The 121,663-nt window shown below is 38.3% G+C and overlaps 4 protein-coding genes across 8 annotated transcripts; 3 read left to right on the forward strand and 1 right to left on the reverse strand.

Annotated features, from left to right (window-relative positions):
* Positions 1-5,385: 5,385 nt before the first annotated feature.
* MEDAG (mesenteric estrogen dependent adipogenesis) lies at positions 5,386-16,702 on the forward strand. The gene is made up of 5 exons (XM_034410991.3): positions 5,386-6,607; positions 11,512-11,621; positions 13,177-13,289; positions 14,497-14,782; positions 15,120-16,702. Exons 1-5 carry the CDS (start codon positions 6,315-6,317, stop codon positions 15,242-15,244), a joined length of 927 nt encoding a protein of 308 aa, XP_034266882.1. The 5' UTR covers positions 5,386-6,314; the 3' UTR covers positions 15,245-16,702.
* A 2,038-nt stretch (positions 16,703-18,740) lies between these two features.
* On the forward strand, positions 18,741-36,218 carry TEX26 (testis expressed 26). 5 transcript variants are annotated; one of them, XM_060686261.2, is made up of 7 exons: positions 18,741-22,972; positions 26,852-26,936; positions 29,550-29,712; positions 32,643-32,799; positions 33,404-33,577; positions 34,294-34,455; positions 36,014-36,218. In XM_060686261.2, exons 1-7 carry the CDS (start codon positions 22,831-22,833, stop codon positions 36,118-36,120), a joined length of 990 nt encoding a protein of 329 aa, XP_060542244.1. In that variant the 5' UTR covers positions 18,741-22,830; the 3' UTR covers positions 36,121-36,218. The 5 variants fall into 5 exon arrangements, with proteins under 5 accessions (XP_060542244.1, XP_060542245.1, XP_087750869.1 ...); XM_060686262.2 differs by having other exon boundaries at positions 26,855-26,936; XM_087894743.1 differs by lacking the exon at positions 18,741-22,972 and adding an exon at positions 26,397-26,482.
* Positions 36,219-39,148: 2,930 nt separating this feature from the next.
* LOC117661834 (cilia- and flagella-associated protein 337-like) lies at positions 39,149-94,377 on the forward strand. The gene is made up of 30 exons (XM_034411025.3): positions 39,149-39,353; positions 46,811-47,090; positions 47,907-47,960; positions 57,092-57,175; positions 57,404-57,469; positions 57,959-58,189; positions 59,292-59,371; positions 64,572-64,664; positions 66,583-66,628; positions 67,999-68,045; positions 68,187-68,304; positions 68,659-68,728; positions 69,403-69,646; positions 71,783-71,885; positions 71,969-72,120; positions 75,341-75,443; positions 77,636-77,742; positions 77,836-77,915; positions 78,004-78,058; positions 78,932-78,977; positions 80,637-80,696; positions 82,043-82,208; positions 83,133-83,219; positions 83,634-83,692; positions 84,359-84,500; positions 85,659-85,698; positions 85,777-85,865; positions 89,612-89,787; positions 91,400-91,500; positions 91,588-94,377. Exons 1-30 carry the CDS (start codon positions 39,286-39,288, stop codon positions 91,766-91,768), a joined length of 3,228 nt encoding a protein of 1,075 aa, XP_034266916.2. The 5' UTR covers positions 39,149-39,285; the 3' UTR covers positions 91,769-94,377.
* A 2,307-nt stretch (positions 94,378-96,684) lies between these two features.
* On the reverse strand, positions 96,685-117,211 carry HSPH1 (heat shock protein family H (Hsp110) member 1). Its single transcript, XM_034411047.2, has 18 exons — positions 116,836-117,211; positions 114,419-114,476; positions 113,667-113,807; positions 113,338-113,460; positions 111,844-111,943; positions 110,503-110,636; positions 109,477-109,721; positions 108,022-108,250; positions 106,855-106,961; positions 105,569-105,702; positions 103,727-103,926; positions 102,194-102,325; positions 101,816-101,953; positions 100,916-101,041; positions 100,359-100,466; positions 100,153-100,272; positions 97,985-98,146; positions 96,685-97,499 (listed from the first exon to the last, which is right to left on the reverse strand). Exons 1-18 carry the CDS (start codon positions 116,940-116,942, stop codon positions 97,302-97,304), a joined length of 2,562 nt encoding a protein of 853 aa, XP_034266938.2. The 5' UTR covers positions 116,943-117,211; the 3' UTR covers positions 96,685-97,301.
* Between the last annotated feature and the right edge of the window lie 4,452 nt (positions 117,212-121,663).

Below are 121,663 nucleotides of genomic sequence, written 5' to 3' on the forward strand. Positions count from 1 at the left end.
TGGGAAGGGGTATAATATAGAATAGAAGGGAAAAATTGAATTTGATTAAGATTAGAGATGAGGATGAAGGGTAATATTGTTTTTTTAAAAAAAATAGATGAGGAATAAATATGGCAAAAAGGAAATATAGAAATTGTAAATTTAATTGAAATGACTAAACGCTGTTTAAATTTGTGAACCAGCCAAATATTCTGTTCAAAGAAAATACATTGTATGTTTGTATGTGTGTTTCTAATTATTGCCATTTATTCATATTTGTTCTCTTTTATTCTTTAAAGTTTAACAATTCATTCTTAATCTTAATATCTTTATATTTGCTTGGGGTTGGCTTTCTTCCCTTTCATCTTTTTTATTGTACAGCAATCTTTCTCCTCAAACCTACCACCACTCTCTTTTCTTTCCTTCTTACTTTCTCTTCCCCCCACCCTCTTTTTCTCCTCCCTACTTCCTCTTCCTTTCTCCTTCTCCTCCTCTCTTCCTCCCTCTCTTACCCTCACTCCTACTCTAATTTCCATTCCTTCATCCCTCTCTATTGCTGTATCCTTTAATGCATATGGACTACTCAGAGGGCTGAAAAAGTTATTTTTGACTGGTCCTCACACTTTTGACCAGTCCTTGAACTTATGACTGTCCTCACATTTTACATTTTTGCCCTATCTTGTCACCATGGTGAAGAGAAGCAGTTGTGAAATGAGTGACATGGTTGTTAAGAATGCTGCATGGGCATAAATATGAGGATGGTCATAAGTGTGAGGACCAGTCAAAAGTGCGAGAACCTGTCAGAAATGACTTTTTTCAGCCCTCTGGTTAGTCCTTTTGTGCATATGGACTACTCAGAGGGCTGAAAAAGTTATTTTTGACTGGTCCTCACACTTTTGACCAGTCCTTGAACTTATGACTGTCCTCACATTTTACATTTTTGCCCTATCTTGTCATCATGGTGAAGAGAAGCAGTTGTGAAATGAGTGACATGGTTGTTAAGAATGCTGCATGGGCATAAATATGAGGATGGTCATAAGTGTGAGGACCAGTCAAAAGTGCGAGGACCTGTCAGAAATGACTTTTTTCAGCCCTCTGGTTAGTCCTTTTGTGCATATGGACTACTCAGAGGGCTGAAAAAGTTATTTTTGACTGGTCCTCACACTTCTGACCAGTCCTCGAACTTACGACTGTCCTCACATTTTACATTTTTGCCCTATCTTATCACCATGGTGAAGAGAAGCAGTTGTGAAATGAGTGACATGGTTGTTAAGAATACTGCACGGGCATAAATATGAGGATGGTCATAAGTGTGAGGACCAGTCAAAAGTGTGAGGACCTGTCAGAAATGACTTTTCAGCCCTCTGAGTAGTCCCTATACACATAGCCATGGCCACCCGGTCACATGACCAGCTAGCCACGCCCACCCAGTCACATGGCCTCCAAGCCACGCCCACACAATAAGTCACGCCCACAATGGTGTCCTTCTTACCAATGTTAAAATCTGTTCACCTTACCCTATACACATAGCCATGGCCACCCGGTCACATGACCAGCTAGCCACGCCCACCCAGTCACATGACCAGCTAGCCACGCCCACCCAGTCACATGACCAGATATCCACGCCCACAAAATAAGCCACGCCCACAATGTCCCTCTTTACCAATGTTAAAATCTGGTCACCTTATTCTAGGGAAGAAAACCCCGCTTTAAAGCAATACAGACAAATGCTATGTCTGGACTGCTTTGTGTCCCTGAAGTATTTTTTTCACATGTTTTCAGTCAACTCAGATATAGACTGTATGTCTCGTTATAATGAAATTGTTTTCTCATTAAAAAAATAGATTAAGAAAAGAAAGCCCAAACATTTTCTCATAATAGGACTAACTGTTAATGAACAGTTCTTTAGAAATTCACCATTTTCAGTACACACTAGGAAGTTGAAATATAAAGTGATATATGGGAAGGCAAAGGTATAAATATTAATGATAGTGGCCAATGCTGACCAGGAAGCAGTGAATGGATTTTTTAAATAAACGAGACACATTGGTATCAGTAATGCTTAGTTAATTTTTCAACTCAAAAACTATGCCAAAGGTTGAAGAGGCATAGATAACAGAGGCAACATCAGACTACTGTACTGTACAGAAACAACTTTTTTTCCCTAGAAATGGCAAATTTAACAATAAAGAGATGTCTTGGGAAAACACTGAATGTGATATATCATATGACCTTGTTTTTCTCTTTTTTTAAAACACCATTTTACTAAATTTCAAATTCAAGAATAAAAATGCACAGTAGAAACAAAGTTGAAGAGAAAGAAATGTCAGACAGAAATCAAAATTAAAGTGCAATAAGAAAAAAGAAAGAAAAAGAAGTTTCCAACTTTCTTTGATACAGATAAAATACATCCAACTCTTACCGTAAGATTAATAACTATATAATTTCTATAATCCCACATAATTCTAATAACCTTGTTTTTCTTAATACAATACCCTTCTCTGAAATAGTGACCCCATCTACAGAAACTACTGTAGTTGCATAGTTATTTCTAGAACTTGTAGAAAGTCTTCATTTCGATAAACATTAACACCACGTCCCATTATTTCCTGTTACTACTGCCTCAAGGTTTGCACCAGCCCTTATGTAACACGGCCAATGGCAAGATACTATGGCAGTTGTAAATTAATGCATATGGAGGTTCCCTACAGTTGCTCTATTGACCATTGCTGTGTGCAAGTTAATATGAAAAGCCAAGGGTGACTCTGCTGTGCATTTCAGACCCAGGACAGTGAGCTGTTTGGTAATGCAAACCACATGCCACTGGAATCCCTTAGTCGTGCAATGAGAGTGATCCATGCATTCCATTCAGATCCCCTAATCCTAAAGAAAACAACAAATAGCTCATGGCTTTACTCATGGCATCCATCCCTTTCTTGACTTCCATACATCAAATGGAAGCCATGCATTCTGAAGAAAATGACCCTAAATATGCATAGTTGGCTTACATGTTTCTTGATCTCCTTGTTTATATACACATATCCAAGGACTCCTACTCTAAATTCTCCTCTCCAGCAACCTATAAATCTAAAGAATTCTTGATGCATCAGGAATGTATGAAAAGGGCTATAGTGGTGTTCTTCACTATATCCTCTGGGTACCCTGGGATTTTATTCTCACAGCTGAATGAAGTCATCAGTTTCCATTTAGCATTCCCTGGATACCATGACAGGACTTACTCTTTCCAGAGAACTCGTGTAAGCTGCTGCTGCTTTATAACTTCCCATTTCACAGTCAAACCTCAGCATCAAAAGCACTTGTGCAGGTCGTCCTCTACTTATGACCACAACTGAATCCAAACTTTCCATTGCTAAGCAAGACAGTTGTTGAGTTTGGGGTCATTTCACATTTCTTGCCACAGTTAAGTGAATCAGTGCAGTTGTTAAATTCGTAACCCAGTTGTTAAGTGAATCTAGCTTCCTCATTGACTTCGCTTGTCAGAAGGTGATCACATGACCCCAGGACACTGCAACAGTCATAAATACCTGCCAGTTGCCAAGTATCTGAATTCTGACATGACTATAGGGATGCTGTAACGGTTATAAGTGTAAAAACTAGTCATAAGCCACTTTTTTCAGTGCTGTTGTAACTTCAAATAGTCACTAAATGAATGGTTGTAAATCGAGGACTTCCTATAGTCTTCAGCATACTATGTATGTAGCCTCTGAATGAGAATGTATGAAAAATCAGCAGTTAATTTCCAAGCTAACTAATACCATTGCACAGGCAGTCACAAACATTCTATTGAAATGTTTTTTTAAAATTAATAAAGCAAGAATCATACCTTATATATTTAAGTTGTATTAGTAATCCTCAATGAAGAATAATTTCAGCATAGATTAAAACACTTCACTTTAAATACCAAGTTTTTCCTTGATGCCAACTAAGAAGGCACAAGACTGAAGCTTGTAACACAGTTGATCTTACTCGGGGTAGATCTGTAAAACATATCAACAATATGTTTTGTTCGGGGGGTGGGTGGCAAGGAACATTTATTTCTCTTAAAGATCACCTACTATCAGGAATAGATTCCCAAGAAGCCTGGTACTGGCAGAGAATGGAAGTGAAGGATCCAATCTGGGTCAGTCACTGGGACCAGAGGTTTTGTCTTCCGAGCTTTCGGACTCGTGCTGGAGCCCATCCTCTGGGAACTTCTGTCCAGCAGAGACAACAGCACACAGTCTGCTCCAGCACGAGTCCAAAAACTCAGATACAAAACAAAAGGTCCTGGTGACCGATCCAGATTGGATTCTGCAACATTATTCTGGGGACACATATATTCGCCTTCATTCGATGGAAGTGAAGTTGCTAGTAAATGCAATGATCAAGATTTATCTCAAAGGTGCATTTTTTTTTTCTTCAAAAGGCAACTGGACTATTTTTTTCCTTGAGGAAAAAGAAGAAAACATTTTGCTTCTCATTCAAGGAGTTTCAGCAATTCTGATGAAGGTGGGGGGGGGGATGGAAGGACTCCACAGGCATCAAGATTTATCCTTTTCCACTAATAAATCTTTTCTTTCTGCTACTCCATTCTCTCACTTTCCCTCTGCATTGAAGAGGTTGTCAGAAAGGGCCAGAAGGAAGGAAATTAGGTTATCCATTGCATGATGTTGCCCAGTCGATGAGGTCTGCAGGCTACTTCTTAAAAGTTCATCATGCACATCCATCATTTCACGGGTGGAGTTTGTGCCTGACTTTTTTGGAACAGCATCAACCAGCCTGAGCAAAATCATTCCTCATGGGTCAAATAAATGCCCAGTTATAGAACCCAGCTGCTAATGGGTAAAAAAATTCCACTGAGCTTAAAAGAAGCACAAAACCCAAAAGGAAATAATTCCATCAGACAATACAGTAACCAATATTGTACAAAGAAAGGATTATTTTCTTATTAAACTGGGTGTATATCGCAAATAAAAAAAAAAGCCCTTGGTGCTCTCTGAGCTTGTTTTCTTGCAGACTTTACATTACTCAAATGAAGCAACATCATTTGGAAAATAGGTCTATATTTAGTAAATATAAACCAAGTTTTAAAATAAGGTTAATTTATACAGCATGCCTGCAACACCATGTAATGATTGACAACCAGTACAGAAAATACTGTGCAACCAAGAGCAACACGGTAGACTTGGCTCTATCAGAAATCAAACTGAGAACCATCAATTTATTTTTTATTTCTTTTTCACATTTCTGAACTACCCATCTCCCTCAAAGAGGATAGCTTTTCCCCAACAAATCGCCATCAATAAATAATTTTTCATGCTCTCTCCAAACATTCTATGTTTACCTTCCTGCAATAATTACGTTTGCCAGCACAAGGTTTGATTTTCCTTGCTCAATACTGCCAGCAGGCACAGGAGGATAATGATGGGGTACCGTTAACAGTGCCATCCCCCTTCAATTGAAAGACTTTTTAAAAAATATCTCTGCCCTCGGCTACATATTCCGCAACCACGTGATAGGATCCTTGGTGCATAACAATATAGGTATGCAGGGCTTCTCTACCTGACGGGGAATTCCAGGCTGAAACTAGATTCTCTTAAATGCAAAAAAACAACAACACACACACAACCTTTCAGGTGGTTTCCCAACGCAATTTTAGAGAAGGGGAGAGCCGGTTCTACAAAACGGGTTTATTCTTCTTTAGCGCAACTTCACAGCGCCGCAAAGCTTCCCTTGTAACCGTTTAACACGTGATTAGAGTTGAGCATGAGCCGGTTTCCCCGTTTTGCCTAAAAATACTCTCTTCTCAAGTTCTTGTAACTTCCTAGGGCTGTCGTCCTTAAACATCCTCCTCCGGTTAGGGAAAGGAAAGGTTGTGTAGTATGTGTGATTGCACGTATGGACGAGCCCGTCTCCTTCGCGAATACACTTAAAACGCGTAGTAAGGCTACAAAGCCTCCCCACCAAGGGTGCGAGAGGCAGGGGCAAGTCATGAGGTGGGGGAGAAGAAGCCTTTGAAGGCTACGCCGCCATCCCGCCCTCGCCAGTCCGGCGGACTTTCCTGCCCCGCAGCTGCGTTTTTCCGCGAGGCTGCGCAGGGTGACAAATTGAGGGCGAGCAGTCAAAGCGGTTTGTTCCTCCGCCCTTACTCCCCGGCGGTTCAGAGGCGGAGCTATAATAGTGTTTTTTGTTTTTTTTTTATTTCTTCCCCGAGAACCGGCAGCCAATTTCTAGCAGCGCCTTCGGTCTTGGCGCGCAAGCTGTTGGTTCTCCCACCCACACGCTCCCCTTCATCTTTCTCTCTCTCTCTCTGCTGCTCCCTGAGCGGAATTGCCATGGCTGTCTGGAGCGGGTCCGGTTCCGTCCCGGCAACCTTGGTCAGGCCCAGTTTGACCTCCGTGTCTTCGGGAGAGCTGCAGAGCCTTCGGACGTGCAACTGCGAGATGGCGGTCTTACCGCTGCGGCAGCTGCTCTCCCTACAGCCAGACTCTTTTCTACTGCAAGGGGACGCTCTGACGGTGCTGAGTCCGCTCGACCGGCGGCCCGGAGGCGGCTTCACGGTGATAAGCGACGGGTTTTTCCAGCTGGATGGCCGGCAGCAGTGCAGGCTCACCGGCTACTTCAAGAGGTAAGCAGACGCTTTTCTAATTTTCCTTCCCCGCGCTCGTCTTGATGCCGGGGTTGCCTTCTTAAAAAAAAAAAAAAACAGGAGTGAGGGGATAGGAATCAAGCATCCTACAGGTCGCGGGAAAAAAAGGATCTGCCACTTAACAATTTTTATTTATTTATTTTGGAAACAAAATATACCTGTTGCATGGCTACCTGCCGGGTGTTTAGCAAATGGTATTAGAACTAAAAGCCATAAAACGGTTCCTTATTTGTGGGCCTGTGCCACAACGACTAATCACGATCTAAAAACTGAATTGGTATTTTGGTATCTCTGGTTTGCAGGCTATTAAATGCTAGGGTGGGTGAGTAGGTTACTGTTGCTTGATTTGGAAAGATGGAGAGGGATTTTTTTTAGGGAAAGTAAGCTTGGAGGAGAGAAGCTGGTGCCTTTCCTTCTCAAAAATAATTGCCCTGCATTAAGCTTAATGGCAGAAGAGCACCCCCTCTAACCATAATCTTAAACTAGGAGCCAGATTGAATAGATGTACAGGACAGAAAAATATACAATATTGCAAAATCAGTAGCTATTTCCTGGTTAATAAACAACATGAATACAACTGGGTAAGCTTGCCAGTTGATGCTCCTTAAATGTAGGACACCCCACATTCTGCAGTTTATTTTAAAAACTAAAAGCAATCCAGTAGTAAGTTGGAGCCTTCTGAGGGACCTTCAGCCAGCCTTCTCTGACGGGAGTACTTATTTACCATGCCTTGTATCAGGCTTGCATTTCACCATGTGATTGCTGTTTAAAAGACCTGATAGCAAAAGAACAAGGACCCAGTAGATAGAGGAAATATTAAATATCAGCTGTGAATATAGTAATAATCTCCTATTACAATACAGTAATTCTCCACTTTTTGTGTTTCTCTTGGATCAATCAAGACTGCCACTGAGATAGGTTGATTTTTACAAAGAAGGACATTTGTGAGTGTGTGCTTAAAGACTATTAGTCCCACCTGAACTAGTTCTTAGTCTTATCTGTGTTATGCATACCACTCATTCACAACTTAATAGAATGATTGCTCCAGGTCCTGCTTTGAAGGGAGGAATCGAAGAGTAGACCTAACTGAACAGGAGGAGGCCTTGATAAACTCCTGTCTCATCTAGATAGCACAGCTAAGACATGGCTACCAACAGAACACACAAAATGTGGTGGGTTGAATGGGACAGACTGGATGAGTGAGTAGATGGGAATTCCAGTTGCTGAGAGAAAAAAATGCAATACCAGAGGTTACCAGAGATGGTGCTATATACCACCAGGTTGTTGGTTAATATTTGTTCAATGTGGTTCTCCAAGGTTGGTTAGATTTCAATGGAACGGTTGTGGATTCTATTTGTTAGTATGAAATTAACTGTACTATTAAACTGCCTTTATTAATAAACTTAACTCCTTTCCCACCAGTAACAAGTGTGTAGTCACCAAAGCAATGAGGCTTTATTATTGTTGTATAGGTTCTTCTAGGACATTCTAAAAATTTCTGCCTAGGGGTTGGTATGTAAAACAAGTAGTCTATAGCTTCTTTGTTAATTAATCCTGATGTGTTTGACAGAATTGTGTAACAGGTTATTCTTGAATACTTGTTTTCTTTGTTGTCTGATAAGGCTCATAATATAAAAACTTGGCCTTTCAAAGATAAGTAAACAGGTGTGACTTTTCCTCTACTTTATGAAGGTATCTCTGTAAAGTACATTATTATGGCACGTATTTTATCTAGCCTTTGGAAACTTGCTGTAGGAGAGGAAGCGTTTGAAAAGTACCTTTTTATTAAAGCAAATGAGTCATTGGTTCTTGTCCAACAGTACCAACCCGTGACACCCTTCAGCTTATTCTTGGCCTAACACCTACCAGTTAGCTGGAAGAGTTTTTCTTCACAAGGCAATGTAATTTAATATTGTTATTAACAATCCAAAACCAACAGACATTAAACATAATGTTTAAAATTTAAAATGCATTTTAAAATTATGTGAAAACCAAACAGTCAAAATTGTGAAGGAGACACTTATTTTCTATAAGTTAAATCAGAAATTTCACCACTGCTAGAGTGCCACTGAATACAAGTAGACACTTGAATAGGACATGAGATAAGGATTCAACCTCTATCTGAACAAAATCATCGAAATGTAATTTTTAATAGGAAGTTGAATAAGATAGTTTGGCTCTATACAGGAAGAAAAAGCACTGGATGTGTCTGAAATATTGCCTAGAGAGAGTTTGTATTGCAAAATGGTTGAAGGGTTTCATCTTTTGGAAGTGAGAAAGACAGAACAGCTATAACATATACCCTAAAGTTAATTTGATATTTGTTTTTTGACTGAAGACAACTTACTTTTTGGTGAGCTTATGCAAGTACGCTATGTAAGTTGCAATCTTGTGTGATATCACACACATGTTGTCATTTGCTTCCATGCAGAGACCCATGAGATGAAGTCATTATGAACAAGGGCCTGTTACGGGAGCACTTTGTTGGAATCTAACATTGTAGGCTGTTATACAGGCTTAGGTATTCCAGAAGTTATATACAATAAGTGTTTTTGGCTTGATGGCCTGACCATAATAATAAACCGAATCGAGGTGCAGTTTATGTAGAAGAAGTAAACTAGGTAACAGGCTATAAGCATATGCTTACATAAAAGCAAACAGGGAAGGAAGGGTACTCATAAACATAAAACAATGATAAAAACATCTCTCAACTTTTGTCACTAATTGTTTTTCTTAGTTCTGAGAAATTGGAGCTTGCAAATGGTGATCTCAATTTTCCATTACTTTTTCCTTTTAGAAAGCTGTACCATCTTAACTTGTTCTTCACATTTTATGCACTGCAAATGAATCATTTTCAATGGATAACCAGCATGTCTGGGTTAGCTGACTCATGGATGCCTGTTATTGCTTCCAGCTCATTTCCAACTTTTCTTAGATCTAGCTGGCAGTATTTTATTCCATCAAACCCATTAGCCCTGGTAGGAAAATGAAACACCCAGTTTTGCTGCAATATGCTTATAAAATAACTAGTTCTATTTCTAAACAATAGAATCTTCCATAACTAAACTGTTTCTGGAGAGGAGAAAATATATACCTTAGGGTTGTCAGCCATTACAGGAGAAATGTTAGTCAAGGTAGATGAACACATACTGTTGTATGCAATTAATAAATACAATCCATTTGTTTGTTTTAGCAAACAAAACTACTTGGCTAGTCCACAGAACTATCCACAATTGGTACCTAAGTAAGATCAGAATCTCTTGGTTAAAATATACCTAGTTAATTAGGAAGTTTTTGAAGTTATGTATTGTGAGCTATTCACATTTAATTTTTCTGCTTCTTGGGCCTACATGGCATGCTGTACTGATTATTTGAATCTGTTTTAACTGAAAACTAAGCAGAGTTAAGGAATGCTGATTTTTCTGCATTATCTTTACTACAGCTTTTTAGAGTATCCATGGATCTGAGCCATAGTTTATATGAAAAGGAACTGCATCAGTCTATTAAAGTTGAACCAGAGGTTTTTAATTTTACACTAGTCTGGATGTCTTACACAGGAATAAAGTTTTTCTTTTAAGATGACCTATTTTTATTTCATTCAGGTACTTCTATCCAGTTCACAGACAAATACTATTCAACCAAACAGGTTAGCTTAATAACTGTACTGCTTAATTACAGTATGTAAAATGCTCAGAAAATTAAGCAACTGCAGGGGTTATTAAGTGGACAGAGCAAAACAGCTGACTGCCAAAAGGAGGGCAGATAGCTCCCCTCCATGCATGGAAGGGAACACCTACACTGGGATGGAGAAATGAACCTCATATCTTTAGATTGCAAGCTTCATTTCTCCCGCCCAGTGCAGGAGTTACTGTTCCCTGTGTGCATGGAAGGGAACTCCTATGGCGGGCTGCAGACATTCAGCTTGGATTCTAAAGATCTGAGCTTGATTTCTTCCCCCCCCCCCCCATGGAGGGGAGGGGAAATCATTCTGAGGAAGCCAGCAGAGAAGATTGCAAATGATAATCACATGAGCCAAACACCCAGCTCATAATCACGTGACTGCAGGGGATGGGTGCAAACGACATTTTACAAGAGCCAGAAGTGTATGACAGACCACAAAGCATCCTTTCTAAGCTGTCGTAACTTCAAACAGTCATTAAACAAGCATTTATAAGTCAAGGATTACCTCTATACAGAATTAGGCTAACAGCTCTGCTGTTTTTCTGCTAACATGCCCTTATCTCTGCCTCCCAATTGGAGAACCTTGGAAATAGTTGTTGCAATTAAGTTTAGTATAAGGAAAAGTGCTTTGGAGCACATCAAAATGCAGACAAGTCCTTAAAGCTGCTGTATCTTTTTCTGGGATCATGCAGTTGTCATTAATATCCTACGAAAAGGATAGTCGCTTTAAGTAATTGCAGGTAGGTGCTAAATTTGCATCCCAATGTGTTTCAAAGCACTTCTTGGAGTGAAGCTTTGCATAGATCTTCTATTTGTATAATAGTAAATCTGCACTGCTACCATTTCCTCTTTTTCCAGTTATTTTTCTGGAGAAAGAGGAAGACTTGTGGTCAGGACTAATGTCATCTCAGTTATGACCAAAATACTGCTTTTCCTAGTTGTCCTGCCATCCTCCAAAAATTATCTTTTCCATTTTTTTGCTCCTCCTTTTAATTTTAACACATTTATTAATTCCTTTTCCTACATAGGGTGGGCCATACAATCTATGGTGGGACAGACTGTGAGATTTGAAAGAAACTAAATGATGCTCTAACTGCTTTTAGAATTCCTTCAAGAACTTATCTTGAGTTCACACAACATTGCATTTTTATATTCTACATTTCACCAATGGCTGAATATTTACACTTTATTTTCTTAAACAGGCACGTAGAGTTGAATAGCCATCATGATTACAAAAACTACAGAGAGACTATATTGGGTCGGCCATTGGTGTTTATCATTAACGTCAGAACAAAATATAATTCTTCAAAAGGTATGTACCATAAGGCTATTGTAAAATGTTCAGACTGACCGCCTTGCTTATAAAAAGATAATTGGATCCTTACTTTAAAATGGCATGATTGAATTTGGATAAAAGAGCAAGTTGTGATGTCTCTGTGAAACTGGTAAGATTAGATTGCAAAGGTATGAAATATTTAATTTTATAACAACATGGCTCTTGCTGTAATAGAATTACGTTTAAAAATGCTAACTTCCCAAGGAGCATGTTGCTTATGAAAGTGCTTTAACAGACTTTGGGTTCTTACATATGATTAAGTAGGTTGCTTTTCTTAAGAGATTCTAAGTAGAACAATAGCACTTTCAACTGAATCCAAGCCTTTCTCCAGCCAGCTGCAAGAAAATGGAGTAGTCTGTATAACTTTCAGCAATTGAGCTTGTTATATCAACAAAGGTGCTATTCATAAGATTTACTAAAGTAAAACAGGATGATAGTCATTGCATCTTAGAAAGTCAGAGGACAAGAATTCTGTTCGGTATTTAACTCTAGATCTGACAATATGTAGCATCAAAGCAGTAAAATATAAAATAGACTTTAAATAAAAATTCTCTGATATGACTTATTTGTTTTGAAATTTTATTATTTTGACTCTCCTAAGATTAAAACCATTTATAGTAGAAGGCAATAAAACAATTTAGGTGACTTTGAAACATCGCTAATAGACCTGTTAATAATTAAAACAGAAAAAAAAAAACCTAGCGGATTTATTTTTACTTATTTTTCCACATTCTTGTTTTAATAACTATACTAATATTAATTGTAAATATCTTTACAATTAATAACCCTTTAGAATAATTATAATTAAACATTAATAATTGTAGTGTTATAAAAAGCTTTATTTAATGTATTTCCAATGCAACAGTCCCGATTTTCATCAGGATGCACCCCAAACAACAGGCAGATTGATTAATCCTAAACAGTCCAGAGGCAATGTCATAAATTGAGATATATGATGTGATTTGCCTCATTTATCTTATGGCATAATTACATAAATCACAATGACTTTCATATGTATTATGTAGTTAAGAGTAATGGACCTCCCCTCCCCCTAGGAATCTGTAAAAAATGGTTTCACTGTAATTCAGTATAAACTTAACATGAAACAGATAAAACCACAAATTTCTTGAAAAGTTGTAAAACGAAGGCTATCCTGCTCAAATGCACAGTTGTCCAATTAAAAGCTTTGGAGAATTGAAATGTCTTAAACTGACTTGAGGCCAGCATAACTGTATAGGAGGGAATTCAAACATCATACTTCCCTGTACTGTATGAAATTGTTTCTAAACAGCACCAAGATAAGAAAATATTTTAGAAAGCGATAAGGAAGTCTGAAGAAAACTTAGTTCTTCTCCATAAGAATGCCTTCTTAGGAATGTACAGGTTCAGAAAAGATATAAAACAAAATACTTGTTTTGTAATGAATAGAACCACCCAGGGGCAAAATTGTATGATGTATAAGTAATAAAATATTTGAGATCTGCAAATGTTTATTATTATTGTCTACATTACCGATGTCAAATCCCATTAGAAAAAACGTATGCTTTGCTTGTGAATACTCGACACCCAAAGATGAGAAGGCAAATCGAGAACAGCATGAACAATATAATATCATCTGTGTTTGGAGAAAGCTATAAGCTTCAGGTAAGTTGAGCAGATTTTTTGTTTAACATAAGCTTGCTATCTTCAAGTTGGCATTTTGGAGGAGTTTTAAGGAACAAAGGATATTGCTCTTTGAATAAATTAGAAAGGCAAAGCCTTTCTCCTGGAGGGACAGCCATAAATCCACCAAAGACAGTGAAAAGTGAATGTGAAGTTTTCTAATGTTTTGCTATGTGGCAGCTCAAGCCTGGTATCCAACAGTTACTAAAACCATCTTGTTCCTGGAGCTGGGGCTCAAACTTGCTCCAAAAGCAGCTTTTAATTAAGCTGTAGGATTCTTTGGGATAGAATATGTCCACATGTATATTGCTATATGCATAAAATTCCTAGTGGATGGCAACATTTCTGATGATCTGTGTAGATATACAGTGCTTTACTTTCCTTCTCCCCCATTTTGTAAAATACAGTATTCCCAAACAGGTGTAATTCTATGGTACATTCTGGTGACCATTTTAAATAATGATAATAGACAAATTGCATGTCTACAATGTTTCCAGCAACTGGGGTCTTGCCCTTAATTCTACTGTCACCTCTATACCGCTAAGCCCTCCCAAAATTCTGGAAGACTATATAATATTTGACAATACCATGTATAGAAAAGAAGGAGAAGAAACAAAACAGTCCAAGAATGAGTTCAGGCATTATAATAGCCATGAGGCCTGTTGTTTAAAATCAGATTTCAAGCTGAAAAATGCATTAGTCACCTGTTAATATTACTGGTATCAGATTTTATCTACCATTCTGGAACAAAAATGTAAAAGCCAATCTTCAGTTCTAAAGATGGAAAGGCTAGTTGAATCTCAAATGTTTAAGGTACTGGGATTTAATACTACTATAGTCATCCATGCTAAATATCTGTCTGTTTATATACCTGAACAATGGGGGAGGGGTCATTTAAGTTTTTGGAGAATGAGAGATATTATGTCATGGATAGATATGGCTGGAATTTTGCAAGCTCTTTTCTAACTTTCAGAAACAGTTGTTTTTTAGAAGTTACGTTAAATGTAGAGTTGCAATTTTAAGGCATTTCCTATTTCAAGATGGGAGGAAACCATGAAGTTAATTTTCAGAAATGGTAGCTGTAAGGGGCTCCAATGGGGAGCAGAGGAACAGGTTTTAAGGGCTGCATCCATTCACGGAGCATTAGATCAATCAATCAATAATAATCATTTTCCTTTTCTCTGTACAGTTTAACTTCCAAGATGTTGTAAAGAAGTTTTTTCCTTCAGAAGCCTATCTGGTTCATGAAGAAAGTTTAAGTTTCTCCTATGAGTTCAAAACTGATGCCTTATTCGATTTCTTTTATTGGTTTGGGATCAGCAAGAGAACTGTATCAATGAATGGGAAAGTTCTTAATTTATCAAGTACCAATCCAGAGAAGAAAGAAATTATAACTAAGTTTCTGGATAAAATGAGTGAACCAAATTTGCGTTCAAACAGCTTTTCAGACAGGAAGTTCAGCATTATCTCTAGAGGTGAGTTGGTAATATATTATGACATTTTAAATATTACATTCTTCATAGGTAGAACAACTTTATTCTGTGATTAAGTTCAGTACACATTTCTGTAAGGCGTTGTTTGTTGACACAACGGACTGTGTTTCTGCAACATGGTAAGACATAAACTGGAGATTACAAACCACTAGGTTTACACACTTTTTCAGTTTTTAAAAATTAAATGTGTTCAATTCAGCCAACGAACTGGAATGTCTGGAAATTATGAGAGTTTTGGATCAATTATGAGTGTTTTTGTCAGGATGAAGAAGTTTACTATTTTTTTAGACATTACATATATATTTGTATTATCTTGCAGTTTCAGTAGATGATGTGTTTAATGGCAACTTCACATCACAATCAACTTGGATGGAATCTCCTTTAGCTCTCTGGACAGTTACAGGGTCTCGGAAGTCTGGAGACAAGTCAAGTATCGAAGTCTGATTTTCTTAACATCGAGAAAGATATATTGAAAAAAGAAGGAAGATAACCACATTGGGATTATCTTATTGCAGAATGCAAGGAATTTCTGCCTTTTGTTGCAAGTAATAGGATGTATCTGCATTCTATGTTGCTTTCATTGATTTCAGGGCAAGACTCCTGGTTACTGAAGTGTTATTTACAGATCTGGTTCTATATTCACCATTAAAGGCTGTTGAAGCCTAGAGTTTTTGGTATTGCAGTTATCCGTATAGCTAGAATGATTTTAAATTCTGGATTATTTCAGCAGTTTCTAAATAACTGCCAGGTTTTCAGAATCATGGAAAAATACATTATTTTTGTGATTGCTCGAACATTTATCATACCCTGGCAAGTTGATAATTCCAAACAGCTTTGAATTGTTAGTAGCTATGACAGTTTTGGTTTTGGTTAAAATGGATGGTGGTAAAGAACTGGCAGAAGGAATACTCAAATGCATGTCTTTTGATCCAGAAGCCAGCTGCTATCAGAGTTTGGCTGTATTTTGGTTTGGAAAATTTTGCTGCGTGGCCTAACTGTCATTCATTGGGCATTATTTTCACAAAGGTTGTGCAGTGTTTCAGATTTAATCCAAAAAGAAAATTCAGGATACTCAACAGAGCATCTGTCCAGTTATTTAAAGCAGCTACATCTTTTCCAGGATTATGTGGCTGCAAGCTGTCGTGCTCTCCTAGGAAAAGACAGACTGCTTTAAATAGCAGCAGACAGGTGCTACATTATGCACTCCATATTTCGTTGTAATTGAATCCAAAGAGGTGAATCCAAAGAGGTGTGCCTGCATTTATTTGTACATCTCAAATACAGAATAAACATTCTTTTCAGATAGTACTGGGATATGTAAACATAACACATAGAGGTGCTTTGAATCAGAGCTTACTATCTTGGAAGGTTATAGAAAATGTCAGTGTTATGTAGTCCACAGTAAATGGGAGGCGCAAGGCCTGAATGGTTGTAATTTGAGGAGTCACCTTGGGGCTACCCGATGAATATTTTACTTTTTCTTTATGACATAACATTAAAACATTGTTTTGAGAGAGTATAATTTTTATAAAGTATAATTTTTGCATCATAAAAAACTGACCTTGTTAAATTTGAATTGCATGGTATATTTTGGGCTTATAGCAGCCTTTCTCACTGATGTCTTCTAGAGCTGCAGCTTCTAAACTTCCCACTGAATGGCCTTCTGGCTGTAGGCCCACCCAATGTGGAGAGTGCCAGCAGGTTTAAAGAATGACTGGAATGAATATGTCATAAAAGTATCTCTTTTTTTCTTAGTAGGCTTTTTTTTATTAAGTTAAATGTCTACATCTTAAGGAATGCAATATTCAGTCTCTTTATATTGAAGAGACCTCGTGTTTAAACAATTGCCTAATCAGTGCCTTCTGTATATCATTGTTTCACAATAAACGGAGGTTATATGGATCTCTCTCTCTTTTCTCAAATTAGCTTTCCATGTTGCACAATGTCAAAACTGCTATAAATATTAAGCCAGATTACACAGCAGGAATTTGAATAAGGGTTGAAAGTAAGTAGGGGAAAAAACACAGCACTAAAAAGCACTGAATATGTAAAATCCTGAGGTATAAAATAGCTGAAATTAGCCCTAAAACTAGAGGAGACGTAACTAATAAATGCTAAGAGCTATCTTAATTTGAAAATGGAGAATAACATTGAGAGTTTAAAAATTAGAATTAAAAGGTTAAAGGAGAGGAAGGGTTATAAACATGATTGGAATTGCAACCCTCTATTCATGTGAAATCCAGGGAAACTTAATGGAATTGAATCTGGCTGTAAGAAAGGCCACTAAGAGAAAGCTGAGAGCTCCTGTAATTTATAAATACAGGTAGTCCTCATTTAAAGACTGGACACTGTTCAAAGTTACAAGCCCACCGCCCTCCAATATAGGTGATTGCAGGATTCTGTGGTCACATGACTGATTTATTATGTTTTTCTCGTTTCCAACCTTTCCAGCCCATGATATACATTGGTTTGCTTAACAACCACCGCAAGCCAAAATAGTTAAATTGGGTCTGATCATCTGGTTGGAGCTCCATTATGGTCCTAAATCAAGAATTATATGTATTACAATACATTTATTTAAAAGGAAATTAATAGCTGTAAACTACCATTGTTACAGGGCTGTGCACAATTCACTTGATTGGGCATGGAGCGTTCCATACATCTTTGGAACTTCCCACTCTTCCAGCAGATGACAGCAAACCTCTCTCCAGTCACACAGTTCTGGAGGCAGTTTGGGAGTTCCCAGAAGTAAATCCTGCAAACTGGAAGAAGTTCAATGACGTACAGTATAATTCTGAACAAAACAAATGCTGTATCTAGGATATTTCAAACAGATTCCAGCTTGGAGGGTTTATTTTTGGAAATGATATACCACCCCAGAAGACCATGATCTGGTGAGGGAATGGAATCTTCCAGATTCTCCAGAATGTTCTCATCCCAGATTGGGGCATTTTTGATAACCCTACTTGATTGTTTTTACAAACAAAAATGGGGCAAATTCAGTAATAAATTAAAAAAGCAAATTTAAGAGAATCCTTCCAGAAATGGAAATAAGCAAGAAAGAATTATAAACACACAAATATTTTCCCTAACTATAGTGAAAACCAATTCTGGATATTTCTCTCCCATAATACACTTGTTGATAGAGGAGGAGAGTCTGATAGAGGTCAGATTAGAAAAAAAAAAACAGGGCTAGAACCATAGTAATGATAACAATAGTAGTAATAATGCCAGTAATAATGTTGTTTACATAACAAGGTATTCCATTTAGAAATTGTTTTGTCTCTCATGCAAATACCAACTATTCAGAAACCATTCTCACACCCTACATAGATATGTATATATTCTCCCACCCCTCCTTCCAGCAGAAACGACAAAAAAGAAGGAAAAACTAGGATGAAGATGACAGCAAAGAGTAACTGCATTGGAAAGCAAAGAAAATAGAAAACTGGACAGAAATGAGAATAACTGAAAAGGAAAGCAAAGCAAAGCAAATTAAAAGATGTTTTCAAAAGGACAAAATTCATCAAACACAAAAGTCCCTCACAAAAAGCAAGAACACTTAATATTCAAACCAACCTTCAAAATTCAAGCTTTGTAACACAAGTCTATTGCCACTTGCACCTCAGTTCTTCCTTTGTTTTGAATATCATCTACTGTCCCCAACAATTCGCCAAATTCACAGGAGGAATTAACATTCCTATTGGCGAAGCTAGCCATGGAATCCCTTGATATTTTTAACAAATGCATTATAAAATGCAAGGGTGCCATGCAGATAGTTGTGCCGTATTCCTGTTCACTGTTTCAGCCCAGTGACATTGTTTCAATGGTACTCCATGTTGGTGTGCTTTGTTTTTTTCTTCTAAACATAAGCATGTTCGGTTATTAAGTATGCTGTCTTTCTTTGGTTTTTCTATGTAATTTTTTAAAATCCTTTTTTAATTTCAGCTAGTTTTGAGGTTTCTTTAAACATAGTTAACCTTTTATTTCTCAGTGCCCTTATTGGGGCTAATAAAAATTTCTAAATTTATTATTAGGAAGAGTTCTGATTAATACATCTTTCCCCCATGCCACATTATATCAATTTTCCATTGTGGATTTCTAGCAACTCATGCTCCTCTATTTAAAAGTGCTCCGACTAAGAAAAGTCTAAGACTGGGCAACCAGCCAACATCTGGTAATTCCCAGAAGTAAAATCTTGAAAGAGTGAACTCGTATAGTAAATCTGAAAACAATTTGGCAGGATAAAAGGTTTGTATGAATGTTAATAGTTTTGAATTCAGCTCAACAGATCTTGCAACTAGACAGCTATGCTGCATGACCTTTCTAGCATATGAATAACTGAAAAAAGATTTTAATTATAACTTCATTTTCTAATAGAGCTTGTATTCTTAGTTTTTTTTAAATCAATTTTTAGTTAAAACCTAACTACAGCATATGCCATTTTAAGGGTTCCAGACAGAGATAGACACAAAGGACCTCCACTTAAGAGGCCTTGAAATAAAACAGAATTGTGACTGATAATTTTTGTTGTTGTTAGTTGTGAAGTTGTGTCCGACCCTATGGACAACGTTCCACCAAGCCTTCCTATCCTCTACCATCCTCTGGAGTCCATTTAAGATCACGCCTACTGCTTCAATGACTCCATCCAGCCACCTTATTCTCTGCCGTCCTTTTCTTCTTTTGCCCTCAATCTTTCCCAGCATTAGGCTCTTCTCCAGTGAGTCCTTCCTTCTCATTAGGTGGCCAAAGTATTTGAGTTTCATCTTCAGGCTTTCTAAAGAGCAGTCAGGGTTGATCTCTAGGATTGACCAGTTTGATCACCTTGCAGTCCAAGGGACTCGCAGGAGTCTTCTCCAGCACCACAGTTCAAAGGCCTCAATTCTTTGGCACTCAGCCTTTCTTATGGTCCAACTTTCACAGCCATACATTGCAACTGGGAAAACCATAGCCTTGACTATACACACTTTTGTTGGCAGGGTGATGTCTCTGCTTTTTAGTATGCTGTCTAGATTTGCCATATCATCACACTAGAGATAATCTGCAGCAGAGAATTTCTATGTGCTTCTTAGTAACTGTCACCTCTGTCAAAGTAGGCCGTGTGTGTGAACATCCTCACACAGCAGTATCCATACAAAAATATCTCAAAGCAGTTTACAAATAAGCAGGACAATAAAATCACAACTTTAAAAAAATCAACATATCCATGTAAAATAAAAGATGGGGATAAAAAAATATATCATCCAACACATAGGAGGCTTGAATGTAGGTTAATGTGGGTATCTACAAATGTCAAAATTCTAAGAAGAGAAGTCTGGAGATTCTCATTCATCCAGGTCATAGTTGTCTCGGTGCTTTTTCAGAAGGCAACTGGACACTTTTTTTTTCTTGCAGAAGAAATTTTGCTTCTCATCCAAGAAGCTTCATGGGTCATTCACCCCACCCCTACCATCCTGCCAGAACCAATGAAGCTTCTTGGATGAGACCAAAACATCTTCCTCAAAGAAAAAAATCCAGTTGCCTTTTGAACTTTGAGATTCAGGAACTTTCCAGACCCTTCAGGTGGCCTGCCTATGGCAACCACAAGGTGGCAGTCTAGATTGGATGCAGACAGGAAACAGAAAAAGGAACCTGCTCCATTATCCTCTGCATCTTACAGTGCAGGTCTCTCTCTAAAACCTAGAATGATTATGTAAATACTGGTGGCTGTCATAGCTAGAGAAGCTAGTGACTATACAGCCATTGTATAAAAAGGGCTGGAGCCTGCATTGCCTGCTCACTGAAAACTTTGCTTTGATATAGCAGAATCCTAAAAAAAAAAGCCTGCACAAATAAACAGTCCATTGTAAAGCTGATGATCATAGCTTTAAAGAGAGTTTACACATTTGGGGACTTGTTTTAAACGGCATTCACAATTAGGAGCTTGATGGGTTGATTAAGTCAAAGTCTTCCTCTCTTTGAGAGAGATGGATGGTTTAAAAATATGAAATATAAATAACTTATGTGTAGGACACCACAGGGGAAACCTTTATTTTTATTACTCCCTAATGCAATTCCACTACTAAATTTCATATATTATACTTGAAAGGGAATTTCAAATGATACATATAATGACTGAAAGTGCAGAATAAACATTTGTAGCCATATATTTCATCTAATGTGAAGATTTGAAAGTGTCTATTAAGCACCCCCACAAAGTGATCCATTTGTATCTTCTGATGCATCTAATGAAGTAAGGCGCAGCTCAGGAAAGCTTATACCTTTTAATAAAATTTGTTGATTTGAAAAAAAACTTATCAGATTCCTGATTTTTTTTTTTTGCACCACAAACCAATACCATCTCCTACATCTTTATCTTCAGTCTGTCATAAGTCAAAAGCACATATATTAAATTCATTGCCATAAAGGCTTGCACAAAGAGATGCCTTTGTAATTTCAAGCTAGTTCATTACTGTTTCCATACTTCCCCAAAACTTTTAATCAGAAACATCAGCGTTTGTAAATGAACTTTTCTATTACTGTGTTTGCATGCCAAGAAAATCTGCATTACCTATTTTTCCCCCTAACATGTAGTTATTAAAGAATAAGGACCTTACTTTTAAAAAGGTGACAAGCTTAGCTTGCTAACCATACTATTACTGTATTAGATTCAATGAAGGGCTAAACTCCTTATAATTATTGTTTTCTTAGAGAAGGAGGAATTTTGGCAGAGCCTTCCATGTGACCCACTGGCTTCTATTCTAAATTCCTTCACTTCACTCACCACCTAAAGGCTCAAATTCCAGAAAAGTCAGCATGTTCTTCTTTTAAAGTATCATTGAACAATTACAAAAGAAAGAAAAAAGAACCCAGTGGAATCTCAACATAACTAAGGCATTGCAAACTTAAAACATTCTCCATATAAAGTGCTTCCCTTTCCACTGTTAAATAATCCCCCTTTCCCAGACAACACTCCATTCTATTTTAAGGTGCCACAGGAGTCTTTGTACTTTTATCAGATTGCTCAGACTAGCAAGATTATGTTTGGCTACTTTTGCTGTGGGGTCTATATAAAGATAAGCTCCAAAGAGAGTTTATCTGATCATAAGAAAAGGACAATTGTTAAGTACTAGTCATCCTTTGTTGTGGTCCTTGGGAGTCAGGCCTCTGACTATACATTATACTATTTCTGAGTATAAGTGGCTGAAAATCTAGAAGCAGAGTTTTGTGCCACTTTCACTAGACGGACTGTGAAAGCTAGAGCATAACATTGAAATTGGAAAAACACCAGCACACATCTGAGCTGCAAAAAAATCCAAACTCACTAGAAGGAAAGAAATGCAGAAAGCTCCTTGAAGCCATGGAATGATTAACCTGATATTGCAGTTTATAAATAGCAGCCGTTCATTACAGATAAGGGGGGGAGACCCAACCACGTTTGAGAGGTGCCCCCTTTACTGCCCTCTGCCCCCCTAATTTTAAAGGAGACCCTTTGTCACTAATAGGTTGCCAATCCTTCAAGGATCCATGCATTAGTGTCTTATTACATTTCTTTCAGCATACACCCCATTCCTTTGTTTTTATTTTCTCTCATTCTCTCTGGAGTCAGTGTGGAATTAAGGGCAGGGAGCGCACACAACTGGGGAAGAAGGTGCCCCCATTCCCTTGGTCCTTGGATGGAATCCAGGAACCCAGTCGCCTTGGTTTAAATAACAGGCTGGCCTAAAATGCACAACCCAGTTTTGCTTTGCCTCAACCATCCCCATCGCGGTCAGTGCCCGGCGCCTTGGCCAAGCCGGCGGGAGAAAGGTGCAGCCTGCTCGCTCCCTGGGTCACAATCGCAAAACTGGTGCCTGGGCAACAAGCAGGTCTGGGCGCAGGCAGACAGGCGTTTATTGCGTCTCCCGCTTTGCCAGCGGCTTGGTGACAGGACAGGCTCCCCACCCCCCTACGCGCCCTCGTCTCCATTTCCAATTCTTCTCCGCTCCAGAGCTATCGCTTTGCGGTCGGAGAGCCAGGAAGAAGAGGCTGAGTTGGATTAGCCCACCCGCATGCAGTTGCCGGAGCGCGACAAGAGCGCTCTCCTTCCCCCGATTAATGGGGCCGCCCCAGCGCCTCCCGCGTCCCTCCCAGGCGCACCACCATGGAGACCCAGGTCTGCGCGCACGGCGCCGCCGCCGCCGCCGCCTGCTGGTGAGAATCCCACTCTTGGCCGGTTTGGAGGGAGGGAAGAAACAAACGGGGCCTGAGGAGATCCGAGCGCCGCTACCTGGTGCGTGTCTGCGCCTTGGAGAGCTGGAAGGCGCGCCCTTAAACTCTCGAGGCGAGGAAACATTGCGAATACGACGAAGGCTGGAGGCGAGGGTCGGAATGGAACGGACTGAAATGAGGCCAAGCCCCCCTCCCCAAACCCGCCCCCCACAGTTTTTGTTTACGTTCTGCCTTTTATAACAGAGTATTTGGGTTTTAAAACAACGACGACAAAACTAAATCCACAGTCTTCCAATATTCAGATATTTGGAGGCAGAAAGAGCCCTGTCCTATCTCTCGGGGCAGCATTTCTCCAACTTGGCAATTTCAAGATGGGAGGACCAACTCTCAGAATTCCCAAAATTCTGGAAGATGGACCACCCATCTTAAAATTGTCAAGTTAGAGAAACGGCTGTCCCAATGAAAGCAAAATGATGCTACTCAACTGCTTGTTTCACAATATGTGTCACAATAAGGCTGGGGTATTCGGGGTTGTTATGCTTCCATCAAGCTAATTGGGATTTCGTTCAATAAATCATGGTTAAAGCAAGGCCCAGAACAACGTGTTACACCTCTCAGTGTGGTTATACAGTAGTCCTCGATTTGCGGCCACAGTTGAGCCCAACATTTCTGTTGCTAAGCAAGACAGTTGTTAAGTGAATGCCACTTTTACATTTCTTGCCATAGTTGTTAACTAAATCATTGCAGTTGTTAAATTAGTGACGTGGTTGTAAAGTGAATCTGGCTTTCCCATTGACTTTGCTTGTCAGAAGGTAACAAAAGGGGATCACATGACCCCAGGACACTGCAACTCATAAATATGAACCAGTTGCCAAGCATCCGAATTTTGATCGCATGATGTTACAACGGTCCTTAATGTGAAAAATGATCATAAGTCATTTTTTTCAGTGCCATTGTAATTTTGAACAGTCACTAAACAAATGATTGTAAGTTGAGGACTACCTGTAGGGCAGGGGTGTCAAACTCGCAGCCCACGGGCCAGATGCATCACACACTGGCCAAGCCCACCCCCAGTTTAGCGAAGGAAAAAAAGTTGCGATGTCACGTGACGACGTGGCGTCACAAATTTGACACCCCTGCTGTACTGTAACAGGCAAGAACTAGTTCAATATTGCCCAGCTCACCAGTAAAGCTCACCAGGTGATTTTGGGGCTATTGTTCCTCAGAGATGCCTGATGGGGAATGCCTCTTTATGCTCTTTTGAAAGGAAAGATGGAACAGATTCTTCAGTGATTTAAAACAGATATTTTAGGTGTTATTCAAAACAGCAAGAAAAAGCTGCATATTGCTTTCCATGATTGAAGAAGAAACCCAGAAGTCTTTTAGCAGAAGATCCTTTTAAAAATAAAAAGCTCAGGAAATGGGCTTTTTGAGTTCAGTATAGTATGGGCTACTGTTGAGTACAGTACAGTGGTTGTATTTATTGCATTACATTTTGAAGGAGCAGCTATGTAGGGCTTCCTCTATTCCTCCTGTTGCAAATGACTATAAGTCTGGACAGCTCCTTCAGCAGTTGATCATTCATGCTTTTTTGTTCCTGAGTAAGCTAGATGCAGAATCCAAGTTTGTTTTTGTCTTATAACTCAGGCTTACTAAAACAGGAAAAGCGTTTTGCTCTGTTGCACTGACTAGATTCATACATTGAACTAAGTTAATAGTGTTTAACTTTTTCCAGACATTTGTGCTTCAGAAGCATGCTGAGTAGTGGGTGGGGCCAAGAAAAAAATAATTTCATTTAATTTTATTTAAAATTAAGAATTATAACAGTAATATGATTGCTTCTCTGTCAAAAATTTAATAATTTTCTCCTTGTGTCGCATGAACACTTACAATTTTATAAGAATTGTTAAGGGTCTTTGGGCACTATTTTCAAGGCTTTGAGGATTCCAATGTAAGCTCTATGAATTCAGATTGTGCACCTTTGTATAAAGTTACAATGTGGATTTGTTGAGTTGAACTTAAATTATTGGGGGAATTCACATAGGCACTGGGAGCGTCCAAATCTTGTTGATGGTTTAGAATATAATTATATTCTAACCAAGTGTGACTCCACAAACAATGGCATAGTGCAGTATTTGACCCAAAATATATTTTCTCGCAGTGGAGTTGAGGTAGTCAACTATGAGGCCTGCATTTTAACAAGAACCTCTGGGCCCGAGCAATGCTTACAATGGAGAAAAAGTGCAAAATCTGAATTTGCTTTGTGTTTGCCTTTGGCCCGAAGTGCCAGATGAGTGCAGGGGAAGAGAATAAGCCAAACGGAACAAAAAGAGCATATTCCGAATGGGGATCATAAGAGTGTTCTGAAATTGGAGCGGTTACTAGTTTAAGGGAGTTCGGTCACTGCAATTCCATTGCAAGATCCCAGGTTAGAGAAGGAAAACCTGGAGGTCTACCTGTTTTAGATTACTCTTACAAAAGCAACCATGATATATGTGACACTTTAAAGAAGAACACATTTATTGTGGCATTCTGTGAGGCATTTTCATAAGTTTTTCCTACACCCTGTGTTAAGGATGATGTTGTTGTATTACCAACCAGCAGAGTGTAGAGCACAGAGAAACGTTGCTGAGAGCAATGAATAAGAGATGTGTAAACTGGTTTATCAAAAGTTTACTTTATAGTGAAAAAACAATCTCATAGTCTTTAAACAAATCCAAGTCTTTGCCAGTTAAATCAGTCCAGTGATACAAAATCTTCTTACCACACAAACAGTAGTTGGTTAGAATAACAAACTCACTCTGGTTCACAAACCACGATGGTAGCAGATCCATCCAACCGATGATAGCACAATGGATAGCAACTCCACACACAATGGTAGCTTATCATCAACTGAATACGTTACAGTACCTTTCTTAAATACGTTCACAACTAATGATTATATAATTACAGCATGACTCAGCATTACAATGAATCAGCAGGAAAACTTTAAAGTCACACAATACATATTCATATTAAAGTCACAGAACACATATATTGCCTGGACAACTTGTTAGGCTCAAACCATATCCTAACACCCTGCCCCCTCCATTTCTGGGTACAGTTAGGAGATACAGCATGAAAATCAGCTGCGTGACTTTGGGCCAGTCATTCTCTCTCAGCCCATAATATCAAGCTCGGGCAACAAGCCAGTCAGTCAATTTCTGATGCAACCAATACTCAGTTGATCCTCCCCAAATTTGGACCTTGCATTTGTGAAAAAATGCTAGAAAGAAATATATATGAATGAACGAACGAATGAACGGAATGAATGAATGAATGAATGAATGAGTTTATATCACTTTGATGAAGAGAAGAAAGTTTCTGTGATACCGTTACTTTAAAACAAGTCAGGTGAGAAGCCTGAATGTTGTGTGGTAAAGGTTCTATAATTGCCAGTTGACTATGAGAAACAGAAATGCAGAAAAGAGATTTTCTTCAATTCGCTAAACTGTAAGTGTTTTCTTTTATATATATATATAGAGAGAGAGAGAGGTGATAGATAAGTTCTTACTGTTATAAGAAGTTGTTGAATTATTATTATTAGTGTGATAAAAGTAAATAGTACCTTTGGGTGGGAGAGAAATGAACTGGATGAAAATGATAATATGGAGACAGATAGTGTTATCTTTGTCTATCAGAGACCTGATCCAGATTCCCCACCCAATCTGCCATTTACTTTTATAAGTAATTCCAAATTATTGCCAAAACTCTTTCGAAAGATCTGTTGCCTAACCATCATTTTATTCATTCTTGGTTAGTAAGACAAGAAACCTTAGGGAGTATGTAAAATGTCTAGCACTTAACACATACTGTTTTTAGTAGGTAGACTAAAGTGGGATCCTTATGAATCGACAATGAAACATGATTTTGTCTTTAAATCTACAACAGACCCTGAAGCAGATTGGTAAGAATATACTAATTTACCGTAACCGATTTAAACTTTTTAATCATATTTGGTTTATTGACTTCTTTTGAAACATTCTCATGTTCTTTTATTAATCTGTTTCTTAAAACTTTTGTGTTTTGTTTTTCTGATGGCATACAATGTATTTATGGAAAAAGAGAGTAGCTTTAAGATTGGTTATGTTTTATATGTTCTGGAGATTATTTAGATTGAGAATAATTCTGGTTCCTTCTATTTTATCTATATTTTCCCACCAAACTAGTGTGTAATTGTAATTTCCCCCTATGTTAAGCTTTTAAAGTAGGTTAAATTAATATTTTCAGGATCCAACTGATACATCCCTCGTGTTTTTTTAAAGTGGGTTTAAGCCACCTCTCTGCTGAAGGAAAATATGCCACATAAGCTCCCCGTCTAGAATTGGTTCTGAGTAGTATCAGCTTGCCATGCTCATTTCTTGCCAAAGATTACCTTCTCACATCTGCTGTTTGTCATGATAGACATGGTTTATTTCAACCAAAAATCCACATAAAATGTAATCCCCCCTCCATCTGTAAATTCAGGGTATTTTTTTTTTCAAATCTGAAGCACATTTTCAGTCGGAATTATTTTTCTGGAATAGAAGCAGCTAGTTTAAGAATATAAATTACAGTATGGAGGGAATATCAAAAACTCATAATGCTCTTCTAGATCTTTATAACTAGGATATGATTGGAAATGAAGTCCTTACTCCTTAGTGGAACATATTTTGTTTAGGGTTGACAATTTTTTAGTCAGGGATGTTGATTCTATACTTCCTCTTGAGGCAGAAACATCCTCAGTTTATGAATTTTTCCATGATACATATTTCCAGAGTCTGGACCATCTTATTTTCATGTAATATGCCATTGCAAATAGCATTAGCTAGATTTTTAACATTCACCCCAAATACCTTTTGATTACCGTGAATTGGTATTAAATATCTATAGTATTTTCATATCATTTATTGCAAATATATACAGGTATAAGAAACATTGTAATAGGTCATACAAACTTTACAGTATATTCACAGATTTACCAATTTCCCAAATGGTCAAAAGTTCAAAATATGGCCTACCTGGATTTATTTCTTTTGGAAAAGAGAGATATTTATACATTATAAATAGAGCATAAATAAATCAAGTAGGATAACCACTCCTAAATTAGTTTTCTAGAAGATAATATATTCCACAAAAATATGCTTTTAGCCTTCAACTAATTCTCTGCCTGTTTGAAGATTCTGTTGCTATAATATATATCAGGTGTTATTGATAGGAAGCCAGAAAGACAGATAGAAGGCTATTTTATTGCCAACCTTTTGGCCTCATAGATAAGGTATCCTTGTATCCTAATGGCTATTCACACCCCAGAGAACGCTGTTTCAATAAATTATCTGCTACCAAGTGGAAACCAAAGAATAAATCTACTACTGTAGTGACCATTCTCCGCCTTTAAGAAATTCACAAGACAAAATCCATTGTTGTAATACTTTTTTCCTATTAAAACTCTGGGTCAACAAAATTACATTTTTTTTAATTTCAAGGCTGGCTAGAAAAAAATTAAAGTCATAGCTGTATTTATGTATAGATCACTAAACCAAGATGTTCTAATTTAGGGTTTGCTAAACAAGATCAGTTCAATACAATGCTGAGCTAGATGGAAACAGCCTGTATAGTGACTTAGCATTATATACAGTCCAACTATTATGTATCTTTTGATTGCAGATCTTATGATTTATACATGATATGGATCTGCTATAGAAGAGAATGAAAGAATGGTTCACCAGTACGCCTATCTTGCCAATCACTTGTTTTCCTAAAGAATGTAATAGAGACCTTTGAATAGGCCAGAAGTTCATTTAGCACTCTGTTCCACCCAATTCCACCCTTTATATTGTATAAATAGTTCCTTTTATCAGACTTGAATATTATTGCATTTAGTTTCATGGGTCTGTCCATATTCTAACAACCCCTCCTTTTTACAGCATATAATTTTATAGACTACAGTTTCCTTACTTGCCTTTACATCAAGTTAACAAGCCCCAGTTATTGCTATCCTTTCATAATCTGTATTCAATAATTCCCACAGAATTTGATTCCCAATTGATATCAGGGTAGTTGTCATGGTGTTATATTCCCTGGATCATGGTCATCTGGTTTGCCAATATTTCATCCTTTAGTCCAGTTGCCCATGGCCATATTGAGTGGGAAATCCCAACACACCAGAAAAGTTAAGTGGGGGAATGCTAATGAAGATAATAACAACCTAGATAAACTTATGGTATCAAGCAGTAGTGGGTTTCAAATCCTGGCACTATTGGTTCGCTATCGGTAGCATGCGCAGAGCGTTTTTGATGACGTCTGGGCGGATGAGTGGAGCCTTCCACCGCCACCACTACCGGTTTGCCCGAACCAGGAGCAACCCACCACTGGTATCAAGCCATTTTCTTATGGGCCTATTTATTTAATAAGAGCTCATATCATATATATAGATACACTTTATTGAAAAGAGAGGTTGAGTAGAATTAGAGATAGCTGCAGGTTCAGAGATAATAGGTACGTGATTGCATTGTCGTTGCCATTGTCTTGTTTCTTGCAGTGCCAGAGCCGGGACGGGACACGTCATTCCCTTTCAAGTAGATGAACCAACTGCAAAAAGCATCTACAGAGATGAATTCTGCTGGAAGCCATATTCCAAGGCAGAGCCTATAACGAATGGCTTTGTGACAGTAAAGGACAGGAACAATCCTCAACCTGGAGAAGTAGGGTTCAAGTTATTGTTATTTCAAGAACATGCCTTATACTTCATATTTTAATTTTTTATGATTTTGGATATATGATAACTTGGTTTTGAAATCATTGTTCAAAGTTGATATCATAGGAAAGGAAAGGCTTAGTTATAAGAAATACTTAATAGAGTTGTGAAAAGCATTTGAAATGTCAAATTATTCTTCTTTGAAGTGTTAAAAACAGCTGGATCTGCTTGCAGGCCAGGTTTATATGCTTCAAAGACTGTCTTGTTTTCTGCACTTAAATTTGCACCTGTAGACAACATTTCCACTGAACTGAAAAGTCCCAGTAGAGTGAAGTGGCTGTATACACACATCCATCCACTCCTAGAGATGTGAAAAACAGCGATGTGAGCCTTGCAAAGGATGCAGCTATTTTAATAGGGTGCTCCACTCTTGCTATTACGCTTTGCGTAGAATGTATTTTTATTGCTTTGCATTGCCTGAATTTTGTATCCAAATTTATATGTATTTATTTATCACTGAGTTTTATGGAGTCTAATGATATTTCCACCAAGTAGGAAGCCTTCAGTCCCGATTAGAATTACAACTCAGGGCAAAAAAATTAAAAACCTTTCTCCATTCAAACTTTACTGCTTTTTAACAAAAAATGATATCCTTAAGATTTATATTGACTGTTTCCCATTAAGTGTTTTGATTCTTGACAAATGTATCTTTTCTTTTATGTACTCCGAGAATGTATGCACCAAGACAAATTCCTTGTGTGTCCAATCACACTTGGCCAATAAAGAATTCTATTCTATTCTGTTCTATACACAGAGCCAGCTAAATGCTTAGCATCATTTATGGCAAGTCTGTTGACAACCATTCGTTCAGCAACCACTTGAAGTTTTGATGATACTGAATTAAGGGATTTATCACCACTCCCCTGAAGTGATGGCTATTGCAACATCCCCACAGTCACATGATTGCAATCTTTGATCCTTCCCATTTGCAACCTTCCCTACTGGTTTCCCTAGAAAATCAATGGGGAAGCTGACAGGAAAGGTCACTGGGTTAAGCATCCCTCCCGAGCCTTTCTTTACTTGTACCCACTGCATCCCCCTTCCTTTGCACACACCCCTGCCCTCTTTCCACGGCCTCCCTGTACTTGCATACACATAACGTATTTTTTGGAGTATAAGACACACCTTTCCCCCCCACCAAAAGAGGCTGAAAATTTGGGTGCGTCTATACTCCGAATGTAGCTTTTTCGAAGCTTTTTTTCAACCCTAATGAGGTGTTAACAAGGCGCTAGCGAGTGAAGCGATCTCCATGCTTTGCTCCGACTCTCAGCTGTTCTTTAGAAGCTTTTTTTCAGCCCTAACTAGGTGCTAGCCGAGTGAAGCAATCTCTCCCCCCCTAGGGGTGAAATGTAAAATCTGTTACTACCAGTTCTGTGGGCATGGCTTGGTGGTGGGGTAATGTGACTGGGTGGGCGTGGCCAACTTTTTTTTTTTTAACTTTTCAAAGCATTTTTTCTAATGCTTTGAAAAGCCTCTCTGCCGATCAGGAACTCAGCTGGGGTCGTCAGAGAGGCTCTTTTAAAAATGCCTCTCTGCCGATCAGGGAACTCAGCTGGGAACATCAGAGACTTTTCAAAGCATTTTTTTTACCACCTCTTTGGCCAAGAGGTTGCAGAAAAAAAATGTCTCCCTGTGATTGCACACACTCTGCATGCTCTTTCCATGTCCTCTCTGAGATCGCATGCATACTGTGCCCGCTTTTCTTGGCCACCCTGCAATTGCACACATGCACACATATAACCCACATCCTCTTTCCACATCCTCCCTGCAATTGCATGCACCCTGATCCCTCATTTCCTGGTGTTTCTGAGCTCACATCACACCAGACACCCTTTCCCTGACTCGTGTGTGTCCTGTTCTAGCCCTCCCCTCCCCACCTCTCCCCAGAGTCCTTCCTGAGCAATTCCTCCACTTTCCACTTAATGACCCACATGTCTTGGATTATGACATCAACTGGGACAGCCTGGATTGCCATTGCTGAGCGATGTAGTCACATGGCATCACACTTCACAGATACATTGCTTAGCAAGGGCAATTCCGGTTCCAATTGCTGGTGTAACCCAAGGACTGTCTATAATGCTGAATGTGTACCTAGGCAATCGTTCACCAATTATTTTACTGGAGTACAAAATTGTATTTGTGGCTTCATGGTATACAGGTATACATAGTATATGAAAATTTCCCCAAAGGAAATAGGGGCAGTTGTGGAGTTTAAGAAGGGCAGTAAAGAAACTAGGAAAGCTTTTTAGAAACAAGATTCTCTGCCTAAAAAAGATTTCAGTGGCCCGAAATTGCTATTCTTATACAATTGTGCTCAATTGATAATGATGATGTTATCCATTCAGTTGCTTCTGACTCCTGGGGTCAGGTCTCTTCACGACTTCCAATCATGCACTACTTCTTTGAGTTGCTCTATGCTCCTGCTGCAGGGGTGGGTTCTACTTACATTTATTACTGGTTTACAACGGGGCCGCGCGCGCTCACTTCGCTCGCATGCACATGCACTCTTCTGCGCATGCGCAAAAGCATTTTCATGACATCAGGGTCAGTGGGCGGGGCCTCCTGCCGGTTTTACTATCGGTTCTATAGAACCGGTGCGAACCGGGGGCAACCCACCACTGTCCTCCTGGTGTCAGCCTAGATGATGTCCAGCCACCATGTTCTTTGGCAGCTTTTTTTCCTTTTACTGATAAAAATTTAAAACAAGCAGTTCAGAGCTATGGAAGATATAAATAATATTTGTGATCAGAGGCATCTTTTACAAAGATAACAAAAAATTAAATTGCTTTAAAAAGATAATTGAAAGCACAATTGGATGGATTCTTTCTTTTAAAAAAGTTTTTGTTCTTTATCATTTTTTTCTTTCCATTTTTTTAGCGTTTCCTAATATGGCAACTGCCTCGAGAAGAAGCACCATTACCTACAGATAGCTTTTCACCATGGACAAAACCTTTTAGTAAACAAGATTTGGAGGAGGTACTAAAGAAGCAGTACAAAACAGTATACACGAGAGATTATTTAGGAATGCAACCAGGTGAACATTGTGGCTTTCCTTCCTTCTCTTGAAATATGTGATGAAGTGCCCATTAAAAGTTTTGACTCAAAGCTGAAAACATCCCCAGAAAATATTCTGATTAAGTCGGAGATTATAAAAAGTAACCACACACAGACCAGCCTTGGAGAACATAGAAAATAGAGGTCTTTGGATGAAGTCATGCATAGGGTATTTGGTAAGGTGCCTTCCTTCAGTTTGAGAATAGAACCACAATGGCGCAGTGGTTAGAATGCAGTACTGCAGGCTACTTCTGCTGTTTGCCGGCTGCCTGCAATTTGGCAGTTCAAATCTCAGCAGGCTCAAGGTTGACTCAGCCTTCCATCCTTCTGAAGTCGGTAAAATGAGAACTCAGATTGTTGGGGGCAATATGCTGACTCTGTAAACCGCTTAGAGAGGGCTGTAAAGCACTGGGAAGCAGTATATAAGTCTAAGTGCTATTGCTATTGAGCCCTGGTCAGATTAATAGGATTTACGCTCAAGTGTATTTAAAACTGCAATTGAAATAATTTTCTGTTATTTGCTTTTTACTTAATACCCCTTTCCCCATTCCTTTCACAATAATTCTATTATTAAATCTTTTCAGGTGCTCCAAGGGACGATGTTGCTGTCCCTCCAGATTGGAAATCATTACTCCCAAAGCCCCCAGATACTGAAGTCAGGCGCCATTATCAGCCACAAATCCGTGCACCGGAATTAATGGATTTCACTTGGAAGTATGGGTGTAATGCAAAACGTAAAATTCCGGTCAAAGGTGCTGGTAAGCAGTGTGTTTCTACAGCTCAACTACAGTTCCATAAATTAACTATGTAGGTGTGTTTTCTTCCATGGTTAGATTTTTCTTTCCAGCTTCCATTGATCACAAATGCAGTGGACAATGATCTTCACCAGAATGCACAAGGGTCAGATTTTTAGGCCAATGTTCACCCTATAACCTAGGATGTGAAATAGTTCTGCATTAAATTTCATGGACTCTGGATGAGCCATTTTGTTTCTTATTGTAATAAAAAGAAGAAAGAGAGAAATGAGGTTGTATACAGATTTGTCACCAAATTTCAGAAGAATAAGTGCTGGGGGGAGAGACATATGTGCTCCAGCTCTGAGCTAAAGAATGCTAGTCAACATCATGGTGCAAGTATTCCTACTCTCCTGGCAGAATATCACCAGTCCACCATGTTGCTCTTCATGCTTCCAGGCATCTTCTCCTTGGATTACTCCAAGAGTATCAATCTTAAGGGATATAAAGTAGCACTCTGCTCAGTTACTCAATGGACAAGTACAGTTTTAGATTCCCACAGATTCAAGGCCTATAATTGTAAGAGAACATAGAGTGTATGGGCAACAACATGCCACTTCTTATGAAGGAGGGGCATAAGATTTTGTGACATGGAAAAACAGAAAGATTTTAAAATGTGGACAATACTCAGTTTTGTTGAATTCTAGTTTGACATGATTGTTACTGCTTTGCCTTCACAGTGCCTTCAATGACAATTGCTCAGATCTGGAATCATGAACATAGCAAACATCTGTCCACGTATCAGAAGGATTTTGGAGATGATTACCTTGATATCCTATCAGTTCTGAATTCTGTAGATCCAGAAGAAATTAAAGAATATGTGGAAAGAGCTCCTAAGCCAGGTGGATGATTGTGGGGGGAGGGGGGATTTTGTACAGGACTTGATGTGTTGAATATGGTAAGACTTTGTAATTGTCCTTTCTATCTACATAGTATGTTTTTTAAATTGCTCCATTTCCAAAGTTTCTTTCAAGATCTGGATCTGTTGCCTACCTAAATAAACCTAAAACATACAAGGTAGGAGTCAACAGTCTTTTAATATGGCAGGCACCATGACCCAACAAATGAATATTAAGCATGTTGTAAAAGGTAATGTGTTTATATTAAAAGCTGTTCACCATTTTCATATAAAGTGATGTGAGACATCAGAATTAAGATTTTGAAAACTATTGATTTTAAATATATATTTGCGTTTGGGTTTCGCGGATGTCACATGGGTTGTTTGAGAATCTTCAGGCACAGAATTATTAACTCCTAGTATACTTGAGCAACAACTAATTATTCATATTAATGCATCTTGTAAGATCTTAGAATAAGGGACGCGGTGGCTCAGTGGCTAAGGCGTTTGTCGATTGAAAGGTTGGCAGTTCAATGGTTTGAATCCCTAGTACCGCGTAATGGGGTGAGCTCTCGTTACTTGTCCCAGCTTCTGCTAACCTAGCAGTTCGAAAGCATGTAAAAAATACAAGTAGAAAAATAGGGACCACCTTTGGTGGGAAGGTAACAGCACTCGGTGCACCTTTGGCGTTCAGTCATGCCGGCCACATGACCACGGAGATGTCTTTGAACAGCGCTGGCTCTTCAACTTTCAAGCGGAGATGAGCACCGCCCCCTAGAGTCGGGAACGACTAGCACATATATGCAAGGGGAACCTTTACCTTTTACCTTTTAAGATCTTAGAGATCTTTTGGGGAAATGAAAAACAATATTAGCATCTGGACCACTTGATACACATAAGTCAGTAGAATCATCTGACCTTAAAGGAGACCTTGATAGCCAACTGAACAGATAAAGAGAAGCAGAAGTGGAAAGCAGATTCTGTTTGGAAGTATGGATGTCTGCATGCCTGACAATCAGAAGCCCTTTGGTGAATATGAAAACAAAATGTATTAATATGAGAAGTATTACTGTATTATAGTTCTCCACTAGACCTCATTGAGACTCAAAGCTTTTAGATTATTACAGAAATTTGGGTAGCTAGTATGTGTCAGGGAAGGGCAGGGAATAATGGGCAATGTAGTGAATGTCAGAATACAATTTTATAATTTTAGCCCTTTCCTACTTCAGTTTAAATGAAAACTATCCAACTGAAATAATTTGCTTTTAATAGAAACCTCACATTGTGACAAATACCATGATTTGAGGAATAATTTGTATATATACCACAACAAGAAAAATATGTTACTCCCTTTCTAATCATTAATTCTTGTCAAAGCTTCCTCAGTAATTTGCATTAGAAAAAAGATTAATATGTATTAAATACAGAGAGTTATTTTAGTATGACATCTAGGCAAATCTTGTTGACAACCAATCCATACTCTGAATTAGAAATAATTAATGGCATATATTTTGTCTGCCTCTTCAGATGTAAGCGATAACCTTCTTTCCATTTTTCTCCAGAAAAAATAATCCTTCAGAATTTCCTTGATAGAGTCAGTGGAGACAGAATGTTACAAAGACCTTCCTCATCAAAGAAGTCAAAAGAAAATCCAATCAGATGCGTCTGATACTTTTCAGAAGGAAATTCATCAAAATGGAAGGGTGGCTGTTTCAAAATGCAATATCCTTATGATCTGTCTTAATAGTAAACCATTTGAAGACTACATTTACTTTTCTTATACTTGAGAGTTTCTTTAGAAATCTTAAAAGACTGCAGTGGCACTACTAGTTCCCTAGCACTGACAATATAATGTGAATTGAAGCAGTTTTCAGTTATTATTCCGTAAGATGTGGTATGCTTGATATATTACAGATCAAAACTCTTAATCCATTCCAGTTGCACTGGAGGTTGATTTTCATCCTGCTGTGAGATTACATTAATTACATTAATTAATTACATTATTAATTACATTAATTTCACACCTTTGTTTGACTTGTTGCAATTTTGAGAAATTTTTAAATAAAGATTTTATACACACATACACACATACACACACACACTTATTTTTGCTTAAATGTACTGACATAATGATCAGACATTTTAATTGGGACTCTAACCTTACAAATTTAATAAATGGATGAGTTTTAGTTGACAAATCGCTTCTTCTTTTTTTCTTTGCAACCTGATGCTTTTCAATTTTGTTAGGGTTGCACCCTAGAATACCCAGCCAAAATACTGATGCCAAAACAGTTGAAAAATCCCCAAAAGACAAAATTAAACAATTGCATTTGCATAGGTAAAATATATAGGCACAATTAAATAATTACATTTGCACAAGTAAAAGTAGGAAGTATCATCTTAAAAGAACCATCACAGAGTATGAAAAAACTGAATGCAATAAGCGTTTTTGTCATTGCAAAACTATTTTTATCTGGCATTAGGTATTTACATGAACATTTCTCTGGTTAAACATTAACTTTTGGTCAACTAAACATTCCATTTTAATTTATCAACTATACTTGCAAGATTTTCATTCTTCAATGAACTTCTTTATTTCTTTGAAGCCATATTTTTAGATATTGCTAGATAAAGAACTATTTTTACATATTAATTATGTTCATTGCTTTATAAATTAATCTGGCCAGAAACAAAAAACCCAAGACAACCTCATTAGAAAATATTTCTGTTGTATATGTTTATTTTATATTATTTTCAGTCAATTCAGTACTCGGCTACATTGAAAACCATAAATAAATCCAAGGCCATGGAACAAAGTTAGAGGGGGAAGTTAAGGCTTACAGTCACTTGCACACTTATTTGGAAATAAGCCTGCTATTAGAAATCTAAGACCCTTGACATTATGATAGAATATATAATATTCCTGCTGTGCTTCATAACAGCCTAATCAAAGCATATGCAAATTAGAATGTTTATGAAAACACTTCTTTTCAGATTCAGCTGAGTATGTGTATGAGGATAGGGAAGGATAAAAATAAAATGCTCTGTTCTAATCAGATAGAAGTGCAAGGAATTAAATACCAGGACAAAGCTAATACAGCTGCTTTGCTGCAATGCAAGAGGGACAATATCCAGTTGTTTTAATACATCTAGGAAAGCTGGTTTGGTGCAACATGCTCCCTTCAAATGTTTTACATAGCTCTAGAATTAGTGCAATCCTAGCATACTAGATGGATGTGGTGGCTCAGTGGATAAGATGCTGAGCTTGTCAATTGAAAGGTCGGCAGTTCAGCTGTTTGAATCCCTAGTGTCACGTAATGGGGTAAGCTCCCATTACTTGTCCCAATTTCTGCCAACCTAGCAGTTCGAAAGCACATAAAAAATGCAAGTAGAAAAATAGGGACCACCTTTGGTGGGAAGGTAACATCATTCTATGCACCTTTGGCATTTAATCATGCCAGCCACATGACCACGGAGACGTCTTCAGACAGCACTGGCTCTTCAGCTTTGAAATGGAGATGAGCACCACCCCCTAGAGTCAGGAATGACTAGCACATATATGCGAGGTGAACCTTTACCTTTACCTTAGTATACTATAACCTAGGCCTGCCAAAGTGGCGGCCCATTTGTGTCTGTTCTCTTCATCTCTGAAATATTCTGTCTAGAAGTCTTTTATGAATCATTTTGGAACTTCTCCACTTCTGATTGTTTAATCAGAAATACAGCAAACAATACTTCAGAAAACTGGGGAAGGCTTCAAAGCCACATTCTTATGTCTTGTGTAACCCAAAAGAGAAAAGGACATTCTGGAATCATTTAGAGCTATTTTCATATTTGTGTTCCAGTTAAAAGATTCTGAGCTCACCAGACGATTTTTGTACATGTGTTTTGTATAAATGACCGTCTGATTTGTAGCTTTTTTCTCACAAGTATTTTTCATAAAAATTATTTTCCCCCTTCATTGGAGGGAGAGATGTCCAAAAAGTCACGATGGAAGCCACAGATATTGACTGAAGTCCTGCCACTTTTTACATAGGTCACAATGCCTATAAAAGGACTGAGCTTTGATTGTACCCTTGTGGCCACTAAGGGCACAATGTTTTTGACCTCTCATGTGGACACACCTTTTTTCAACTCACTTTTTTGGTGACACTGTTTAAGTAATGCAAACCTGTCAGATCTAATCAGAAAGGCAGAAACAATTGGAGAGAGGTGGTCCCACGAGTATCCAGTCCTCAGATTGTGAAGGAGTTTATAAATGACCATCGGCACTTTTAATTGCACCCAGAAGCATACTGGTAATCTTTTCAGTTTGTGAACAAGCATCATTACATCAGGGTACCGAGACATGTCCATTGGTTCACTATTGCATTCTGGACCGCTTGTGCAGACCAAGTCTAAACCCCTGCCAACTTTAGCCAACACAGAGATGTGCAGCATGATGCAATAAACTGTTGCACATCTGGGTCCATTTGATCCAGACTGAATGCAACAGGAGATCTGCGGAAAGATGCCAAAAATGGTATGAATATATTGTACCTGACTATTTGCTGTAGTTCTTCTTGAAACTTGTCATAACTTTGAGAAACGTGTGTTCTGAAATACATGTGACAACTCCACCAGTAGCTAGGACTATTCCCAGACTTCTCCTCCTTTGAAGTTTGGGGACTTAAGGGAGGTGCAAAGATTGCAGTAACCTGAGCATTGCAGACAGACCTAACAGCAGGTTCCAGGCTCCTGAATAAAAGTAAGCACAAGCTGTTGCCTTATGAACGAAAAACAAATCCAAGATTTCAGCCACTGGAATTAGGAAGACAACGATTCAGATTCCATAATGCCTCTGAGGAAAAAAGTGCGACCAAGTTCTGCTTCTGGGAAGTTAGAGACCTCCACGCTGACCAGGTAAGGGGCAATAACAGAAAGGAAGATGTTACATCTCTATACATTAAACAGAAACACATTGCTGCCTTTATTTTTTTTTTCTTTCAACACGAAACAAGATTTAGTTGCAGCTGCCAAAGGCAGTCATGTTTGGAAAGCTTTTGTGGTTGTCAAGGAACCCAAGCTGTTGGAGTTTAGCGTTTGTTTTTCTCCTTGTGTAGGAATTATAATTGTCTATGCTTGGCACTACGGCTTCTTTTACTTAGCAATGATTCCTCCTCAATTCTATCTCATCAGGAGTTCAGTATGCACAGTTGACCTGTGGTTTTAGCTTCAGTGAAAAGTGTGAACATTTCTTAGGATGGTCTGCTAGCTCTTTTTTTTTTTTTTTTTTAGAAGATGCAGTACATTATAATCACCTTCAGTCCCCTGAGGAGTTTCTGATGGCATAACCTAAGGCTTACTCTCACAGGAGAAACTTAAGAATAAAGCCACTGTGTTCCTGCAAAAAAAAAAGCATGTTAAATTTCTGGCATGCTGGTGATTAAATTCACAGAGCAGAGGGAATATTTTTAATAACATTTAACATAACTTTTGCAGGATTCCTGCTAAGAGTGCACATCTCAGCAAAAGCACTTTTTGTAAGGAGGGAAAATCTTGTTCTCTTGCGTATTTATCTCAATCAGGAGTGGCATTCTGACTCAGGAATAAGCTGAACCCTTTAAAGAGGTGAGCTGTCACTCACCATTGATCTATCACAATTTTCTAGGACAAGAAAAAAAGCCAGTGATTCAGTCACACAATCTTATCCAGTGGTGGGTTTCAATTTTTTTTACTACCGGTTCTGTGAGTGTGGCTTGGTAGGCGTGGCATGGCTTAGTGGGCGTGGTTTAGTGGGCATGGCATGGGAGGGATACTGTAAAATCTCCATTCCCACCCCACTCCAGGGGAAGCTTACTGCAAAATCCCCATTTCCTCCCAATCAGCTGGGACTCAGAAGGCAGAGAATAGATGGGGGCGGGGCCAGTCAGAATTTTTACTACCAGTTCTCCGAACTACTCAAAATTTCCACTACCGGTTCTCCAGAACTGGTCAGAACCTGCTGAAACTCACCTCTGATCTTATCCATTGACATCTTGCAATACGTGCAACATACTACTATAGCAATAGTACTTAGACTTATATACCACTTCATAGTGCTTTACAGCCCTTTCTAAGTGGTTTACAGAGTTAGCATATTGCCCCCAACCATCTGGGTCCACATTTTACTGACCTCAGAAGGATGGAAGGCTGAGTCAACCTTGAGCCAGTGAGGTTCAAACCAGGGGTGGGTTCTACTTACTTTTACTACCGGTTCGCAACGGGACTGCACACATGCGCAGAAGCTTCCTGACGATGTCCGGGTTGGTGGGCGGAGGTTCCCAACGGTTTTACTACCGGTTCTTGTGAACCAGTCCGAACCAGGGGCAACCCACCACTGGTTCAAACTCCTGACAGTGAGTAGTGAGTTAGCCTGCAATACTGCATTCTAGCCACTGTGCCGCCACTATACGGCCTGGTGGCTCAGCAGACTGATAGCATTATGATTAACACCAGCTGCCTGCAATTACTGTAAGTTCGAATCTCACCAGGCTCAAGGTTGACTCAGCCTTCCATCCTTTCTAAGGTAGGTAAATTGAAGACCCAGTTTGTGGGGGCAATAAGCTGACTTCGTATAAATATACAAAAGTATGAAGGCTATTGCTTAACACATTGTAAGCTGCCCTGAGTCTCCGGAGAAGGGCGGCATATAAATCAAATTAAAAAAAAAAAACCTAGACTATGCTGTCTAATTTTGTTTAGTCATTCATTCTTTTCTTGAAAAGTCTCAGGGTCTCACAAAATTATTCAGAAAATGGGCACAGTTAATGGTTACCTTTAAAAAACTGTGAACTTCACCATTTCATTGATGGAGAAGTTCAGTAATTTTCTAAAACTCTTTTAATTAACACGAGGGCTAAGTGAACATCCCCTGATATTTGAATTATCCTCTGCCTTTCAAAAAGGATAAGCATTTCTCCTTCAAAAACCACCGTGATATGAAGTGTGATGTTACTAATACAATATTTTGTAGAATTTGGCTAAATAATCCATTTTGATGTATACATCTTAAGAGTTGGGCCCATACAATATGCTTAGTCCCAAGGTTACATTAGGTTTCCTCTGCTCTTTTGTATATAAATAAATTACACATTCCTCTTTTCACAGAATTCTACCCCGTGGTTTGTCCAATAAGCTATTCTCAGCCAGAGATGCTCAAGAACCAATAGAAAACAATATATGTAGCTTATATCATGCTCAACTCTATATCATGCTCAACTATGTTAAGTCCAAATATCCAGTGGAGATCATTGAATGGCTTTGAGCCAGGCCTGACAAAGTTGCTTTGATATGGATAAAATGAGACCATCCCCTCTCCAGCCCATCCCAGTTAAGTATCTGCAAGAATAAACAAAACTATTCCCTGACTAGGTGGCTCAGTGGCTAAGACACTGAACTTGTTGATCAGAAAGATTGGCAGTTTGGTGGTTCGAATCCCCTGTGTGAGCAGGGGGTTGGACTAGATGACTTCCAAGGTACCTTCCAACTCTGTTACTGTTATTATATAGAATGATTATATCACATATATGTGAACCACACTTTAGGATTTCATATTCTTGCTAGTGCCGTGACCAGATGTGCTTTAGTTAATCACAGTGAATGAGAACTTTTACTATATGGGCCTTAAAAAAAAAAAGTAAATGACAAACCCTTTGATAGTATTAATAAGAAAAATATACAGATTTATTCATGGCATTCAACTCAAAGGAGATTTTGTCTTTTTAAAATTCTATATAGTCTGGTTTATTGTATTTTCCAGGATATTTGAATAATTAATCTCCAGTAAGGAAATACCACAGAGATATTTTAGCAAAGATCATGTCTTGAGCTTTCCAATTAGCTTAAGTGTAACCAAGCAACATTGAAGAGTAAACAAAACATGAGAACAGTGTTTAAAACTATCACTCACCACAAAGCTCTGGTGTATGTTTATTTTTAGTTTGGCTTTCAGCCAGGTAACTGGCTTGTGTATTTAAAAAGGTTCATCTAAGGCAAGGGTGTCAAACTCGTGGCCCGTAGGCCAGATGCGTCACATGCTGGCCCGGTCCCCCCTGGATTAGTGAAAGGGGGGAAAGTCCTGATACGTCACATGATGCTGCCATGACGACGCAAGTTTGACACCCCTGATCTAAGGCAAAGGTGTCAAACTCAAGGCTCGGGGGCCGAATCCGGCCTGGGGGATGCTTAGAACTGGCCCGCAGGGCTGCCCTGGAAACAGCAAAGGACCGGCCCACGGTGCCTCTTCCAGTGAAAAGAGAGCTCAGGAGGGTTGTGGTGGCCCTCCTGAGCTCCGTTTTCCTGGCAGAGGGTCGCAGGAGGCTGTTGCAGCTGAAAACAGCTTGGGAGCCTGTTTTTGCTGGCAGAGCACTCAGGCCACCATGGGTTCCCCCAACACAAGTGACATCAAGCTGGCCACACTCACCCTAGCTACAACAGCCTGCCTCTCCCCCCGAGGTCAAACACAACCCTGATGCAGCCCTCAGTGAAATCAAGTTTGACACCCCTGATCTAAGGAAACCATAGTCAAAACTAAAGAGAATTCAGCCCATTCCTCTATACATCATTTTATTTGTTGTCATATGTTTAGCCATTAAGAAATGCACATTTCTTCCTTGGAAGCCAGGAAACATATATTCCATCCATTGTGCTCCATTGTTGTCTAGTGGAGGTGGATGTTCTGGAGATGTAGGTTCGCCACAACATTTGGGATGCAATTTGTAGCTCCCCAAAGACTCTGGAGAAATCCTAAGAACCCAAATTACTGGCAAATTATAATTTTCAATTGTAATAGAAGGGGGAAAGTATTAAATTCCCAAGAAGTAGGAGTTCTGACATCCAGGGGCCAATTGGATACCAGTAGATTTATTTAGGATTCAAAGAATAAAAATATTCATAAAGCAAAGAGACCAATAGTTTATTAAAGTAATATAAATTACAGGAGAATGTATACTTAAATATCCTTTCTGCAGTTAAAACTGAAAAACATTTTAGGGGAACCCCTTCTTGGGCCAGCTGGAATATAGAACCTTCCCAGTCATGTCTACACCAAGTGCCAATCCTATTCTGACTTCTCTTGGCTTAAGTACTTTTACATAAATGTAGTAGAGTGATCTGTTTTAGCTCCTGAAGATGTCTGCTCAGGGATGTCTCTTCCTGGAATTCAACAACTCAACTTTTCTTTTGGAAAGTTACTCCTCTATTCAGTAGAGTGATAAGGTTGAGATAAATAGCATAAGTTTAGGACAGAAGGTGCACACGCATCGAGATCAGTACAGTAAATATACACTGCTCAAAAAAATAAAGGGAACACAAGCAGAAGACATCCGAGATCTGAATGAATGCAATAGCCTTATTAAATACTTTGTTCTTTACATACAGTAGTTTATACACTGCTCAGACAACTAAAGGGAACACAAAACTACTGTATGTAACGAACAAAGTATTTAATAAGGCTATTTCATTCATTCAGATTTCGGATGTCTTCTGCTTGTGTTCCCTTTATATTTTTGAGCAGTATATATTTTTATAAAGAAAAAGTAATACAGAGTGCAGAAGCAAACAAGTAGCATAATACTGGATGATAAAGAATAATGTGGAATTTATATAAACCAGGAGAAAAGTGGATCATGGCATTATGATTCCTCACCATTTCGTTTGCATGAAAATTACTATTATTATTAACTTATTTAAAATGTAGCTTAATTATTAAACTATAGCCTAACTAGCTCTATATAATAAAATAGTATCTTATTCTAAATTCTAAACATATACGAATAGAATAGAATAGAATAGAATAGAATAGAACAGAACAGAACAGAACAGAACAGAACAGAACAGAACACAATACAATACAATACAATACAATACAATACAATACAATACAATACAATACAATACAATACAATACAATACAATACAATACAATACAAGAACAGAGTTGGATGGCACAACACCCTGCTCAGGCTGGAAACCCTATACCCGTGATGGCGAACCTATGGCACGCGTGCCACAGGTGTCACACGGAGCCATATCTGTGGGCACACAAGCGTTGCCCTAGCTGAGCTCCAACACGCATGCATGCACCAGCCACCTTATTTTCTGCTCTTCCGGGCCCACTGGATGTCGAGAAATGGGCTATTTCCAACCCCCAGAGGGCCTCCGGGGGGGTCGGGAAGGCAGTTTTTGCCCTCCCCAGGCTCCTAAAAAGCCTCTGGAGCCTGGGGAGGGTGAAAAACAGGCCCACTTTTCCATCACTTGCCAAAAGCTGGGGGAGCGGGGGGGTCACACACATATGTGCGGGGTGCATTGAATTATGGGTGTGGGCACGCCCGCCCGCAAACCCCTCCGCGCTCCCCCCTGTCACTGCCCTATACCATTTCAGAGAAATCATTGTCCAATCTCTTCTTAAAAACTTCCAATGTTGGAGAATTCATAACTTCTGGAGGTAAGTTGTTCCACTAGTTAATTGTTCTAACTGTCAGGAAATTTCTCCTTAGTTCTAAGTTGTTTCTCTCTTTGATTAGTTTCCATCCATTGCCTCTCATCCTGCCCTCAGATGCTTTGGAGAATAACTTTACTCCCTCTTCTTTGTGGCAACCCTTGACATATTGGAAAACTATTATCATGACACCCCTGGTCCTTCTTTTCATTAAAAGAAATATATGATTAATTCAATTTTATTTTACTTAAATCACCATCATTCCATTGCTGGTTGTAATCATGTCTGGAAACATAACTGTCAGAACGCCACTTAAAGATCAAGCATGACCCTTGACATAAAAACATTTCTGTTTACCACACTACCCTGCATATACCCTGTCTTGTGCCCTTGCAAGCTGAAGATCTTTTAGCATATGAGCAGAAGACTCCAGCGTCAGGCAAAAGCCATTACAGAATGGATAAATCCCTTGTCTCTGATCTAAACGCACAAGTTTCTGGGGGGAGATTTCAGGTTAATCCTGCAACAAAAAAGAGCAAGAGCTTTGAAGTATCATAAAAACTAAGAAACATATAACTGCTTTGTTATTTTAACTTAGAATGAAAGAATGATAGAGTTGAAAAAGAGAGTTTAGGTTATGAAGTCCAAACCCGATCAAGTAGGTTTAAGTGGTTGGAGAGTTTGTGGGCAGATGTACTTCAATTGGGATTGGTTGGGGAACACAGCAGAAGAAATTGGGCGAGCCATTTCAGGAAAAGGAAATATTCATGGCTTTGCAGGTATATTTGTCAGATGAGCCTGGTGGCGCAGCAGACTAATAGCCTGTTATTATCATTCAGCTGTCTGCAATTACCGCTAGTTCGAATCTCCCCAGGCTCAAGGTTGACTCAGCCTTCCATCCTTTCTAAGGTAGGTAAATTGAGGACCCAGTTTCTGGGGGCAATAAGCTGACTTTGTATAAATATACAAAAGTATGAAGGCTATTGCTTAACGCATTGTCAGCTGCCCTGAGTCTCCGGAGAAGGGCGGCATATAAATCAAAAAAAAAAAAAAGATAGAATTGGATCACTTGAATCAATCTCAGGTTAGGTTGTTAAGAGTACACAGACCTAATCATCATGCTGTGATCTGCAAGATCAGGGACATGGATCATAAAAGAACCTGTGGTGGTATTGTCCATCTATGGAGTATTCCATCTTCAGAATATTCACCTCATTCCCCCTGTTGAAACTCAGGTAGTCAGCCAAACTGAAGCTCTTTTGTAGAGCTGTTAGTACATAATCAAATGGTTTTGGGATGCTGTGTTGGTTTTTAGGTTATGGATTTAATTTGATTTTTGTGAGTATTCTTGTAAACCACTGAGAATCCATACAGATAAGGGATTTCCAAAACTGTATAGCATATAAATAGATAGACAGAAACTCTTAGATGTTGCTGACATAGAAAGTGTCCATAATGAAGCACCTTCCTTCCTTCCTTCTTCCTCTGTCCTTCTTTCTTGCTTTGTTATCTGCAGCTTTAGTCCAAATTTGAGACAGTCACTTCACCTTTTAATACCTCAGGCACAGTGGTGGGATTCAACCAGTTCGCACCAGAGAACCGGTTGTTAACTTTCTGAGCAGTTTGGAAAACTGGTTGTTGGAAGAAATCATTAGGGCAGAGAACCGGTCGTTAAATTATTTGAATCCCACCACTGTTCAGGCATCTTTATTTGTTAGTAGAATAATTGTAATTTATGGATGAAAAAAAAAACCTGTCTCATTGTGTCAAAGAGAATTAACTCTAACTGCAGTCTGGAATTTTACTTCTTTTGTTTCTATTGTTCCCAAAACTGGTTAATAATGAATGAACAATAATACCATTTCCCTCATGGTCACCTTCTGTTTTTGTGCTTGGACAGCATTCTGAATGAGCTAACAGAGCCGACATTGACAAAAGACTCTCTGTTTGGAAGGGCACAGACTTCGTTTGCAGGCCCCAGATTGCAAACTGCCTCTCCAGTTTCTATTGGCAGCTTTTCAGAAGATCAAAAGAATATTCCCAGACCTCCAGAATGGCTGGTGAGGGAATTGCTGAAACGGCAGCAAAGGAGTCACTCCATTGGACTCATGGAAAACATCTCAGAGAGCGAAAGTATTCATCACCGTGCCGATTCCTCCAGAAGCCACTGGAAAGGCAAAGTATAACACATTCTCTTTGCTGGCTTTAGTAAGGATTTTCCAGAGTAAAAGGCTACGAAGTTAAAAGCTTATTCAAATGTCCTTTGTACAGAGAGCATCTGCTTAGAAGTTGCTTAGAAGTCAGGTGAAAACTGAGACACATATTTTAGGTCATGCTATACATTTTTATCAGATTATTTAGGACTGTAGCACACGTCTCAGTCTCCATGGAGATGCCACAGAATTGGCACTGCAGTCTGTTCAAAACCAACCACTGAAATACGAAGCAAAGATATGGGGACCCATATCTATTTTTCTACTTTAAAATATTATGAGTTTGGGGGTTGGACAGAGACCTGGACCTAACATTCAAGGGTATGAAATATGTTTTGTTGCCTATGTTGCTCTGGTAAGTGCTAATCTGTATATATCCAGCCGAAGGCACATAAATAAAACTATTATAATGAAGGGAAAGTTAATTCACTCTCTGCTAAAACATTTTCTCATATTCTACCTTCTTTTTGGATATATTCAACATTAATGGTGCTTTTTGTTTCTCTAAAACATCTGAAAGCTTAGCTCAGAGGGGCAGAGTTGAACATTTGGGAGTTTATTTATTAAGATTTTGCATTTATATACTGTTTTCATGTATTATTTCTATTTTGTTACTTGCCTTCTAAGAGTGTATATTCTTCCTGATGCTGTAAGGGGACTAAAAGCATTTGTGGCAGATATTAAATATTGACTCAAAACATCAAACTAGAAACTTCTCTCTGAAATTTAGTTGTGTACCATACAATGCTTGCATTAATCCATCCTGCTCTTTGTCTTGGCAAGATTGAACAGCAGATTACACTTGATCAGCTGCAGAAACTATACACAGCCTTTCAGGTACAGTCATCCTATTAAATGATTGGTGTCAAAGTATAGAATGATCTTTGCGTGGAATTTTTGGTGTTGCAGTTGCAACATATCTGGGAGGATCTAAGTTGAGAAGGTTTGTAGATGTTATCCCATTGGAAAACATAGATTAAAGGCATCATTTGATTAAAATTTTTTGTCTAATATAAAATATTTATGCTTTGGGATTGGTTTGATTTTAATGTAAGGTGATCATGAAAGAAAGTATTCATTCTTGAAAAGGTCAGTGTCGAGATGTCAAGCAAGAAATATAATCCTTGCAATATGTGATTGCCTATCTTGGCATAGTACGATGAATGATTATTAATAATTGCTATTTTATTGTTTTAATATTTGCTACAGATGGTGCATACATTACTTAGATTAATTGGGATTGAAGTGTTTCTAAATTTGTAAGTTGCCAAGGATCAGAATTTTTAATCATGTGATCATGGGAATGCTGCAAAGGTCATAAGTGTGAAAAACGGTCATAAGACATTTTTTTCAGTGCCATTGTAATTTTGAATAGTCACTAAATGAACTGTTGTAAGTTGGGGACTACCTGTATTCACTTTGGATGGCATATAACTTTAATAAATAAATATGAAATATTACTCAAAATTGAACTGCGCAAACTGAGGAGTCTAAGCCATGACTAATTTAATAAATTTTGCTTTCAGTCTTGCTCAAATATCACAGAGTGCATTTGCGATAACTCTTTGATCTGTAATGGATGAAATCTCAAAGGGACTTGAACTACTCAAGAAAGCCCAATTGGGTAACACAGAGAAAATAAAATGAAAGAGGAGAAAAATGGCTTTCCCCCCTCCTTTACAACAAAATAGGCTGAAAATGTTCAAACAAATTTAGGACACCTTTTCCTCCAGTCACCTCCCAACTTTTTCCACTGCTCTCAGCTGAGATTTATTGCTGCCTGTCTTATAACAGTGACTCAGTATAACATGACTAAATGAGTTCCTCTTCATGAAAAATGTTCAGGAGTTAATATGCCAATTAATGTTGAAACTGTAGAAATGATTGCAGAGATGAGCAGCAAATATGTTTATGGAGATTTTCAGTCATCTAGATCAGGGGTCTCCAACCTTTTGGACCTCAGGGACCACCAAATTCATAATTTTAAATCCCTTAGACCACTGGGAGGGGAGGCTCAGCCGCCTTTTGGGCCTACCTGTCTGCTTCTGTGATGCCTCCGGGTGGGAGGCCCAAGAGAAAGTGCCTGGTCCAGGTACACAGCCTGTAAATCTCTTTTGTGTTCCTTCTCTCAAGAAGTTTGGTCAATCTGAGTGAAGGAAAACGAAAATGGGCAGACTGACAGTGGCTTGCTGACGTTGGTGGGAAAATCGGTCTGATATTCCAGAGCTACTAGTCACAGGACTGGCCCTTTGATTATCCCGAAGCAGCTCCTCCACCCGGATGCACCGGCCTGCAGGGAGCTGCCACCAGTTGGCAACCACTGATCTAGGTCATGGTTCTCCCAAAGATGCTTTGTTGCAATATTTTCAGGATCAGACTCAATAAGATCAACAAGAGTTAAAGATTTAACTATATATTCTTTTATTTACATTAGGCATTCTATATTCACTGAATATTCACAGATAGAAGCAAGGGAAATGGTGTAGGTAGCTCCTTATATATACAATGGGTGGAGCTATATGTGGGAGTGGTGAATTATGAATACATTAAGAAGTGAAGAATAAGTTAACCCCTGATACCCTGTCTGTACACTATTTACACATTGGAGAATAAGGCATTTATATCTGACAAATCCCCCTCTAAATGCCGATTCGTTATACAACACCAGTTACATTCAGATTCAGGACAATACAAAACATACAACTTAGAGGTTAAGTATTTATGCTGTTTAGAAGGTAAAGGCTTCGTTAATATATCAGCTAATTGTTCTGAAGTGTCGCAATGCACTGCTTTAATAAATCCATCCTGAGATAATTGTCTCACATGTTTAAATTTTATATCTATATGTCTGGATCTTTGTCCAATGGCATCAGATCTAGATATTTCAATGGCTGCTTTATTGTCTTCATGCATAACAAAAGGCAGAGCAGGTTTTTTCCAGACATCTGAAATTAAATCATTAAACCATACAAGATTATTTGCGGCCTTGGATAAACAAACATATTCCGCTTCTGTTGTTGAAGTAGCCACTAGTTCTTGCTTACCAGTGTACCAGTAAACTGGACAGTCATTTAAGAGAAATACATAACCGGATGTGCTTTTTCTGCATGAGGTGTCTCCAGCCCAATCTGCATCTGCATAACACGTAAGCTTTGGTTCTTTAATATCATTAGGTTCTAACATTAAACAAAAGTCTAGTGTACTTTTTAAATATCTTAAAATTCTTTTAACAGCTTCCCAGTGGTACATTGTTGGTTTGCTGACATGCCTAGATAATAAATTGAGTGGTAAAGCGATGTCCGGTCTAGTCCAATTAGATATGTAAAGGAGTGAACCTATGATTGATCTATAGAATGTATTGTCCTTGAACTCGGGAGAGGATTCATCAGAATTCCTTAGAAAGTCAGTTTGCATAGGGGTATCACAAGGTTTGGCATTGTTTAAGTTGCATTTATTTAAAAGATCTATGATCTTATCTCTCTGGGTAAGTTTGAATCCCCTTTTTGTCTTATTAATTTGGACACCAAGGTATTTGTTTACCTTGCCTAAAGATTTCAATGAGAAATGTTCATTTAGTTTAGTTACAAAAGTTTCTCTTCTTTCTTTATGTTTTCCTATGTATAAAATGTCATCCACATAAATCAATACAAATTCAATGTAATCATCACCCCTCTTGACAAAGAAACAATTATCAGCAGTGGTAGCGTTGAAGTCCATGGTCTTAAGTACTTTTACTAAACAATCATACCACCGTTTACCAGATTGTTTTAGCCCGTATAAACTCTTGTTTAACAACCAAGTCTCATTTCTGTTTGTGTATGGACTATGAGGTGCTCTCACGTATATTTCTTTATCTAATTTTGCGTGTAGGTACGCAGTCTGTATGTCATATTGGAATACATCTAGATTGAGTGCTGAAGCTACCACTAGAGCTGTTTTGACACTCTCTGTTCTTACAGTGGGGGAATACGTGTCAGTATAGTCCTCTGGATATTTCTGTGCATAACCCTGTGCAACCAATCTAGCTTTGTATAGAGTATTTCCTCCCTCTAAATTCTTAATTTTATATATCCATCTGGTACCAATAATTGTCTTATCTTTAGGTGCAGATGCAGGTGTAAATACATTTAGTCCTTGTAAACTTTCCATCTCTTTCTTCATTGCTAATTCCCATTTTTCTTTTTCTTCGTGAGGAAGTTTTAACACTTCCTCGTATGTATTGGGTGTTGTTGGTTCACCATTCATGTGCATTACATAATCCTTGTATTTATTTGGCATTTGATTTCTGGTGTTTCTAATGATTTTCTCGGGTTTACTATCGTTATCATGCAAATATCTTGCTTCCTTTTTTGTTAGTGTATCTGTCTTTATTTTGAGTTGGCTATTTGTCCAAGTTTTGGTTTTGTTTTTATATTTGTTGATATTTTGTTTTTCTATAGTCCCTTTCTCATGAGATTTTGTATCTTCATGTTTATTTGGGAATATCTCATTAAGATGTAATTTAGACCAGTTAGCTTGTTCATGGAACACAGCTGTTCTGGAGACTATAAATTTGTTGTTACTATCAATGAATCTGTATCCTTTAGTGCCAGTCTCATATCCCATAAATCTGAGTCTCCTGGACACATTTTCTCCCTTTCTTCTTAATTGTTTAGGTATGTGTACGTCTGCTGTGACTCCAAATATATGCATGTGTGCTAATTTTGGTTTTCTATTATACATCACTTCATATGGTGTCTTATTTATAATGCTGGACCATGTTCTATTTTGTGTGTAATTTGAATAATGTAGGGCTTCTGACCAGAATTGTTTGCTTAAGCCAGCATCTTCCAATGTGCATCTAATCATGGTTTGTAATGTGGAATTTTTTCTCTCTGCAATCCCGTTTTGGAACGGAGAAAATGGACTAGATGTGTAATGTAACATTCCTTTGTCTTTTAACCATTGTGAGAATTCTTTAGACATGAATTCGCATCCTCTGTCTGTCATAATTTGTTTTATTTTGATGTTGTGTTGTGTTTCTATGCGTTTGTAAAATTCTTTAAATTTTTGAAATGTTTCATCTTTGTGTTTTAATGTGTAAACAAATCCATAGCGGCTATAATCGTCCACTATTGTCAGGAAGTAACGTTTCCTATAAGTGATTGATGGAGTTAATGGACCAACTAAGTCCATGTGTACTAAATCAAAAATTTTGTTAGTTGATCTGGTAGATTTTCTTGGCCTGGGACTAGTTTTTAGTTTTGTAGATTTACATACTGAGCATTCCAGATAATTTTCACAATTCTTTATTTTAACACCTTCTGCGTGTTCAGTCATTTTTTGCACTACAGGAAAACTGGCATGTCCTAACTTCCTATGCAATATGTGAGCACACTCATCATGAATTGGTTTACCTATCTTTGGCTTCTTATCGTTGTGTGCATCTGTGTGATCATGAGATATTTTACATTCATCATTGTCACTGTTGCTAACATTCTCATCATCTATTTCAATACAATCTTCCATATTTGAATCAATGTTATGTAACCATTTTTCTTTTGTTATTAGGTAAGGTAGTCCTCCTTTAGTCACCACAGTGCCTACATTTATTTTATTCTTTTCCAAAGTTGCCTTTCCTTTTGAAAAGACAATGTTAATGTCAGAATCTCTGCTTAGTTTTATGGCACTTAATATGTTATGAGGTATTTCAGGTATTAGTAATACCCCCTCTATTTTTCCTAAACCAGGCAAGGTTACATTTCCTCTACCTAATACTTGAACCTTTTCTTGGTTAGCTACCTTAATTACAAATTTATCTTCTGCAAATGAAGACAATATACTTTTGTTATTAGTGGTGTGATTAGTTGCTCCAGAATCAATAAGCCAATTATTGTTCTCACTTTGTTGTGTGTTAGTGTTGTCTTGTTTATTTAATCCATTCAGTGAACCAGACTTTCTATCCTTTGAATTGTCTCTGCCCCCTCTATTCTCTCTGTGATTTGGTGGGCTCCTATATCTATGCCTTTCTATGGAAGGCTGTCTATAATCGTATTTGTTTCTGTATTCTGATCTATATCTTTCTTTTAAGAATTTTGGGCAATCTCTTCTATTGTGTTCCCTGGATCCACAATTATGACATTTAAATGTTCCACTATATTTTTCTTGGAAAGCTACTTTCCTATATGGTTTATGTTCTGTGTGATTGTTAGAACGATTCCTTCTAGAATTATCTTCTGTTATCAATTTGTTAGATAGACTTTCTATGGATAAATACCCTAGATTGATTGTGTCTAAATGTGACATAAAATTGTCCCATGATGGGTCAAGTGAGTTGATAATGACACTTTTCATTGTTTGGTCTGAAATCACCTCCCCCCTCAAATGCAGTTCAGCTCTTATTTTGTTCAAAGATATTAAATGTTCACTTATGGAAACCCCTGGTTTTATCCTAGATGAAAAGAAGTCTTTAGATATCCTTGTGGTGGTGGCTACACTGTCACTGTGAAACAAATTAAACATGCATTGAATAATTTCTGAAACAGTCAAATTTGGCTTAATGCTGTGATACATTGCAGGAGACACACTAGATATTATTAAGAAAAAAGCTCTATGGTGTAAACAATCTATTTTTAGTGTCCAAGGTCTTTTTGGGGGACTAGTGATAAAAAACAGTAAGTTTTCCTTCATAAAGACAACCTGGAGCTGTTGATACCATTCTTGTAAATTAATGCCATCAACCCTTAGTTTTGGGAAGTCACTGGGTAAATTTCCGACATTATTGGGTCCATTACTTACAACCTGAGGTAGTCCGTGGTCTCGTAAATGCAGAAAATTGCAAAACGGCATGGGGATGCTCGCTACGAGTCTGCATGATCTTCTCTCCTGTTCATGTCTTCCCGGATCGTCAGCGTAGTTTCGCGCATGCGCGTTGCCCATTTCTTCTTCGGCGTCGTCGTGGAAGGTTCTCCTCATTGCGGCTTGCTCGCTCTGCTCTTCTTCAGATGAGTCGGTCTCTGGTTCGACTTTGGGGGTTCTGGCGACGGTGGCTGTTCTTCCTCTTCTATTGAAAGCGTTGGTGCTTGCTTCGGTCTGCGGCGTAGGGCGGTATCGGCAGGGCTCTCTGGGTTCCGGCGTCAGCGCTCTAGTAGTCAGGATGGGAGCGGGCAGGTCTTGAGGCATTGGCTTGCTCGTTCGCTTTTTTGGTGTCTTTTTAGTAATTTTCAGTTTTGGCCCAAATGCAGCAAAGAGCGTTTTCATCGCTGATTTTATTTGGTGTTTTGTTGGATCTTCCTCGCTTTCTGGTTCTGATTCTTCTGAGGTGTTTGAATCTTCCTTTTCGTTTTCGTTGTCCGATAATATTTTTCGCGCCAGAAATTTTGAATTGAGCTTGCTGATTGGCTCTTCTTCGTTCATCTTGGAGGCCGGTTGAAACCAAGATGGCCGCCATTCAAATTTTTGCGCGGGATCATCGTTTTTCTTCTTTGTAATGATTTTCTCCGCAGTCATATTACTCACTATTTTTGGATCTTTGGGTTTTTCATTGGTGATGTTTTTCTCTCTCGCTGCTCCGCTGTTCTTTAGCATATCTTGGAGGTTCGCGATGAGGCTTTCATCATTCTTCTGGCTTTTTAATAGTTTTAATATCTCTGACCTGAGTTCGTTATTTTCTATTTCGATTTCCTCCTGGTCATCAATTATTTCTTCGTCTTCAGTGGTGTATTCTTCGGATTCTCTCGAAATTGCATTCGTGGATTCGTTGATTATTTCTTGTTCCGTTTCCATTTCTTTGCTGTAGGCCCTGGTGTTGGGCCTATCTTTCTTAGACATTTTAAAGCTTTTTATTGAGTCAATTAACCATCCTCTGCTACCAGTTTGTTGCAATATTTTCAGGATCAGACTCAATAAGATCAACAAGAGTTAAAGATTTAACTATATATTCTTTTATTTACATTAGGCATTCTATATTCACTGAATATTCACAGATAGAAGCAAGGGAAATGGTGTAGGTAGCTCCTTATATATACAATGGGTGGAGCTATATGTGGGAGTGGTGAATTATGAATACATTAAGAAGTGAAGAATAAGTTAACCCCTGATACCCTGTCTGTACACTATTTACACATTGGAGAATAAGGCATTTATATCTGACATGCTTTTTCAAGAGGCAACTGGACTTTCTGGATTTTCTTTGAAGAGGATCAAAGAGGCCATCTATGTCAAAATTGAACAGCCCTCTCTCAACAGAGGGGGAGGGATATGACATCTCCACCCCTATTTGCACCACTCAGGTGACCCTGATGACACAGATAAACCTCCAGGTGGACTTAACGACTCGCTAAAATAATGGAAATGATCTGCTGTCTGCAAGGAATATAAATCCTTCCATTCCCCACCATCCAGTCAGAGCTGAAAAAGCTTCTTGGATGAGAAGCAATATGTCTTCAAAAGAAAAACCAGAAAGTCCAGTTGCCTCTTGAAAAAGCACCTTTGGGAGCAGCAAAAATGATTAGGGGGAATGGAGGCTAAAATATACAAAGAAAAGTTGCAGGGATTGGGGTATGTCTACTTTAATGAAAAGAAGGACTAGGGGTGATATGATAGCAGTGTTCCAATATCTAAGAGGCTGCCACAAAGAAGAGGGGTTCAATCTATTTTCCAAAGCACCTGACGGCAGGGCAGGAAACAGTGAATGGAAACTAATCAAGGAGAGAAAGAACCTAACATTAAGGAGAAATTTCCTGACAGTGAGAACAATTAATCAGTGGAACAACCTGCCTCTAGAAGTTTTGAGTGCTCCAACACTGGAGGTTTTCTGGACAACCATTTGTCTGAAATGGTATAGGATCTTCTGCTTGAGCAGGGGTTGGACTAGAAGACTTCAAGGTCCCTTCCAATCTGTTATTCTGTTATTAAAATATGTAGAGGCCTTCAGTAAGTAGGTGGAACATTTTCCCCAGTCCTGTGGCAGATAATAGGCTGCCCCCTTTACAGCCAATGCCAAAGCAGAGAGGAAGACTCCAGTGATGGATTAATGGTTAATAATATAATATAACCATTAATCCAGGTGGAAAGAAGGTCCAGGTGAGTGGATGTCTTTTTACCCAGGACCAGAAACAATACAGATCACAAGGACTGTTCTCATCAGGTGGCATGATTTATTGAGTGTGCTGTTGAGGCAGGTCAAAGTATCAATAGAGATAGAAACAAAAATTTGTAACTTTGGTAGAGAAACAGAGTCATCTTTCTATAATGAAAGTGGATCAGAATCCCTCTTGAATTCCTGGGGACTGCTGTATTTGTCAAGTCTCAGCCCAAAGACGACATAGTGAATCCAGTTCTTTATTTGCTTATATCTAATAGACAGAATCTTGCCAGGCTAAAGCTATAAATTTCTAACCTAATTGATATACACTGGGAGATTCTAGGGCGTGGCTACCCTTAATCTTTTCCTTCCTCCCCCATCTAATTCAGAACTACACAGACCAGTGGTGAAATCCAATTTTTTTACTACCAGTTCTGTGGGCATGGCTTGGTGGGCATGGCAGGGGAAGGATATTGCAAAATCTCCATTTCCACCCCACTCTGGGACCGGCCAGAGGTGATATTTGCCAGTTCTCCGAACTACTCAAAATTTCCACTACCGGTTCTCCAGAACCTGCTGGATTTCACCTCTGACACAGACTTTTTTGTCTTGAACCCTTGTTTGGAATGTGCTGCCTTCTCCATGGGAAGTCGCAGTGCTACTGCCAACATTGCCCCACTCCTTCTTCAGCTGTACATTTCTTCACAATATCTGATTTATGATGAAGATAATATTGACATTATGGTACTTTAGTTTAATATTTAACATTGCTCTCATGTTTGAATTATTCGGAAAGAAAGAAAGAAGTGACAGAAGAATTTGAAAACCTAAAAGCTAATATTTTGCCATGTCTACTGCTCTATACCAATGCTTAATAATGTTTTGCTGCTTTATTTGCCTCCAGGGATTGGAAACAAGTGGACATAAATCTGTGGATGTAGAAAGCTTCAAGCACATATTAAAGACATGTGTGGGACCACATAATGCAGTAAGCAAGTAGTTTGAAATTACTTGGGATATTTTAACATTTTATTTTATTTTCTATTTTAGCAAAAGTTATAAGTAAAAGGGGGATGGGAATGGAAAATGCCTTCCTTCCTGCCCTGTTTTTAGGTGCTGCATCAAATTGTGGACTGAGCTCCAACAAAATGTGTCTTGTGAAATTTCAATGCTTTGTTAATGTAAAGATCTTTTGCACATTTTTTTCTCTTTATAGACTGATGAAGAAGTGGAAAAACTGTTCATGAAAATAGACTATTTGGCAACTGGCAACATTCAGTGGGTACATACATATTTTGCTTAATGGAAAATCAGATGAGGTGTAGTCAAGCATTTGGCCACAACAAAATAAGAAAAAAAAAATTTTTAAATGTGAATTAGCAGAAATATTTTTGTGGCAGCATTAGAAAAGTGTTAAATAAATAATCACAAAATGGCAGATGTTTCAGATTTGAAACACAAGTAGCTTAAACGCTTGATCGAAAGTGTTGGAAATAAATGGCGCTACAGTATTTGTGGAGGTACTGAAATTAGTACAAAGGTTTTGTTCCTTCTGAAAATATGTATAGCACCATACTCCATAGGTTAGTTACTTGTCAAATGTTACATATCTTTTACTTGGCATGTTTGTAGGATGGAATAAATAAATTTGGCTCTATGTTCGCTTAGGAATAAGCCTATTGGATACTGAAGGATTCAGTTTTGAATAACCATGCATGCCACTTGCATGAATAGACACCAGGATAGTAACGGTCTCTTTTTCTCGATGCAGCATGATTTCTGCACATACTTGCAGATAGAATATGCTGAACTGGACAGCTCATCTATGCGCTTGAAAGAGGTCGCCTTTTCACTTCCTGCTACAATGCAAGAGATCCCACACGGAGAGCCTGTGCTGCGCATTTGCTCCCTGGTGGACAGCACATTAATAACAGCACAGGAAGATGGGCAAATTTCTTTCTGGTCACCAGAGTTCAAGCTCAAACGAAGCAAGATGGTGTTTGTATGTCACATGTTTTTATTTTGCAGTATTTAGGAATGTAGTTCTATTTGTTTCCATTTGTATTGTGTTCTGTCTCGATGAGGTTGCATTTTGAAAGATCTTTCTGCTTAAGTAGAATCCCCGATTGTTCAAATTCACCTCTCTTGGCCCTTCATACAGCCTTTTCCAATATGACCTTCCAGATGTTTGCTGGTGCTGAAGGAAATAGCATTGCATTACATCTGATACTCACTGGATTAGGAGGACTATTGTCTCATCTCTTTGGAATGGTTTTTACATGACTTTTTGCACCACAGCCTTTTCCCATTTGAATCTCAAGAAAATATCTTCATACCCGTGGCTAGAAATGAAGCTGGTTTATGAAATACCTTTATGGATTCTAGACTCTTCCTTCACTTTAGCCTCAGTGATAGCCACGTATCCCAACAGAATACCAGTTGCCTCTACCCCCACCAATGGATCGTTTTCTTCCTTACTCCTCCCACTAATTCCTTTCTTTTCCTTGGATATTTTTTTTTTTTTTTTGTGGACTACAAGAAAAAAAAATTAAAAACACCAATCTTGGCACTCTTCTTATTTCTTTGGTTTTTAAGGAAAAATGGAAGAACTCTTTCTATTTTCATCAAGATTATATTATGTGTGTGTTAAAGAAAATACGCCAGTGTTTCAAAACACCCAGAAAAATGCTGTATACTTAAAGAAGCAGGGAGTATGGATCAGACCTAAGTCTTAACATGAGGGAGAGAAATGTACCCTATAGATGGTGCTGAACAACTATTCTCAAGGTCCATCAAAATTGCCTGTGGTAACTGGACAGCTGGGAATTGTAGTTCAGCAATATTTGGAGAACTGTGTGTTTCCCACTTCACTCGAATAGCATTCTTTAGACAATCCAAAGAAATCTCTTTTCCTATATTAGTGTACCGGCAAGAATTTCTTCTTAAAACTATTTCCTTTGTTATTCTCTCTGTACAGCCACGTCCACTCTGCTTTTTCCTGTATCCAACTGATTTTTTAAATTTATTCTGATTTTGAAAGAAGAGTTGCCTAATTAATGATTCAGAAATGCCAGCTAAATTTTAACTGTTTGTCCCCTTTGTAGGAGAAAATTCACAGAAAATCTAAGTGGCTGATGGATTTTACTGTCATGACACCCTACAATAAACTAATTCTGGGAACTGGGCAAGTATCTCACATATATACACCCACTAACGTGATTGATCATTTCTTTTTACTGCAGAACATTGAGTGAAACATTTAGTTGAACATAGCAATGGCTACAGGATATGGTAAAAAAATTCAGGATGGATACAGGTTGTGAGCAAAGCTTGTACCATTGTGTTGTTAACGTCAGTCGGTGGATGCTGCAATAGGAAAGGAAAATGGGGAAAAAATAGCAGTGCATGAGTAACCAGAATATTGTTCATGCCAGCTGGAGGAGATTCCTCTTGAGGTGGATGTTGCTGGGTGGGCCTGGAATTTCGGAAACCAACAACCACAACTCTTTGAGTATAGAACATAAAAGCCATATAGACAGCAACACAGCATAGACCCACTCTGGGTATGCAGTACAGCAACCTGTTTGTGAAGGCAACAACATACCTCAGATAGCCGGATGTGAGTCTCTCCTGGTGAAGTGGGGCCATGGGATGCAGGTGGGCCTGCTGATCGCGTACCTGGCTCCCTGCCACGTGACAGCGGCCCTGCCCGAGCTTCTCAACGTTATTGCCGGGGTGGCGGTTGATACCCCCAGACTTTTGGTCATGGGGGATTTCAACCTGCCATCTACCGGTGGGGCGTCTGGGATGGCTCGGGAGTTTATGGCTTCCATGACAGCCATGGACCTGATACAATTAATTCATGGCCCCACTCACGCGGGAGGACACACTCTGGACTTGGTTTTTATCTCTGGTCAGTGGCGGAGTGGTCTGGATATAGGGGATATAGTTATTGAACCCCTGTCATGGTCGGACCATTCTCTCCTGAGACTGGACCTTTCGACCGCTGCACCCCACTGCAGGGAGGCGGAACCGACCAGGTGGTTCCGCCCCAGGCGCCTGATGGATCCTGATAGGTTCCAGAGGGAGCTTGGGCCAGTTCCTGAAACTCTGGCACACGACTCGGCTGAAGATCTGGTGGCTGCCTGGGATAGGACAGCCGCCGGTGCTCTGGACCGAGTCGTGCCTTTGCGGCCTCTGACCCGACGCCGAACCTGCCCGGCTCCTTGGTTTTCCGAGGAGCTGAGGGGGATGAAGCGCCGGAAAAGATGCCTAGAGAGTGGTTGGAGGGCGAGTCGCTCCGAATCCGACCGAACACTAGTTAGGTCTCATATTAAGACCTATCTAGTGGCGATAAAAGCGGCAAAGCGTAACCACTTTTCCGCTCTTATTGCATCGGCAGATAACCGCCCAGCCGCCTTGTTTAGGGTGACCCGCTCCCTCCTACATCAGGGAGCACGGGAGGACCCCTTGCAAGGGCAGGCTGAGGATTTTGCACAGTATCTGCACGATAAAATCGCTCAGATTCGGGAAGGCTTGGACTCTGACTGGGTAGATCCCGGCGGGGTGACTGAGGCTGGTCTTGAGAATGTTACCTGGGATGAGTTCGACCCTGTGACTCCTGAGGACGTGGACAGGATCCTGGGGAGGTTAAACGCAACCACATGTTTATTGGACCCGTGCCCCTCCTGGCTGGTACTGGCCACCCGGGAGGTAACACGAGGCTGGCTCCAGAGGATCATAAATGCTTCTCTGAGAGAGGGTTTCTTGCCTCCCGCCTTGAAAGAGGCGGTGGTGAGGCCCCTCCTCAAGAAGCCTTCTCTGGACCCGGCCGTTTTGGCAAACTATCGTCCGGTCTCCAACCTTCGCTTTGTTGCGAAGGTTGTGGAGAGTGTGGTTGCGCGCCAGCTCCCACAGTTCCTGGATGAAACCGTCTATCTAGATCCGTGCCAGTCCGGCTTCAGGCCTGGGTACAGCACGGAGACGGCATTGGTCGCATTGGTGGATGATCTCTGGAGGGCTCGGGACAGGGGTTGTTCCTCTGTTCTGGTCCTGTTAGACCTCTCAGCGGCTTTTGATACCATCGACCATGGTATCATGCTGCGCCGGCTGGAGGGACTGGGGGTGGGAGGCACCGTGTTGCGGTGGTTCTCCTCCTATCTCTCTGACCGGTCGCAGTCTGTGTTGGCAGGGGGGCAGAGGTCGACTTCGAGGCGCCTTGCTTGCGGGGTGCCGCAAGGGTCGGTCCTCTCGCCGCTCCTGTTCAACATTTATGTGAAGCCGCTGGGTGAGATCATCCGTGGTTTTGGGGTGCGATGCCATCTGTACGCTGATGACACTCAGCTGTACATTTCCACCCCAGACCACCCCAATGATGCCCTCGAAGTGATGTCCCAGTGTCTGGAGGCCGTGCGGGTCTGGATGGGGAGGAACAGGCTTCGGCTCAACCCTTCCAAGACCGAGTGGCTGTGGATGCCGGCGTCCCGGTATAGCCAGCTGGTGCCATCGCTGGCTATTGGGGGCGAGTCACTGACCCCCACAGAGGGGGCTCGCAACTTGGGCGTCCTCCTGGACACACGGCTGTCTTTAGAAGAGCATATGACGGCCGTGGCCAGGGGGGCTTTTTATCAGGTTCGCCTGATACGCCAGTTGCGCCCCTTTCTGGATCGGGACTCCTTGTGCACAGTCACTCATGCCTTGGTTACGTCACGCCTGGACTACTGTAACGCTCTCTACATGGGGCTCCCCCTGAGGAGCACCCGGAGGCTCCAGCTGGTGCAGAATGCGGCTGCGCGGGTGATTATGGGAGCGACGTGGCGCTCCCACGTAACACCTCTCCTGCGCGAGCTGCATTGGCTCCCGGTGGTCTTCCGGGTGCGCTTTAAGGTGTTGGTTCTCATCTTTAAAGCGCTCCATGGCTTAGGGCCAGGGTATTTGCGAGACCGCCTGCTGCTACCGATAACCTCCCACCGGCCAATACGCTCTCACAGAGAGGGCCTCCTCGGGGTGCCGTCGGTCAGGCAATGTCGGCTGGCGGCCCCCAGGGGGCGAGCCTTCTCTGTGGGGGCACCCGCCCTGTGGAATGAGCTGCCTCCTGGAATACGATTGATCCCAGACCTCCGGACCTTCCGTAAAGCCCTGAAGACGTTTTTATTTCATCAAGCCGGCCTAGCCTAAATGGTTTTTAATTGGGATTTTAAATTTTATGGATTTGGGGTTTTAAATTTGGGTAGCCAATGATTTAATTCTTTTAATTATCTTAACTTTTGCATTTGTATGTTTTTTAATCTTGGCTGTTCACCGCCCTGAGTCCCTTCCGGGAGAAGGGCGGTATACAAATTAAATTAATAAATTAATAAATAAATAAATTTGGATGGTGTTCTGATCTAGGCTTCCCAAGAGCATGAAGCAGATTCCTTGTCCTGACAAAAAAAAACCTTTTTATTAAGTTACTGTGAATTTTTCTCATTCACATCCAGCAAAGTCTTTCAAGGAGAATTTGTAGTCACAGATCTTATCTGGCTTGGAGAGCTGCCAGACCGATATCTTCAAAACTTGGCAAGGAGTCACGAACCAATTAAGTGAACTAATTGTCTCCTGCAAACTCCCCTCTCCTTTTGCTTATTTATTTATTTATTTATTTATTTATTTATTTATTTATTTATTTATTTATTTATTTATTTATTTTTTATTTATTTATTTATTTTTTATTTATTTATTTATTTATTTATTAGTCATATTTCTATGCCGCCCACTCTCCGAGGACTCTGGGCGGCTTACACCAAAGACAATATACTAAATAGCATATTGCCCCCAACAATCTGGGTCCTCATTTTACCCACCTTGGAAGGATGGAAGGCTGAGTCAACCTTGAGCCGGTGAGATTTGATCTGCTGATCTGCTGAACTAGCAGTCAGCTGAAGTAGCTGCAGTACTGCACTCTAACCACTGCGCCACCTCGACTCAATCCCTCGGCTTTATTCCCTCTGGGAGGGGCCATTCATCGTCCACCTGTGGCCTTACTCCCAAGTTGACCCTTGTTCTTTAGCTGTTCCCTTTGTCTTGCATGCACACACTGGGAACAGACTCCAGCTGTTTGTCTGCCTCACAGATGTCTGACTTCAAAGGCAGCTGATAACTGGCATACGGCCCTGGCCCCTTCTCTGCCTCCAATGCAGAGCCCTCATCAGAGCCTTCCCCAGACTCCAGGACTGGCCCATGTTCCTCCCCAACCTCCTCACTGCCCGAATCTGCTGCCAGCTCTGCTGGCAGGCCACAACAGATGGCATGATTTCTTGCCTCTTTGGAACGAGGACGCAGCAGGCAAAACAACTATGTGGATGTGACCTGTGGTCCATTTCATAAATGGATGCAACTCTTGCTGCTGTAAAGGAAATGCTGCCATCTAGGTTTTGCAGTTTCCCCTCAATAACCCAGACAAAAGAGAAGAGCTAAAATTGACAAGAGTTTCGTCAATTTCTCTTTCTCTTAGAATGGGACAGGGTATCTTTCCCTTCTTTTCTTTGCAAATGGGGTGGAGGTGAGGGATTCTTGTGGCTGCAGGGATTTTTGCTCTCTCCACCCACCTACCCATCCAATATTGTTAGAGTTAACAGAAGGCCAAACAATTATGCATCATTTTCCAACTTCTCCTGAATGCAGAGAATAAGCGTGGTGGTGTGGGGACACTAAATTACAATTAATAGTTTAACTAAATGAAACAATAGCTTTTATAATTATAGAAGTCTTCTATTTCCATGTAAGGAAATATCAGCTAGCGTACAATCCAGAATAAGTGGATACACATAACACTTAATCAAAATGAAACAAACCATACAATGCCTTAGATTCGTGTCTATTTAATCCTCCTTTAAAGCTGAATTCTGGAACTTTGGAAGAAGGTGGAATCAAATATCCACAACAGCCATAATTTTACAAAACTCATCTCATCGCTTACACTAAAACCATTTACATTTTTCTCATAGCAGAACTGCTATGAGGAGCATGTGGAAAGAGCCACAGCACCAACAAAATTACAATATGTGCTTCCTAACATCATTACATGAATGATTAATAACATATTATTAATATCGTGGCCTCTGATGCAAATACATAAATTGCATCATTTGCATGATTATAAGATGACACAAATGTCAGAATACCATCCATCTGAACATAAATAGAACCATACAGTATGTTCAATTACGCTGTCACAAATATCTAATGACATTACAAAATTGGTTTTATTTTCAATCCATTTTAAAATTAACCCTAACTAATCCTTGTCTGCAGCTATTGTTTATCACTGTTTGTCTTACTTGTGGGAAAAGTATGTTTATAAAGTCTGTGAGGTTAACATCTGATCATACTTTAACTTGTGATAGGGATCGTGAACTTCAGTTTTATGAAAGCTCAAACTTTGAACCATACCTTCAGATTAGTGGTTTGGAAGCGATACCTTTGAATCTAGATTACTGGTAAGCCAATACAAATCCCTATCATCTATCATTTATTACCACATAATAATTCTGTATTATTATATACAGTATGACACTAGATCTATTACGATGCTCTGTTTTGGCATTTGGTACTCTTATATCAGTGGTGGGTTTCAAAAATTTGCGCTACCGGTTCGGTGGGTGTGGCTAGGTGGGGGGCATGTGACTGAGTGGGCATGGCCAACTTGATGTCACTCACGCCCATGCCCACTCAGTCACATGAACCCCCCCCCCACCTAGCCATGCCCACAAGAAAAAGTAGGAAAATTTTTGGAATTTCCACCTATCTACCCCTGCCCTCCCTTCGCCAGTCATCCCCATTTCCACACCTTTAGCAGCCCCAGCCCTAGCCCTGTTTCCTCCTCCACCACCACCTCTTTGTTCGGGCTACTGACCTTCCATGGTGGCTGGTCCAGAGTCCGGAAGGCAAGCTGAAGGCAAGCTGACCGGAGTTTTTGGCAGCCCCCAGCTTTGCTGCTGCGGTGACGGCTGGCCACAGGCTGCCAAAAAGTACCAGTGGTCACAGAAAAAGCTGCTGCCATCGCTGCCATGTTCTTCACACATGAGCATCCCATTGGACTTGCAAGGCAATGGGATGCGTGTGTGCAAAGAACATGGCGGCGATGAACATGGTGGGCAGGGTGAGCGAGCGCCGACCGGAGGACCAGTTCTGGGTCATGGCCAGCCAGCCATTGCTACCGGTTTGGCGACCGTGGCCAAATTTCCGCCAACTGTTTGCGTGAACTGCTGCAAACTGGCTGAATACCACCTCTGTCTTCTACACCTCTGTTGTAGAAGGTCAGTGGTACAATACGTTTCACTGGCTATGATTCTTTCTTTTGCTCTCCTTGAGTTGGTCAGCAACCATCAGAAGACATTCTTTTAATTTCCCCATAATGTCCAAAATGTTGCTGCATTAATTGTTTGGGTGCATAGGAGGGTCCAAGAGTCATGAAGATTGGGGAAACAGATTTCCTGTGGCTGTGCTGGCATTCGGGCCACACTACCTAGCATTGGTGGAAATGATAGTTCAGTAGTATCCAGAGAGCCACAGGTCCTGCACTTATGAGATAAAGCATCATTATAGCTTATCATTAAAGCATCATTATACTGTTAAGTATGAGAACCTTTATAACAGGTCAGGACCTTAGAGGGTTAAAATGCCAATATTCCAAAAGTCCTGTTCAAAATTTCCGTGCATGATTATGCACATTAGGAGAATGATTCAGAGGACATTCTGTGAATTTTTTATGAGCCTAACAGCTCCCTGCTGGTTATAAAATCAACCTATCCTTTCTTATATTTCTTGCTCAAATTGGAAAAAAAAAAAGATAATGGTTACTTTAAGAATTGTTTTAATGAGGCAGTTCTTAAAGCATTTTTAAGCTTATATAGAAGCCTGAAGAAAAGTAGGCCAGTTTAATAAGTAGCAGAGAGGGGGTGCTGGCCTTTCATGGGGTTCAAAGCACCCCTTCTGAATCATTTTCAAAGCACGTTAGCCTTACTCTGTTCTGAGGAGAATTGTACAATGTTGGCTTATTCTCATTCATCTCTGACTTTCTCCGTTGGCAGGAAGATATGCAGCCAAGGAATTTTGTTCAGCTCAGAACTGAAAGTCTTGATTGCACTTTGCTACCCTCTGTGCAAAGCATATTCAGATGAAACTGATTACAATTTGTTTACAAATCTTCTGATGTACTGATGTCATAAGCATCAGAGCTCATATCTGTATTCTAGGCTCCTCTCTATGCCTAGATGTTTATAAGGGTTTGAAGAATGCCATCTTGTTTAGATTTCATATATACACTTGCATGATTCAGATTTCCTTGAAAACTTGTATGAAATTTATTTATGAGGGACAGGAAATTCTTCATTTTCTCCTATACTTCATTTTCAGCTACACAGATCATGATGAATGTATGATTCTTTATGGCGATGACCAGGTATGTCTTCTAAAAACACTTGCTCAGAGAAAAGAAAAGAAATGGAAGTGTGATATTTATTTCTAAAGGTATAATCACAGAATTATGTCGAGTGTGAAGAGAGAAGTTAGATTAGATCCAAAGTGCTGTGTATTGCATGAATGTAAATGAAAGAATCCTGAACAAATGGTAGCCCACCTTTGATAGGAAGCTTTTTCTAATTTTCAGGAGATTCTTCCTCTTCCTGTAATTTAAATACATTATTCTGCATTCTAAAAGAAGAGCAGGTTTTTACTTTCTTCAGGCATTTGAAAAAGAGTATCATACAATATCTCTGCTGAGTTGGGTTTTTTTTTCTTACAGTTAAATACACCCAACTTCCTCAATCTCTTTTCATAAAGCTTAGTTTTTATTTCCATTTTTATTACCCTTCTTTGAACTCTGCTCCAAGTTCCCTGAAATGTGATGCCCAGAACTGAATACAGTATTCAAGGTGGGGAATAGTGAAGCAGAATATAGTGAACTGATTACTTCTTGTGATTTGGAAATATACTTCAGTAAATGCAACCATTAACTGAATAACCCACAAGTTATACAAGTAGTACTTGAGTTATGACCATAATGAAGCCTACTCAACATGGTCATAACGTGGTAGTAAAGTGGGTCAGTCATGCAGCCAACCCAATTTGACAATCCTTTTTACAACGGTCATTAAGTGAGTGCTGCAGTCATTAAGTGAACTAATTCTAAGTGATTTAATTCTTTTTAATTATCTTAACTTTTGTATTTGTATGTTTTTTTAATTTTGGCTGTTCACCGCCCTGAGTCTCTTCTGGGAGAAGGGCGGTATATAAATTAAATTAATAAATAATAAAAATAAATAAAAATAATGGTTTGCTACAGATGCAGTTTTGCAAAAAAACAGAAGTTAATGCTGGTTTGCGGCAACATTCTTATAAAACATTATCATGTGACTGTGAGATGCTCCAAACAGCCATAAATGTGGCTCAGTTGCTGAGGGCCAAAAGTACAGTCATGTGACCATGGGGGGGTGACCATTAGAACTTCGAATCCTAAATTGAAAGTATTCCCCAGGTAGGTCCACTGGGACTTCAGATGGTCTCTAAGCGACCAGTCATAAGTTGAGTACTACCTATATATGGAAAGAAGCATCCCTCCTTGTAATGTTCTGGTCTCAAATCATTAGAGTTTTAAAATCGCTTTCAAAACTTTGAATTACAAAGTGCCTCATGTCCTAAAGATGCATAATTGTGGCCTTTCAATTTGCTTTCAGAACCTGACCAGAATCTTATAATGTATAATTTTGTAATCTATAAAATAACATGAATATATATTTGTATTTTCCTTCCCTCCCTCTTGTTTTGTTATAGGGATGTGTCAATATCTTGCAGTTATATTCTGTGGGTGAGATCCTGAGGTAAGCGCTTACAAAAGTCCAAATATCAATTGAGGTAACAGGAAGCATTCAGCTGGCAATTTGTAATTCCTGCCTGGTAGAGATATGGCATCAGTTCTTTCAGATGAAATGATATAATTATCTTTTCTTGATGTCTTTCAGGACATGGAAGAAGCTGCCCAAAGTGGAAAATCTCCCTAATATAAGGCTTGAGAGTGCTATATTTTCCCCAAATGTCACTTACATCCGTTGGAAAGTTCATGGAGATTGGGTGACTCAGGTAAAAACAGAAGGGTCTTCTGATCTAGAGAGAACATGGGGTTCTATTCGCTTTTTTTTTATACTTTCAAGTCATGTTTAAGCTTCTTACAGCAATCCAAAAACACTCATATTTTTTTCCAGAAAGGCAGGAAGAGTTCATTGTTGAGACACAGTTAAACTTTGACTCTGTGTCTCATGATCCTTTTGGAGAATTGATGGGTATATTTTTCCAGGATTTTGTAATAATTAGACAGCTATGTTCTTTTTCTGTGTAACTTAATCTGTTTCATTAAGAAAAATAAAATAAAATAATAATAACATTCTCATCTCACCAGTATTTGGTTGAATAATATTCTTTTCTCTGTCTCTTTAGCTGAATTATTATGATTCCATTAAGGCAATAATTTCTGCATCAAGCCATGAGCCTACAGCCTTAGTAATCGGTAATTATATAATTCCTTATAAGTTGTTTGTAAAGTCTTCCCTTAAAGTTACTTCATTATTGATTATCAAGTTGGTGTTGTCTCTTAGTAACCATATAAATAGATTTTCTCCGTAAAGATCTATCTATCCAAAAGATTTCTCCATAAACATCTGATCCTTCAAGTCTTCCACCAGTGCATCCATCATTACTGTTATCAAGTCAGTACATCTTCCTGCTGTTCAGCCTCTTCTTCTCTTTCCTTTCACTTTCCCAGCATTAGAACCTTCTCTAGAGAGAGAGGTCTGTGAGTAATGGGTCCAAAATAGGATAATTTGAGTTTGTCTTTTGTCAATCAAGGCAGGGGTGGGTTCTACTTACGTTTTCATGACATCAGGGTCAGTGGGCGGGGCCTCCCGCCGGTTTTACTACTGGTTCTATAGAACTGGTGTGACCCTGTGAGATGAGTTGGACTAAGAAAGTGTGGCTGACCTGAGGTCACTCAGCTGGTTTTCATGTCTAAGGCAGGACTAGAAATCATGGTCTCCTGGTTTCCTAGCTTGGTGCTTTAACTATTAGATCAAACTAACTCTCATAATTAAAAAAAAAAATCAATGAATATTCACTCTGTATAAGAATGTTGGAGTCTAAATTCTGCGTAGGAATCTTTTACTGAACTCTCATATCCTTCTACAGGTTGCATTATGGGTGCTACCAATGTTGAGCAACAAATGAGAGAAATAAAAGAAAATAAGAAAGATTCAAAGATGAAGAAATCACAGGAAATGCTAGGAACTCCCTCCCAGAGAGCTGAAGGGGATCAGATTATTTTTCGGGTTCATAAAGGAGTCAAAACATTTGCAGTTAGTAAAAAGAATAATGCCATAGTAACCGGCGGAATGGATCGAATTATTCGAATATGGAATCCATACATGCCTGGGTAAGATTTTGCAACTATTCTTCTACTGCTCTATTATAGTTCTTAGCGAACTATTAGTTATTTTAAATGCATAAGGTGCTATTTCTATTTAGGATATGTAGGCATGAATTAGTATGATTTGTAAAGAAAAATGTAGAACAAATGAATTCCTAATTCACAGTTAGCTTAAAAATCCTTTAAGAGATCCTTACTATAGTTATGGAAGGAGGGGATAATATTTTTCTTGTCATTATCAATGATATAAATAAATCTAAGGGTTTTTTATTATTTATTCATTATTCTTTAGATTTTCATTGGATTTCTATAGGAGCCCATGGCAAAATAGGATTTGTTATAGGGAACAAATTCAGTTCTCCATTACCTTTTCCATTCTCACTCATAACATTCTCCTACTAAGAATTTATTAGCTTCATTTACTCCTCCCTTGACTGTGAAAAATAGAAAGATATGCCACTATCGTCCAATACTGGTTTGTCTTTTGGGACCACTGAAATATAGCTGCCCCTTCAGGAAATCTTTAAAAGTATTACCTTAAGGCAGGTTTCCTAGTAATACATTTCAGAGACTTCTTGGTCTTTGAAGAGTGATTGTTTTGCATTTTTCCAATCTTTCCACAAATTAATAATATTTTTGAAGATACAATTCAAAACTGAGTCAGGTGAAATTATTTTTGTTGTATATATTTGTAAATCTACCATGTTTCCCCCGAAAATACAACCTACTCCAAAAGTAAGACCTAGCTTGATTTTTACATGTGCGCCCAATATAAGCCTTACCCCCCAAATAAGCCCTAGTTAAGACTCCGCTCACTCTGGGTTGCATGGGGTGGGGCAAGGCACATGGATAAAAATTAAACTAGGATGGGGATGGGGGTTGTGGAACTGCTCTACTTACCAAGCCTCGCACACCCCGACACCTGCGTTGCCTTGCAGGCCCACTTCATCTGCGGCTACTTGCCGCCACTCATGTGTGTTGCCCTCTGGCTTCCGTTTTGCCATCAGAGGCCTTCTGGAAATGCCTCTGCAGCTGATAAATGGGCTCCAGATTGATGCATGTGATCCAGAGCGCTGTTATCGGCTGCAGAGTGCTTTCTGAAAAGCATCTGATTGCAAAATGGACGCCAGGGGGCACCACGTGCGTCAATCCGGAGTCTGTTTCTCAGCTGATGGCAAAATGGAAACCGGGGACAATGCACACAAGCAGTGGCAAGCGGCCAAAGAACTAGGCCGGCAGGAGGCTCCTGCTGGGCGGGGTTGTTGGTATCGCCACCGCGAGGTGAGTCATTAATTATACATCCCCCCAAAATAAGACCTGGTACCTTTTTTGGTGGCAAAAAAAATTAGACCAGGTCTTATTTTCAGGAAAACATGGATATATTTATAGCCATGATGTCCAGCTAGTTGCCAGGAGTCAAGAATGAATTGAAACATCAAATAAATTTGTTGTTGTTGTTAGTTGCAAAGTCATGTCCGACCCATCGCGACCCCATGGACAACATTCCTCCAGGCCTTCCTGTCCTTTACCATCCTCTGGAGTCCATTTAAGCTCATGCTGACTGCGTCAGTGACTCCAACCAGCCACCTTGTTCTCTGTCGTCCCCTTCTTTTTTTGCCCTCCATCTTTCTCAGCATTAGGCTCTTCTCCAGTGAGTCCTTCCTTCTCATTAGGTGGCCAAAGTATTTGAGTTTCATCTTCAGGATCTGGCCTTCTAAAAAGTAGTCAGGGTTGATCTCCTCTAGGACTGACCGGTTTGATCGCCTTGCAATCCAAGGGACTCGACGGAATCTTCTCTAGCATCATAGTTCAAAGGCCTCAATTCTTTGGTGCTTGGCCTTTCTTATGGTTCAACTTTCATAGCCATACATTGCAACTGGGAAAACCATAGCCTTGACTATACGCACTTTTGTTGGCAGGGTGATGTCTCTGTTTTTTAGTAAGCTATCTATATTTGCCATAGCTTTCCTCCCCAGGAGCAAGCGTCTTTTAATTTCTTGGCTGCAGTCCCCATCTGCAGTGATCTTGGAGCCCAGGAAAATAATCAAATAAATAAATTACCATTATTACTGGCTCATTGTAGTATATACTTCATTATGTGTTTCTAATTGGTCAAGATTTAATGTTCTCATTGAATTTCAGAAGACCCACAGGCATGCTCAAAAGTCATATGGCCCCCATTTTCTATGTCTACGTATCTGAGGAGGATAAAATATTTTCCATATCAACAGACAACACAGTTAAGGTCTGTCTTTTTCATATTTCAAATTATATATATTTTTTATTCTAGTTCTTTCTCTTTAATATAACACAATTCTTTCCTTGCAGATATGGGATATGGAGGATCAGACTTGCTTATTCACTGCTTGTTCAAAAAACAATGGAATTAAAGGAGAGATTACTACTTGCCATTATATATCAGGGACTCGATCACTCTGTGTTGCCACGGATACACTGGCCATTCTTCACCTAAGATTACGGTAAAGTACAAAGCAACATTATCAGAGCTCCTGATGTTTAGACAGATCCAAGAATTTCATTTATGGAAAACGAAATGTAACAAATTGCTGAAAAAATACTAGGATTTATTGAAATAGTGTGATTATTATGTTGGAACACTTCAAGAGAATACTTGAAATGTTGTGGTATTTATTAGGATTGCACCCTTAAGCAAAATATTACAAGGAAATAACATTTTGTAAAATCTAGATGAACATTTACGGTAGTTTTAAATAATTACTAATGTGATTTTTGGATTAGCTTGTTGGAATCTATTAAAACCTGTAACTTAAAACATTGTCATTACTAGAGCATGTCATTATGGTGTTACTTTCTGTTTTGGGATAAGTAATCTCCAAATTTCCAATATTGTATTACAATGTTGAATCAGGCTTACAGGAATTGACATTCATAAAATCTTTAATTAACATATGTGCACATATTAAACTAATACATATCAGGAGCAGAGAACCTGCAGAGGTTTCAGCAGGTTCTGACCAGTTCTGGACAACCGGTAGCAGAAATTTTGAGTAGTTCGGAGAACCGGTAGTAAAAATTCTGACTGACCCCGCCCACATCTATTCTCTGCCTCCCAAGTCCCAGCTGATTGGAAGAAAATGGGATTTTGCAGTAACCTTCCCCTGGATTGGGGACAGAATGGAGATTTTACTGTATCCTTCCCCTGCCAAGCCCGCCAAGCCACGCCCACCAAGCCATGCCACACCTACCAAGCCACACCCACAGAACCAGTAGTAAAAATTTTTGAAACCCACCACTGATCAGGAGGGTTAGGAACCATAGAGGAAAAGTGATACTCAAATATATCTAGGCACTTTTGGGAGTACCAAATTGTTTATCTAATACCAGTTTATGTTTAGATACAGGACTGACATTAATTAAACCTTAAATACAGCTTTTAGTTAATTTTTACTTCAAAAGACTTTGTTTAAAGATTTTATTTCTTTCATAATTTCAGATTCATTCGGAAAAAAACCTAATTTCAATTTAATTCTGCTGAGTGAAGAATTAGCTTCAATTAATGAAAGTAAACTACAATAAGTCTAAAAGATTACACATTCAAATATGTGTTATTATAATCTTAAATCAAAATATAACCAAAAATGTAATCAGTAGAAATGAATAAAGCAAGTCAGAATTAAGACTTCAACAATATGATACAGTTCATTTAGATTTGATGAATGCTTGTTGGCCAAAGAATAGCCAACAAGCTATATAAATGTTTGTTTTAGTGTTCTGTTTGTCAGTTTATGTCAGAATAAAACTTATGATGTAAGAGAATATGGTCAGTCAACTTGTTCTCCTCTGTTTCACAAAGGGATAAATTTGGGGATTTGGACTTTTATTCTATTTACTTTGTAAAATTGCCAGTGGCAATGAATTGAAAAGGATACTGGTGGATGTCCAGTGATATCTGGAATGAGTTAGTTTAGATAATCTGCAGCAGAGATGGGTTTCAGCAGTTTCTGACTAGTTCTGGAGAACCGGTAGCGGAAATTGTGAGTAGTTCGGAGAACCGGTAGTAAAAATTCTGACTGGCCCTGCCCCCATCTATTCTCTGCCTCCCAAATCCCCGCTGATTGTGAGGAAATGAGGATTTTGCAATAACCTTCCCCCAGATTGGGGAGGAAATGGAGATTTTATAGTATCCTTCCCCTGGAGTGGGGTGGGAATGGAGATTTTACAGTATCCTTCCCCTGCCAGGCCCACCAAGCCACACCCACAGAACCAGTAGTAAAAATTTTTGAAACCCACCACTTATCTGCAGGTGACTGTAATTGTTTGAAAGAAATCAAATTAAATTTCTATGTGTTCAATTCACTACTCTTATAACACCTACACTTTTTTAAAAGCCAGAAAATAATAACAATTCTGAGGAAAAAATCACAGGAAAGCACTTTCTTGTGATATTTTCCCAACCTAGTACATCTGTAAGTATCAAAAGTGACTAATGAAAGAAGCCTTAGCCAAGCAAAGAGAATAGTGTGTTATCTAAAGATATTATATAAAGAATGCTACAGATTGAAACAAAAGGAGGCACAAGGGCTTAGCGGTTAAAGGCGCTGAGCTTGTCAGCTAGAAACTCTGGCTTTGAGACCTGAGGGCTATGCAACTCCCGTTCCTTGCTCCAGCTCCTGCCCCACTTAGTAGTTCGAAAGCATGCAAATGCGAGTAGATTAATAGGTACCACTTTAGTGGGAAAATAATAGCATTCCATGTGTATTGGTGTATAATCATGCTGGCCACATGACCATGGAAATTGTCTTTGGACAATGCTGGTTCCCTTGGCTAAAAAACGGAAATAAGCACCACCTCATAGAGTCAGACACAACTGGACAGAGGAAACCTTTACCTTTTCACATATTGATTATAAAAATAATTTTACAATGGCTAGACGTTATATTTATGTTTGTTTCCTGAATTTTTTTTAAAAAAAACCTAATTATGTGATTTAATAATTCTTAAATATAGGAAAGTTTTAATGTGTCTTATTTTTATCTGCGGTTTTAGAAGATTGATACAGAAGGCAAGACAGGGACATGTATCTTTCCTTGCAGATATGGGATATGGAGGATCAGATATATTTTGGTGAATATAGAGAAATGCAGACTTCACTTCCTACTATTTTGTTAATTTTATAGATACATAAAGTTTATCTTGCCACTAAGACTGAAGAATAGAATAGAATAGAATAGAATAGAATAGAATAGAATAGAATAGAATAGAATAGAATAGAATAGAATAGAATAGAATAGAATAGAATAGAATAGAATAGAATAGAACAGAACAGAACAGAACAGAACAGAATAGAATTCTTTATTGGCCAAGTGTGATTGGATACACAAGGATTTTGTCTTTGGTGCATAAGCTCCCAGTGTACACACATACAACTTTATTTAGAGATACTAAATTCAACAAAACATACTTATTAAGATTAGTATATTAATAAATTTGTTTGGACAGTTATTCAGGAAAAATATGATAAAAAATTGGGCTTTGGATTCATTTTTGAATAGTTGGAATGCTATTGATTTGTATAGGTTTGATGTACTGTAATGGTAGCTTTTCTTTTTAATTATAGAATAATGCATTTATTTATATTTTGCTAATTAAGCAATAGTGGCAAGAGAAATAACATTTTAATTTATTGATAATTTGATTCTGTTGTTGTCTCTAAAGTAGATCAGCTCCAGATCTTTATATAGTAACTTCCCATAAAAAACCAGTTTTGTGCTGCAAATTCAATAAAGTGTTCAGGCATGTTGTGAGCTGCTCTGAAGATTCTGTAAGTGAAATGATAATTATAAAATTCTCTTCAGTTTTGCATGTAATTATATAATCAATCTATTTACAGTCTTCAGAATTCTGAGTTTCTTTAGTATTAGATATGAAGTGAGTTGTGATTCGAGATTGAGCCTTCTCAAAATTCCTTGCCAAAAGGCATGGTAAAAATGGCTTTTTAAATTTTTTTTACATATTAATGGACCCATAATTTTTACCTAAGACTGTCTACTGTTGACCTTACCCCATTCCTAAGAGATCTGTATGGGGCGTGCATAAGCACACCAGCGTGCCTACTGTCCCTGTCCTACTGTCCCCATTTATTCATGTCCATTTCATGTATTCATAATAATGTTTATACTTACATCTGTTATCTTATACATGCTTGACAAATAAATAAATAGAAAGAAAGAAAGAAAGAAAGAAAGAAAGAAAGAAAGAAAGAAAGAAAGAAAGAAAGAAAGAAAGCAGTTATCTCTAGTTACTCTTAGTGTGTCTATATGCCTTTCAGGATCAGAAGCAAATGCTTTTAAATAAGTACTTAAAAAGACAAGCTGTCATACATGTGCTTCCAAAAACATTCGCTTATTGTGTGCTATGTATCAGTGTTTCTCAACTTCATCAATTTTAAAAGTCACTTTGTGAGAGATGTGCAGTTGTAAAACTGTGAGAAATTATTTGTGGAATAGCCAGCATGCTGAAGTGCACTTCTATTAAAGATGCACAGGCTGAGAAACCTTGTTTTAAATACACTCTATGTTATTATGAAGTAGCCTCCCACAAAACAAGTCTTCCTGTGTATTTGTTTTAGATTGCAGTTTTATAGCCAATCATATATATTTCTTCATTTTCTTCCTCCTCCTCTTCTTCCTCCTCCTTTGTCATCAATAAGGCTTACTCTCAGATAATCTAGATACATTAGGCTGCTGCTTAAAACCAAGCAATTTAAAAATAACCTAAAACTAAGGAGGATTTTCCTAACAGTAAGAACAATTAACCAATAGAATGGCTTGCCTTCAGAAATTGTGGGTGCTATTAAAAAAAGACTGGAAAGCCATTTGTCTGAAATAGTATAGGGTTTCCTGCCTGAGCAGGAGGTTGGACTACCAGGGTCCCTTCCTTCTATTCCTATTCCTATTCCTATTCCTATTCCTATTCCTATTCCTATTCCCACTCCCATTCCTTATTCCTATTCCTATTCCTATTCCCACTCCCATTCCTTATTCCTATTCTTTCTATATTTTACAGTGCAAACTTCTGCCTATCTACTCTTATTGAAGTCAATAAAACTTAATCATCAATAAATTAGCCTCAAATCACAGGTGACAAGTTTGTCTCAACAAACTTGTTTATTAAATTTGTTTGCTTCCCATCTTGCTGCAAGGCGACTCTTGTGTCCAGTATATTTTAAAAACTGCTCGGTGCACTTTAATTTCCGAACAAAGTTTCTATACTGTCTGCTACATCTCTTTGGCTACATTCTAAAACAGAAAGAAAACAAATAAGTTGTGTTATTAAATGAGGGAGAGGAATGCCTGATAAAACCAAGGGATCATATAGAAATCACATGGCCATGAGTTGTAATGCTTATAAACACAAATAATATTACTCTAGGGAAGTATGGCTGCTTTATGTGCAAAAGGTCTCAATTCCAATATCCACCACCTCCTGGCTAGGAAATAAGACTTCTTTGGAACCCTGGAGAGTCAGTGATGTTAACCACATTGGCCTAATAGATCATCAATAGTGTGACTTGTATAAGGCAACTATACATGTTTTTACATACATTTGATCTTGGTTGTTGCCAAAGAAAAAGGATCTGTTTGCTAGAGCTGTGTGGGCTTCAAACATAATTCAGAAGAAAATCATGTGTAAGCAGAAATATCCTGTCCCTCTGCTCTTCATTAAAGAAGCTCCATATCCTGGATCTTACAAGATGACAATTTAATCAATGGGATTTGGAGCATGCCAATTCTGTCAGATTGTGTGGGGTGGAAAGAAAAGATGAAGGATAGGCTGTTCTTAGATGACCAGACTTGTGCCATGAGGGGTTTTATAGGTGACAACCAGTACTTTGAATTGCATCCAAAAATCCACTGTCAGAGCAGCTTGTAGAATAGATTTCTCTGTGAGATACTTGTTTTAGGATCATGGCAGTAGTGTTTCAATATCTGTCCCTTTTTTTCTTCTTTTAAGGTGGTCAAGGTATGGGATTTCGAAAGCGGAAAGCCTGTATTTGAATTTGGCAATGCTCATGGTGATTCTGCAATTACATGCCTCACATTTGATTTTAGTGGAAGAAGGTACATTTGGAGAGTTTCAGTGTGTGAGAAGGGTTGTGATATTTTTTTTACACATTGCTAAAGAAATAATTAGGCATTGCAATCATGTTTCAGACTCATTACTGGAGGAAAAGATGGCTGCTTGAAAATATGGAATTATAATAATGGACAGTGTCTTCACACTTTGAAAAAGGGTAAGCAGAACGTTGATTGAATTATCTAAACATTCATTTCAAGAAGGGGAAAATTACGAGTCCAGCATTATGTTTTTCTTCTGTACAGAAGACAGATATGATGAAGTTCGTGACTGTGCTTATGCGGAGATCAACAAAAATGAGTAAGTGTTATCCACATTTGTCATAATGTGTGACATTTTAGTGTAGGAAAGGCTAATGAAAACAATGTGTTGTTGTTGTTTTTTTGTTTTGTTTTGTTTTTGTGGGGCAGGTTCATAGAAACAGGCCTCTTTCTTCTTGAAAAAATAAGCTTCAATCCATCACATTGTTTTGGCAGATGACATTGGAAAAGATCTCATACATTTCCCTCATGTTAGGGATCTATCTGAGTCTTCAGGTTCAGAAAAATAGGTATTTTGATTGTTGAGGTATTTTATTACATTCAAGGATATAGAGTAGTGCTGGAGAGGGGAATAAATAGCTTGGCTTGCTCTTGTCTTTAGCAGTTAAATATGCAGAAATAAGCATGTAAAACTTAATGGCATGAAGGTACAGTTTCATACATACAAAATCCTTTTAAAAGAATTCAATGGTCATTCAGAAGCTGATATATATTGAAGACAGAGTTACAGAATTAAGATGAATGCCTGATTATTAAAACTTGGGGGGAAATCTAATAAACAAAACCTCTTACAATAATGAAGAATGAATGAAAATTTTGAGAGTGTACTGCTTAAAATACAAACTCCATTCTGCAGTGTGACAGCTATAGTCTGAACTGGAGAAAAAAGATCTTTTTAGCTCAGCTCAGCTGAAAGTGAATGAACTCCTTGAAAAATTAGTGACAACTGAAGATTACACCTATATTTAAAATGAATAATAAATCATTCAACTCACTGACAGTTTAATAGCGTAATTTATATAAGAGGGATAGTGGAATATAGCTGGCCCTAGCAGCTAGACTCTTAACTGCTGCTGCATAGCAGAAAGACTATAATAATTCAAATTTTGGTAAACATTAATTGCTTTTGCAGGTATATCATAGGTGTGGGATGGGACAGAAGAATAAATTTGTTTTATGTAAGTAACACATTTCTATACAAAAAATGGTATCACTCTTAATTGATTGTCGAAATTGTTGTGCCAAAGTACCCTCGTACATAAATAATGGCCTTGTAGTGAGAACACTTTCCATTTTAGTGTAGGAACTGGCTCTATTGGCCCATGATTTTAAGTGGCCAAAATTGCATTACTTAGTTAATTATGGTCCCCAAAAGTTGGTGTTCTGCTTTCACTGTAGTGCCTCTACACTGCTAGTAGCAAATTCAAGAATAGATCAGCAAGAAAATCCGAGAATTCTGTTAGCTACTACCTGAATCTATGGGCAAATACCACTTATTATTCACAGTGGTCAATCCACATGTAGCAATGAAAAGGCCCTTCCACTTTGTACACAAGATGTAACCAGATGGATGTATGGATTGATATGTGTTGTATACACATTTCCCAAAATTTGAACTTGATTCCTAGTAATTATATGGGCATATCAATGAGGTTTTCTTAGCAGCAGTATGTTATGCTTTCTTTTGGATTCTTTCTCTATTAACAATCACAGTGGTATATTGTGTGAAATGTGGCTTCTAGGCTAATAAAGATTCATGAGTCTATTAATAATCAGTTGCAAACTTCCCCTTTATCAGCTATGAGAAAGAAAATCAGAAAGCTTCCATTATAATACATCTAAATATATGTTGTCTCCAGGGGTGAAATGCTCCCGGATCGGACCGGATCGCCAGATCCGTAGCGATCTTGGCCGGTGGTTTGGCAATTCAGTAGTGATGGTGGAGCAAAGCTCCGCCCACCCACCTGGGTGTCATTACTTCCTGGTTTTAACGTGTTTTATGCACAGAAAGTCTGCGCGCGGTCATGCGCTTCTGAACCGGTAAGGAAGGTAAGTAGATTTCACCCCTGGTTGTCTCTAAATTGAAAAGACTGGTTTTAAATCAGGTAGTTGCCAAACAGCCTGACAATTCCATGCAAACAGATTTCAAATTCTTTTAAAGGCTGTTAGCTGCTATTAGGGCCCTGTTAATGGCAAGAGAATCACAGCTTAAGTGGACAGAAGGGTATGAATACGGAGGATGTAAGGATGGAGTTGCATTCAACAGATGGGATTGTGAAGCATGAGAAGATGAAAGTCAAGACTTCTCTCTGTATGTAGAGAGAAACAAGAAACAAGAAACAAGAATTGCAATAGGACTGGATATAAATTCTAGATTGGTTTCTTACACCCAGAGATTGTTTTGTTATGGCTACTCTTCTAAAACTGTAATAAAGGTTTACTTGTAGCCATGTTTGTCCAACTCTCTGGGGCTTTGTACCTAATTTGTAATTGTGCTTTGAATGACCAACACACTTTAAATTCAGTTTAATGTCAGAATTGGATAACTGTTTAGGAAAAGTGTAAAATAAAATGGCAGCATTGTAAGGCTTCAGTGGGAGGATGGATTGCAGTACAAACGTCAAGGGAAGCCACAATCTACTCATAGGAACAAATGCTGGTAACTTATTGAATGCACAACTCAGATGAGAAATAGGCAAATCAGATTTGGGTAACTTTAATGGAATAATAGAATTGGAGCTAAATTTTATTTTTGTATGTCTGGAAATGCAAAGTTCATGTTGAGATTATAAATGATTATCTTAGATATAATTTTATTTGGATATTTTCTGTTATAGGATTCCACAGATGATTTCTATCATATTAAGAAACCTCAGCCCCACTGGCAGGATGACATAGTAAGAAATGTTTGGCATATAAAGTGCTATATAAGCAGTTTGGGATCAGCAGCTTGATTACATTTGGGGAGTTGGATAATATAAGAGTGGAGATAAATCTCTGATCTGATCCATCTTTGTGGATTGGTACTGCTGGATAAACTTGAAAGACTTACTTTGTACTTTCCCTAGGAATATATCACATGAGCTAGCTCCAGATAAATTCACAAATCACCCTTTTGCTTAAAAGAAGAACAAAGCATAAATAAATCAGAGAGAGGGAGAGAGGGACCCTCATCTATATCTTGTTAACTGGAAGCATTATACTGGTGAATCAGATGAGGCCTACAAGTTGAAGCTTTCCACCTCCAAATAGATGATCTGTAAATCCTGGAAACAACACATGACCAATTTGTCTTCTTGACTCATCAGATGTGGATAATCTCTTTTTCTGATGACTTCCAATAAGATAAAATTAGTCACATGGTGCTTTCTTGTGGCCAGTGTGACTGAGGCCATCCATAAAGAGCCCTGGTGGCGCAGCAGACTAAAGCACTGTTATTAACATCAGCTGCCTGCAATTACTGCAAGTTCAAATCTCACCAGGCTCAAGGTTGACTCAGCCTTCCATCCTTTCTAAGGTAGGTAAAATGAGGACCCGGATTGTGGGGGCAATAAGCTGACTTTGTATAAAATATACAAAAATATGAAGGCTATTGCTTAATGCATTGTAAGCCACCCTGAGTCTCCGGAGAAGGGCGGCATTTAAATCAAATCAAAAACAAAAAAGTAAATGAACATGGCAGTATCCAAAAATATAGGCTTATTTTTTTCATAAAAGTCAGCCTATTAACTTTATTTTATAAAGTATATTTATTTCCAGGGTATACGTAGTGGCCATACTGAAAGTTGTAGACTTTGCAACTCATGAGAGCTTATACTTATGAAGTTATACTGAATTGTGTAATTTCATCTACCTGTTGGTTTGCATATTGTGTAAAATCAGGGGTGAAATCCAGCAGGTTCTGACAGGTTCTGGAGAACCGGTAGCAGAAATTTTGAGTAGTTTGGAGAACCAGCAAATACCACCTCTGGCTGGCCCCAGGAGTGGGGAGGGAATGGGAATTTTGCAGAATCCTTTCTCTGTAGTGGGGTGGGAATGGAGATTTTGCAGTATCCTTCCCTGCCACACCCACCAAGCCACACCACACCACGCCCACCAAGCAACGCCCATAGAACCGGTAGTAAAAAAATTTGGATTTCACCACTGTGTAAAATACAATCGAAACCAAAACACAAACAACTCGAATCAGTCTTGTTCACTTTTTTCTTACTTTTTTTCTTACCTTTTTTTCCCCCTTATCCAGAACTGGGGACACAAAGAAGACATTCTCTGTGTTGCTCAGTGTCCCCCTAATCTTCTTGCAACATCCAGTTATGATGGTGAAATTATTGTTTGGAATATGGTCTCAGGTCACATAGACCATAGATTCTACATTCCAATGACCACAGCTGCCTCTGTTCATTCTCAGAGTAAGTTTACTAATAATAAAAAAAAGACTGTAGAATATAATTCTCACATTGCCATGAATGATTCTTTATGAATCATTGCATATGGAATTGCATAGAAATGGAAAATACCGGGGAAATTCACAGTTGAAGCCTAGCCCATGTTTGGGCTAGTTAAAACAACTCAGTGTTTTACCACACTAGGAATAGTTAAGTCAGCCCATTAATTTTGTTGATGTTATTTTAATATATATGTCACCTCCTGATTTCCAGATGGGTGGGCAGGAAATGATCTTTATTTGGCATAGGTCCTTAAACTATTTAATTAATGTATCTCAGTCATGTGTTCAACACAGCTCTTTTGACTGACATTAGAAACAGATTTCTGCTGGAACTTGGTCTACAGCTCAGATCTTTGAAATAAGAACATTAAAATAAGATCTCTATGCATTTATTTCATTCAGAAGTGGTTTTATCTGGATAGGTCACATTCACAAGCAAAAGACACAAATAAAATAGAAGGCAATAGATCAGGGTGGGGGAGGCTAAAATTTAGCAGATTAAAGCTACAAACCTTTCTAAAAAGTTTGATCCCAAAAAAATCTCTTCCAAATATACAATTCAGATAAAATTAAATTAAGTGTATTTGTAGCAGATATATACACTTACAGTTGTAGTCTTAAAAAGTATATAACATTCCCAGAGCACGGGGCCTTTTATTTACTTATGCTAAAATTTAATCATAGAAATTAAATTTTTAACTTTAATAATATGGATATTTGACTGCATTCACATATTGTGCCAAGTCTTGGTTAATTTAATTATGACTTAATTGGCAAACTATAAATGTCTGGATGCAAAGTCAAGCCAAACAAATTTCATAATAATATATTAGGATGAATGCAGTTGGGCTATTACAGTGATGATATGTTTTTCTTTCCCCACCAGTTGATGTGATACGGATAATTTTTCTAAAGACTCGTGCTGTGAAATTTGATTCAACTACTGCATCTCTGGTTTCCAATGGGCCACAAGGTAGGATTAATAGATGATATAAATAATTAACAAAACAACCATAGTGATAACCTAATTAATTGATGAGCCCAATTTGGAGATAAATTCTATTTCAATTAATTTTGCTTATGTTTTTACAGACTAGATAAGGAAATGATACTTCGATGTCAGGAACCTTGTTTCCGCTTGTCACAGCATCATCAATCATGCTAAAAACATGGAAAGATAAAGCAATGAGATTAGAAATCCTAGAGAGAGTCCTAGCAATCTTAAACTTTATATAATCAAGTCTATACGCACTGTAGTTTTATAAATTTGCCTTCAGGTTATTCAGTTACAGTTAATACAGAAGTATGCTTGTTTAAATGTTACCAAATATTTCATCTTGTGTCTTTATGATTCCTCTCCCCCCCACCACCACCCGCCGCCCCTCAGGTTTTTTGCATTTCTGGAGCCTGTTTTCAGAGGATCCACTCATAGCAAGTTTTCAACCAGTAAGTTTAATTGGTAAAATTAATGGCTGTAAAAGTTAGAAAGAAAACCAGTTTGCTGTAGAGATTAAAGCTAGAAACTGGGAGACTCTGAGTTCTAGATTAGCTGATCTTGGGCCAGTCACTTTCTCTTAGCCCTAGGAAGAAGGCAATGCCAACCCCTTTCCAAAAACCTCTTCAGAAAACTGCTGGGATTTATTCAGACAGCTGCCAGGAGTCAAGATTGACTTGAAGGCAATCATCATAATCATAATCATATACTAAATCTAGTTTAAATATCTGTCTGATTGTGTGATGAATTATAAACAGATCTTCAGCATGAATACTGGTAAATTTGTAGTCCTGTTTCACTGATTGAAGTTTAAGATCATCATCGCATGAAGTACCGGTACTCATTCTGTTAAATCTTTATGAATGCAAGATTTTACATTGTCTTGTGGTATAACGCAGAGATGGCCACTACAATATGGATGTTATTGGAGTTGCTTAAGGAATTCAATCTCCCTGAAATTTAATGTGAGCAGATAGCTGATGAGAAATTCCTGGACTAACATGCAAATCAGAATCTCATTCTTTGGAATTTATACTTCTCCTTATACTGTATAGTCATGCAGTCATGCAATTTTCAAAACAGTGCATAATTTTACGGTGTACGACTGTATACTCCAGTCTAGGGGGAAATCCCTGATCAGCAGCATTGCTATGACTGCAGATGATTCGTATATGTATGCAGCTGATGAAGATGGTTATGTATATGTCCATGACATCCAAAATTATGCCCTTCAGGATACAAAAGAAGAAACACCAAAATGTATGTGTATATGTATATTACAGCTTTTTATCTAGAACTGGAAGAACGAATTTTAAAAAATTAATCTAGAGTGCATTATTTTAAAAAGTTGAATTGGTCCAGATATCGCTCACAGAGTGGTATTCCTAGACTGTATGGTTTAATTTTGTAAAAAGGCAATATTCTTTAATACGGCTGGTGAAATAATCACTTAAAATGTAAAATCAAGAGCTGATTATATTTTTGTATGTAGTACTCCTATTTAATGATTGCAACAGACAAGAAACAACAGAGAAAATATTATATTTATAAAAGCTGTAAGAGGCAAGTTTGGATGGAGTATTTAAGTGACTATTCTGTAATCTTTCTTTTAAAGACATATTACTCTCGCTCTGCATGCCACCCTCCTAAAATAATTACTTAAGTCAGTTGTTTCTTAACAGGGCATATATGTTGCTCAAATCATGCTTTGTGTAAATGACGGACATAGAAAAGAGACCTAGTCTTTTTTATTCTAGCAGATAAAGACACCCCTACCTGTATTTTGAGGGACATGAATTTGGAATCTTCCTGAAAGCTAAAATGCAGGAAAAACGAGTCTGTTTATTTTCTTTCAGTCCTTGTTATGGAATTATTTTTATCTCACCTCCAAGCCTGAAGTAAACTTTGAATGGTGGGTGTTTATGGGGGCAAGCAGTGGTGGGTTTCACTTACCTTTGCTACTGGTTTGCTCGCGCATGCGCAGAGCGTATTTGATGATATCCAGGCAGGTGGGCAGAGCCTCCCGCTGCTGCTACTACCGGTTTGCCCAAACCAGGGCAAACCGGTAGCAACCCACCACTGGAGGCAAGGGAAAGTGGGTGTTATATAGACTGGCAGAATATTGGAGCCCACAAAATTTCCATTGATTTTTTTTCCTGTTCTGAATGCTAATGCGTATATACTATGGAAGTTATAAGAAGAGCAGAGCAAGGTGCTCCAAAATTACATTCCCCCTATAACCTCATGCTCCAATCCTGGACTCAGATATTTTCAGAGACTACAGTCCTAAGGTCTCACGTATTATATGTTTAAATATAAGACCTTAATATATATATATATACTGTAGTGTTTTTCTCTATTAATATAATTCTGAACAGTCCATGAATAAACTGATATTTTTCTTTTTTCTTGCTTCAGATGTGAACCATTGGCGAGCTCATTTAGGTCTGGTTCTAACGTAAGTATGATCTTAACCATTACAAAAGGATAATTTATGCTTATATAGTAGGTCTGATTCTTTTCTTTTAATCCACAGGTTAGAAGTTATAGATGAAGATAATATCCTTTTATCCTGTTCTATTGATTGTACAATTCGTTTGTGGAGTCTGAATGGAGAGTACATTGGTAAATCAATACGTTTGTAAAGCATGAGCATAATGCGATATCTTAAATATTAGTAAAAATTTAGAAGAAGGAAAATTGGATAGTTGTAGCAACAGAGTTGACTTAAATATATATCTTTCTGTTAATCTTTATAATGCAATGGAAAACCATGACACAATTTTATTGTCTGACTTTGTGGCACTTTAAATAAATCATCAAGTAAGAGTTTTATCAGATAAATGAGAATGATTTACATTACAATATAAGATAAGATATAATTTAGTATAATTGAAGATGTAGTGGATAGCAGGGTTCCAATAACAGTCCATATGAAATCAAAACGCCAAGATTCCTCAATCTATACTTCCTCAAAGTATAGATTTATTAGGCATGTCATATTGGCACAGCTGGTGAAAACCCAAATCTGAAGTCCCCCGGGTTTTCCCCACCCAGTTCAAAATACAAAGTTTTTCCTTCTATCACACACAACCATCACATGCCCCAATCAGATCTCTCTCTCCATCCCGGATGCCTCCAATCCACGCCCCTCCAGGTGCTGGTGAGAGTGTCCTTGGTTCCCAGACGGAAGAATGTTATTTTGGCTACATATTCCCTCAGCTATCTCTACTCCCCCCTCTCTTTCCCACAGCTTCATCCAGGCTCGCTGTTGCAACCCTGAAGATGTTCAAAGATGGCTCCAGGGTTGACAGGGGAGGATTGTTGTTGTTGTTTGCAGTAGCAGAATAACACTGCTGCTTCTTCTTTTTTTCATATGCACACAACAGTCTGCACTTTTTAATCATCCTCCCTTTCTTCCTTTGTATAATCCTTTTGGAGAAGGGAAGAGGAAGGAAAGAAAGAGAAAAGTCGAACGCATATAAAAATAAAAATTTAGATATTATTTTGTTGCAGCTGTTTTGTTAGTGTGATGAATTATTTGATTTTGAACCCAGTGAACTGTCTGCTGTTTTTTATTTATTTTTATCAGTGGACATAATATAATGGACTTGATGCAGATTTAATTGTACTAATACATAATTGCTCATAATAAAGCAACTTAATCAATTGGTCTCAGTCCTATTAGTATCGATGAGAACTACATGCAATTAGCCTTGAATTTTTGCTATTTGAAAAAGAAAATCCTTCTGCAAGAAAAAGTTTCTGTCAGGGTTGCAAGTAACACACCCAACCAAGTAAGACTCTGAGGCAGACAGTTCCTTAGCTCCGCTTACTGGGAGGAGAGTTTCTTTCTATGGAAGACACATCTTGTTTAGAGCTACAGATTTGGGCTACAAAACTCTTCCCATTAAGGATAGCAAAGAGTTACAGTTCTCTATATCTATTTGCTGCTATCTAATTAGGGGTGGTTTCTAAATTTTTTTACTACCGGTTCTGTGGGCGTGGCTTATTTTGTGGGCATGGCTTAGTGGGGGGTAATGTGACTGGGTGTGCATGGCCAATTTTTTTTTTTTTTTTACTTTTAAAAGCATTTTTTCTACAACCTTAAGAGATTGCAGTAAAAAATGCTTTTAGAAGCCTCTGACGATCAGGCAACTCAGCTGGGATCTCCAGAGGCTTTTAAAGGCATTTTTTCCTACAACCTCTTCAGCTGAAGAGGTTGTAGAAAAAATGCTTTTAAAAGCCTCTGTCAATCCCAGCTGAGCTGCGCGATCATCAGAAGCTTTCTTTTTTTACTTTTAAAAGCATTTTTTTGGCTGAAGAGGTTGTAGAAAAAATGCTTTTAAAAGTTTTAAAAAAAAGCCTCTGATGAGGTGGGCAGGGTAAGCGAGTGGTGACGGGCTAGGGACCGGTTCGGGGGTGTGGCTAGCCAATGTTATTACCAGTTCTCTAAACTACTACAAATTTGTACTATCAGTTCTTGCGAACCGGTGCGAACCGGGAGCAACCCACCACTGTATCTAATGGTTATTTAGATTTTAGCAATCCAGCAACAACAGCCCTAACATTATTCAGTTTAATGTTATTGCCTTTATAATATCTTCCATGCATATTTTCACTGTAATCCTTTATGCCTTGTCAACCCTAAATTCCACTGATTTAAAGTGTGCTACCATGTGAGTAGCCTTACATGAATCCCTGGAGCACTATTACTTCAACTATAATAGACTCCAGTTTGAAAGAAATATCTATGCACAATGTATTTCTATATGCACTGATGATGTTGCTTAGTCGGGTAGAGAGACATCTGCAAGTAAGTGACCAAGCTCAGAGTCTCCATAATTAAACCCTGAGCTTCATATATTCTCTTCTATTGAATTATATGTTCCTATCAAGTTTGCACATGTTAACAAAAAGCAAGAATTCCGTGGCCTCATGGCAATAATAGTTATGCACACATACTGAATATAATTAGCAACATCCAATCTACACCTAAGTTTGACTGAGCTCACACAATGTGTTTCATTCTTTAATGTGGCTTATTGACTAAACAAATAGCTGGATTTGTATATTACAAACAATAGTTAGGTTCACAAAACACCAAAATCATGCAACCATAAATTAGCTTTGCGAACGTAATCTTTGCCATGCGTAGACCAAATTATGGGAAATAATGCTATTGCTTTTAATGCATCTAATTGAATTCACATCCAGCTTATTGTTAAAAATGATCTTGTAATATAAGCTTTGTTCCCTTGGTCTGTAATGAAAGAGTGGAATATCAGATATGAATAATATATTAGCAGTATTTCCAGCCCCTTTTTTCTGTTTGAGCAATATATAATATGTTACGTTATAATAGCATTATACAGTAGTGGCCAAAATTGTGGAAATCTTTTGGGAAAAGTGTATTTTCTAAAACTAGCTAATATCACTTTTTTTTTTGGATAGTACCATAAAATTATATATCAATGGAAAGATAATTTAATCAAGAATGTAATGCAATAACTTTTATGAAGGATTTGCTATTAGAATAGCAGTTTCAGTATAAAGAAGAAAAGTAAAACACGTAGAAAAAACGAGATATACAAAAATTATCACCATAGAAAAAATGAGATATACAAAAATTATCACGTCAGTTAATAGTTGGGTAACCTTTAGCATGAATTACAGCCTTACAATGTCTTCCCATGGAGTGAACCAGTTCTGCAGCTGTAATAATGTGAAACCAAGATTGAATGATTGCCTCTATTAACTGGGTTTTATTGCTGGATTGCTTCTGACTAACAAGTTTCTTTAGTCGACTCCATAGATTTTCAATTGGCTATTCCCAGGCATTTCCAGCAGTGGAATATGATTATCTTGAAACTCCAAAAAAAAAAAAAAAGTGGTGTTATTAGCCATCAAATCTCAAAAATACACTTTTCCCAAAAGGTTTCCACAATTTTGGCCACTATTATATAATAATATGTTTGTTTTTCTTCTAAACTATTTTCACAGAATAGTCCTCCTTATTAAACCCTGGGCATAGCAATACATTATTCTCTAGGAATGCAAAAGTAGATTCTTGAGTTAGAGATGAAGCTAATGTTAAGTCTTGCAGATGTGAAATCTCTTATAATGGTAAAGAAATTCTTATAATGGCAAAGTATCTGTGAATCTAACTGTATTTGTATATTAGCTCCCACATTTTTTTTTGTCCTGCATCTCTCCCACTAATGGATAATTAACTCTTGGGACGGGGGTTCCTTTATCAGCATTGAACTTTGAAGGCACCTACCGCCTGTTTTACTAATTCTTGTCTGGCCTCAGATTCTTCATATTTGCTAGTTTCAGCATTACACTTTATTTTCTTCTTCCTTTCATAGGAACCTTTGGCCAGGAAGAACCTTGGGAAATTTTTAACACATCCTCCTGGAAACATCCTATGGTCCCTTATGAGATTTTGATAGATCCACAGAGTATGCCCATACATCCTATGCTGGAAGACACTTCCTCTGATATGCAGATCATCAGTCAAGATGAGAATAAAAATCCTTCCAAGGTTTAATTATGTTAACTATAAGCTTACTCAGACTATGCTTTGGTGCAGCTTGCAGGAAAAATTTAAACTATACTGGGATGTAATAGGGTCAGTGTGGGAAGACTTCCTGTCACAGAATAACCAGATCAATTTGTGATTTATTTGGTTCTTAAATTCAGTCCTTTGTATCCTTCCTACCACTATGCCTCTTACTCTAGTGCAGTGATGGCTAATCTTTTCCGGACCGAGTGCCCAAAGCGCGCCCCTGAACCTCCAAAATACAATGCGCACGCAGCTCCATGCATGTGCCCTGCCCCTGTGCATGTGTGTGCACCCCCACATATGCCCCCGTGCATGTATGCATAGCCCCCACATGTACCCCACCCCACATACATTCCATCCCTGGTGCATGCGCACATGGCCCTCCTCATGTGCCCCATCCCCTGTACATGTACACGTATGCCCCCGCATGTGCCCACATGCCCCCACATGCCCCTATCTCCCATGCATGCATGCGTGCCCCCTGCACACACTCCACCCCCGCACATGCGCAGCAGAGACCCGAAGACCAGCTGGCTGGCAGAAGGCATGCGCATATGCACAGAGGAGCTGAACTGGGGCGATGGCTCGCATGCCATCAGAGAGGACGCTGCTTGCCACCTCTGGCACGGGTGCCATAGGTTCACTATCACTATAGGATTTTATTATAAGGCTGAGTTTCAACTTCAAATTTCAATTTCTAGTAAATCTTTATAGTGTATATTGAAAGAAGCCACTTTGGGAATAATAGCAATGTTTCTTCCAGTTCTTAATAAAATAAATGATTATCAAAGTTATAGGTTGTAAATCATGCTTAAAACCAATGATAGCACTCACTATCATACAGACCCTGAATCATCTACATATAGTCCTTGACTTACAACAATTCATTAGGTGACAATTTAAAATTACAACGTCATTGAAAAAAAGTGACTTATGACCATTTTTCACATGGCCGTTGCAGCATCCACGTGGTCACATGATCAAAATTCGGATGCTTGGCAACTGGTTCATATTTATGACGGTTGCAGTGTCCCAGGGTCATGCGATCAACTTTTGTGACCCGGCAAGCAAAATCAATGGGGAAGCCAGATTCACTTAACAATTGTGTTACTAAACAGTTGCAGTAATTCACTTAACAACTGTGGTAAGAAAGGTCATAAAATGAGGCAGAATTCACTTAACTATCTCACTTAGCAACAGAAATGTTGGGCTCAATTGTGGTTGTAATTTGAGGATTACCTATAGTCAACAGGTGTTAAATGTAACCTTTCAGCAGCATATGAATAATAATACACAAATTCTCCTGTGAAGGCAAGAAAGTAATCCTGATAATAAGATATCATGTGTATCCTGCTGAAACAACTACCTGTGCATATTTTTGTAACAACTATGCATAGAAGTAGAACCTAGGGATCAGTATACCTATATAGCGATTAGAAAATTAGAATGTTTTCTATCCTTGTTTTGGTCTTTTGTCATCTGACATAATTTGCTGAACATCTTTTCAAGAGTTCTGTAATGCATATTATGATAGCATCAATTCTGATTGCGGTGACAATGCTAACATTAGCTGTCTTTATACTTTCATCAGAAAGCTACTTGTAATCCACACTCATCACAAGTTACTGTTACCGATGAGGATATTGAAGAAGAAATTAACAAGAGGCTTTACTCACAAGCTTCAAGCAGGCGGTAAGAAGCTGCGGTTAACAAATGAATGGATGCATTTTCAGAGTGTTGTTTTTCTACCTGCAATTTCCTTTCCTTTTTTTTTTTTAGGATGAAGTATGAGAGATCCAAGCTTTCAAACAGATGGATTAAACACAGGGGACCAAGCATCTATCATGCCATTGACTATTATGAAATTGACAATTTACCAGGAAACTGTGAGAAACCTGACTTGTCTGTCCTTGGAGTAGACATATTCAGTGCTAATTATCAAGGAGCAACAGAGCAGTAATACTGTATACTAAAACACTTCAGTAACTCGTTAATCTCATAACTGACATTTACACAATACATAGAGAATTTTCTCCCTGTTAAACCTAATAATTGGTTCTGTTTTGCAGACTTGTTTCACACATGCTAAGCCATGGCTTGTTTAATTGTGTTTTACTGATTAGGCACAGTTGGTTGGGTTCACATTTAATAAAAGATAACCATGGTTTTCTAAACCACTGACACAGGTTGTAACATACAGTACTAGGCTAGAGTGTAGAGACTAAAACTAAACATTTTTTTTGTGACAGTACTTGGCTGCAAGGGGTAGAAGGACAACACAATGTGCCAAACTGTGTTTCTTTGGTAGGTACATTTTTAAAAGTTGTGTTAAACCTACTCCACAAATAAATTGGTGTTTGGGTTGCTGATCTCAAAAATGATGTAAACTGAAATTCAGTAGTGGGGAAAGCAAAATAAGGTTTTAGGAGGCTGCATATGATGAAGGGACCAAGCTATCCACTGACTATATAAATCATGGCGTGCAAACAATTCTGACTAGATTAGCAGAAATCAAAGCAAGACAAATCATATTAAGATTTAGATGGCAGTGTGAACCCATAAGTGCCCATTCTCGTCAAAATATTTCAAACTGCAGGAGTGAACCAAGACTTTCCAGATATTGGAGTCCAAAGTTCTTGTCACCTTCAGCAGGATGGTAATTGTTAGGAATGGTGGAAGTTGTAGTCCAATTCAGCTGTTTCTTTAATATACTTTGATCCAGGAGATTGCACATGTTTCTTCCTGGGAGTCCGAGCTTCCAGCAACCATGGTATACTCCTTTCTGAAGAATCTATCTTTCAATTCAGGGATTTTAAAGAACTACTATCATGAATACATACCCCTTTGTGTGTATAGTGGTGGTAGGGAGATTGTTGATATGGTAGTGGCTGAGAGTTTCACAGCGTCCTGCACAAAGCAAATTATCTGGACCAGGGGTGAAATGTAAAATTTGTTACTACCGGTTCTGTGGGCGTGGCTTGGTGGGGGGGGGTAATGTGACTAGGTGGGCATGGCCAACTTTTTTTTTTTAACTTTTCAAAGCATTTTTTCTAATGCTTTGAAAAGCCTCTGACGATCAGGCAACTCAGCTGGGATCGTCAGAGAGGTTTTTTTAAAAATACCTCTCTGCCGATCAGGCAACTCAGCTGGGATCGTCAGAGACTTTTCAAAGCATTTTTTTTACCACCTCTTCAGCCAAGAGGTTGCAGAAAAAAATGCTTTGAAAAGCCTCTGACGATCCCAGCTGAGCTACGCGATCATCAGAGGCTTTTTTTTTTTACTTTTAAAAGCATTTTTTCGTTGTAGAAAAAATGCTTTTAAAAGTAAAAAAAAAAAGTCTCTGATGATCGTGCGGCTCAGCTGGGCATGGTAGGGGGGGGCAGGAATTTTTGCTACTGGTTCTCCGAACCACCCACCGCCATCGCTACCAGATCGGGTGATCCGGTCTGAACCGGGAGCATTTCACCCTTGATCTGGACCCTTTTCAAACACAGTTCAGGCCTGGAGACAGAACGGAGATAGCATTGGTCATCTCTAGGATAACCTGTGTCAGGACTTAAGAGTGCATCTCTTTTGACCCTGTTGGACCTTTTGTTTTTTTATACCATTGATCATAATATCTATTTGGTTGGGAATTGGGGGCATTGTTTTGTAATGTTTCTATTCCTTCTTCAATGAATCATTTCAGATTGTGATGTGGGGAGCAAAAATCAGCTCAGTGGCCCAACACATGGGATGCAAGGGGTCCGTTCCTTCCTCCATTTGTTAATCATAAGTAGTAGCTAGCCGAGACCATGTGACAGCTCAGGATATCTTATTTCTTGTAGGCTGATGATATCCAATCTGTACATCACTATCTCAGGCTATAAGGGAGATACTATCAATGTCCTTTCCCAATACCTGGAGTCTCTAAGCATCTGGATGGGAGAGAACAGGCTGAAGTTGGAAGCCTAGTAAAATTACAGTAGCAGTTTGTACATCAGGGTCCTCCATTGCCACAATTTTTTGACAGGCAGGCACTCCTTATGAAAGAGCATGTCTGCAATATGTGAGTCATTCTGGATACACATCTTCTGCTTGAACGATAGGTAGAAACCATGGTCAGAGGGATCTATGCCCAGCTACACTAACTGGAATAGGAGGACCTGGCTAAAGTAACTCATGCTCTCATTACTGTCTGAAGATTGACACAATGTGCTTCACATGGGCTTTAGAAGTTACCTGGAAACTGCAAATGGTCCATTGGCTATCAGTTGATTTCTAGATAGAATTTAAAGTGCTGGTTTTGACTTATAAAAGCTACTATCTTGGCATTTAAATACCTCCAGCACCACCTACTTCAATCAGCATCAGACTAATGTATTAGAATATCTAGGGAGAAATGGCATGCCACGCTTCTGAAAAGACATCATGTATGTGTACAGAATCTAGAAAGTGTTGCTTTTCTGTTATAGCACCAGCAGAACAGCCTCCTGATGGAGATCAGGTTAAGCCTCTCCTTGCTGCTTTCCACAAAATGTTAAAAACCATATTTTGGAGGTCGGTTTATTAAATTTACACTGAATATTATCTGGTTCTTGGTTTTTGTTTTATTTTTGTATCCTTTTTTAATGATCTTGTGTCAGAAACTTATTGTGGTTATTGAGATTGGTTTTAACCTGACCTTGGAAGTTTTAATCCTTGTTTTCTATATACTGTAAGCTACCAAGAGACACTTTGATTGTCACAGGGTAAAGCTTTTTAAAATAAACACTACCCAAGTGTGATACAAATAAAGAAATAAAAAATATTGTGGTTATCTGGATGTTTGAAGATTACCTTTACAATTCCTAATGTGGCATTGGCCTCTTGTTCCAGTGGTTGCATTTTTCTTCCATTAGCTTTTATCAATGAAATGTTACATGGAAATATTCTGAATCAAACAGTTGAAATTATCATCTGAACTATCCACAAAATGTAGAACTCGACCTTAATTTTGGTTTATTGCTTTACTTCACTTTCCATTTTCACCTTTTTTTGCATTGTTGTTTACTGTGCAATACTCAAAACACATTCACCTCTATTCCATTCCCTTGGTTCAAACTACAGTCCTTGCCTATCTACTCAGCTTCTCATTCTTAATTCTTTTTTCTTCAAACTACCACAGTAAAATATTTAATGGACCTTTAACTATTTTGGATTTAGTAGACAAAATTTATGTGCTACTGCACATAGATACAATCTTACTCCCAATTTATCATGTACACTCCCTACACACAGTCACTCATGCCCTCGTTACTTCTCGTCTGGACTACTGCAACGCTCTCTACATGGGGCTCCCCTTGAGGTGCACTCGGAGGCTCCAACTGGCGCAGAGTGCAGCCGCGCGGGTGGTGATGGGAGCGACATGGAGTTCCCATGTGACACCCCTCCTGCGCGAGCTGCACTGGCTCCCGGTGGTCTTCCGAGTGCGCTTCAAGGTTCTGGTTATCACCTTTAAAGCGCTCCATGGCTTAGGACCTGGTTATTTACGGGACCGCCTGCTACCACCAATAGCCTCCCACCGGCCAGTACGCCCCCATAGAGAGGGGCTCCTCCGGGTGCCGTCGGCCAAACAATGTCGGCTGTCGGCCCCTAGGGGGAGAGCCTTCTCTGTGGGGGCACCTACGATTTGGAACGAGCTCCCCCCGGAGATACGTAGGATCCCGGATCTGCGCACCTTCCGCCGCGCGCTTAAGACTTTTCTATTTTATCAAGCTGGCCTGGCCTAAATCTTCCCCCTTTTTAAATGTGGAAATTTTAAATTTTTAAATTTTAAATTCGTCTTATTTATAGGGGTATGGGTAAGGCGTTTTAAATTGGGGAGCCATTTTAGATTTAATTCTGTTTTAAACGTATTTTAAATTGTTTATATTGTATGTTTTTAATTTTGGCTGTTCACCGCCCCGAGTCCTTCGGGTATAAAAATCTAATAAAATAAAAAAATAAAAAAAAAAATGTATAAAATGCATAAAAGGTCATGTGCAAAATCCCGAATTTAAGATCGCTGCTTTAATGGACACCTTTTCCCCACCAGCTCGTTAAAGGAAAAGTCTTGTTTTTTGTCACTATCACCATAATTTTTAATCCAATTCTTTATTAATTACTTGGTCACACTATCTACCAATTCTAGCACTTTCTACTGCATTTTCATAAAGGTTCTTTTGAAAGCTTTTTACCTTTCAAAAATTCCCAGTTTGTTTCTAAGCTTTCATTTTATCTGAAATGAAGCTACCAACATCTGCTTACATTTTTTTTTGTCCGCCATTTACTATGGTTGAAATTTGAAGATTAGCAAATTTATTCAAGAACAGTTGTTTGAGATGATAGTTCAGTCTTGAAGAGTATCTTTTTGTTTTGGTCAATTCACAAGAATAGAGTTTTCTTTTCTCACTGCCCTCAAATCTGGCAGCACTGTTAGTTTGACCTGGCTATATATAGCCTATTTCAGCACAGCGTGTACTTAAGAGTGGAAAACAGAATGGAGACTACCTGTGATCCATAGGGATTCATATCAATCTTATCAGGAATGTTTTCTGCCCTGATAGGAGAATCTAAGGATCACATTTGAGAATTGGGTCATAAGAACAGAATGGGTGCTGCTTGTATACTTCCCCTCTAACTATATACCAAACTCTCAATGTGAAGGATAAGGATAATATTCCTGGAGTGCTGGAGAGTCCAGAAATTGAGACCAAAGCTTGAGCTGGAGATTGTTGCATGCCTATTGATGGAAATCAGTTCAGCAAAAAAGACTCAATTTTGGTTGAATTTAAAGTGAGACTTTTAAAAATATTATGTCCTACGTTGGCTTCCAAGACAAAGGTAGGAAACTGAATAGGACAAACAAAGCCAATGTTTTAAGAATTGTAACCATTTTCATGAACTTTATTAAAGCTCACTAAAGGCATCACAGGAACCAACAACAAAACCCATGTATTATACCTTCATCTGGTTTTCCACACACAAAAGTGAAATGTAAGCAATTGTGCATGCTGCTTCACATACTTGTTCTCATCTTCTAGCAATGTTTCCGACAATGATAGAAATAACTTTTTAAAGCTTGGCTTTCATTTTGTTTTTGACCAAATGCCTTTTCAATGGAAAAAACATAACAAAATTGGAGACAAAAAGAAAAACTACCTTGGCATCTACAAAAGGTCTAAGTGCACTCATTTCAAAGGAGCAGTGCCTTTTGCAACGATTTCAAGACACTTTAGCCTTAATTGATACAAAGGGTTAAATTCCTGCACAGAAGATTTTAGTCAGTGTTCACAATTCCACAGGAATCTGAAAGTTACCAAGGCAATTTTCCTTTTAAAATTATCATGATTTCAACTTCTAGCTTGTCAATATATTCATTCCCCACATAATACAACATAATTCCAAAATATAAATAACTCCCCAAACATATCTTCCCTAATATCACATAATACATTTTACCACAATGAAATTCCTCACTGAAATGCAATAGGCTAGTCCAAGTCCATGCTAACTGGGCTTTCATTCATGTGGCAATCGCCATTCTGTTGCGTGGTCTCAATGTTTTTGATTTCTTCTTCTAATTCTTCAGTTTTGTTGATGAAAGATGTATCTGGTGGCTCTTCCTGTTTAGGAGAATCTATTTGTGGCTTTGGTTGGTTAACAATGGGGTCACATAAACTGTGTATTTCCTACAAGAGAGAAACATTACAAGAGTGACACAATGCATCTCCCATTGTGAGTCCAAAAAGCAAACATTTTGCTTTTATTTAGGCTTGAGTTAGATGTGATGACTCTGAAAGTGAGGCTAAAATTATTTTGCAGTACAAGTATATTTACTAAGAAATGCAGGAGCCCTATTGATTCTCAATAACTGAAGAAATCACAATACATACATGTAGAAAATAAAGAAAGAAATAATACACCACTCATTTTTATCTTGATCAATTCCCCGCCCTCCTCATTTTGGCATGCAATAGTCACGTAAGAAATGAGGAGAGACAGTGGAACGTTTTAATTTTATGCTAATACCATTACATTTGTTATTCTCTGCCTTTTATTCAGAATAGGTTTAAATTAGACGTGACCAAAAAAATGAATCATAAGAAACATATGTGATTACAAGGAATTTAGCTTTTTCTTTGACATGAAGATCTTCACCATAATTAAAACTTACCCTCAGCTTTCTTCTGATTTCATTTACACGCACAACAGGATCCTGATCAAGATTTTGTTTAGCTTGGATGTTTATAATGTTGTTTAGCCATTCTGTTGTGTCACTGATACACTTCTCAACTTTATTCATTTCACTTTCGTCAATATGAATATATTTCTCATCCTGAAATAAAAATGCAGTATGTTAGTTATTCCTATAAGCATTTTTTCCAAGGTTATCTCAAACTTTAAGTATCAGCACTAATATTCTTTTTTTTTAATTTTATTTTTGCTATATATAGGAAGAGCAACAGTTTCAATGTCTATATAAACAGTATGTTGCCTGGTTATAATTAGTTTCAGCACTAATATTCTTGTTCACCAATTAAGGGCTATTTTATTTGCCAATAATATTTATTTATTAAACAAATTTATATAGCTCCCCAACTCAGATACAGTGACTCCAGGCTATCCCCCATCACACTCTATAGCCATGATGGCGAACCTGTGGCATGTGTAGCCATATTAGTGGGTACGCCAGTTCAGCTCTGGCGCGCATGTGCGCGCTGGCCAGCTGATTTTTGGGCCTTCTGGGCCCATCAGAAGTAGGGAAACAGGCTGTTTCCTGCCTCTGGAGGGCTGGGGGTGGGGCGTGGGGAAGGCCCCTTTTCTTTCTTACCTGGCTTCAGATCCTCTCTATGCATCTGGGAAGGGCGAAAACAGCCTTTCCCACTCCCTCGGAGGCCCTCCGGATGCCTGAAAGGGCCCATTTCCCAACTTCAGGAAGTGACGTTTTTTGCTGTCCCCAGCCTCCAGAGACTCCTAGAGAGGCTCTGGTAAGTGGAGATTCTTTTTAGGACTGTAGCTTACTGAGTCATTAGATTGTTATACTTTAGATCAAGGGTCCCTAGCCCCTAGGCCAGGAACCAGATTGTGCAAGTGGTGGGCGAGCATGCGCGCACATGTAGCTCCATCTGCACAAGTGGCAGGTGCTCATGCTTGTTCATGTGCAAAGTTCCATGGAGTTGTGCCACTCACACAAAACCATTTTCTTCTCACCCACCCACCCTTGCTGGTCCACCAAACCAGAAAGTTTGGGGACCACTGCTTTAGATTAGAAATCAGATTTATGAAGTTCACATAAAATTACATCTTCTGGTATGGCATTAAAATAGCCTGCTCATGTGTTTCCTCTCCACTCAAAAAAAAAAAAAAAATCGTATCAACTTTCTCATGTAACTTTTAGCTCATCAAGATTTCAACTTCACTAACAAATTTTATGCAGATTGTAAGCGAAAACAAGTGTTCACACAAATATAAGGATAATGGAAAATGTAAATAAAAACAATTCTAAAGCTTGACGGATGGTTGCAATGACCAAAATGTGTTATGTAAATTAATGTAAAAAGTAATTTTTATAAAATATTGCATTCTGTGCTTGGTTGGCACTTCATGTTATGAGTGCCTTTTATGGATATTCAAAATAGTTCAGGTTTAAGTTATCTGTACACAGATCAAAACGGGCAGGTTTGATCTGGAGACAAATGTTTCTTAGCAGAAGACTGAGAAAAATACCATTGGGAGGACACAACTAAGGGATGCTAAGGGGAAAAAACACATTAGGAGGTTTGGAGAGAAGGGGTAGATGGACTGGCTGTTTCTGCTGCATTTGATTCAAGAAAATGGATGAGCGATGTGAGAGTACATTCTCACATAATCACAAATAGATACCAGATCAACCCATTGCCAAATATCAGGCAAGTGAAAATCATTTCCTGCTCATACTAGAGTGGAAATGAACAACAATCCTATTTGACTCACAACATCCTTCTGAAATTTGTCTTGGACAAACCTGCAACAACCAAAAGTTCCAGGTTTCAGTTTAGCCAAACGGTGAACTAATTAGAACAATTCAGCCTAATTATTAAAACTCAATTTTCTATCTACCTATTGGAAAAGCCCCAATGTCTTGCACCAGAATGATAATCATGGTATTTCAGGATAATCCTCTAAAATCTGGGATTTCTTACAATTTATTGTTTTGGTAGCAGCGGAGTCTATATAACCATAAGCTGTAAAAAAATTATCAATGGTTAAGTAATGTCATGCACCACTGATCAGAATACATTTTACAAAGAGAATTCAGAGCACTTCACAGTTCAAGTGTGTATTATAACTACAATTACATACTTTTTTCTTATATTCCTCTGTAATCCCAGCATATATGCGAAGTTTATGCCCTAGTTCCTCTAGCAGCTTTGGCCGCTCCTCTGCTTCTTGATATCTGATTTCAATGGGAGTCCCAAATTTCTAAAAGAGATCAGAATAGGAACAGGCTATTTCAGCAACCAATAGCACTTTTAAAATCCAACATATAAAATGAAAGTTAGCTATACCTTTAACTCAGTCAATTTGTCCATGTAGACATGTTTAGCTTGGTCTTCTCCTTCTTCATATAGCCAATCTTCTATTTCTGACAGCAGCATAGAAAAATTCTGGCGATCCTAAGCAAGAGTTAATAACAAGTTTATTTTTTAACAGCACCGCCCACCAGCTAATAGTTAGATTAGTTGCATTCATAATACAAAATTGCTCTTAATCATATATAAAATAGTAATCACAATTAATACATTTTTATGAAGAAAATGAGTACACAAGCAGAAGGGAGGTACACATGCTGAATAGAATTGAACAATGGAATCTGAAATGCTATTGCAAACTTAAGAATTTGCCACTGAAAGCTGTGACAATAAAAAATAAAGCCAATTTAAATGGCTTTAAATGAGGATTAAATGAACTACCCTTTTTAAATCTGATACTTTATAATATGTTGCATCTTATCCAGAGAATCCCTAGACAGCACATGCAATGAGTGATTATAATATTTAATTAGTGCACTGTAAATATCCTAAACTGGCATTCTGGATGAAATATTTTAAATAAATAAAACTACCTGCTCACACACAAATTTTTCATAGGGTCCAGACAGCTTGTCTCTAAAATCATAAACATATTCTTCAACTGCATTCTTTGCATCATTTCTTTCCTTCTCCAATTTGTCCTGCATGATCATCTTGCCCTGTTTACAAAAAAATAGTAATCAGAACAGTCTTAAGTAGTACAGTATAATTGCCTCTTCAATTAAATCTCTTCAAAGGCTTTATTTACAAATCAGTGAATGATTCGCAAAATGCATTCTGTGTTGTAAAGCTGTGGTCTTCTTTTTAAACACTAACTTTGATAGATAATAATGTGGTAAACAGCATTCTATCGCACATAAGGAATTTATGACAATAATGAGAGTAACTAAAAATATGCACAGAAATATTGACCAGGTTTACAGCATCAAGTGTCAACTGCAACTATTATAGGTTGCAGCTGAGCATTTATAAAATATTTTTGTACAATATACACTGAGAGATAAAATTTGGCAACTAACTAAATGTAAGCTCTAAAGGCTGAACATCCACTGCACTCCATGCCCCTCCTATTCATGGAACTGATTCAACTAAGTCAACTGCCACTCATGAAGGGGCAAGAAATTAAACTACACTTAAGTCTACAATACCTAATCAGCCAGGTTTCTAGATTGCATAGTAATTTCCCATGGTGTCAGGGTCAACAACCCTAAGCATGAGTAAAATCATATCAACAATTAGATCTGGAATATGGAAATGACCCCATCATTGATATAAAAATCAATATACTCTCATCTTCAAGTTTAACTGATCAGTGAAATATCCATTTTCAATTATTTTTTCAGCTAATAATTAGCCTCAATACATTCCTTAGAACCAAAGTTGCAAATAAAAGGAAAAAACAGAATATGGATGCTGAAGATAATTTAACATACCTCTGTCTCAATGTACATATTCAGCAGATCCTTCCCAAGCTGCCATACTAAATTAGCTTCAATAGGCAACTCAACATTTTTCACTTTTATTTTGGGTTTCTTAGCATCTGGAGGTTGATCACTTTTCTTTTCATTTCCCTAGAGTGAACAATATAATACCACGATTACATCAGGGCCTAACAGAAAAAAAACCTGTATAACAGAATCCAGTTTGTCCCAATATTGTACTTTTCTCTTGGGTGCAGTTTCAACATTGCACCTCCATGAGATCTAGCTAATGTGGATTTGCCAAAGCACCAGTAGATTATCATTTATATGAATTACTTCAACATACGGTTACATTTCCCCCACAACAGAATACATTTAAAAGACACTCACTTTTTCAACACTGGGGATTTTATTTTCTTCAGAGGGAACCTCAGGAGAAGGGGGAGACTGTGATGTTTGCTGACCATCTGTTTGTACCTGGGACTGAGGTCCAGCCTCAGTGTTGTCTTGCTGGGTATTCTTCTGAAATGGAAGCCCAGGCACAAAAGATGTGAAAATGTAACAATAAAAAGCCATTAAGGATCCAAAATACACTTAGCATTTGATACCTCTGAAATATAAGATAGAGGATTTCTGCACATGTAAGCATCATAAAATGGATGAAAATTTATCTCTCAAGAGAAAAGCACCATTAAGCATCTCTTCAATGTTTCCAGATAATCATTACCGTGTTTCCCCGTCTTATTTTTTTTTTGCCACCAAAAAAGGCACCAAGTCTTATTTTCAGGGGGGTGATGTCATCCACTGACTCACCTGACTTGTGCGCGTCACCCCCGGCCTCCTTTTCACTATCAGCGACCTTCAGGGAATTCTTCTGCGGCCGGCAAGGGTTTCCCAAAGGCTGTTGCAGCCTGTAAAAAGAGCTCTGGATCGATCCGGAGCTCTGTTATTGGCTGCACTGACCTTCAGGAACGTGTTGCCAGCTGCAGAAGAAATGGGCCGGCAAGGCAGGTGTCAGGGTGTGCAAGGCCTGGCTGCAACTGTCCAAAGGTAAGTAGTAGTGCAGCTCCAACCCCCACATCCCCACCCTAGCTTAATTTTTTCCCGTGCACCCTGGAGTGGACGGGGGTCTTAATTAGGGCTTATTTGGGGGGTAGGGCTTATATTGGGCACACATATAAAAATCAAGCCAAGACGTACTTTCGGGGTAGGTTGTATTTTTGGGGAAACATGGTAATACCGAGCAAAATTATATAATCTATCACAATCTCTTAACTCTCCTCTTGATGCTGCAGAATTACCTCTCTTCCCAGATTTGAGTTGGAAATGCCTTCTTTTAATGAATAAACTATATCATACCCAGGCGCTTTTGAATTATTCCAAGACAGGCACAGAAAAATTTGTCACTCAGTATCAATCAGCTATTCTGATTGGTAGCAACTCTACAAAATGTCATTTCCCCCCATTACCTGTTAACGGAGACTCATAGCTGAAGGGATTCAGCACTTTGAACTCATAACATGTAGAACCTGTAGTCCATCAATAAGCTATGGGGAGTTTGCTAGATAATCTTGTGCTCTCAGATATTCTGGATTAAAGTTTCAAAATCCCTTACCGAGGGAAATAATAATAAATTACAGTCTGTAATAACTCTACTGCTCCAATAGTTGTTCCCTGTTGATAGTTTGTAAACATTTGTTTACAAGCATTTGTTTACTAAACTAAAACAAAGCCCATTCAGGTTAAACTCAGTTTTAAACAATTTCTTGCATCCCTGGTTTAGAATTTGGAAGAGTTCAAGAAGCAAAAAATGTTCTTACTGACCCACCCATAACGCATTTTGATTATTATGTTTTGAAATGCTACCATTGCTAGTTTTAATAAAGAAGATTCTAAACTTTCTATATGAGGAGACCAACTTACATTACAGTTCTCAGGTTTTTGACTCTGAGGTTCTATTTCAGCCTCAGTATTGGGACTTTCAATTTCTTCCATTTTCATCTGCTCCACCATTGATGCAGTAGAGACACTAAAAATGCCATGGCTATTGATGCGAACTTTAACTTTAACTTTAGTTTTTTCTCCATCATTCTGAGCTGCAATGTTCTGGATAATGTATTTGCCTGAATACAAGAAAACAATCACAAATAGGAAAGAAAAGGTTAGATTTCCAAAAGCATGAAGTTTTTAGAGTTTCCTACAGCAAGTTGTTTTTTTAGGAGATAGAAAATCTACCCCGCCCATCATTTGTTATATAATCTTGTTATTAATTTAGTGCTGTGTGTTGCAAAGTGGCAGATTACCAACACATATTTTGTACAAGAGAGAATGTTCCAAATGAATTTCTGTTCTGATCATGAATGCTAAGATACATTAAATACATAAATATGCTAAGTAACAATAACAGAATTCACGACAGATGGAAATTTATAATACTGCTACTATGTTTATTAGCAGCAAATCAATTTTCTCCCAAACATACTGGCATATAATTCTATGGGGAAAAAAAAACTATTTTCATTTTATAAAAAGGGCCCGGGGCTTCAAAAGTTTATCAGCCAGCACTTGACTGTCTTATTTCTTTTAAATACTCCATTTCTACATAGATCTCTTTAAGCAGCATCAGTGACTGCAGTAACAGCATACGGCACAATGGTTTTCACTTATATTATTGCAAGTTTTAGGACGTTTTATAAATACTTGTGTTACAAATAAAAAATATTCATTATTCAGAACTCAGTTACATAAACAAAACAGTAAAATAAATAGATATAGGTAGCCCTCGACTTACAACTATTCATTTAGTGATCATTCAGTTACAATGACACTGAAAAAAGTGATTTATGACTGTTTTTCACACTTAGGACCGTTGAGCATTTCCATGGTCACATGATCAAATTTCAGATACTTCAGAAATGGTTCGTATTTATGATGGTTACAGTCATGTGATCTCCTTTTGCTACCTTCTGACAAGAAGCCAGATTCACTTAACAACCATGTTACTAACTTAAGAACTGCAGTGATTCACTTAACAACTGTGGCAATAAAGTTAAGAGTTGTCTCACTTAAGCAGCAGAAATTTGGGGCTCAATTTTAGTCGTAAGTCGAGGAGTACCTGTATTGTCTAGGAACTTAGTTAAAGTCCTTTCATACAGAAGTTATTTTTGTTGCTGTTAATTTATTCAGCTATTATACTAAGGATATGAAAATGTCATGATTGAGGAACAGATCATTCCTGGAAACTCCAAAATGTTCTGCTTCATTCTTTGGCCTGTGCCATTTTAAGATGATTTGCAGATTCTGGAAGTAAATCAATCTGAACATGTTGAACTACTTTCAGATCAGGGCAGGGTTGTAATGCTACCGGTTCGGACTAGTTCGGCTGAACCGGTAACGACAGCAGTGGGTGGTTCGAAGAACCGGTGGCAATGGCAGGGTAAGGCTCCGCCCACCCGCCCAGTCGTTGCTTCCTGGTTTTAACCAGGAGGTAACCTGTTTTTTACTCTCTGCGCATGCGGAGAAGGGTTTGCACATGTGCAAAGGATCCGTGCGTGCACACACATGCACTTCCGAACTCGTAGGGAAGGTAAGTAGATTTTACCCCGCATCGGGGTATTTTCTCTCACAAACAAATCACCCCTGGTGTGGCATGGGCCAGAGTGGGAACACAATGTTCTATTCCTGAATTGCCAAATATTGCAAATATCCCTCCTATCTCCAATAATATTAAAAATGTTTAGGGATCTTACATACACAACCACTTACCTATCTTTTTTTCAGGGTAGGGGACATTACTGAGGTCAGAATAAAATGCCTGGAGTTCAAATGGTCCTTTTCTGTAAAATGTCAAGACTTTGGAAAAAGGAGCTGCATGATGCCTGCTGAAAACTTCATGAATCCTAGTTAAATTAAGGAGGAAAAGGATTTGGAGGTAGCTATGTGAAAATAATCTTATTGTATTATTATTGCTCTGCCAGATCCTAACTGCTCAATTATCTATTTATTCATGAGTCCTATATGACTGCCCATTTTAATCAAATAGCATGCATACTAAATATAAAATACGGAAGCTAATACATACAATATTTTATCCTCAATCTCAGACTCACTTTAGGCTCTGGGATGGCAATGAGTTGTATTGTGCCCAGGGCTTTAAAGGTGTGGTGTGTGGGTGGGTGGGTGTGGGAGGGGCACCTTCAAATTGGTTTTTTTAACTCCTTCCAACAGCCTGTATTAGTCTCTTGTACACTGACTGGATATAGTGAGAGAATAATCTAAGATTTCAATTCTTGTGCATAAATACAATATTTCAGTAACTCATTAATTGTTAATAATTTTGAGAACAAAAGGAATTTACTATTAGGAGGTTCTACTATCAAGCATGAACCAAATAGGAAGCTAATAAAGCACGTTCACATAATTCCCACTCATTTCAAGAGCTCTTGCAATGAGAAATCCCTTTTGTAAATATATATTCCAGAAAATCCAATGCAAATGAGCTGAAGCCTCAGGCAATAAGATAATTAAGATCTGAACCTGGCAATGTAGTCACACCTGCCAATTTATAGTCATATGAAAGATTTAGTATAATTGCAACCTACAACTGACAAATTTATATTGCCTAAAAGGTTGGATATTAAAATCAATGTCACAGATGATGGTGACAAATGAGTTCGAATACATTTTGAAAGGTATGTGAACAAGCAAGAAAAAAACTGCTCTAGTTCACATATCACTATTGCAACTGCTATTTAGTTGTATTATTACAAGTCTTGGTGATATAGGTGGCTCTATAAATTGAATGAATGAATGAAATTATTACAAAAACTACGACAGGAGATCAAGAGATTTCTGAATTTGTCTTCATCTCAAGTGGCTACCACTGAACTGGGATCACTAACTACTCGATAATATACTGTTATTTATGACTTAATTTCTTTGGTTGACTCTTCTGTAAGAATTCAGTCAAATGTGATAGCTTCAATTTAAGAGGCAGAATTGAGATTATAGGGCTATTGCAGAGAAACATGAAATTTAATGTTATGACTCACCCATCCCCATCTTCTGTCTCTGTACTCCACATCAATGATATTGGGAACGTAACTGCATCTGTGATGGAGATTTCTCTAACTTTAAAAGCTGGAGATAGAATTGCGCACTGGAAAATGAAAATGCAATACAAGGCATTTTGTTATTGCCTTTTCAAGAAGTCAGATTAAAATAGTTTATAAAAGAAAGTGAAAACTGATAATTTTATGATTTGAAAAAAAGTGTTCTGGCTAACTATTTATTACAAAGCCTAATCTCACAAAGGAAATTTATAAAAGAGAGTATTTTTAATTTCAACATATTTTCAGCAGAGTAATAAGTTATATTTTCTCCAATAAATACTATTACCTAATTTTTCTTTATTTAAGCTTACTATTATCCACAGAGCAAAATTTTCCAGATAATCTCAATAGCCTAAAACTGCAATTATGAAAGGTTTTTGCAAAATCTTAAAGAATGGTTTAAAATTGAGTAAGATGATATGGATCCACAAACTGTTAAATTGGTATCTGAAATCTAGCTTAAGGGAGGAACTAATAGCCTTAATAGGGTTTTGTGTGTCAAAAGATTTTTGCTTGTTTTTGTTTTTCTGCTTATTTTTGAATTAAAGCTATTTTAGGAAAGAAAAACACAGACATGGTTCAGGAGAACATGTTTTTACACCAACAATCCTTATAGAAATGGGACTTCTTCCTACTGGATTCCAGGTATATCTTTATCAAATCCCTATTTTTAACTTGAGAGAAAATATTACAGAATTTATGGGGCACCATTATTTAAGCACCACCGCTGTTAGTCATGCCTAATTAAAGTTCCTTCCAAAATCTGTTCTTTTAAAAACTGTCTACTTCATGAAAATAAATCAGTACTGACTAAGCTTTCTTATTGCTTCAGCCTGACTTTAAACAAACTCTTTTCCCATGGAGACTTTTTCCACAATAAGCAATTGTTCAGTATCCAAACAAGGTCCATAAATACCTAGTGATATTTAAGTACGCACTTCAAATAATGATAACAAGGTTAGTTTATCCTTGTTCTTATCATCTGCTTTCTGCTTAATTTGCATGCAAAAAAGGCATAAAAAGATTTGAATGAGTTTGGGAAGAGAACTAAACATATTTCTCCATCCAGCCCTACTTCTGATTTTAAAATTGCTTTCCTGAAAATACCTGCAAAGCACAGCCTCTTGCAACAGCTTCATCTGCATTCAGGGTTGTACTGACATCTTTGCCAAAAAACTTCCCTATTTTCTCTTTAACAGCTGGCATACGTGTGGCTCCACCCACAATTTCAACAGCATTCACATCTTCTACTTTGAGTTGGATTTGCTCCATCAAGGAACGAAGGGGAATCTCTATTCTTTGCAGAAGATCACCACATAATTCTTCAAATTGGGATCTAAAATAAAAACATGTAAATAGGTATGAAAAATGTGCCAAATTCTCAATTGACTCAAGAATGGTCCATTCCAACTTCAAAAACAGCCACAAGTACTCCAGAACTAGTCCAACCTGAACCTGAACCATGTTCTAAAATGAGACTAAACCATTTCTGAAAAATGAGTAACAATGCCCATTTGCTAAATGTCACAACAAAATGTCACAACAAATGCTCAACATTCCAAATATCCCAGTTAGCCTTGAAAGGTTGTTTACTTGAACCTACAGCTTTATGAAAATAGTGAGAAGGTACTAAGCATAATATACCGTATTTTTCGGAGTATAAGACGCACCTTTCCCCCCTAAAAGAGGCTGAAAATTTGGGTGCGTTTTATACTCCGAATGTAGCTTTTTCAAAGCTTTTTTTCAGCCTTAACGAGGCGCTAGCCAAGTGAAGCAATCTCCCCCTGCTTTGCCTGCTTTTCTCATTGCTGCTTCCTCTCAGCTGTGCCTTAGAAGCTGTTTTTTATCCCCAAGCAGGGGATAAAAAACCAGCAAATTAATGTGCTGAAATTGACCAGATTAAGGACGCTAGCCAGATGAATACCTGGTAGGCAGATTTTTTCCCCTATTTTCCTCCCCATAAACTAAGCTGAATCTTATACTCCAGTGCATCTTATACTCCGAAAAATATGGTATTCTAAAATGCCTGTTGGGAAGTCTAAGGGAAATTGCTAGCTTTGTCATTCGTGTTTTGAATGTAGATTACCTGGCATGTTTATGTATGCTATAGACAACAACACGTGTGAACAAAGGAATGAGTAGTAAGTTTCTGAATGGTTGGATCAAAGCAAAATCTGAAAAGTAATGGAGAATAATAAAATCCACTGCAGCAATGACAAAAAATAAAATGCCCATAACCAAGGCAGTGTTCTCTAAACAAAGTTTATCTACATCAACATTAGTTTTTTATAAATTTGATGAGCTTCTAGAGTACAAAGGGAAGTCATAAGTAACAGTATGGATTCAGCATGACAGCAACATCTTCCCAACTGTAATTTATATATGAGGCAGCCTCCGTATTTATTAACTGAACATAAATTTATGAGCAAGCGAAAGAAGGTTCTATTGCATTCAATGTTCTTCTGGCTGGTCACTGTCGGGGAAAAGACAGAATAGCTAGATCGCAGCCTGAACCAGCAAAATGATTTTTAAAAAAATATTCTAACCATATTCATCTCTTACCTATTCATCTTTGAAGAGATATCTGTATCATTCATAAAACATTCAATATTAAGTGGAATATCTGTGCTGTTAGAGCTCATTAACTTTTTCAGCTTCTCACATTCTTGATATAAACGAAGGAGGGCTCGTATTTTTGATTTGGGGTCTAGTTTGTACTTGGATTTTATTTCTGCACAGAAGTAATCCACTAGTTTTTCATCAAAGTTTTTTCCTCCCAAAATGGGATCAAAAGCTGTGCCAAGAACCTAATTTGAAGAAAAAGAATAGAATGTGAATTACTGTTATCATCTGTTACCATCCATGTATGAAACATTTTCAATACAGATGTTAAGCCAAAGAGATGATCCTACAACCTAACATTCTTTAAGAATAATGTCAATGCTTAAGTATGGATTTATTAGTGTTTTCAAGGCATGACAAACAGCACTGCCAGGAATCAAAAGTTTCCACCTATCCAATCAAGTTATGTATTTCTCCAACAGAGACTATAAAGAAACCTGACAGATATTAATTCCAATGTAACATTTTGCAAGCATGCATAGATTTTTCTCCCATTTTTTCCACTTCCGTTTTCTTACTCTAGAATGCCTGGACAAATTTTACCTTTTAAAGTCATTTTTATTTCATCACAGAGATGTTTTTCTTCATTTATCTGTTTGCTGTCCGCTATTTACTGTCTCTTCTACATGCAAGAAATAACCTAGGAGAATATATAGCACTCATTTGCTTTTATTTTGATATTTATCTATTATATCTATGTTCTGCCTTTTCTCCTGAGAGATGAAGGCAGGATATATTGGAATATTCTCTCATTATATCCTAATAAAAAAAACTGTGAGGAAGATGAGGCTGAAAAGGAATAACTGGCCAAAAGTCACTGAATGATCCCTGTGGCTGAATGGTAACTTCAACCTACATTTCTACAGATCTAATCCAATACGTTCACAATTGGCCCTTCATTGGACCATCCATAAAACTGGACTTCATATAAAGGCAACCTTGCCCCGTTTTCTAAACTCCGTTTACCTTGAGTTTTCCCTTGTTAAAAGCGCAGGCTGATACTTGAAATGCTGAATGGCCCATATCTATGAACACTACTATTCGTGGCTTCTCTTCTGCAACTGGAAGGTCCTGCTTATAAATCCCATAGTTCAGGGCCACTGTAAAACAAAATGAAATAGAAATAATTCAGTGTTAACTTGCATGTGCCCAGTAAAACACAAGTGAGAGATGATCCACCTGTAATCTAACATATCTGAAGAACATCAGGCCGAGAAGTGCAGTGTTATTTACAGCCAGAACTAGAATATCTATTACATTGAAAATGGGAAAGAAATAATGGAGAATTTGAACGTCTTGACTTGGAAATGTACACAACCAATCCAGATCCTGAAGTACAAGTATTACATAGCTGTGGCAACTCATCTTTGTTAGTCGGCAGACAGTTGCATTTTGTACCAATTGCAGCTCTTAGATGGTCTTCAAGAACAGTCCCAGTAAAGTACAGTGAGTATGTTAATTTGGAAGCTAAATTGAACAAGTCAAGGGCTTCAAATATTGAGATGCTTTACAGGTAGTCCTCGACTTACAACAGTTCATTTAGTGACTATTCAAAGTTACAACAGCACTGAAAAAAGTGACTTATGACCATTTTTCATAGTTACAACATCTTTGTAGCATCCCCATGATCATATGATCAGAATTCAGAAGCTTGGCAACTGGTTCATACTTATGACCATTGCTGTGTCACCTTTTGCAACCTTTTGACAAGCAAAGTCAATGGGGAAGCCAGATTCACATAACAACTGGGTTGCTAACTTATCAGTTGCAGTGATTTACTTAACAGCTGTGATAAGAAAGGTCGTAAGAAAGGGCAAAACTCACTTAACAAACATTTCACTTAACAACAGAAATTTTGGGCTCAATTGTGGTTGTAAGTCAAGGACTGGCTGTATCCCCATCCACTAAATGTGGAATTCAACTTGTTGGTTTTTATCTATAAAAGCCTCTTTAGTTTGGTTCCTAGGTAACTTCTGGACCACCTTCATGTGGAAACAACTCATCCAGTACATGCTACCAGACAAAATTTGTAAACAGTTCCACATTACCAAGAGATTAAGGGGGCTGGAGCAGCAGAGTGTCTTTTTCTTGTGGGCCCATACCACCAAAATCAAATCAATGCCTACCATAAAGGCCTTCTGAAAACTAATAATGTTGTTGAGTGTGCAGTATTTGTATTATTGTAAGGGATTATTAGTCTATCATTATCTTGGTTTCAACATTGTTTTATTATTGAATGCTATTAAGTGCACGTAGATAATGTAGATTATGCTAGAAATAAATGTGAAATGATCTTAAATTACTCACCTGCGGTCATATCATTCATTAGTCTGAGACAATTTAGTCCCACAACCTGAGCTGCATCAAGCAGTGATCTTCTTTCAGCATCAGTAAAAAATGATGGCACCTGAAGAAAGCAATTATACCCATGTAAACCAGATATTCATGAGAGAAATATTTTGTTTTAAAACTCAGTTCCTGTGAAATAAAAGTCACATGATTTTAATTAGCTATGAAGTCCTCCACAAGTACATTCACTTCTGGTGAGTGAAATAATTTCCCTTTAGGAACGTACTAAGCAATGCTTAAAATAGAAATTAAAACAAACAATATTTTTCATTTTATAAGCAAATTTTTGGAAAAGTAGTTAACCTATTTCAATAAGGCAAACTAACTTATGGAAGAAAAAGTGGATTCAAGTGATTTTTTTTTTTGAGCCAATGAAAAGGAGAATAATTTTGGAGGTATTATTAACATTTTTGTTTAGTAAGAATGCTCTCTTTCTCTTCCAGATCTGACTATGAGAAAATAAGCTCTAAGAGTTTATAGTACACCTTCTGAAAACTCAAAATAGCTTTATAATGCACCATTTCTAATTTATTACATTTATATCAAAGAAAAACAAAATTAACAGAATTCTAACTGAAACAACTTTTTAAAATAAATTACATGCAAAGCATCAATTTTCATATATAATGCTTTTTTCCCTCCTTCAATTGTGTCCAATTCTCGGAGACTGTCGGGATAAATCCCTGCAGTTTTCTTGGCAAGATTTTTCAGAATTTATCATTGCCTTCTTCCTAGGACTGGTCCCAAGATCACCCAACTGGTTTCATGTCCAAGGCGGGGCTAGAACTCCTGGTTTCTAACCTAAAGATTAATCACTACACCAACCTGGTTCTCTTATAGCAAAACTATTATATAGAAAGCTACTACACAATAGCAAATCATTTGCTGAGTAGCTAGAAAAAAATCGGTCCCCATAAATAACCAACCAGGTGTTACAAAATGAGATTGATCATCTTTAAAAGTATTCACTATCTGATTTAAGCCTTTGTAACTTGGACAGGTACTCAACGTGCAATTTTTGATATTATGAAAACCTGCTGGGTGACTTTGGGCCAGTCACTGTCTTCAGCCCAACTCACCCCACAAGGTGGTTGTTGCGTGGAAAACAGGAGGAAAGAGTATTAGGAATGTTTGCTGCCTTGAGTTATTTACAAAGGAATAAAGGTGAGATAATAAATGAATAAATACATTGAAATCATTAGATATTACTTTTCAGCAGCGGGGCAGGATGGTGGTGGAGGGGATGATTTCGCACACGCAACCTAGCTCCCGCACATATGCAAATGAAGTTTCATATGCTCGCCCACCACTGCAGACCAGTAATGGAACCCTGCCATACAGGTCTACTCTGCCTTCAGATTCAAGGTATATTCAAAGTTGCTTACATTGTTCGAGAAACTATTAGACAAACAAAAAGTTCAACTGAATTTAAAATTTAGTCAATTTACTTACTGAAATAACACAATCTGTTACAGGTTTTTTGAGGTTATTTTCAGCTGTCTCCTTCAGCTTAGTCAGCAGCATAGCTGTTATCTGCTCCACACTAAATAAATGTTCTTCATCCATATATGTTACCTGCAGAAATAAGAGGGAAGTAAGCTATGTAGCATTTTCAAACACTTCACTGTTAGTTTTTAGACACTGAATTTCCAACACTCCTCCCAAACCTTGTTTTGAAATAGAAAGCAAGTCAATGCTACTTTTGTTTCATCTCCATAACCTTTTCACAACTGGTTTAGTTTTTGTTCAGGAAATTGTAAATATATTACTGACATTTTTACCTTTATTCCAACACTCCCATTTTTCATTGGAACTACATAGTAGCTCAAATGCTCCTTTTCCTTCTGAATAAAAGGATCATTATATGCACGACCATGGAACCTCTTGAAATTATATACTGTGTTGTCAGCATGTGTAATTAGCTGTAAAAGGAGACAGTAGTATCAGTGGTTTAAAAAATTTCACACTTCACTTTCCATTGCTAATTAAAAATATAATAGTAAATTTATGGATGAAAAGAGAGAAGAAATATTTCTAATTTCTTGCCCTAATTATGTTTTTTTTATATTGAAGCAAATGTGGATCTGATCAAACTGCTGCTGTTATGCTACCTGATAGGAATTGGGCAACTATTCCCTTACATTTAGAGGAGTGTCATGGGGCCCCACTGGGCCACTATTTTCATTTTGACCTCACCAATATCAAATGCCAACACACACACACACACACACACACCTCTTGTGTATTACGGTTCAGTTCTTGATCATGACTAAACATCTAGTGCCCTTCATATGAAGCCAGGATACTGGAAATATATCATATTTGGAAGACACATTAAAGATGGCTATTCTTATTATATGAAATCTTGGATTTCTGATTTAGTTCTTGGATTTCGACAGTACAGCAGAATCATTTACTTTGTGCTCTACTCCAAAAATATCACTATGATGTATTTATTAATCACACCTTTGTATAATTTGTAAACCAAAGATACAAATACCATTTATCTTGCTCTTTTCAGAATGCAACTTACCTGATTTTTAGCAGACACGCCAATTGCCCTGTTTTTGGACCCAAATGACACTACAGAACTGTAAAGTGATACAGAAACAACATCACTGGAAAGTTTATTCATATGACATACAAAGGTGTAAAAACACCAAGTCATTATACTTAGTATTTCCTTGAAAATTCTGAAGAATTTACAAATAAGGCAACAGTGCAAATACTTTAACAAGAACAATTGCTAACATTATAGTTATTTTATGCAAAGATTTACATTCGATGTGTTAAAATTATACTGAAGAATCATAACAGTAATGCAGTTAGATAAAAATATGAATCTGACAACACTGACAATTTGAACTGTTTTAAGGGCTAGAATTCATTTGATCATGATTTAGAGCAGGGGTATCAAACTGGTGGCCTGCGAGCCAGATGCGTCACGCGCAGGCCATGCCTACCCCAGCTCCGCGAAGTGAAAACATAGCAAAAGTCATGTGACAGTAACATGATGCCACGAGTTTGACACCCGTGATTTAGATAAACAAAGAAGGATTTATGGGCAACCCTCAATTAATTTAATTTCTTTTTTTAAAAAAAGCTTAAATCAAAAGACAGCTGTGTTCCATGTATGCAAACAGTCCACTAAATTATAGAAAGCACAATTTGGGAATGAAATTTGGATTGAGTTTGTCTCTTTCATAATACAAAGTGCTTATTCTTGTACAGCACTGAAGATTAAATGAAGATTACACAGCACAATTTTAAGAAAAGTAGTTCTTCTCCAGGCCCCATCATAAATTTTGAGGACTCCTACAAGCTTACCAAAGCCAAGTGAGTCCTTTATAGCCTGGAACAAGTTATATACCTCTATTTATATCTTGGTATCAAGAAGAATAAAGATATATATGAATCCAATAAACAATGGTTTATTGGGCTGTTAGGATTAAGATTAGAACATCTGAACAATCATACTAAAGTTAAAAACAACAGGGAATCATATCACTGAGATCAAAATTATAAAGCATGTTAATTACATACTGAAATTCTGCATGCAAGGGAAGCAGCTTGCATATGATAGATCTAAGAAATGTCACTATATACCTATTTCTTTGAATTAGCAGTGTCCAATCACCCCCTTCACAAACTATGACACCTCTTTTCATCTTGTTTATAAACATTACCTATTCCACTCCAAAATACAATCCATTAAATCCACAATTTTGGATTTTACAGTGTTAAATACCTATTAGAGGATCATGATTTTGATTTTAATTTAATTCCTGCAAGAATACACCTCAACAATCTCTGAATATGCAAAGAAGTGGACAACCCAATAATCATGGATATGTCAGTCTGATTTTCTTTTTCCAGAAGATCCTCTAATACTCTGGGCAAAGAAAACCCCAACCTTTCAGAGGGGAGGGGGATGTTTCCCTATCTTAATCTAGTAATGGAAAACTCCAGAAGCTTCCAGATTCTAGTTGAAGTTGGCCTAATCCTACAGTATCATGCCTGCTCAGAAACCAGCAGGCTCCTCCTTCCACCTCCCTCATCACCCTCTACTCCCACCTCCTTCAGAACGTCACAAGTGGAAAAAGCTCATTATCCAGGGAATATGCCTAGGCAACAAATTGTGAAAAGATACTGCAGCAGCAGCATCCCACTCGTTAACTTAACACCCAAAAGAAAAGACCAAAATCAAAATACCCACGTCATCCTACCACCATAACAGATCCACCAGTCATAGAGCAACTCTACTCGCTGCTATTTTGGGAGGGTGGGATGGGGTGGTTTTTTTGTTTGTTCATTTCATTTTCCTTGCATGAACTATATAGAAAGCGTGTAATAAGGCTACACTGATGAGGTGTAAAATAACCCCAGCGGGGGGAATCCATATGCTGGAAAGACGGTTGCAGCCATTACTCCGATCTAGAGGGAAATGGCCTTCTGCCTCCCGGTGAAAGACAAGGGAGGATGCTCGCAGGCACAACTACTCCAGAGACATCTCTACGGCTTTACAAAGGGATACCAACTTGCAAAAGCATCCTTACATGGAACTTTGAACGAAAAGGGGATAAGGGCTCTAAAAGGAGGGAAAGAGACAGACTGATTAAGAAATAAGATCAAAATAACCAACCAACGCCCCCCCCCCGCTATAAAAAGGGAGTGCTGCTATAATCTTAAACCAGGTCTAATTCTTCAAGAATAAGCTCTACATAAACCTCGAATGCCAACCGCAGTTACCTGGGATGACTCTGCAGCGTTAAACCCCATAAATGCACCCAATTTCCCACGTTTCTGAATTGACAGGTCCCGTTATTGAGGATGGGCTGCCTCCCCCTCCCCTTTTCCTGGCGATTCGCCACCCTTCCCCCTTCCCCCTTTCCCCCCCCCCCTCGCAGCAGCCGACCCTCCGCGTCCAACTCTCAGCTGCCGGCTACGTACGGAGTGCATCGGTCGCTGAACTCGTTGGCCACGGTCTCTATTCCGCCTGCTCTCGCCACCGCGATGTAGCAGCTCTGCGAGCCTAGATCAAAGCCCACCACAGCCATGACTGGGCAGCTCTACCGGCCGCTTCGCTGCCTTCTACTCCCAAGTCAGTCCGAGACGCGAGTGGGATGGTTGGGGGGGGAGAGGAAAGGAACCTCTCATCCGCTGAGGGAAGATGCCACGCTCACGCGCCCCACCCGCGCGCGAGAAACTCGCCACCTCCAGCGAAAAAAAGACTTGGAGATGACAATAGGCAGAAGTTTCCAGAATCTGCGGCGGCTACTCGCCGGCTCCACGTGCGGCTTCCGCTTCCGCCTTCTCGGGTATTCTCGAACTCTCCCGGCCAATGGTAACGCCCGGAATCTGATGACGCTGCTGTTGCCAGGACGACCTCGGACGCCGAGCAGCTCTCAATCTTTCGCCGCTTGACGCAGGTAAGAGGCGTGCCTGGCGAGGCGGGGGGAGGGGGGGAGGGTGTTGGGTCCTGCGGGGGGCATGCGCGGATTTTGCTAGCGGGAAGGAGTGGAGTTCTGGAGCGCTGCTGTGTTTGGGTTACTCGGAGGAGAAAGTTACCTGTGTGATTTGGGGGCTTTTGAGTGGAATGTCGGTTAATAGGTGCTTTCCATTTCTTGGTTTTCATTTTTTTAAAAAAAATATTTAAATTCATTTCCATAACACTTTGCACCTTAAATTGGTGGAGTCTGTCAGGGTCTAAGTTCACTGTTAGATATTTTTGTATGCTACATTTGCGTCACCATGGGGAAAAAATAGCTCTTTCCAGTGTGGTGGTGGTGGATGGGTAGTTAACATACATGTGATGTAAAACAAAATAAATTGCATTTCTGAACATACGCCATTGTCATCAAACTTCAGACCAGGACAGTTGATGGGTTGCAAGCAGTCCATTTTAGTTTTGCTTTTTTTTTTTTTTTGCTGACCTGTTTGGGCCAGAATGTGGCAAAGGTTGTGGATGTCACACTGGCCATCTTCTGTGCTTAATCGAAGATCTGCTAAAATCCCCATGTGTCAAAATTTTTGTTTCTCCTGCATTAAAACTATTGAAACTACTGTGTATATGTTGCTCTAGTCTAATGCCCTTATTATTGAACAGTTACCAAACTCTCATGTCTCGTCTGCTACCATGCCATCTAGATCAAAATAAAAGCCTGCTTGTGGGTTTTCTTCAGTTTGACAGTTGTCACATGCAATGTACCAGTAGGTACCTGGCTTTTTCCTTGCACATTGGGGCTAGGCTAGGGTGACTCGAGTTCCCTTTAGCAGAGAGTGATATTAAGGGTTATATAGTGATTTTAATTAGAATTGCTTACCCTGTTTCTGTATGTTTTGGTTTATCGGAAGCTGCTTGCAGGGTTGAAGTTGAGCTATGATATAAATTTTCCAAATATATAAATCTTTGTACCTATATTTCCTTTGTATGTTATCTCCTGTTCAAGTTACAAGTTTTGAATCCTTGACCAAATTCTGTCGTTTTTTGTACGTCAGTCAATTTATAGGGGTACATTTAATGGCTACTTAAGCAATCCAACAACAGGATAGAAAAGTAGGAAAACCAAATCTTTAATTCAAAAATACATTTGAGAGTGTCTAACAAAAATATGTCTGCACTTATCATTTCCATAACTTAGCATGTTTTAGTATTTCATAGAAAGTGTCTGCTGAACTTTTTGAAAACACTGCTTAAAGAATTATAAACCATAAAGACTATTCTAGCAGAAAAGACTGTCCACCTATCTTTTTGAAGTTTGATAACAGAAAGGGCGACTATACTTGTAAAAAAGCAGAAAATCCCAACAGCATTTAAAAAATACTGTTTTACATCAAATAATGCTACAATATTTCTTAAATGTTACTAAATGAGTAGGCTTTAGAAAATTCATGCAAATTCCATCCAAATCTTATTTTTTTAAAAAAATAACATTGTTTTATAGACTTGATTGGAACAGAAGTTTGCAACAGTTCTAAGTCAAGTTGGATGGTTTTTTTTTTTTAATATGTCGTATATTCAGTGTTAGTATTCGGTATTTTTAATATACATTGTAAACTCATAATAGGTTCATATTAAGGAGTCCTATAGTGATTATAGCAAAAGTTATAGTATGTTGCTAAGGACTACATACATGAGGCTATAGTTCTAGAACTTAAATTTATAGTAGTCTTGATGACACATTTTGATAATGATGTAAAATTTTATTTATCAAATTTTAAAACTGCCCATCTTCACAGTGACATCCTAATATTATTTTTTCTTTGCAAATTGTGACTCTTTAAAATTGTTTTATAGATGCCTTCAAGGAGTTCAGGGTGCAAAAGTGTGCGTATAGTTATCCTTTCCCCCAATAATATTGGTAGGCATGATTGTGACTTTATTACTAATATAAAACAACTTAGAATGCTTTATGGCTGGCAGGAATGTATATTTCCTTAGCTCTACTCAGTGTTTCTCAATTTCTGCAACTTTTAAGATCTGGAAAATTTAATGTCTAGAATTCCCCACCAAGAATGTGAATTGAAGTGCACAAGTCTTAAAATTTGCCAAGTTTGAGAAACACTTCTCTAAATCCTCCATAGCACTGACATTCATGTATAATATATATGGTATTTGAATAAAATGAGTAACATTGCATATAAATAAGACTACTGTTTCGGAAAACAATGCCTTCTAGAAAAAAAAATTCCCCAGAATCAAATATTTCAGAATTTTCTATCAATAAGGAGAGTTAGAGATTACTTGACTTATAATTTTAATTAGAGATTGTAATCAACCCTTCCCCATTTGTGATCTTTTAGAAAGCAGAACTTATTCTGCAAGTTATTTCATATGGTTTTAATAAAATGGGAGCTTGCTGTGATAAGTAGCATAGCATTAACATACAAAATCCTTAATCCTAATTAGAATACTAGGGGGAGCTCTTGCCACACAGAAAATATTAGCATTATTCACTTTTTGCTGAGATTCAACAGTATTAAAATTATTAGAAGTGGTCATTATTTCCTCAGAACTTTAGGTAATCAGGTTTGGTCCTTGGGATGAGTGACAATGCCTCCTAAGTGATTAGTAATAGCACCTGTTTTTAGCCTAAAGGCATAAAATATTTTAATGAATACCATTGAACATGTATACAGCCTTTCTTTGCTATTATATAACTGCTGCAGGTGCTCAGACATCTTTCTTTTTCAGCCTCAAGGAATTTTATATAATGACATAGGTAATCTGAAGTATAATGTTATGGCATGTTTTTATTGCTATACAGTTATCTGCAAGGTTTGAGAGGACTTGGGGCAAAACATCCTTTAAAGTATCATCTTATGCACCAGCAGGCTATTCCAAGCTGGTATCTTGCTTTGCCTCCCTCATATTTTACTACTGACAGCCCCCTCTTCTTCTACTGATGTTTCAATTATCCTGCTTCCTTTTGCTTCCTTATCATATTTTTTTTCAAGGCATGCACTTGGCTGTGCAAAATATCAGCTTCCTGATTTGAAGTAAAATGAAGTATGTTGTTGCTCAGTTGCTAAGTCATGCCCGACCCCATGGATTATAACATGTCAGGCTCCCCTGAGCTCCCAGAGTTTGCTCAAATTCATGGTCATCGACCTAATGAATATGAATTTGGGCAAACTCCAAGAGACAGTGGAGTTCTGGGGAGCCTGGCATGCTAGGGTCCATGGGATCACGAAGAGTCAGACGCAATTTAGCGACTGAACAACAACAGCAAGTGTAGTCTTACGAGGTAGTCCAGACAAAAAGCATGTCTAGCTCCATCCTTATTGTAAGGTCACATTAACAGAATCTTACAATTCTGAAAATACCTCTGCCATCCCTTACTTTTACTCTCCTGGAAAGTAGGGAGGATTCCTTCTGAGGTGCTTTCTCCCTCCTCCTTTGAACTTAAAATTCAGTTATCAGACTGTTGTCTAGGCTGTGGACTTGCCTCCATTTTCCAAAGTCATTCTCACATACCATTACAGTGTATTATCTAGTTTTTCTGTAAATAGGTAATAAAAGTGGAAAGAAGTTCTAAAAGAAATATAAACCATTGAGAGTCTTGCTGGAATGTGGTGGTTTGTAGGAATGGTTAAACAAATGTGTAAATCACTAATCAATTGAACATTGTTTACAAATAATCATATGCTAAGTCAAAATCAAGCAAAGCACATTCTACTTTAGATACTAACCTAGTCAAAGATCTTGGAAAAGAAGGTGAGGGCAGAAACTAAGAAAAAGTTACTCAAATATTTTAAAATATAGCTAAAAGAATTATTTTTTCTCAGAAATCTGTTTGATCCACCACTCAGTTGCACATGGATATAGGTGAAGCACCACTTAGTTGCATATACATATAAGGTGAAACAAGTAGTCTACAATATTGCATAGGGTACCCATGAAATGACATAATTAACAAGTAATTAAGAGCTTTGTATTTCTTTTTTTCTTTTTAATTTTTTTAATTTTTTCCAACATAAACACAAAAAAGAAAATTTTTTCAAGAATGAAGTCTTGGTCCATTCACAAATGGGTACACTAATTTAACAAATGAGAAACAAACAATTTTAACATAAATTCCAACATTTTAATAATTTTTTCTATTAACTCATCATACATCCTAATCTCCTACTAAGGCAAAGCTCCTTTTTATATTCAATCATAAATTCAATTATAAATCAGAATTCAATACTGCTTTATCTAAATTTTTTATCCCTTGCTCCTTTTGACATCAACATTAAGCACAAAAACAATCTTTTCTATTAATCTATATATTTA

The sequence above is a fragment of the Pantherophis guttatus genome, chromosome 5 (genome assembly GCF_059756535.1).
Source record: "Pantherophis guttatus breed Tessera chromosome 5, ASM5975653v1, whole genome shotgun sequence".
Classification (NCBI taxonomy): Eukaryota; Metazoa; Chordata; class Lepidosauria; order Squamata; family Colubridae; genus Pantherophis; species Pantherophis guttatus.

Excerpts from the sequence above, each read along its gene's own strand:
- TEX26 (XM_060686261.2), top strand. The coding sequence starts at position 22,831 with ATGCAGTTGCCGGAGCGCGACAAGAGCGCTCTCCTTCCCCCGATTAAT. Across the intron at positions 32,800-33,403 it reads TTATTTAGGAATGCAACCAG|GTGCTCCAAGGGACGATGTT; the intron begins GTGAACATTGTG and ends AAATCTTTTCAG. Across the intron at positions 33,578-34,293 it reads AATTCCGGTCAAAGGTGCTG|TGCCTTCAATGACAATTGCT; the intron begins GTAAGCAGTGTG and ends TTGCCTTCACAG.
- LOC117661834 (XM_034411025.3), top strand. The coding sequence starts at position 39,286 with ATGCCTCTGAGGAAAAAAGTGCGACCAAGTTCTGCTTCTGGGAAGTTA. Across the intron at positions 57,470-57,958 it reads CAACTGGCAACATTCAGTGG|CATGATTTCTGCACATACTT; the intron begins GTACATACATAT and ends TTCTCGATGCAG. Across the intron at positions 68,305-68,658 it reads ATGGAGATTGGGTGACTCAG|CTGAATTATTATGATTCCAT; the intron begins GTAAAAACAGAA and ends CTGTCTCTTTAG.
- MEDAG (XM_034410991.3), top strand. The coding sequence starts at position 6,315 with ATGGCTGTCTGGAGCGGGTCCGGTTCCGTCCCGGCAACCTTGGTCAGG. Across the intron at positions 6,608-11,511 it reads CTCACCGGCTACTTCAAGAG|GCACGTAGAGTTGAATAGCC; the intron begins GTAAGCAGACGC and ends TTTCTTAAACAG. Across the intron at positions 13,290-14,496 it reads GAGAAAGCTATAAGCTTCAG|TTTAACTTCCAAGATGTTGT; the intron begins GTAAGTTGAGCA and ends TTCTCTGTACAG.
- HSPH1 (XM_034411047.2), bottom strand. The coding sequence starts at position 116,942 with ATGGCTGTGGTGGGCTTTGATCTAGGCTCGCAGAGCTGCTACATCGCG. Across the intron at positions 103,927-105,568 it reads CTACCCTGAAAAAAAGATAG|GCAAATACATTATCCAGAAC; the intron begins GTAAGTGGTTGT and ends TCTTGTATTCAG. Across the intron at positions 101,954-102,193 it reads AAATCCCCAGTGTTGAAAAA|GGAAATGAAAAGAAAAGTGA; the intron begins GTGAGTGTCTTT and ends TGTTCACTCTAG.